At 35.2% G+C, this 143,640-nt stretch overlaps 13 protein-coding genes and 1 pseudogene across 29 annotated transcripts; 11 read left to right on the top strand and 3 right to left on the bottom strand.

Annotated features, from left to right (window-relative positions):
• Positions 1 to 12,878: 12,878 nt before the first annotated feature.
• LOC110782922 (potassium transporter 6) lies at positions 12,879 to 18,506 on the top strand. The gene is made up of 8 exons (XM_021987193.2): positions 12,879 to 13,319; positions 13,475 to 13,967; positions 14,091 to 14,144; positions 15,838 to 16,098; positions 16,195 to 16,247; positions 16,604 to 16,727; positions 16,821 to 17,075; positions 17,353 to 18,506. The coding sequence occupies exons 1-8, from the start codon at positions 13,278 to 13,280 to the stop codon at positions 18,408 to 18,410; spliced, it is 2,340 nt and encodes a 779-aa protein (XP_021842885.1). The 5' UTR covers positions 12,879 to 13,277; the 3' UTR covers positions 18,411 to 18,506.
• Positions 18,507 to 35,881: 17,375 nt separating this feature from the next.
• On the top strand, positions 35,882 to 42,179 carry LOC110782920 (probable alpha,alpha-trehalose-phosphate synthase [UDP-forming] 9). Of its 3 annotated transcripts, none has more exons than XM_021987191.2 (4): positions 35,882 to 36,041; positions 38,448 to 40,473; positions 40,874 to 41,141; positions 41,229 to 42,179. In XM_021987191.2, exons 2-4 carry the CDS (start codon positions 38,492 to 38,494, stop codon positions 41,550 to 41,552), a joined length of 2,574 nt encoding a protein of 857 aa, XP_021842883.2. In that variant the 5' UTR covers positions 35,882 to 36,041; positions 38,448 to 38,491; the 3' UTR covers positions 41,553 to 42,179. The 3 variants fall into 3 exon arrangements, with proteins under 3 accessions (XP_021842883.2, XP_021842884.2, XP_056682859.1); XM_021987192.2 differs by having other exon boundaries at positions 35,890 to 36,041; positions 38,477 to 40,473; XM_056826881.1 differs by lacking the exon at positions 35,882 to 36,041 and having other exon boundaries at positions 37,623 to 40,473.
• A 3,951-nt stretch (positions 42,180 to 46,130) lies between these two features.
• LOC110782919 (uncharacterized) lies at positions 46,131 to 49,339 on the top strand. 3 transcript variants are annotated; one of them, XM_021987190.2, is made up of 7 exons: positions 46,131 to 46,599; positions 46,699 to 46,779; positions 46,923 to 47,096; positions 47,406 to 47,576; positions 47,833 to 48,045; positions 48,126 to 48,211; positions 48,314 to 49,339. In XM_021987190.2, the coding sequence occupies exons 1-7, from the start codon at positions 46,512 to 46,514 to the stop codon at positions 49,106 to 49,108; spliced, it is 1,608 nt and encodes a 535-aa protein (XP_021842882.1). In that variant the 5' UTR covers positions 46,131 to 46,511; the 3' UTR covers positions 49,109 to 49,339. The 3 variants fall into 3 exon arrangements, with proteins under 3 accessions (XP_021842882.1, XP_021842880.1, XP_021842881.1); XM_021987188.2 differs by having other exon boundaries at positions 46,917 to 47,096; XM_021987189.2 differs by having other exon boundaries at positions 46,132 to 46,599; positions 46,920 to 47,096.
• Positions 49,340 to 53,687: 4,348 nt separating this feature from the next.
• LOC110782918 (bidirectional sugar transporter SWEET6b) lies at positions 53,688 to 57,583 on the top strand. Of its 10 annotated transcripts, none has more exons than XM_021987180.2 (9): positions 53,688 to 53,932; positions 54,124 to 54,172; positions 54,357 to 54,471; positions 55,359 to 55,401; positions 55,941 to 55,977; positions 56,338 to 56,554; positions 56,649 to 56,810; positions 57,168 to 57,287; positions 57,384 to 57,583. In XM_021987180.2, the coding sequence occupies exons 2-9, from the start codon at positions 54,144 to 54,146 to the stop codon at positions 57,495 to 57,497; spliced, it is 837 nt and encodes a 278-aa protein (XP_021842872.2). In that variant the 5' UTR covers positions 53,688 to 53,932; positions 54,124 to 54,143; the 3' UTR covers positions 57,498 to 57,583. The 10 variants fall into 10 exon arrangements, with proteins under 10 accessions (XP_021842872.2, XP_021842874.2, XP_056682845.1 ...); XM_021987182.2 differs by having other exon boundaries at positions 53,689 to 53,932; positions 54,402 to 54,471; XM_056826867.1 differs by having other exon boundaries at positions 53,689 to 53,932; positions 54,402 to 54,471; positions 55,340 to 55,401.
• A 3,503-nt stretch (positions 57,584 to 61,086) lies between these two features.
• Positions 61,087 to 64,830, bottom strand: LOC110782917 (uncharacterized). 2 transcript variants are annotated; one of them, XM_021987179.2, is made up of 6 exons: positions 64,611 to 64,830; positions 64,347 to 64,523; positions 63,750 to 63,914; positions 62,797 to 62,988; positions 61,800 to 61,900; positions 61,087 to 61,721 (listed from the first exon to the last, which is right to left on the bottom strand). In XM_021987179.2, exons 1-6 carry the CDS (start codon positions 64,669 to 64,671, stop codon positions 61,614 to 61,616), a joined length of 804 nt encoding a protein of 267 aa, XP_021842871.1. In that variant the 5' UTR covers positions 64,672 to 64,830; the 3' UTR covers positions 61,087 to 61,613. The 2 variants fall into 2 exon arrangements, with proteins under 2 accessions (XP_021842871.1, XP_021842870.1); XM_021987178.2 differs by having other exon boundaries at positions 61,087 to 61,717; positions 64,611 to 64,828.
• A 4,986-nt stretch (positions 64,831 to 69,816) lies between these two features.
• On the top strand, positions 69,817 to 91,592 carry LOC110782916 (AP-1 complex subunit gamma-2). Its single transcript, XM_021987177.2, has 18 exons — positions 69,817 to 70,243; positions 73,648 to 73,950; positions 74,084 to 74,225; positions 75,025 to 75,198; positions 75,691 to 75,870; positions 77,675 to 77,829; positions 78,501 to 78,591; positions 79,370 to 79,533; positions 82,950 to 83,004; positions 83,340 to 83,462; positions 83,561 to 83,656; positions 85,185 to 85,312; positions 86,181 to 86,285; positions 86,415 to 86,674; positions 87,120 to 87,359; positions 87,441 to 87,616; positions 87,910 to 88,014; positions 90,961 to 91,592. The coding sequence occupies exons 1-18, from the start codon at positions 70,212 to 70,214 to the stop codon at positions 91,054 to 91,056; spliced, it is 2,625 nt and encodes an 874-aa protein (XP_021842869.2). The 5' UTR covers positions 69,817 to 70,211; the 3' UTR covers positions 91,057 to 91,592.
• A 583-nt stretch (positions 91,593 to 92,175) lies between these two features.
• On the top strand, positions 92,176 to 93,621 carry LOC110782814 (aspartic proteinase CDR1). Its single transcript, XM_021987061.2, has one exon. The coding sequence runs from the start codon at positions 92,193 to 92,195 to the stop codon at positions 93,486 to 93,488; it is 1,296 nt and encodes a 431-aa protein (XP_021842753.1). The 5' UTR covers positions 92,176 to 92,192; the 3' UTR covers positions 93,489 to 93,621.
• A 2,582-nt stretch (positions 93,622 to 96,203) lies between these two features.
• LOC110782854 (aspartic proteinase CDR1-like) lies at positions 96,204 to 97,776 on the top strand. Its single transcript, XM_021987101.2, has one exon. It carries the CDS (start codon positions 96,391 to 96,393, stop codon positions 97,684 to 97,686), a length of 1,296 nt encoding a protein of 431 aa, XP_021842793.2. The 5' UTR covers positions 96,204 to 96,390; the 3' UTR covers positions 97,687 to 97,776.
• Positions 97,777 to 99,308: 1,532 nt separating this feature from the next.
• Positions 99,309 to 100,433, bottom strand: LOC110782813 (metalloendoproteinase 5-MMP). Its single transcript, XM_056834899.1, has 2 exons — positions 100,022 to 100,433; positions 99,309 to 99,631 (listed from the first exon to the last, which is right to left on the bottom strand). The coding sequence occupies exons 1-2, from the start codon at positions 100,384 to 100,386 to the stop codon at positions 99,556 to 99,558; spliced, it is 441 nt and encodes a 146-aa protein (XP_056690877.1). The 5' UTR covers positions 100,387 to 100,433; the 3' UTR covers positions 99,309 to 99,555.
• An 8,469-nt stretch (positions 100,434 to 108,902) lies between these two features.
• Positions 108,903 to 131,979, bottom strand: LOC110782915 (RING-H2 finger protein ATL46). Of its 3 annotated transcripts, none has more exons than XR_008918857.1 (3): positions 130,312 to 131,979; positions 129,891 to 129,960; positions 108,903 to 108,919 (listed from the first exon to the last, which is right to left on the bottom strand). XR_008918857.1 is itself a non-coding variant. In XM_021987176.2 (2 exons), exon 1 carries the CDS (start codon positions 131,415 to 131,417, stop codon positions 130,317 to 130,319), a length of 1,101 nt encoding a protein of 366 aa, XP_021842868.1. In that variant the 5' UTR covers positions 131,418 to 131,979; the 3' UTR covers positions 122,673 to 124,189; positions 130,312 to 130,316. The 3 variants fall into 3 exon arrangements, 1 of the variants encoding a protein (XP_021842868.1); XR_002531992.2 differs by lacking the exon at positions 108,903 to 108,919 and adding an exon at positions 122,673 to 124,189; XM_021987176.2 differs by lacking the exons at positions 108,903 to 108,919; positions 129,891 to 129,960 and adding an exon at positions 122,673 to 124,189.
• Positions 117,736 to 119,487, top strand: LOC110782812 (aspartic proteinase CDR1-like; annotated as a pseudogene).
• LOC110782913 (aspartic proteinase CDR1) lies at positions 120,979 to 122,624 on the top strand. The gene has a single exon (XM_021987174.2). It carries the CDS (start codon positions 121,016 to 121,018, stop codon positions 122,447 to 122,449), a length of 1,434 nt encoding a protein of 477 aa, XP_021842866.2. The 5' UTR covers positions 120,979 to 121,015; the 3' UTR covers positions 122,450 to 122,624.
• LOC110782914 (probable aspartic protease At2g35615) lies at positions 122,661 to 124,238 on the top strand. Its single transcript, XM_021987175.2, has one exon. The coding sequence runs from the start codon at positions 122,777 to 122,779 to the stop codon at positions 124,088 to 124,090; it is 1,314 nt and encodes a 437-aa protein (XP_021842867.2). The 5' UTR covers positions 122,661 to 122,776; the 3' UTR covers positions 124,091 to 124,238.
• Positions 125,756 to 127,165, top strand: LOC110782853 (aspartic proteinase CDR1-like). Its single transcript, XM_021987100.2, has one exon. It carries the CDS (start codon positions 125,798 to 125,800, stop codon positions 127,067 to 127,069), a length of 1,272 nt encoding a protein of 423 aa, XP_021842792.2. The 5' UTR covers positions 125,756 to 125,797; the 3' UTR covers positions 127,070 to 127,165.
• Positions 131,980 to 143,640: the final 11,661 nt, after the last annotated feature.

Below are 143,640 nucleotides of genomic sequence, written 5' to 3'. Positions count from 1 at the left end.
GACCCCACTGAGGGCACCGTGGCTCCGCCACTGTATGTCTACCTCTACTCTCTAGGAGAGGCGAGTATGTTCGCTCACGGCGTGGAGGGATCCTTCCTATTCTTGAGGGTGAGTGATGCCTTGGGCGATGAGAAGATGAATGAGCCCCTAGCTGTTGATCGAGGGGTGAAACCCTTGTCCTGGGGGAACGGCCTCTAGCCCGGCTAGAGGGTGAGTGACATCTCCTTATAGGAGAAGGTGAGTGCCTCCTGAGAGATGTCCTTCGAGAGATGACCTCGATCGGTCTGACTTGTCTTGAAGGAGTGGGGTGGTCTCGTGCGAAGGCCGTAGTCTTAGCACTAGAGGGGGATAGACCTCGGGTGATCCTATCATTCCTGATGGCTTCTCTGGCTTGTTCGAGGCGCCTTCTGTGCAAGAGGTCTCGAGCATCAAGGTCTCATCTGTGCAATTGTCGATCTTCAATTACCCGGCGTGCATCTTGGCTGGCCCTTGATTGGCGAGGGCGAGGCTGTGCCCCACCCCTGTCACCTAGCCTGTCCTTCACACTTCGGGGCTGTGCCCAGTGGATGGTATGAGATGTTGTGCTCACCTTTGAGCTGGTAAGGTGGTTTGGATGTTTCCTTGAAGGTCCTTCTCCCATTCCTTGGAGGTTGTGGATAGCCTCATTGACTTGAGCAGCCAAATACTCTAGATCCTTTCGGGTGACCAAGTTCTCAGGGTGACCCTCAACATGGGGATGTTGATTCTCATGGTCCTGATCACCATCGTGATCATCTCCGTTCCTCGAAGTAGGCATCAACACGTAATTGGGATGGGACTCTGATCGATGAGAGGAGGAGTGTTGCCTGGTTCGTCGAGTGTTAACCATGGCTTGTAGTTGACTTCCCAACAGACGGCGCCAACTGTTTCTGCGAAGAAAATGCTAAGTGTGAAAATAGGGGAAGCCTCTTCAACCAGGCTGTCGTTTTCCTCCAATCGGTTGTGGTTTGTCCTACAAAAACGGCAAACGTAAACTGGCTCGGGGGGGTTCCCGTGAAAACCCCCTCCGACGCTCAAGTCAGTTCTTGTAGAGAGAGAAAGTAGTGAGAGAGTCAGTGTGGGAATAATTGCATACCTGAGTAATGATTAGGTGAAGCATATTTATAGTAATGCAAGATGGCATTATTAGTAAATATAGGCAAGTGTAGGGGTATGGAATCTTGGGCCTGTAGGGGGCTGTGATATGGGCCCCTAACTTCTGGTCTGAGCCCATCAAGAGGTTTGTGTTTGAGGGTATTTTCAGTAATTTCCCCTGAAAGGATATCTTGGTAATTTGTGTAGAAAGTGGGTCCCACACGGGGGGCCCGAACACTACTCAACCTGTTATCCAAAGATTACTGGACGACTAATCCGATCCTCTTATTCTCTTAATATAGATTAATGGCTTTTAAAATTGTAGAACACGAAAGAGAAGAAGTTGAAGACTTTGAGAGGAGGGGAATTATAGATGGGATGTAGATAGATATCGATAAAAGTAGGGAGGACTGAGGAGGAAGCTAAGCAAGAGAAAAAATCGAACTTGTTTAGGTATCAACATACGTACGTAGTAGACAGTAGTGTGATAAATACTACATCCGTTTCAAAATGATCTACATAATAGCGTTTCAAAATGATCTACATAATAGCCTAATTAATACGGAGTATTACTTACTCTCGCAATATCTACACTTGACAGTAGCCTGATAAGTAGTAGAGGATAACGAATTGGGTTTTAGGGAACTATATAGAGTTGTTAAAAAAAAAGAAATTGAGGGAAGAGTGCGACAATGTTTTCTTTTATGAGGATTAATTAAATTCTTAAATTCTACTTCCCCTCACAAAAAAAATGCACTTTGTAATAATAATTAGTAGAGGATCGAGTTTCTTTAATTTTTTTTGTTTTTGGTGAAAACGAGTTTTTAAATATTTGACACGGCGTTACAATCACTTACCAGTTACCAAAAACGATCACCAAAATTCTTCATATTTTTTTTATAAAGACATTCGCTATCACGCTTCTTACAACTTATAAGAGTAAAACTCTTGAAATTCGTTCCACGATGATGTTTTAATTCAGGTTTTCTATGCTATTCACTCTTGAAACTCTTTATTTATTTTTATTAGATTCAACTCTCATTCCTTAATAAGTGTGTTGGTCAACATGTGATTCATAATAAAATATGAAGTGAATACGTACTAACTACTTGACCTAGCTAGACCAAAAATCCAACAAAAATGATGTTATGGATTCCTCCAGTTTTTTCAATGTATCACTTTGGCTTTGACACTATTTATATACTAAGTTTGAATTAAACTTTTATCAAATATAAAAATCAAATGTTATTATGTAAGTTATAGTTGGATTAGTCATGACACATACTTTTATAATATCAACTTTTATGATTCTAACAAATAGGAGTAAAAAATTAGAGATATTTAATGGTAAAATAATGCATTGACAAATGTACCGATTTAAGTGATGCATTAAAAAGAATAGATCGAGATAGTATAATATTTGAAATTTAATATGGAGTACTCAACTCCATGAGGAAGTAAATTCCAATACTCCGTATCAGAGATGCATTACAAAATACTCCCTCCGTCCCAGAATAGTTGTTACACTTACCTTTGCACAAAGTTTTAGGTGATAAGTGGTTGTTTGGTTATCAATTGTTATTTTATTGAAAAAGTAGATGTGATAGGAGTTAGTGGGGTATTTTTTTAATTCAATGAGAGAGGGTGTGAGGACAAAAAAGAATTTAGTGGGAAGAGAGAGACAATATAATAATTGTAGGGTCATTCCTAATTTAGAAGTGTAACAACTAATTTGGGACGGCCGAAAAAGGAAAGTGTAACAACTAATTTGGGACAGAGGGAATATATATCAACGGACAAAACGACAAAATAGGGAAAAGACAAACACTAAATGACAAAGCACTAAAGGATAAAACACATCATTCAAATTGTGCTTTTATGTGAAAAATGGTGTTTGCTTTTTGAAAAATGGCTTTTGCCTTTGTAGAATGACGTTTCCATTTCTATTATATGTTTTTTGCTCGCACATCTCTGATATTGGCCTCGTCGTTCTCCAGCTCCATTACTGATCTAGCTTGTTTTTGTCATGCATGTAGGGATGGCAATGGATCGGATTCGGGTCGGATGAAGTAAACTCCAAATCCAATCCATTTAAAATTCGGAATCTAAAATTGCATCTCTATCCATATCCTTTTAAAATTCAGACTCCAAAATTGCATCCATATCCATATCCAAATCCAAATCCATTTAAAATTCGGACTCCAAAATTGCATCCATATAATATCCAATTTCGAATCCATATCCATATCCATATCCAAATCCAAATCATGCGTTAACTTTACTTACACAGAACTTGTATTTCTTAATTTCAAAATAAATTAGAAATCATATTTCTCATTTACCAAAATCTAATGAGTTTCTAATAAATTAATAAATTACAAATGTATGGGCTTTAATTAAATATATTAGATTAAATTGGGAACTTCCTTTTTAAAAAAAGGTACGAAAAATAATACACTTTGAAATAATTTCGAGTCGGATTTGGACTCAGGTGGAAGAATATAATAAAGTATAGATAAAGTATAATAGATGGGTAAAATGTGGGTGGGTGCAAGAAAAAGGTAGTGGAAAGTTGTCAATGTTATGGGGTAAGAAAGGTAAGATAGTAAATTTTTAAGTACAAAATAGAATAAAGAAAAGTATAAAGAAGATTATGAAACATATTAAAGCGAAAAGTGTAAAGATAATTTTGAAAGCCAACTCTTAAAAAGGTTGGATCAACGTATACCATTGCTAATATGTTTGGTATATATTTGTTCCGAATAACATATCTTATTGAAAATAACAAGTACAATCCATCGTAGTTTGTATTATGTCCTGATCACATCATAGTTATAATAATAATCTTTCGAGTTTTTTTGGTAGGGAGGTGTTTTTGAACCGTACCATACTATATGTCAATATGTCATATTCCATCGAATTTTCTCCATCAGAATAATGAGACAATCGATCATAACCTAACTTCTCTAATAATTGTATATTTATATTAGAACTAATATTTTTTAATGCATGGCAAGATTTTGTTTAAAATTATAAACTGAAAATAAAAGATATCACAATTTTCAAACGGCTAGCAAGCTAGTCTTCTATCAAACTGTCTTATATAATGCGATGCCATTTACGGAGTACTTGATTGTCATCCCATGCTTAATACTCCTATAGTACATATGCCAGAATCGTATGAAATTATCGGTGACATGTCATGTCATGTGATCTAACCATTACCAACTGTCACACGATCATTCACAAGAATTTATAATTAATCTTCAAATATCGCACGTATTCTTGAATTTTCAAAGATATGATTTTTCTAATTAATTATTGTAGAATAATATATACTCTAAAAATTAGATAAACAATCCTTCATCCATACCAAATTCTACCAAATACATATGAAAATTATTAAAGCAAATTAAATAATAAAAACCATTGGTTGTCAATTGTCATGCATGCAACAAACTATGTATTGATGTTAATGTTGCTTTGAATAATATGTCATGACGTATAACTAAATGCTACTCCGTATAATATAATAATGTATTTAATTTATTTTTTCCCGCAATATTTTAGTAATTTCATGCATGGCAAGCCAAACGTGTGTCCCATATATAAGGTGGTGAAGTTCGTTGAACAAAGTCGCCATTAGTTCGTCAATAATCAAAGATACTTCAAATTGAATTGGGTCATTTACTTTGAAAAGGAGATTAGTCTCTAGTTGATTAGTATTAGATAGCTCCGTAATCATTTTCAACATTTAAAACAAACAAGCAAAAGGAAACAGAGGCATCCACCGTTCACTCAGTGACTTATCCAGATATTGTAATAAGCAGGATTACTTTTAAAAAAATTAACTAATCTAAGTAAAATATGCAATATTTTTTCGCCAAGTGGGGTCAAGTGATCACATCGACTTCATTCATTCTTATCATAGCTGCAAGAATAAAAAATCTATCTTGTTTTCGAGTAGTACACCTAGAATATACTATTCGGTATACTTATCAATGACATTTCTTTGTTAGTGTTAACTTATCCAAATGAGCTTGACTAGAGCATTAAAAACCACAAATGAGTATACCTAACTTAAGATGTATCCGGGAAGCTAGAGATTATGGGGAGGCCGAACAATGATTAATAAAAACGAGGGAGAAATTATGAAGAGAGCACAACGGAAAAGTAGGGTAATTAAAAGGGGTAAAACATGTAAATAGTCGTTATAGTCCCCTACAGTAAGCTACGAAATCTTAAGTCACAAAAAACATATGTAATTTAAATTGAATGAATGAATTGAATTGAATTAATGTTGGTGAGTTTGATGTGACCAGGTAAAAAATGAGAACCACTTTTTGTCCACAAAATATAAATAAACGTCACAATTAGAGAATTAGAGGGTCCATTAAATTAGCAAGTAGGTAGTAAAAGATGAGCAATAAAGCAAGCAATTATCTTCACACAAAAATATCTAATTTTCCACAAAACCCAAAATGAACTACAATTCAACATATCATTACAATTTGGCAAGTGTCCTTATATAACCATCACAAGTGACAAACCTACCTTTTTCTCTTGTCTCTAAAGGTTAATTTGATGGTCAACCAATCAAGAGACGGACAATGATAGAGTAACCATAAGGGTTGATAACCCTTTCAATATTGAATTTTGATTGATTACAAATGCATTGAAATTTTACATACAACACTTTCTCTCTCCAATTAATTATGCTTATATTTTATATTATTTTATATTATATGTATCTTAGGGGTTGCCAACCCTTAGGGTCAACCAAACATTTTCCTTAAGAGACCAACTATTTATTACTCCCTCCGTCCCGAAATACTTGAAACCGTTTGACCGGCATGGAGTTTAATTCATTATAATTGACTTCTTATTTAATTGAAAGGTAGTTAGTAGTGGGGTAATTTTTTAATATAGACAGTGGGATGTGTGGGGGTCATGAATTTTTTAATGTTTATTTGGGGTAGTAGGGTTGTTGGTGGACCCTTAGGTAAGGTGAGAAAATAATAAAATATTATGTAAAGTTTCCATTTTTAGAAGCGTTTTAAGTAATCCGGGACGGCCCGATAAAGAAAGCGTTTCAAGTATTCCGGGACGGAGGGAGTAATAGTAGACTAGTAGTACTACGTGAATACGTGATGAAATATCCAACCACATTCTCAATTCAAGGCCAATTCTCCCAATGTATCCGTTTTCCAACAGTGCGGGCGTGCGTATAACTTGACCCGTAGATTCGTTTAATTGTAACTAATCTTATATGCACACGATGTGTGTACGGGATATTTTGGTCACAGAAAATATATATATACAACTTTTGGTCTCCGTTTAGGAGTATTGGTATTTTACATGTCAAATAAAATATATTTATGTGAGATCTTGTTAGATTCGTCTCAATGTGTAATCTCAAAATATCAATTTTTTATAATTTTTGCTTGAAGAAAATTTAAGATATTTATGATCAAAATTGCGCATTGGCATACGTAAAAGTGACTGACGTTGCGAGTATTTCCAAACGGAGGAATTGAAGTGTATATTTTATTATTACAACTCATCACCACATATAAATATAATAAGTAAGAAAAACTATCCACAAAGTTCATCTATAGAAAAATTAGACATCACTGACTCATCATGAACCAAACATCTAAACAGTGAAACAATGTAACGTAATATATACTCAAGCCCTTACATGACGAAAAATCTAAATTGTACTCCCTCCGTCCCAAAATGTTCTTTACGTATTCTATTTCGGGTGTCCGAAAATGTTCTTTACATTTCCTTTTTTAATATCACATAAGTGTTTTAATATTCTATCAAAATTTGTGTGAAGGATTATTTTAACCAATTAAATTCATATGGGGTATTTAATCTCTCACACTTTTTCATTTTTTCAATGTCAAATTCTTGATAAAGTGTAAACATTATAAATAAATGTAATTTTCCTTGTTTAAATAAAAAAATAAAGTAATCTCAATGTACAAGCGCGTCAAAATACCAAACCTAAAGAACATTGTGAGATGGAGGGAGTAGTAGTGTAGTACCATTGTAAAATATTGTGTTCCACTTTTTTTTTTTTTTTTTTCTCACAATATATTGCCTAGCCACATGCATTGATTCGCCCAATCGATTTGCAACAAACTAACAATATAGAATCTTAATGTTCTAAATTAAATATTCATCAATTGGTGTCGGTACATAGCACCCACGAAAAAGCTTTGGTACCGAAGGTTGATCGAGTTGATTACGTCTATTTGGTTGATATATAAAATAAACAATTTTCCTTATAATTTTAAATTCAGTATGAGCTAATTAAAAACATATTTAGTAATAGTAGGTTAAAAGCTACTGGAATACGGATTTTATTTCATAAGCAACCTAACACGTGTTGTGCAAGGTCGAAACAATAACCAGTAAAACCAAATCAGATATTGTGTTTTCCCTTAAAAAAAATGATATTAATTAGTTTTGACCTTTAATCTTGCGTATCGTTTTTGTCTAATTATAAAACTCTATAACTACACATATTATTTTATCTACATCATTAATCATTTTAACCTTATTACTAAAAAAATTGTTGGTCCTACTGTCCTACAACTTTAGTGTGCAGTTATATGGAGCATGATTTACTACTTTTTAATACTTTGTATTGAACGTTAATCTTCTACCGATTAAAGCGTTTTTTCTTCTACGTATAATTAATATTTATATTGTTTGCTACTAAACTTTAAAAGTAAATACTATTCTTAATATCTAATTTGATGCATTTTAGTACTTTGTATTTACTCATAATTGTGAAAAGTGAATCCTACATGTATTATTTGCATCTTTTACTGAATAGTTGTTATCACTAAATAATCTTGTTTTGACCTTTTTCCAATCAGATTGCTTTCCTTACAAAATAGTATATGTTGAAAATTTACATTAAACTTTTCCTGAATCTTGGCATTAATTATATATTGAATATTATTTTATTATTTCTAATTGTGAGTGATGGAAATATAGACTATTCCATAAGGGGACTCCAAAAGGTCATTTACTACAATGACCTCAAAAATCCCCTCTTATATTTTGGGTGAGAGGTCGCAAGTTTGGATTCTATCGGAATATTATGCTACCTCCATTTCAAAATGGATATTTCGTTTCATAATGTTCTTTACATTGTTTTTCTATATATTTTTTTACATTAAACTTACTATCTTACCTTCTTACTCCATAACATTTACCGTCCACTTTTCACTCAATTTCTCTTACTTCATTCATTTTTTTTTCTTGTACTCACTCATCTTTTACACATTTCTCTTACTTTATCCATATAATAACAAGTCCATTAAAGACATGCTACTAATTATATTGACGGGCTCAAATCTCGTGCAAATAGAGTATATACGACGGGTCACAACGGGGCCAGTCAATTATGACGACCCCTTTCACTACGGGCTTCTGAAGATTAATCCTGTCATAATTGATCTTTCACGATGGAAAATCCCGTCGTTAGTAACATTTTATCTTATGATGATTATTATTAAAAAAAAAATCATTCCCCATTTCTCTATTTTATTGTTTTAGGCTCTGTTATATTTGACTTATTTCAAACAAAATAAGTTCAAATAAGTTCAATTAAAGTTCAGATAATATAAGTTCAGCAAAAATAAGTTTTTTTCCAGACATTTTAACACACAAATAAGTTTATTTCAGACAAAATAAGTTTTTTCAAAAATAAGTTCATATAAGTTCAGATAAATTCAGATAATTTAAATTCAGTCAAAATAAATCGAATGGAATGGAGCCTTAGTCGCAAAAGGTTAGTGTATAGGTTTTACATTTTTACCTCTAGCTCTTTGGTAACTAACTAAGCAAGATGACATCCAACAACAGAAATGCGATAACATTAACGTTGAAATGGACCATGAAATTCCTAAAAATTTGGAGAGGGATCCTGAACTAATCACGGTATTTTGTGTGTGTGCGCGCTTAATTTGCATAAATAAAGAAAGTGTACAAATTTCAACTTATAACGACTAAAAAACCCTACACTACTAGGGTCATTATAACCCCTAACATAGATTACACACCGAATTACCGACAAAATATTAAAAATTGAAGGGGATAAAAGATCTTCATATGTCGACCCTTGATTGTTGTCATGACTCTATTACCACGCCTTATATAGGTCACCGAGTCAGAGCCATTTGTAATATCAATGCTATTGAAGATTGAATTGCAGCGAGATTGGTAAACATTGAGAGAATCCTGTGAAAATTTATAGAATTTGAAAATTTTTAAAAAAGCAAAAAATAAATAATACCACAATAGCACCTTGTTAAATAAAGTTAATGTTAACAAGGTGCTATAGTAGATGTTGTATGACTTTTTATTAATGAACTAATTTTACTTTCCAAAAAAAAAAAGTCACTGTTAAAAGTTTAAAACTATTTTTTTTTACGCATAGTACACCCAGTTCACCCGGAGCTCAGCTCCGACTACATCCGGATCCGACCTGGGTCGCACACCTTGCTTATGGTGGGAGACTGTATGGTGGGTGAGTCTCCCAATAAGAATTTCTGCATATGGCGAGGCTCGAACCCGAAACCTCTCTTAAGCTGTCTCCGTAGCAAAGGAAAATATGGTGACAAATTTCACTAATTGTTTTCTTGATTAATTGGATACTTTATGTGTTTGGAAAAGGGTCCTACAAATTAATACAAGAAAACAAAAGATCGAGCTAACCCCCCTCATATCTTATTACATCACTTATCAAACAAATACCTTTACTTCCAGACATTTCTTCCATTAATCAATTATTGAAAGTGATGTTTTATTAAACAATAATAATATGATAATAATCACTTTTCTCAAATTTTTTTGTAATTTTATTTTACTCTTAATTATTGTTATCTTATGTGCCATTTTGATATTTTCTCAATTACGACTATTGGGAATTATGAGCAGCTAACTACTCAAGCACCTAATTAAAATCCATTTTGATTCTTGTCTAATTAAATTGGTGAAACGTTAAGTTCGTGACGAAATGGGAATCAGAATGAAGGTCGAAATACTATAGTAATCATAAATTAATTTCTACTTACATTGTATTATTTGTAATTGGCATTTTAAATCCACTTTCAAACATGTGGTTTCGAAATGGATAAGTTTACATAAGTTCTAAATACTAGTATATGAAATTGAACCAGTGGAGATCGATGCATTTTGTAGTCCCGCTAAGTTTAAATACATATTACAATCGAATAGTACCCGTCTTTAATAATTAGTCACTGTTAGTTAAAAACTCAAAATTGACAACAAATATCTATTTTCACTATTAATTTAATATTCATTTAGCCTTAATTTTCCATCTAAATATATAATTAATAACATACTTTAAGTTACAAAATATCCTTAAATGTCCATTTAAATGGATATATACTTAAGAGCTTTAAGGGAATAATAACATTTAATATTTTCCCCAAATTCTAACAAGAAAATTGTCAAATAATAACTATCCTACCAAATTTGGCTACACTAATTAGACCTAATTCACTACTCTTCCTTAATAACCATGGGAGCATTAAAAACAATTCCACCTGCTACAATTACAAAGTCAAACGAATTCCATTAGAAGCCTCATTTTCTTCCTTGCCAATAAGTTTTTTTTGTTTTTTTTTTGTTTTTGTGTGTGTTTTTTGTGTGTTACCACCCGGTTCACCCTTAAGCTCAATCCAGATTTCGGGCGAGTTTTGGGTAGATAGGTTCCAGTTACCCCCAATTATTATTACGGGAAATCGAACACGAGACCCCCCTACCAAGTTCAGCCCCAATCACCACTGAACCAACAGACAATTATAAGTAAGTATACACAAAAGAGCGGATTTACATTCCACGTCATTATGTTATGAGTACCACCCGCAACACTGTATCACGCAATTTAGAAGGTGGACCATGGTGCACAATGAACATGGTGCACCTTAAGAACACTAGTATATAATTAAAAGAACATTTGGTTACGTAAAAAAAACATGAATACATTTTTTATTTATATTTTCAATAAATAGTGAAATAATATATTATTTTTATAATAAAAAAGTGAAATATTATATCGCATGTTCTTTTGTCGTAATGTCATGTTCTTTTATTTATGCACATATGTTCTTTTGGTACACCATGATCCATATTTTTCGGATTGCACTGTATCATCATCTGATTCAGCAACCTGCAAACGATTATGTGAACTTGTATTAATTCGTAAGTCCGGAATCAAATCTGTTCAATGTTGTACTACTAACATAAGGCGTGAGAAATTGAGAATCACATACTAATCGTACTAGAGCCATAAAAAAGTCGACAAGAAGAAAGAGATCTCAACATCACGATATTGTTCCGTTTGAACTTTGAAGGGTGAAATGAATAAATAGAGATAGATAGATCCATCATGCTATTCCTCCGCATCCGCTGATTGCACACCTCCTCTCACTTCTGCCACTTCATTATCTCTTTAATCCAGCCACCCAGGTGCTACAATTTCCTCTTTTCTCATCTTCGTTCTATTCGACTTATTTTGGTCTGCAGTTAGTTTTCTGATTTTGTTTTATTTTTACAATACAATTAATCTCTTATTAATTCGCCAGAACACTCACTTAATTGTTAGCGAAAATGATAAAGGTCGCAACATGCGACCATTAAGCCGTGTCACAAGTATGACCTGACATGCTTATATGTCATGATTTAAATTGGAAACTAAAGTATTTAACTTATATAATTTATTATACATGTTTCAAAAAAGGTAGGAAAATCTTAATATTCTAATTTGTTTCATTCTTTATATCGACTACCTTATTTACATATTTTCATAGTAAAAATATTAAATTGATAGTAAAAATATTCTGACGACGCATAGCCTACGTGGCGCCTATATGTACCAATTAAACTGCGACACGTAAGATTGTGACAACTAAATATTGTCGCAACTTGCGACCTTTATCATCACCCGTTAAACCATGTTCATTGGTATATCAACTGAATAAATGCATGGTGTATGACATGACATGTGGTTTGATAGTTAACGATATGTTACCCAAATTTGTATGAGAAAAATTTCCAACCATGCTCAATAATCTGTTTTTATACAACTTAAACAACTTGTATCCGACCATGCTCAATAATCTGTCAGTTATACAAGAGAGCCGAAAAATGTAAAATCTACTACTCCCTCCGTTTCTTTTTGTTTGTTACGTTTGGACTTTTGCACGTTGAATAACGTATAATAAAGATTCTTTTTCTTTTTTATTAAAAAAATAAACCCAAGTAAAACCTCAATCCACTAATCATTTCAACAACCAATAAGATTGTTTTATTTATCAAAATAAACCAATAATGGAAAAACACAAAGATTGCTAACTTAATATATTTGGGAAATTGTAAAGAAATTTAATGAGTTGAAAAAATTGGACCAATTAAAATTAAAAGTTGGCATAAAAAATGATAGTATAATAAGTTTATAAAAGGAAAGATTCTCCTACGTAACAAACATTGTGAAACACCCTACAAGCAATACGTAACAAACAAAAAGAAACGGAAGGAGTATAGAGAGGAGTACTATATCATTGTTAGACGATCTTTATAATAAAAGATATGCGTATGAAATAAGTCAAAATAAGTTAAACAAAACACGATACTAATTTTCCGAGAAACGGGGTTTCATTCAATAATCGCCACCTCTTAATAAATAAGGGGTCACCAAATCATGGATATAAATAAATTAAAAAGAAAACGCATTTCATTCTCATTAATTAATTTCCTTGTCTCTGTCTTTCTCACTCCTCACGCAAAATATTCCTAAAATCTGCCTCCCCCCATTTTTATATACTCTCTGATTCCAAGTTCTTCTCTACTTTCTCTCTCATAATCAACCACTCTTTCTCTCTCTTCTCTTCAAACTGTGTTTAAAGTTCCTGTCTTTTTTTGTTCAACTGCTTTAGACATACCCACAAGAAAACTTACAGTCTTACACACCCCATTCCCATCAAAAACATAAAAAAGTTGCTCTGTTTTTTTTCAATTTTTGAATTTGATTGGAAACTGTTCTTGCAAACGTTTTGATTAAATCCCTTGAATTAGCGAGGAATAATGACATTGTGGTCTTTTTGAAGGAGTTTGTGATGGATCCAGAAAGTGGGCTTTCACAAAACCAACAAGTAAAGGTGAGTGCTTTTTAAAATGATTATTATCCATCCCGAGAGCGTACTAGACTCCGACTAAACCCGACTCGAGCCCGTGATCTTTTCGTGGGCTCGACTCGGGTTGATTGAATCTGTAATAATAATGTTAATGACGTTTAGAAATTTCAATGATGCAGAAGAAGGAATCATGGAGGCAAGTTCTGATCTTGGCTTATCAAAGTTTAGGAGTAGTGTACGGAGATTTAAGCACATCCCCACTTTATGTTTACAAGAGTGCATTTGCGGAAGATATTCAGCATTCTGAATCAAATGAAGAGATTTTTGGGGTCTTGAGTTTTGTGTTCTGGACACTAACTATTGTCCCTTTACTTAAATATGTGTTCATAGTACTTAGAGCCGATGATAATGGTGAAGGAGGGACATTTGCTTTGTATTCCTTACTGTGTCGACACGCCCGAGTCAACTCGCTCCCCAATTGCCAATTAGCAGATGAGGATTTGTCTGAGTACAAGAAAGATGGGGTTGTTGTTCCTGCTCAAACAAGTTTTGGGTCAAGGCTTAAATCCATTTTGGAAAAGCATAGAGTTTTGCAGAAGTTGTTGCTTATCCTAGCTTTGATTGGAGCTTGTATGGTGATTGGAGATGGTGTCCTTACCCCGGCACTATCTGGTAATTCTTTTTGGATTTAATTAACAAGACTTTACCAATCGGGGGTGGGAACTGTTGGATTAATTGTCAATTAGGTTGTTGATAGAATGATTTTTTTTTTTTTTTTGTGATTGAAATTTGCAGTTTTTTCTGCGGTATCTGGTTTGGAGCTCTCAATGTCACATGAGCATCACAAATGTAAGTATCCTTGGTTTTTATCTTATCTTTTACGGGGCATTTGGTATGTGGGAATGGGAGTTTGTGGATGAGAGGGTGGCCAGGTTAGGGAATGTTTAGAATGAATGAATCAAGATTTTGGAACTATTTGGTAATATCATAATTAGGTAGAGATTAGGACTTAACCGTGTTGATTATGACCCATGAGGCCATGATTATGATTATGATTATGATTAAGTATAAGATTTAGATTTGAATGTTAGTTGCCTTCAAATCGTATTGAACTGTCAAATCATTGCTAGACATGCAGTTTCAAATCATTGCTAGATGCCTATGAAGTTTGATTCTTGGCTTTGTTCTTCTTCTAGTATAGTCTAATTTTGAAACTATGACATCTTTTCTAAACATGACCGAATTTTTGTAAGTTGATTATTTTTAAATGTTAAGCTTAGTGGATTAGGTTCCTATTATTCTAATCTGAGTGTAATTTCGCATCAATTTGTCTATAATTTTATCGGTAAGGGGGGTGGTACCGAAAAATACTATTAAAATTCACTAGAATGTCTGGATTTCAATTGGAAGTATCAACTTTCACTCGCATATGGAGTATTATATAATCAAGTGTGCGTTAGACGGGAATATTTGTAAGAAAACAAACCATGTCATTATTCATTGTAGCTAGGAGCCTTTTTGTTCCTTATACTTCGTATTTGGTAGCACCTCGAACTGTAATTTTTTTTATTTGAGACTCCGGAAATTTTACTTTTTGATGCTGAGTTGATCGATGCATTACATTCATTATGAAACACTCAATTGATTAAACCTTAGGAGCTATTTAAATTAGGACTATTGGGTTGTTAAAGAACCTTTGACCACTTACGCCGTACAAAACAGCAGCCCTTTTGTACAAGTGTGAAGGGAGAATGTTTCCTGGATGGTGCTAGGATTTTTTTTAATCAAATTGGATGTTCCGGCCTCGTTTTTTAATCATAATAGCGACTTAGCGAGAGAGTTGAAAAAGAAAAAAAAATGCATCTTTTATGAATCAGCTAATCTTTGACTTATGTTTACTAAAGTAACTTTAGGAAGTAGGTAATGCTTGTATCTTTCTACCAAATCTTTAAGCACACAGTTTCTCAAGATGACCTTATATTTTAACAATGATGCCTTTCAATAGTATATATGGGTTTCTGATGATGTTCCATAATGTAATCAAGGCTTGTACTTTAGCATCCTGCCTGTAGTCGAATTTCATAATCAACTTTTGAAGTGCTATGATAATTAAGCAACACTTAGTAAAATGCAGACAACTAGACACAGTTCAAACTTTCATAAACCTGCAGTTTAATCATAGTTCTTTACTTAAATTTATCTATAATGATTTGATATGCAATAATATATTCAGTCCGAAAATTCATCTCAATCTCAATACACTGTATGCTGAATTTCATGCTATAAAAAATCCGTTTCCTTCCAGAAAACATTAGGAGACGAGTTTCATGCGTGTTTTTCTACTTTTAAGGGAAAGCATAATAATGGTGCCCATCATTTTGAGGCAACAAAAGTCGATGTTGAATTCCATTTCAGTGTTTTAGATTTTACCTCATAGGGATCTTTGAGGACTGATATGTTTAGATTTTACTTCTCTGTTACACTTGTTTTCTGCTTTTATTAGATCTTTGACCCTAAAAGCTATACTCCCTTTGCAAGGCAGATGTAGAACTACCGGTTACATGCGTTATACTTATTGGCTTGTTCGCACTCCAGCATTATGGGACACATCGAGTGGGATTCTTGTTTGCGCCAATAGTTGTGACCTGGCTTTTCTGCATCAGTACCATCGGTTTATATAACATTATACACTGGAACCCACATGTTTATAAAGCACTCTCCCCGGTTTACATGTACAAATTTCTGAAGAAAACACAAACCGGTGGTTGGATGTCTTTGGGTGGAATTTTGTTGTGTATAACAGGTAACAAATTTCTTTGAGTTTCATTATAGACATCTGTCATAGCCCTTTATGTCTTTCACTGTGTTGAGTTCACATTGTCATAATTTACAAATACAGGTTCAGAGGCGATGTTTGCTGATCTTGGCCACTTCTCACAATCATCAATCAAGGTTTTCATCTTACTATTACATGTTAATACTATTTTACCCTTTTCAGCCTAGTGGTAACTTCGATTTTCATCTTACTTTCTTACATTTTGACTTCGAATGAAGATTCTAAGCTTACTTTTATGTAAGGACAAACTCTTGATACTCCAACAATATTTGTGATTCGATGTTGTAGCGTGGTTTAGAAATCATAAAACCACGGTTATCAGTGCAAGAACGCTGTATTACAATTTGTATAGACACTTTCTCTACTGCTTTTTAAAGCCTAATCGAACGCATTCTCCATTTCACTGTTTGTATGCGTAATACGAAGTATGAGAAATTACACATTGGTTTAAAAATGATTACTTCTGGTCCAGATTGCCTTTAGTTTCGTGGTGTATCCATCGTTGATTCTCGCTTACATGGGACAAGCTGCCTATCTTTCGAGACACCATGTGATTACAACTACTTATCAAATCGGATTCTACGTTTCTGTGCCAGGTAGCCATGTTTTCCTGATTTATTAGAGTTTTTTCCTTAAAGAGTTGTTCTGTTCATACGGTTAAAATCTGACATTTAAATTATATCTGGCAGAAAAATTAAGATGGCCTGTACTTGGAATAGCTATTCTAGCTGCTGTAGTGGGAAGCCAAGCAATAATAACTGGCACCTTCTCCATTATTAAGCAATGCCAGGCCCTGGGATGCTTCCCGCGAGTAAAAATTGTGCACACATCTTCCAAGATTCATGGGCAAATATACATCCCAGAGATTAACTGGATACTGATGATATTATGCTTGGCTGTCACTATTGGTTTTAGAGACACAAAGCGTATGGGCAATGCCTCAGGTATGTTTTTAAGGTTTTCACAAAATCTCGAATTGGACAAATGTTTTTTTTCCTGCCCTTGTGCTGTTATATTGGAGGGGCTTAGGGGTGCGTTATATTCATCTGATTTTCACTTATTTTTCTTGAACTTATTAGTACTTATCAAAACTTACTTTAGTTATAAAATGTACTTAGTCAACCCTTATTTGAACTTAACTGGACTTATTTTTCCTCAAATAAGTGGAAATAAGGTGAACAAAACAGAGCCTAATGTGAGATTTTGTTTATGGTTAAACAGGTTTGGCTGTCATAACAGTAATGCTTGTGACAACATGCCTAATGTCACTCGTTATTGTTATTTGTTGGCGCAAAAGTGTTTTTGTAGCACTTGCTTTTGTACTTTTCTTTGGCGCCTTTGAAGCATTATACTTCTCCGCGTCCCTTATCAAGTTTCTTGAAGGAGCCTGGGTTCCAATTGCCCTTTCATTATTCTTCATGCTTATAATGTATGTTTGGCACTACGGCACCCTGAAGAAGTACGAGTTTGATGTCCAAAACAAGGTCTCCATCAATTGGCTTCTTAGCTTAGGGCCGAGCTTGGGTATAGTACGGGTCCGTGGTTTGGGTTTGATCCACACTGAGCTTGTATCCGGGATCCCAGCAATCTTCTCTCACTTTGTCACCAATCTTCCTGCTTTTCACCAAGTCCTGGTTTTCCTGTGTGTTAAATCGGTGCCTGTTCCACATGTAAGGCCAGAAGAGAGATTTCTCGTGGGTCACATCGGGCCAAAAGAATACCGGCTTTATAGATGTATTGTGAGATATGGGTACCGTGATTTTCACAAGGATGACTTTGAGTTCGAGAATGATCTAGTGTGTAGCATAGCGGAGTTCATAAGAGGCGAAAGTAATAAGATGAACGGGTTGAAGGATGAGTCAGACAAAGATACCGATGAAAAGATGACCGTAGTTGGAAGTCCCTCTACGCATGTGGATGGAATTAGGATGCATGAAGACGTGGAAGTGGAAGACATACCGGAAACTTCAGAGATGAAAGAGATACGATCTCCATTAACCACTCCAAAGAAAAGGGTACGGTTTTTGTTGCCAGAAACACCAAAGATGGAAGATAAAACAATGGAAGAACTACAAGATCTAATGGAAGCAAGAGAAGCAGGAATAGCATACATATTGGGGCATTCGCATGTAAGAGCAAAGCAAGGGTCGGGTTGGATTAAGAAGCTTGCAATAAATATAGGTTACGATTTCTTGAGAAGAAACTGCAGAGCGCCTTCTTATCCGCTTAGCGTTCCTCATGCATCGACTTTAGAGGTAGGAATGATCTGCCATATGTAGTTATAAGTTTATTGCATGCGACATGATTTTGCATATACTTTGTAAATGATGTAATTTTTGCTTTGTATATGGAGTGGTCACCTTGTTTTTGCACAATTTAAAGGGGACAACAACTATAGGAAAAAACTGTCCAGGGAAAATTTTCCAGATCTGCACAAGGCACATGTTTTTTTTTTTTTGAAGCAATGTGCAAGAATCACATGACATAAACTTGGGTCTTTTTTTTTGTTTTGTTTTTTGTTTTTTGTTTTATCATTACAGCGGAAAAGAAAGAAAAATAAGACGATTAAAGAGTAAGCTCTCGGCTTTTCTTTTTCGCCTCCCTTAAACGCGCCTGAAAATGCTGCAAAATATTCGAAGTTCCCTTGAGAGGACAAAAAAATCAACTCAGTTGACTCCCTTGATCTATTATTGATTGTTCCACTTCCGACTGGGAAAAAAATGGATGTTGAGTCCATGGGCCTGAACGGGCCTTGGTCCCGTCTGTAACAGGCCGGTGCGGGCTGATAGTTTCAAGGATATGTCATAAACTCGTGTGCTCTTACGCTGGGCTGATTTGAACCTAATTTTACTCAATTTAACGTGTTTTTTTCTAAAAAGTACAGCTCAAATCCAGCCCATGACTTCGTGCTTCTGACGGGTCGTGTATTTTTGTGTCGTCTTTAAGGTATACTACAATGTCTAGGACTAGCCAATCATTTTAACAAATATCCAAGTCCCTCGGTAGCCATATTTGTGGCAGGGGAGCAGTAGGTTGATATGATACATCTGCTTCTGCTAGCATGGAATGTATCATATCATGAATGGAGGGAACACTGTGGGTCATACAAATACGATGACCCATAGTGTTTCCTAAGGCTTAAATAGAGCTTGGTTGACATATCAATCATTCAATTATGCTTCAAAAAAGCGACTCACAATCACTTCATTGGTACTTGGGTAGGATGAAGTTTCCGAATTTGAAGCATGTGTTTCGTCACATGAACTTCCTTCCCTCTTAACTAGAGCTGTCAAAACAGGTCATCGGGTCGGGTTCGGGTCGATCATCTCGGGTTTCGGATCATGATCAGGTCGGGTCGTGTCGGGTCAATATTGATATCCAAGTCCCTCGGTAGCCATATTTGTGGCAGGGGAGCAGTAGGTTGATATGATACATCTGCTTCTGCTAGCATGGAATGTATCATATCATGAATGGAGGGAACACTGTGGGTCATACAAATACGATGACCCATAGTGTTTCCTAAGGCTTAAATAGAGCTTGGTTGACATATCAATCATTCAATTATGCTTCAAAAAAGCGACTCACTATCACTTCATTGGTACTTGGGTAGGATGAAGTTTCCGAATTTGAAGCATGTGTTTCGTCACATGAACTTCCTTCCCTCTTAACTAGAGCTGTCAAAACAGGTCATCGGGTCGGGTTCGGGTCGATCATCTCGGGTTTCGGGTCATGATCAGGTCGGGTCGTGTCGGGTCAATATTTCATTCGGGTTGAATTCGGGTTCGGTCGGGTCGATTTCAGGTCGGGTCATATCGGGTTTTTTCCTATCCCGGGTTCAGGTCGGGTTCGAGTCGGGTCACATTTCGGTCAGGTTTGATTTCGGGTTCGGGTCTTATCGGGTCGGGTTTAAGTCGGTTTGTAGCAGATAATTTTGGGTTCGGGTCTTATAGAGTCGGGTTTAAGTCGGTTTGCAACAAAGTTATTTTCGGGTTCGGGTCTTAGTTTGGATCGGATAATAATCAGATCAAATAGAATTCATATCGGGTCACTCTCAGGGACGGGTCAAACTCGGGTCTGATAATTAACCTATACATTTTAAGGATTTTATGTTCTAAAAAATTTTGTTTAACTTATTTTAGAGTTAAATTTTTCAATATTTAGCAATAAATAATTAAAATAGATATATCAATGAAGTTAATATTTGGTCGTGTCATTGATAACTCGGGTAAATCGAGTAGCGGGTTCTCACAGGTCGGGTCAATATCAGGTTTCATCGAGTTACAATCGGTTTCGGGTTGACATCGGGTCGGGTATCAAATCGGGTTCGGGTCATTGTTCGGTCGGGTCAGTTCGATTATCGGTCATTTTCGGGTCGGGTGTCGGGTTCGGGTGTTACAACATCGGGTTAAAATCGGTTATCGATTTTTTCGGGTCGGGTACAGGTCGGATTTCGGGTTACCTGTTTTACCGTAATTTCGGGTCATGGTCGGTTACGGATTCGATCGGTTCAGGTCGGATTTTCGGATCGGGTCAGTTTTTGACAGCTCTACTCTTAACGTGAACGACTAAATGTCGACCTGGAGTTACTTGGTGTCGTCCTAGTTATATTAAACGCTGTATTTCTTTAATCTTCCAAAAACATACACTTTCTCTCCTCTATTGACCTTCACCGTCTTTCTTCCATGGATTCGGTGAGCCAACTCCCCTTTCCCTTTGCCATCATTGTCGCCAACAAGGTTTTCGGGTTAAATTGAAATTTAGAGATAAACTAGCAATATACGATCGATGGGTATTTTGATTTGGAATCCAAATTTCAGATTAGTCCTTAAGAGATGTGTTACGAGGTAACTTAAATTTGGGTATCAAGAGACTTTTATCATAATCACAATTGTATTATTTTGTTCTGTACTTCAATTGTGGTTTATAGATGAAAAACAAATGAATCATTATTAAATGACCAACTCAACCAAAAGTTTAAACTAATAATTGAAGCCTCAAGATTAGTTAAATATTCTATCACGCACGCTCCCTTATATGAAAACCCCTTTTAAACTTGAATATTGGTTGCAACATGGGCCTCCCTCCATTCTCAGCGCTTAATATTCCACTTTGAAAGGAATGGTAAATGACATTTGAACCCGTGATCTTTGTGTCATGTTGGCTCCGATACCACGTCAAAGGACTAACTCTACTAGAAGATTAAGTTGATGGTTGAAATCCAAGATTAGTTTTATACTCTATCAACTATAGCATATATATTTGATTTGACGTACTATGTAATCGATCATGTTCATTTTTTAAATAAGTTTGCTCCTCCGTTCTTAAATATTAGTCATATTTTGACCACCCGTTTCAACTCAATATTTAAACGTAATTATCTTCAAATATGCATGTCATAAATTATAAATTTTGATATTGTGAAACTACACATTGAGACGAGTAAAACAAGATCTCACATAAAAAGAAATTAAAAGATTTTCTTCAATTATAAATAGTGTGACTAATATTTGAGAACTGAGGGGTATTCATTATGCAAATGAGTGTATTCAATGTTAATTTAGAATGTCATACGCATGATACTTCCGGATATATAACACTTCGTAAGTAATATTTTGTTGGGCAAGGAATATGAAGGTTGGGGCTGTGATGGGTTTAAAACTTTTAGTGAAGAACGAGTAGATCCGGTCCTAAAATAGGCCCAATGAAAACCAACCTCCACGACCTTTCTCCACCATTGAGTACCTAATCATCAATCTGTCACATAGAGCTAGAGATTTCTAGGAATTTAAACAATAAGCAACTAGGACTTTTCTTTATGAACCTTGGGGATTGATTTGCTCCATACTAGTACGGGCAGTGGCGGTGTCAGGATTTTCTCCTTAAGGGTTCGGAATCCTCGGACGCATATAATAAAATCATAATCCAAAATCCAACATCTTGTATTAGAGGTTCACTTTGAGGAGTGGGAGGTTCATTTTGAGGTGGTTCAAGTGGCCTTGAACTTTGGGATGAACAAGTGGATGATTTTTGTGACTTTGAAATACGGTTTTTTCAAAAAATGTTCTATAACCTTCATCACATATCAACGAAATCAACCTACTGAAAATCATATATTCCAATTTAGCCATTACAACAAAATATTTAAATTTCAAACCCTAACTTCCTCAATTGTAAAGCAACAAATAAATTATACCCTAAACTAAATATAAGTTATCTAAGAGAGTAACATTGAAGTTGAACATTCTATTCACGAATTCATCTTGCTCAAACAGTTTTATTTCAATATTTCAATTAAATAAATTTGCAAAAACAAGGAAATTGTTGGGTAGAGTTTACACCTTTGAGAGAACCAAAAAGAAGAGGAGAAGCCGAAAAAAGGGGAGATAGAGAATCGATCTGCTGACCTTTGGTTTGTTAAGCAAAGCAAAAACCACCCTAGCGTCCTTTTGTTTGTGTCATATTGCGTGTTTATTATTACTTGACCTGTTTGTGTTTTATTTGAGTCTACCAGATTTTATTTTTAGGCTTTTAGCTAGTAAGGGTTCAGTTGAACCCACTGAACCCTTACTAGCACCGCCACTGAGTACGGGTATGGATAAAATAAAATAAAATAGGAAGTAATTGAACTATACATTTCTTACATTTTCCGTAGTAATTCTACCATCTTTTTGTCCTTGAAATATGGTCTAAATTTATCTTCGTATTTGGTTATTATGACTCTGTTTGGTAAGCACTTTCAGTCACCTTAAATGATTAGGTGCTAATATTATAAGTCACCTTAAATGATTAGAAGTGTTTGGTAAGTAGCTGAAATAAAATATAAGGTAGCAAAATCGACTTATTTTGAAACGTGAACCAGACTAACGTCTGGATTTCAGCGACTGAAATAATGTTTACGAATGAAATATTGTAGCAACAACTAATCATTTGATTGGAGCTAATTTGCATGTTTATCCTTCCACATGTCCCTATTTTTATCCAATAATGTAACACGTATTCACCATACTCCCTCACATATAACTCAGCTCCTTCATTTTATTCTCTTTCATATTGTAGATCGTATGTATTGGGTAACAAAAAAAAAGTTACAGAGAATAAAAGTTACTACTAGTTAGCATATATATTCATCTTATTAGAATTATTGTTCATAATAATATATAGCTGACATTTTTAAAATCATAATCTGTATATAATCATAATAATATATAGATGACATTTTTAAAATCATAATTTGTATATAAACTGATTAAATTAGTTTGTTGATAAACAAGGCAAATAATAAAAGAATATTTTCTTAACAAGCGTCAGGGGACTCTTGTTAGCAATTGAATTATTCTTATAAAGGAAATAGTTATAAATGTTAAAACATACACTTTGCATATAGAATGCTAATTAAACTAGTAAAAATTTCAGGTACTTAAGAAACTAGTTCTACCAAACATGTAACACAAACAGATACCTTATCAGTTTCAGTTCCTTATCAGTTTCAGGTGCTAACTTATCGGTTTCAGCTACCTTATCAATTTCAGCTCAACTTCAGCTAGTGTTGCCAAACATACCCTTATATCTCTCATCTCGCATGTAAAAATATTTCTTCATTTATAAATAGTCACATCATTTCCATATAGGTTTGCCAACACACAACTCAAAATGCTTCAAATATTTTTAAATAGAGGCTACTCACTTAATACGTAGTACACTCGAAGAAAACAAAACAATAGACAATAATAGTGAAACAATGAACAACTATGTTTTGTCAAATAAAAACGACATACCATAACTATATACTGATTTTCTATTGTTAGATAATGCCTTGAATCGGTCAAGCCCCTTACTGCAACGCCCCAACACGGGGATCTCTCTGTTATTCTGGACTAGGATTATCTGTTTTGAGCCTATTTTCTGGGGCTTTCTGCATCTGTCGAGAGAGTACTATATAAACTCTTTAGGTCATAACCTAGTTGTATTCTGTATTCAGTAATCCTCAAGATCAATAAAACTTTCTTCTCCCTCTGCCTGTGGACGTAGCTAACACATTGTTAGTGAACCACGTTAAATTCTCTGCGTTCTTTATTACGTTATTCATTCTTTCTTTGCATCCGTTATAACATCTATAATTAATTTCGAAATCATTAAAAAAATTGAGTTAACCACATTTACTATAATACGGAGTAGTACTAAATGCTCTAGAAACATAGAGGTTTGAGTCCAGTTGCGGATGTTGAATAGTTTTACGAACAGAGCCAGTAAAATAATTAAGCAACACAGTATGTAATGTACACAATTAATATTAAAATTTTAAGGGGTAGTACTAAAAATATATTACAGAAATTTCTCCCGGGGACCCTACCCATCAAAAAGATCCGTCATTTTATTCTTGACCTAGTGGTTAAAGTAGATGATCTATGCACGATAGTTTTCAAGTTCAAACCACCTACCCTGTTTATAAATTTATTTATTGAACTGTAACTCATTCGCTTAAAAAAAAAAAAAAACATTGTTTGACAAAACCATTTTTATCATACTCGATACTCCGTATTAGTATTGCGAAAGTTAAGAAATGGAGAGGGGAGGAAAAAAATATCTGGGCGTGGAAGGCACGTCTAGAACATTCTACATAGAAGTAGGACCTAATCACTTTGGAAGTGGATAACGATGAGCACACTATTTTCCACAAACGGAGTATTTGTTTGAGGCACAAAAATATTACTCGTAAGTCGTACTCCGTAACTCTGATAAAAGATTTTTATTTAAAGAAAAAGGAAATAAAAGTAGGAGTAAAAAAGAACGCATGCCTTATCCACATGGCATGGCAGCCTGATAAAGACCCCACCTGGATATGACCCTCCGTTAAATACGGCGAATGGATAAGCTTGTGTCCAACCTCCTCGTGTGACGTTTCCTAATTATATTTTGGGTTGCTTCAGAGGAATATTAACGGGACTTATCTTAAGACTTTTTAAATGTGATGTCAATATTTTATTAATATTTAATAATTACTTCGTATATTGTGTTAACATTCTTTAAGATATCAAATTTCAAATTTATTTAAAAAAATAAAAACAATTAAATCTTTAAATAAGAATTAAAACAAAAAAAATAAAATAATCGAAAAAATAATTTTTTTTGTACTTCATAATTTTTTTAATAACATTATGACATCATATTCCGGTGATTTTTGCCGGAAAATGATTCCGGGTGGTAATTTGAAATAGATGTACAAGTTTAAGTTGTAATTGGCAAAATTATAAATTTGAGGTTGTAATTGGCAAATAGAGAACTTTATTATGTTGTACTCCCTCCGTTTCTTTTTGATCTTCCTGTTTGGAGTTTTGGGTGGAAATTAAGAAACTGAAATCTTTTAATGATTGGGTGTAAGAGTAATGATTGGGTGTAAGAGAAAATAATAAACAAATGAAGAAAGTAATAAAGAAATGAAGGAGAGAGAAGATATTTTTATGAAAGTAATAAAAAATCATAAAAGTGGGGTTGGGTGGGTGAATAGGGATATGTGAATGAATTAAATAAGCGATGGTGGAAAAATTTATGGTAAAAAGTCATGTCCCAAAATAGAAACAGGAAGATCAAATAGGAACGACATTTATAGAAACAGGAAGATCAAAAAGAAATGGAGGGAGTATTTGGTAAATTTTCTAAAGATTAATAAATATTTAGTCAAATGTACTGAATCCTTTCCATCAAAATTATTAAAATAAATAAATGAATAATAAAAAAATAAAAAAAAAAATGATGGGAAATTTTTTCTAACAAAAAGTAACATGTGGTATTCGTACCACATCTTTTTAAGAATGTCACGGAATACAGGGCGTATATCTGAACTCCTAAAACCACTGTGAATACAAACATTTTGTCATGGATTTTTTTTTTATTGATTGGTCTAAAACATACTACTCCATCCTTCCCTTTTTATTTATTTTATTTTTGGTGTCCCTTTTTAATATGTACTTTAGAATATTTTCTTTATATTGTGATATAAATGTCTTTAATACTATGTCAAAATTACATCAAGTGCTCTCTTTAATCAATTAAATTTACAAGGATGCTAAAATCTCTTATATTTTTTCAATGGGGGATTGAGGCCCCGTTATGTACCTATTTTGACTTATTTCAAACAAAATAAGTTCAGATATGTTCAATTATGTTCAGATAAGTTTATATAAGTTCATATAATATAAGTTCATATAATATAAGTTCAGTAAAATTAAGTTTTTTATATACATTTTCAGACAAAATAAGTTTATTTCAGATAGAATATTTTTTTTTATAGATAAAATAAGTTCAGATAAGTCCAGTTAAATTCGGATAATATAAATTCAATCAAAATAAGTCCAATAGAACGAAGTTTTACTTTCCTAATATCATATTTAGATAAAAATAAAAACATTATTAATGTAATGTAATTTGCATTGTTTGAGTAGAAACTAAATCTTTGTTCAAATCAATTACTCCGTATTTGTTATGTATAATATCAAATAAAAAGAATAAAAAAGGAACGGGAGGAATTCTATTTTATGGACGAAAAAAATAGCTGCCGACTTGCAAGTTGCAACCTTAAAACAATTAATAACAAGAAATAGTGTTATGAAAGGTTGATTTGGGATAAGGGGGCCAAGATAATTAGGACGAAGAAAAAAAAGGTTATCCAATTAATGAACAGATAATCGGCCTTTGGCTAAAAGGAGAGTCGTATACCCCATTACACCACGTGGTTTTACACGTGTCAAAACGTGGATCACCAGGCGCCAGTTGGAGAATCCTTAATGGGTCCGATTTGGTGTTGCGGGGCTTTGACAACTAATGGTTCGGACCCACACTTAATAAGCCTTTTGTTAATGTGTTGCTTAGTTGGCATGTTTTCATTGGTTTTGAGGAGGGTGGCTTGAGTAGGAAAGCTATTTGTGGTTTTGAGGAGAGAGAGTGGGGAAAATGGTGTTGGCTTCTTTTTTTTTCTTTTGTTTTTGTTGGTTTTTTTTTTTTTTTTTTTTTTGTGGTGGCACTTTCAAGTTGGTACTGTGGTTTGGTGTCAATGACCAATTTTTTTTCCGTATTTGTACGGGCCTGCCATCTCCATGGACTGTCTTACTCCAGAAAAGAGAGACACACGAATATCATCTTCTCCAAAAAAAAAAAAAAATCAAAAACTCACCATTATTTTCAGTAGCAGATCCAAAAATTATAGTAGATAGTTAGGTTAATATTTAAAAAAAGATAAAATTTTAACTAAAATTAAGTTTTTTTACAAAAATTAATGAAAATTTAACTAAAAGTAACTTCTTTTGTCCAAGTGGGGTCAAGGACCCCTCTCCTTCTACCATTACTCCGCTACTGATTACTTTGGACATTGCTTAAGAGGTTCTCAATCTAATTATTCGTTGTACACATGGAGTCGTGTATCTCTGTAGGTCGGTGTTATGAGTCCGCGTGTACTTAATTGAGAAAAAGTTTAATTTTAGGCCAGTGATTCTTGTCTTATAAAATCGTTTTAATTCCTATTGTTATTAGTCATATTTCCTACACTAGTGAAGTGACTTATCATACATCGATCATTATTTTTAATCGCGAGGTTAGGACTTCATTTATTGGTACATCACTACATTGTCTCATAGTAGTATTTACTCCAATTATTTTTAGCACATCATTGTGTGTCTTATTCTATTTTTACACCCTTTTTTTTTCTAAAGAAAAATAAAACTATTTGTGGTGATTATTATAAAAAATACCGAGTAGTTATTACGTGGGATCTTATTAGAATCATTTTGATCTATGTTTCAAAATGCCACATTTCTTTTTAATTTCTTATTCGTAGATCGGTCTCAAACAATTTGTTTTTAATTTTTTATTTAGGGATGAATACGATTATAGCCTAGTAGGCACCGTTGAAATGTTCAAGTGGATCCGCTCCCTAATCCTAATATATGGGAGGTTAATTGTGATGTAGTTATAGTAATACGGAATATATACTATTCCAATTGATTTGTTACGTCTCCCTCCGTCCCGGAATACTCGCAACGGTTTGATTTTTTGCACTATTCACATAATTCACTTTGACCCTATTTTATTTATAGTATATGAAAACAAGTGTTAGCATATAATACATTGTTGGCTTCATCTTGATATATATTTTTAAAATATTAATATTTTATAAGTTTTCATAATATATAATTAAATATGTTAATAGTCAAAGTTGTGCATTGACAAACGTGTCCAGTCAAAACATTGCGAATATTCCGGGACAGATGGAGTATTCTACATAATGTCGACATTTATGTTGTATTATATATACACATATTAATTTATAAGTACTTTGTATTACTTCGTTTCGAAATAATACGGACACTTAACTACGTTACTACGCATATTACTTAACTACGCATATTAATTAGCATTTTTCAGCAATGAGAATGCATGATAAGAGATCTTCACACCCAATAACCCAAGCATGAGTAGATGAAAGTCACAACTCACAAGGCAAATTTCTCAGAAAAGGCTATATGTATACTTAGTGTATAAGATTCTATTGTACAACACCATTAATTTGTTGACGTATCATTCAACCCACTAAAAAATGAGAATGAAAGACAAAAAATATTTCATTTCAACCAATAGAAAAACATGGTGTACAAGATCCCTTATACACTATGTGTACATGTAGTAGGATCAGAATTTCTCCGTCTCCGACAAGCAAGCTTGTTGTGATCTTGTGGCTCAAAATTAAATCTACAACTGTAATATAATTTAATTCAGTCATTAACATTGTTGTACTATAAACTAGTTTGCAACTTGGTTGGTTAGTCGTTGGCAGCAATCACCAATCTATCCCACTCAATACTAAATACAATTATGACAACTACACTATAGTACCTTCATAAAATAAAATAAAATTAGTAGTCCGTAGTACTTAAGAATTTAATTAAGATAAACCTTTATTTTTAAGTAATCGTCCTACTATATAAGCGGTCCTTCCTTAATTTAAGTAACAATATTATAGTTGATGTTATTTTTGCGCCATATATACAAATAAATAAATTATAAACACGATGGGGGATATGATCTTGTGACATATTGTCCATCGATGTTTTTGCTATATTACTCCGGATTACAACTGAGCTATCCATCACTCTCTTTAATTATTGTTAAGGCCAAATATTTGAAACATCACATGTTAAGATCTAATCCATAAAAATCACGTGTGAGAGTCCCACATTGATCAAAGATGAGAGAGTTTAATCACTTAATTAATAAAGCAAGGGGCTACTCCCCATATATATAGCCATATGATTTTAAGATAGATCTTCCTTTAATCTTATAAAGTGGACGCTTTCTTAACGACGGGTCACGGGTGCGGCCCAAACCCTTAGGGCTCGTTCGGTATCATTGTGGATTTTCAGTTTTTTGTTTTTAGAAAACTCAAAACTGATTTCCGTTTCATTATTATGTGTTTTCAAAACCAAAATAAAACTACATTGAAATATGAGTACAATATACAATTTTAAAAAAAAAAACTTTGTAAAATTAATAGTACTATGTACAAGTGTACAACACTTTGGATTTCAAGTGGGGTATTATCAAATTTCAAAAACAAAAATAAATTTTGGATCAGTATTACTTCTCTCCTCTCAACTCAGTGCCCGTCTTCCAACTCCCTCCACAAATCTACCTCCATAACTCCATTGCTTATTGTTATACCTTCGAGCATACAAAACAGGCAAATTATTTCCGAACTTTCAAACTCTATATTAGTCCATATATTACCAAATTCAAAAAGAAGAGCAGATAAATACTTCCAGTGAGTTTGTGACTGTGCTTTAATTTTCTTCTTCTTCTTTTAGACATTTTCCCTCTGCAAATCAGGCTAAAGGCCACAAACCAAAATATAAATGGGTATGAAAATTCGTCTTCAGTAATTCAAAGAGTTGGGCAAATTTAATTTTTGGATAGAATGAAATTAGAGGATTCAAAAGAAGCAGCAAAGTAGTCAAAAGACATGAGTTGCTGCAGCGAAAGTGTTGGTCGGTGGTGGCGAACGACGGAGATACCAGAGGTATCCGATTAAACGGAAAGTGTTGAGGCGGTGACATGGGCAGATTTCTGGTTCCAGTTGAGGCGGTGCAGTGACAGGGGCAGTCAGTTTATTAAATCGAAAAATCCGAAACCACTTTTTATGGTTCCAAGTTTTCCGCTGCGGTTTTAATAAATTACACCGGATTTGTTTTTTTCAACGCTTTTAACGAACAGGTTTGGTTTTGTATTTCTAAAAAACGCAACGGAAAACAGGAAACAAAATCATTGCCGAACGGGACGTTAGTTAACAATTATCCCTTTAACGGTAGATAAGAGACAATAACAAAATACAACTCGATCCCTAAAAATCTATAAATCTATAATCCCCATTCATCTAAATAAACATTAACAATATCACAAATTCTTATTTATAATAGGTGTACAATAAATATTGTACACCGAAGTAAAAGTTGACTCAAAATGCTTAAAAGTTACATTAATATATGTAAAAGTTATCTATTTTTTAATAATAAATTTTTTTATTTGAATAAAAATTATTTCTTCAAAATCACTAATAATGTATAAATTAATCATTTAACCCTTTAAAATGTTTATCTATCAACTTTTTAATTTTATAATATAAAAGTTACAGAAAAATAGGTTAAAGTTACAAAAAACTGCATAAAAGTTATCTTGGTGTACAATAAATTTATTGTACACCTTGTGCGCACAAGACCTTTTGTAACAATATTATCTAAAATTTATACTGTACGTACTCTCGAATAAACACATATTGTTGTAACTAATATTCAAAAAGTAATAGTGTAATACTTTAGGGTTCTAATGTGTTTAACTTATTTTAGACAAAATAAGTTCAGTTATGTTCAGAAAAAAATAAGTTTTTATTTTAGATGTTTTTAAACACAAATAAGTCTATTTTAGACAAAATAAAAATGATTCAGATAAAATAAGTTCAGTTGAGTTAAACTCAAATAAGTTAAGACAAGTTCACATAATATAATGTACGATAAGCCTTATGTTCGAATCTCACGCTCCCATTTTATAATTTATATTGCCCTCCCAATACCCATTAGAATTTTTATTATCTTCTATTTTTTTTTTTTTTACATGAGAGTATTATATTTTGATTTTACGGAATATAATGCTAAAAATAAGTACGTTACCGTATATGGAGTAATCATGTAATAATTGTAATAATGGAAGCATGTCCGGATAAGATACGAGCTTGATTTGTTCATCCAAATATTCAATAATTTGAACCGGTTGCAATAATTTATTTTGACAAATTATTGTCAAATATATTTTGAATTTTTAGGGGTTGTATTCATGAAACTATGAAAGTATTCATGAAACTCATTTATTTAGTTCCTTGATAAACCCTATATCCAATGTATGAGAAAGGTGAAAGTCAAAGTGAAGGTTACAATGATGGATCTGAACAATGTCCATAGTGGCAGATCAAGAATTTTCCCGTGCCTACAATATTTGTATGGAGAGATACATCCAAGAGAGCGTGCCCTTGTTCGGGTAGAGTTGCTCCTAGGAGAGCCATTTCAAGAACCCCGGTTATATATACCCCGCACAGGTCAACATGTCCGGGTTAGCAGGAAAGACACTTTGAAAATGAAGGGAAGGGTAAGGGGAACTTTCTCTCAAAGTACCCCTAGTGGTTATTGAATCCCAACCTTTTTTTTATCGTAAATTGAATTTTTTTCATTAGGTCAAGACATTGCTTGATACGTAGTAGCAGATGTTAGTGGATTGCATTCATGTGGACCCAACTCCACCTTTTTATCCCTTTGTCATTTGACTGGATGGTTTAATTTATTGGATAGTTTAATTTATTGATTAAATAATTAAGAAGCTAGTTAGGCGCAAATGACAATAGATAACATACTAACATGTAGGAGTATTGAATAAGATAAGATTCTTAATTGTTACACTACTACTTAATTAATTAATTACTGTCACTATCTTAGAACCAAGCCAAGCAAGCTAGCTAGCTAGAATCAATTAGTATTATACAATTTGAAGTGTGATTATTTAATTTATAGTATTAGGGGTTGAATTTAATTTTAAATTTCTTTGTCAATCAAGTTCTACGGCCACAAATCACAATATATAATCAAGTTTGTGTAAATGTCGATCCAAGTCAAGCAATTATATTCTTTTTTATAAAACCTTGAACATTACTACGCACATTACATGATTAATTTTTAATCTTTCATTGCTACTACGTATGTAAATATCAATTAATATTTTGTTTTAGACAATAGACATGGTCACATTGTTAACAATGAAAGAACCACGCTTCATTTTTACTATACACAAATTCTTATTTACAATGGTTGTACAATAATTATTGTATAACGGAGTAAAAGTTAACTCAAAATGGTTAAAAGTTATGCTTATATATGTAAAAGTTATCTAATTTTTAGTGATAAATTTTTTCATTTTAATAAAACTTATTTCTTCAAAATCTCTAATAATGTATAAAATTAATCATTTAATCATTTAAAATATTTATCTATCAACTTTTTTTTACTAATATAAAAGTTAATCAAAACTAGGTTAAACTTACAAAAAAATGGGTTAAAGTTAATTTGGTGTACAATAAATTTATTGTACACCTTGTGCGCGCAAGACTTTTTGTTTACTATATACTCCGTAGTACCATAAAAAATCATACTAGTTACAAAAAAATAAATTCGTAAAAGATAGGTCATTAATGACGACTCCTTTTATTACAGGCTTGACATGGATGGATAATCCCATTGTAATTGACTCATTCAGGATAGTTATATAATGCAATATTTTAGTTCAGATTGATAATAATAATTTAGAGTACTGTCTTCTAAAAGTCTTGTCAAGTAGATCAACTAAAATAATATGCTCTAATGATCGGTAAATTAGATAATTGGAAAAGTTTTTGCTTTGCAAAAATATCATAATAAAATGTCAACTATAAGCCCTACTCTTACCTAAGATAAAAACATGATCAGTAACTGAGAAGATGTATAGTTATTGGATCATTTAATTGTTAGCTTTTCAACCAAACTGCTCTTGGTATAGTTGTTTGACTGATTGCTCACTGATTGGCTGGAGGTTATAATCTCAACTTTTTAAGATGGACAAAAAATACCATGCTCATTGCTCAACTCTTTAACATCGGTAGTGAGATTGCTCAACTCTTTGGCTATTGTTTAAAGAGAGGCATGGCATGTATGCGTGCAACTTGTGCATAAATGATAGGAGCAACTAGCAATGAAGGTCAATGATGCAAATGGTCTAATTGTTAAGAGTCTATTATTTTTATTTTTTTACAAATAGTCTTGAAATAACCTTTAAGGACTCCAACACAATTTAAAATTAATCAATCACCTACAAATAGTCGAATACTGCAAAAATAGAGTCATATTCATACTAATTCTAGTCTACCATTTCGATAACTCATAAACAATTTGAACCACCCAAAAAAAAATCTAGGGTGTTTGGTTATGAGAGGTTTGAGGGAAAAATAGATTTTTGAGGTGAATTCGAGGTTTGACTTTTTCAAAAAGCTAATTGGGAGTGTTTGGTTAGGAGAAGTTTGAAAGAGAGTTTTGGGGTGAAAAAGATAATTCACAAAAAGCTCAATATAGGAGCCTTTTGCAATTACAGATTCGAGAAAGTGAATGTGAATTTACTATTTTGTCCTAATATTGCCTAAAATTGCAACACTTAGGCTTTATTCTGTTCGACTTATTTTGACTTATTTCATACTTCCTCCGTCTTTTAATACTCGCAACGTTTGGACTTTTGCCACTATTCATATAATTCACTTTGACTATTCGTAGTGTTTTTTATATAAGATAAAACATAGTCATGTGGGATCTTGTTAGATTCGTCTCAATGTGTATTTTCAAAATATCAACTTTTTATAATTTTTGCATAAAGAGAATTTAAGATATAAATGATCAAAGTTGTGCATCGGCATGCGTGAAACTAACAAACGTTGCGAGTATTAAAAGACGGAGGAAGTATAAAATAAATTCAGATATTTTCAGTTAAGTTCAGATAATATAAGTTCAGCAAAAATAAGTTTTTTTCATACGTTTTCACACACAAATAAGTTTATTTCAGACAAAATAAGTTTTTTTTCCAGATAAAATAAGTTCAGATAAGTTCAGTTAAGTTTAGATAATATAAGCTAGTTCAGTCAAAATAAGTCCTATAGAACGGAGCGTTAACAACCTTAACATTATACATTATCTCCTTTACCCCATTTACTACTTGTTACTTGTAATAAAATTTATATTAGTACGTTGAAGTATTCAAGTAAAACAATTCCAATCATGTTTTTAATATCATTACTAACATTTCTCTATTTTCATATCAATCATTTATGTATTTAAAATATTTAATTAAGAATAATTTTTTTAAAAGGGAAAATAAATTTATTTTTATTTATTTTAGGCTTATTTAAAAAATAAAGAGAAGATAATTAACATAATAAACTATTTTCTAATACTAATAAGAAACAAAGTATCCAACAACACAATATCCCTAATGGTTCATTTCACATATTATCACCTGGAAAGCACAGACTCACCTGGAAAGCACGGACTCACCATTGGGGTGTTGTGTCCCGTGTCCGACATGTATTGGACAAGGACAAGCCCTGGCCACGCGAAAATATGTGTCCGACACGCGAAATCACGTGTCTATTTTTTTTTAAAAAAACTAGGACACGAGACACACGATTGACACGTCTTAAACACATATTTCAATATTAATTAATATTTCAAATGACTATATCTTTTTCACAATTCCTTCCAAGGTCTCCTGAGCAATCAACAACTTTCATAAACATAGACCAGATTCACAAGCCACCATGACATTAAATAAGGTCTCCTTTGTGGGGATTGGTTACCCCATCCATCATCTGAATCTGATCTTATGTTTATGAAGGCTTGATGCTCATTCACAACAAACTCCCGTCTACTTTCTAGGAGGAGTGAAAGTTATTAAAAGAGAAGAATAAAAATGAGGGATGTAAGAGGAGATGACTATCGTGTCATTGTCGTGTCATTTTGTGTAGAATAGTTCTATTTTCTCATTTGAATGTTGTTAATAAATTTAATTACTTTTTGCATATTATTTTATTAATGATTTTAATATTGTTTTTTGATATATTATATTATTTTAATATTAATATTTCCGTGTCCCAGTGTCCATCATTTTTAAGATGGTGTATCCCCGTACCCGTATTGTGTCCGTATCCGTTTTGGTGCAACCTAGATTAACACAACTAACAACTAAGTTACCAAACACTTTTACACAAACAACTATACAAACAGCTAACTCCTAACCAAACAAGGCCTTTACTAATACCCATACACCTTAATTTCAATTATACACCCTAATTTGAAATTAAAAATAAAACAAAAAATGGAATTTGTTTTAATTTTCGATTTTAAAAGGTAAAAGAATTATGTTGGCCAAAAAAAAAATGGAATTTGTTTTAATTTTCGATTTTAAAAGGTAAAAGAATTATGTTACCCCAAAAAGTTAGGCCACGAGGCCACGATGAATAGGTAGGTAAAGGTAAGGGTAGGTATTGCAATAAAAGTAAAAAACAGGGTCAAACATAAATAAAATAAACTAAATATACAAAAATAAAAAAACCTTATCCAAAACCAAGGTTTAAATCTAACTATGGTAAACGTAAACCCAAACTACCTTCCAATCTCTCTCCTCTTTTCTCCTTCTCCTTCTTCTTCTTCATCAATTTTCTCAATACTTTCTATCTCTAACATCTTCTCTCTAACTTGAACAGTGTGCGTTCACATTTCTCAACTTCCAGATATTTCTCCTGCCATTTTCTGGTGAGTCAACTCGTTTTCGTTTCTCCCCTTCTCACCTTTTTGAACCTCTTTGTTTTCGCTGATCTTAAAATTTGCATCTTTTTTTCATTTTCTCTCTCTCCTTTTTTTGTTAATCTATGTTTAGTGATTTTTATTTTCGGTTGTGGAGTAAATTAAGAAAAATTAGGGAAAAACTTGATTACCCAGATCATTTTTCTTATTTGGGTCTTTGTTTGATTTGGTTCTGGGGTAGAGATGGGAAATGCTAAATTTCTTTTTAAAATTTTAGAAGGTTTTGTTTTCTGGGTGTATAGCCGCAAAGGTAGTGATGTAGACGGGATTCGATCCGAGGTTTTGGGGTAAACACCTGACACTTAACAAGCTAGTTGACTTCGGATTTTGTTTTAGAAAGTGGTTAGTGTGTTTCTAATTTGTGTTCTAGTATGAGACTAGATTTATAATAACTTGGTTTGTAAAATGGCAATTCCTGTGTATTTGAGCATTTAGTGGAGAGAAATGTCATATTTGTAGCTTTTGTTGAGGGTTTGGTTTGTTCATTAATTAAAAGGGAGTATGAATTTTTTATGCTGTATCTGTTTGAGTATTAATAATAATCTCTTCATACGTGTTTGGAAATTTTGACGATATTTTTTTTTGAATATTTGATGATGGATTAAGAGCTGTTGGAGTAAAGATTGATGATATGGGTCACTGTCAACATGAAAAATGCCCATTGACCATAAAAAGGGACAAAAAGAAAAAGAGGAGAATTTTAGGATTTTTCTGCTATAATTAATGGTAAAGGAGTGTTCTAGAACACTGGGGTATGAAAGGGTTCGAGCTAATTAGTCTAATTAATCGGGTTAATTTGTTTCCCCTTTATGAAAATGTCTTGTGGTAGTTGTTGTTTTGTTGGGATTGGGGGAAGGAGTTGTTTGGTCCGTTTGGAGATTACTCTGTAGACTGAAGTCTTGTTTATCAATGTGTTTGATTTCTCATCCTAGGAGTAGGCATTCGGATGTATTACAGACACCCGGAAACTAAAAATCTGACCAAAGAAACAAAAAGATTACAAGGAAACTGATCCTCAAAATTGCTAAACCTAATCTTTTGGATTTTGAAAGGAAACTATGATGGTTGAATGTATGGTAGGTCAAGGTGTGTCGGGTTTATTGTTTTTACAGATTTGGAGCGTAAACAATGTCATATGCTGACCCTTTTATGAACTTATAATTGTGCCCTGTATTCGCTATGAGTCCTATAGATAAAGTAGCTTTTTATTGGCTTGATGAATGTTTCGTCTAAGTCTTTAAGCTCGTTATTCATGGAGTCGTTTTGTTTAATTTTGTGTGATTCTGGCACTATGTTGTCTTACTATTTAGTTTTTTTTTCTTGTATCCAAGATGCAGCTATTGTTGTGTGGGTCGCATAGTTTGACATATTGCGCTACAAAATATATGTGAAACTTGTGGCTGTAGCACAAACTAGAAATGCCCAAATCTGTGAAAACAGAAAATTTCTAGTTGGAATAGCTATGATGTGTACTTTAGGTTTTCTTATACTAAGCTTTTTCTGCCTGAGTCTTTAGAACCTCGTATGTAGGTGTTGGAAATCGTCTAAGCCAAGCTTATTGGTTCCTGCTTCTGAAAACCTGCATAACTTTGGCTGTCAAGGTTTGAAAAATATTTTGCATGTAAAATGTTCAAAAAGTGTAGCTTCAGCCTCATGAGTGGGAATTGGTAAGGAAGCTTGGTTTTCCCTTCGGCATCCAGCTTCTCATTGGTTATCAATCTTATGGCCAATATAATTTGTGAAGACAGATCTTTGCAAAGTAGACGATGTACAAGTTGCAGTTACTTATATCAGCGGTCTGAAAATGTGTCAGTTTTGTTGTATCGATTTTCGTTTGGTTGATTTTTGTGGATCACTGTAGCATCCACTGCCAGCATATTCAGTGACAGAACAAATTTGTTAAGGGCTAGGGTTTAATTAATCCCGTCACTTATATAGTTATATCCTAGAGTAGATATCCCTTTATACTATATGTGCTTATTTGCTTCAGAGTTGCCTCTTCATAGTTCATACGGAGTTGACCCTTGACAGGTTGGGGTCATTGGCTTCTTCACAGTTCAGGTTTATAAGGTGGAAAATGGGGTTAACTAAATCAGTATCTTAGTTTTAGGATTGCAGATAATATTAGTATTACGGAGTAGTAATCAGTTATCAAATTTGTTTTTGGTTGTGTGATTGACTGCTATAAGTAATTTTCCAATGTTGTGTTTTCCAAAGAAGATGCAGACGGGGAGGGGTGCTTGACTGCTTCTCATTTCCATATATTTTTTGTAGTATAAAAGTTTACCCATGATTGTCTGTTAAGCGTAAACACTTCATGTAATCCTCCATTAACTTATTTTTGACAATCATCAGATCACCTGTATGATTGAACTTTCTTATAGGAGATACTATCATCCATGGGATCAAAATCATATGGAAACTTGCTGGGCCTAGTCTCTGGTGATCTACTGGATATCCCTTGTACTCCTAGAACTCTTCCACGGGTAATGACTGTTCCTGGGATTATCTCTGACTTGGATGGTCGTGAGAGTAGTGATGAAGATGTGGATGCCTCAATTGTTCGTGAGAGAACGATTGTTGTTGCTAATATGCTGCCTCTTCATGCATCTAGGGATACAGAAACTGGAAAGTGGCGTTTCACTGTTGATGAGGATTCAATTCTTCTACAGTTGAAAAATGGATTGACACCCAATACCGAGGTTATCTATATCGGTTCTCTGAAGGCTGATATTGATATTAATGAGCAGGATGAGGTTTCACAGAAGCTTCTCAGGGAATTTAAATGTGTTCCTACGTTTCTTCCCCAAGATCTCCAGAAGAAGTTTTATCATGGGTATTGTAAGCAGTATTTGTGGCCGCTTTTTCATTACATGCTACCCATGTGCCCAGACCATGGTGATCGTTTTGATCGTGCACTCTGGCAGGCATATGTTTGTGCTAATAAAATATTTGCTGATAAAGTAATGGAAGTCATAAACCCTGAGGATGATTATGTATGGGTACATGATTATCACCTCATGGTCCTGCCTACATTTTTAAGGAAACGATTCTTTCGAGTTAAGCTGGGATTTTTCTTGCATAGTCCATTCCCTTCATCAGAAATCTACCGAACATTGCCTGTAAGGGATGAAATCTTGAGAGGGCTGCTGAATTGTGATTTAGTTGGTTTTCATACCTTTGATTATGCCAGGCATTTCCTGTCGTGCTGCAGTAGGATGCTCGGATTGGACTACGCATCAAAGAGAGGGCATATTGGATTGGATTATTTTGGTCGCACTGTTTTTATTAAAATTTTGCCTGTCGGTATTCATGTTGGTCGAATAGAATCTGCTTTGAATCTTCCTTGCACATCAGTCAGAGTTAAAGAAATCCAAGAACAGTTCAAAGGGAAAAAAGTGATAGTAGGGATTGATGATATGGATATATTTAAAGGTATCAGTCTGAAATTATTGGCCATAGAGCAACTTCTTCTTCAGAATCCAGAGTTCCAGGGCACGTTGGTCCTGATTCAAATCATTAATCCTGCTCGAAGTTCAGGCAAGGATGTACAGGAAGCAAAGAGGGAGACATATCTGATTGCAAGAAGGATTAATGAGATGTATGGTTCTCCAGATTATGAACCTGTGGTTATTATCGATCGCCCTGTTCCTCGATTTGAGAAGTCAGCATATTATGCTGTAGCCGAATGCTGCCTAGTTAATGCTGTTAGGGACGGTATGAATCTGGTTCCATACAAGTACATTGTCTGCAGGCAGGGAACACCCACTTTAGATGAAGCTTTGGGTGTAAAATCAGACACTCCTCAAACAAGTATGCTTGTAGTTTCGGAATTTGTAGGATGCTCTCCTTCTCTCAGTGGTGCCATCAGAGTGAACCCATGGGATATTGATGCTGTGGCCGAAGCCTTGAATTTGGCTCTTACGATGCCAGATGCTGAGAAACATTTACGGCATGAGAAACATTATCGATATGTTAGTTCTCATGACGTGGCTTATTGGGCACGCAGTTTTGTGCAGGATTTGGAGAGAGCATGCCAAAACCATTATAATAAACGGTGTTGGGGATTTGGTTTAGGGCTAAGTTTCAGAGTCGTCTCTCTTTCTCCAAGTTTCAGGAAGCTGAATGTTGACTATATTGCCTCAGCGTATAGGAGGACCAGTAAAAGAGTGATATTCCTGGATTATGATGGTACTATTGTACCACAAACAAGTATGAACAAATGTCCAAGTCCTGAAGTCTTCTCTGTTCTGAATGCTCTTTGCAATGATCCCAAAAACACAGTGTTTGTCGTCAGCGGCAGAGGAAAAACTCAACTAGATGAATGGCTCAGTCCATGCCAGTTACTGGGAATAGCTGCTGAGCATGGGTACTTCTTACGGTAAGTTGATTATGTTTGCATTTTCATATTTGGTAATACTTTGAGACATTTATCAAAAATATCATAATAATTGACGATGGGGGCGGGTGAACTTGGGCTTCAGTTCTGATCTGGTAACTAATGTAAGGGATAAAGGACGAATTTAAGGAATTGAGGATAAATAGAGTATAGAAGAGATTAAGGCAAAGTAGGTGATTAGATGGAAGAGAAAGATATTGTTTTACACAGGATAGGAGTAAGAAGTTCACTGAAGAAAAAATTCATCATATCTCACTCATCAATGCTTTGTATGGTTTTCTTTAGAACGGTAATGGCAGATTTATATCCGTAAAATATTAAAATGAGTATTTTAGTCAAGAAGCTTCTCTGTTTTTAGCTGACTTTTTTCTTCTTCTTGCAGACCGAATAAAGCTACTGAATGGGAATCTAATACTGCAGAGCTTGACTGGAAAGAGATTGTTGAACCTATCATGAGATCGTATACTGAAGCAACAGATGGCTCTAACATAGAGACCAAAGAAAGTGCCTTGGTGTGGCATCACCAAGATGCGGACCCTGACTTTGGATCCTGGCAAGCGATGGAGTTAATGGATCATCTCGAAAACGTTCTTGCCAATGAACCAACTGTTGTTGCCAGGGGTCACAACATTGTTGAAGTTAAGCCACAGGTATTGTATTAGTTTACTCTCCATTCCTTTTTACCCCCCCTTTTTGCCACTCCATATCTTAATTCATCTCTTTTCTGCTGTAACCAGGGTGTTAGCAAGGGGCTTGTTGTTGAGAAAGTTATTACAACGTTAATCAATGGTGGAAAACGACCAGACTTTCTGGTGTGCATTGGGGATGACAGATCTGATGAAGACATGTTTGAAAGCTTGTTGAAGTTCTCAAGTCCAACTTCATCTGGGCTTCCTGAAGTCTTCTGCTGCACTGTTGGACAAAAGCCTAGCAAAGCAAAGTACTATCTTGATGATACATCTGACGTCTTACGGCTTCTGGCTGGGCTAGCTGCTGCTGCCTCAACTCAAAAACCTCGGTATAATCCTCATGCTCAAGTCTCGTTTGAAAGTACTTTCTAGCACGCCAGTCTGTTCTTGTAGTTATAGATCCACCCAGTGTGTCTACGCCAGAAAAAAGATTACTGTCACATGATTCTCTTCTACTAGGTGAAACTGGTATTCTACTCCTGTGATCTTAAAGTCTTTTTAACACGTTAAAACATTGGGTAATTGTACATGGTGAAAGTAGTGTAGTTCTCCGACAAGAAGGGACCTTTTGATGCAGATCGTGGTTGCTTTAAGCTCGCCATCAATGTGTACAGGATTCTGTTTGATGCCAAAGTTCCCCCCTATTGTCTCTAACAAAATGATTTGGATGATCATGAACAAAAAACAACATAGGAATATCCCGGCTTGATCTTTCACAAAGGTCAGCAGGATGCTCGTTGCTAACAAAAAAAAGCTTTTGCGGATATAAGCGGTTTCTTCTACTTCCCGTTGAATCATAAACTCGGAAAAAAGAGTGAGTTTCTGCGTCTTATTATTTACTACATACTCTAACTGTTGTTGGAATTCGCTTGTATGTTTTGCCTTTGTAAATTTCTTTTACGGAGTAGTAAAAAAAAAGGGCGATTGTTGTTCTTTTTACATGATACTACTGTTGTTTCTTTTTTTGGGTGATAATTTGCTTGAATTTATATTTTGCAACATGGTTGAGCAAGTTGTGCTGTGAGCTGTGATAACATTTGCTTATCTGAGTGCATGATAGATGTAAGGCTAAGTCTATGCAGGTCCACATGAAAAAAATACATCATGCCTGAGTTGTAGGCTGCACATGGCTGTGTGCATAAATGTGATTGAGATAGCAATTCTTTTGTCTGTATAAGATTCTTAATTTCTTATGCTTGAACGAATGGTCTATATGAAATGACCTTTTTAGCCCTTGTAATAGTAGGGCTACGTCCGGCTTGAACGAAATTTCATTGCTTTCCGTTTTCTCGTGTTGGTTGTACAGGGGTGAAAATAGTTGTCCCGTGGGCGGGGAAGAGTTTAGCTATTTAATGAAGGGGATATGATGTTTTTCTCACCATTTCATACCGTCCTGTAGGTAACCCTTGTTTTTTCCAAACTTCGTTAAATTTACTTGAAGTTGGTGAAAAATAAGGTGAATAGAATAGGGCATAAGAACGTCCGAGTTTGTAGTATGGTTGGTTTGAATGGGGATAAACCGGTAAAGGGGGAAATTGATGGTGAAGTGTGTGGTGTTTGCTTCAGTTGGTTGTTATGCAAAATCCTAACAGGGTCACAGTCACAGTTTGTGGATCTTGCTAGGGTACAGTAACTTACCTGTTAGAGTCTTAGAGAAGGTCCAAGGTCCTTTCTTTTTTAGTACCACTTTGTCCTTTTTACTTTATTTTTTGGGATGGGAGGAATATTAGCTCAAATTTGATTATAGAAAAAAGGTTTTATCTTGAAATGAATTTTTTTTTTGAAATTCCCCTTAACAAAAGTAATTTATTTCTGAAATATTCATGTGAAATTAGATGGTTAAAAAGACAAGAACATTGATAAAACGTTTCAAAGAAATGGAAATGATATACTCGTACTTCAGTTAAATTTGTGCATTAACAAGTGCGTCAGTTAGAATGATGTATTTGTTTAGGATGGAGTAGAGAATCATGGAAAAGAAAAGCTCAATTGGTATCATAACAGACCGTCTGATAATTATTTAACCGCCAGACTTCACATTTAGGAAGAGTTTTACAAGAAATGGTAAAAACAAAAAGGACTAAATCACTATATGTCTTCCTTTGAGTACCTTCCTAGTTTCAAACAAAAAAATGACACTTTGTAGACAACAATAGGTATTTTGCTGATAGAGCGAAACATTATGATGTAACATGTTGAGTTGTTTGGTAGTTGCTACAACTAGTACAAATTTAGGATATGGAAAGGATTAAAGTTAATTTATCATCAACTTTGCTCTTTCATAATTGATCTTGGAAATTGAATATGACACATGAACGAATTGGACCCTACTCTTATTTACCATGCCAAACAGTGAGTTAGTTCATGGGTTAAGGGTCGAATCTTATCGATTGAGAGGATTTGGGGATAGAGATTATCGTATTACCGATTCGCCATATGTTTGTCTAAATGAGTTATCACTAAATGACTTATCTCTTAACTCATCAATAAGATTTGGGTCGAATCTTAACTCATCACTAAATGAGTTATCTCTTATCAATGAATTATGAGGTGAATGCTAAACTAAAAAACTCAATTAGAATTAAGAATGCATTTCTTCATTTGAATTTCACTTAATAGTCATTAAAGTTGCTTACATTAACGAACTTAAATTTTATTGGGAGTTTTAGGACAATCTTTATCGACATGATCATAGGTTCAGAAAAACTATGATCATATAAAGATTGTCCTATTCAAAATCCCAATAAAGTTTAAGTTCGAATTTGCAAAGATCAAAGTGTGTAATTCTCCCAACAAATATAGAAGTCTAATTAAAACTTTTGAAACTTTGGCTTCCACTTGAAAAACTTTTGAAACTTTGGCTTCCACTTGAAAAACTGTGGTCTGTTCATTTCCTACATTATTTTAATAATTTTTGGGTGAATATATGGCTTTGTAATTTTTTTTTATTTTGCGATTGAGTTACAAGGTTAAACTAAATTAATAATCGGGGAATGTAAAAATAGAATCATAACCTATCGTGCCCAGATTAAGACATTATTGGTAAATCGGTAAATTAGCTTTATTGTTAGGAATCTCGATTGTTGGTAAATATTTATTGAAATATCCAAGCTGATACTCCGTACTAAATGCGCATGCAGCCTCAACAATTTGGACCATTTTTATTTTTCCTTTTTCTCATAATTTTTTTCTTTTCCTTTTTTGTTTCACTGATAAAAAAAAATCATGAAAAGATGTTAACAAATTTTACTCCGTATTAAAAGGATTTTGGATTTTGCATGAAAAAAGGTTCTATTCCCTTAAAAAAATTCAAATAAAATAAAAATAACGAGTACATCGATATTCTCATTTTCATTTTGAAGCTCACATCATTTGTAGCTGCAAATTATAAAATCTAAGTTCCTAACAACAAGACTAATTTATTTAGAAAAGAAAAATAAAATGTACAAAGTATGTGAATAATAATAAAAAAAATGTTATCCATTAAGCAAGCGTTTTTGTGTTTTATTAAACCCATCCCAATAGGGTTTGTTTTTATAAAGTTTTGTAAAAAAGGAAATCACTTAATCTATTAGGAGTTTAAATCTTGAGGAACATGGCCAATATTGGTTGCTTAAAGATATGATTGCGTAGTACTAATAAAGTACCAATGAGATTTTGACCTATTGGTTAAGACTGAAGATCCATATATGATATGTTTCATGATCGAATCTTCTCAGCTCAAGAATAACGTGACAAGTGATTGTTTTGTTGAACAAAAACACGACCCTCGCCCGACACGCGCGTGTGTGTTGTGACCACCCATGCCACTCACATGCTTCCTTAAACAAATGTTTTCATCAAACCCCCAAATATAAACATTGAATATGGTTTGTGTTTTTCCCATGTGGGACTTTTCATATTCCCACATTTTCCCACTCATTTTCTTTTGTATTCTCACTAGGATTTCCAACAAATACGTACATAAATCATGAAGCCAATACGGAGTACATATATATATATACATATACACAAGATAGAGTGGTGTTAGGTTCATCATTCACGACAATAATGACGCTCCTATCAGTATTCATGCATACAATATAGGCATAACACAAGCTTTCATGGCAGAAGCTTTTGCTCTTCACAAAGGAATTCAAGAAGCAAAAAAACTTAACATCAAGCATCTAAGCATTGAAGGAGACAACTTGATGGTCATCAACGCAGTAAAAGGAATTTGAAAAATCTAGTGGAAACTCTACTTCGTCATTCAAGATATACAAGATATTCTCATTTCTTCGACAATTGGGATATTAAGCACGTCTACCGAGAAGCTAATCAAGCAACATATTGAATAGCAAAGGTTGGTCATCTAATTAGCAACACGATGTGTATTGAATCTTGTAATAGTCTCTGGTTACTTTCCATTTTAGACAGTGATTACTTAGGAGTATCCCTATCCCTCGTGCGAAGGGGTTTCTAATGTACTATTCTTCTTACCTTAAAAAAAAAAGGAGTACATATATCAACACATAATTGGTGGGTGCATCACACTAGTTGACACATGAGCTTATCGTTGTATCATGTCCATAATCAAATAATAGTACGCGCATGCGAGGAACTATATTTCAATCTTAGATATATTTTGACAAAAACATGTCATACCAAAATTGATACTCATACATTAAAATATGGTACTCATAAGTTTAAATATGATATTCAGAAGTTCAAAAATGGTACTTAGAAACTCAAAAATGGTGTTCATTACTCAAGTATGGTATTCAAAAGTTTTCAAAATAATGGTGCAATTACCATCGTGCTTCCAGATATGTATTTGATGGCACATATATAGACCTATCCGCCCTCACGCGCATGCACCTCATACGTCGATGCAAGCAAAATCTTAAGTACACCTATCATGATGACGCCATTAATATATAAGGCGGTGGCTTAGCACTCTCTTTGTCTATCTCTCTCTTCCCTGATTTGCTGTTGAAAACATCCCCTTCACTTTTTCTCACAGTTGTACTAAATTCATTCATTAATTAACACAGATTCTCCATTAACACTGTTTTTACACACACACTCTCCCCCCACTCACACTACCCTTTTTCCTCAATCCTTTTCCCCCATTTGTTGTCTCTTTCATCTTCTTCACCCCTCTCAAAAAGCAAATCAAAAAGTTGCAAAAACTTAAAACTAAAAATCCCACTTTTTTTTTATTCTCAATTTTTTATTGGGTTCAAAAATCAACTTCACTTTCTCTTTCTAGGGTTTTTACTGATAATGCAAACCTCTTGAAGATCAGCTGTTTAATTTTTCTGGGGTTTTTCCACCCTATTTTCAACAAAAATGGGAAGAAGTTTGTTGGTGCTATTTATCTCATTTTTGGTTCTATTTTCTGGGTTTTCTTCAGTTTCTGCTTCAACCCCACCTGCAAGTAAGTAATTATACCTCAAAAATCACTTTAAATTCGCCCCATTGTGATATTTTCTGCACATTTTGACTGTATTTTGTTGATTTTTTTTTTTTTTTGCAGAAATTGTAAGTGGGTTTATTTCAAGTTCAATAGCTAAGCTGATTCAATGGGTGTGGTCACTCAAAGCAACTACTAAAACAGGTATTTTATTGTTTGGAGATCTTAAATTTTTTTTAACTTTTTGTTTGTTTGTTGATTTCCCCCTTTTTTGTTGTTGGTGATTTTGAGGGAAAAATGTGGGTTGAATGTGTATTGATTGAGTAATGTGATGATGTTAGCAGCAGTTTCTGGGCGGTCAATGATGAAATTTGAAAGTGGGTATGATGTTGAGACTGTGTTTGATGGAAGTAAGCTTGGGATTGAGCCTTATTCTGTTGAAGTTTTGCCTAGTGGAGAGCTTCTGATTGTGGATTCTGCTAACAGCAATCTTTACAGGATCTCTTCTGCACTCTCTCTCTGTAAGTGTTTTTTACCATTCCATTTCATGGTATTAGAATACGGAGTAGTATACAATAATCGAGGGCTTGTTCGGTATCATTGCTAGTTTTCGGGTTTGTTGTCAATTTTATTCTATTTTATTTTACTTTATTGCAATTGTGTTATTGGGTTATTGATTTTCTTTGGATTCCAATTTTGATTCTTATGTGAGGGTTACTTTCTTATATCCTCATGTAGTATGTTTGTATTTGTTGTGTGCACATGTGCATGTGCATTGTTTATTTGGATGGATCCTGAGTGTGGTTTATGGTGATAATGCACTAATGCAGACAGTAGACCTAAGCTGGTTGCTGGATCACCTGAAGGATACTCTGGACATGTTGATGGGAAATACAGGGAAGCCAAGATGAACCATCCGAAAGGCGTTGCTGTAGATGACAGGGGAAACATTTATGTCGCGGATACTATGAATATGGCTATCAGGAAGATCAGTGAATCAGGTATTTCTTATCGGACACTTGAGAGTTGAGGTTGCTACGATAATTGTCAAATTGTTGATACAGGACACAGAGGACTCTTAGGAATTAGGATGAAATGATAATACTTGTGATTGAACTTGTTTCCTTTCCGCTAATAGTCTTGTATGAAGTTCATAATATGAATAGATGTTCATAACAAATGAAATTTTTAGCCTTGAGCTTGAAGCTGATTCAGTTAAGATCAGAACATGTAGACTAATTGAGATTCTAATTCCAGGAGTCACAACAATTGCTGGTGGAAAATGGAACAATAAAGGTGGTCATGTAGATGGACCGAGTGATGAAGCAAAGTTCTCAAATGACTTTGATGTTGTCTATGTTGGAAGCAGTTGTTCCTTGCTGGTAATTGATAGGGGGAATCGGGCAATCAGGGAAATTCATCTCCATTTTGACGACTGTGCTTATCAATATGAAAGCAGCTTCCCTCTTGGTAAGCTAAAGCAATCTTATGCTCTATGTAACCTGACTGGTGACATTTCTTTGCCTCACTCATTCCTATCATAATAACAGGAATTGCTGTGCTTCTTGCTGCTGGGTTTTTCGGCTACATGCTTGCCCTATTGCAGCGGCGAGTTGGTTCAATTGTGTCTCAGAATGTAAGAACCCCTCTCTATGCCAATTTTGAGTGTAAACATTGCTCTATGCATAAGCTTTCTGTACTAATTACTACTTTATTTGACTTGTTAATTTTATCACAGGATGTGAAAATAGTAGAAAACGCTCCATCCAGTCCATACCAGAAGCCTCCTAAATCAGTGAGGCCCCCGTTAATCCCTAATGAATATGATACGGAGAAGCAAGAAGAAAGTTTTTTCGGATCTCTAGGAAAGTTGCTTGCCAATGCTGGCACATCAGCCATGGAAATAGTTGGTGGTATAATTCCAGGACTTAAAAGCAAGCCAGTGGCGTACCAATACAGGAATCAAGGACAGTATCAGCAAACCCACACTTGGCAGTCACCAGAGAGTTATCATATACCCAAAGAAGAGGAGCCTCCGTCAATTGAAACTAGGACGCCTACCCCAAAGAAAACATATGCCTTCATGTCTAAAGACGCAGAAAAAATGCAACAACAGCTGAGACAAAGCCGAGCTTTCTACAGTGGTTGGGACACAGAGTTCCAGCAGCTGCCTCAGCAACAGTTACAGCAGCAGCAACAGCCACAGCCACAGCAACAGCAGCAGCCACAACCACAGCAACAGCAGCAGCAACAGCCACAGCAACAGCAGCAGCAACATCCACAGTCACAGCAACAGCCACAGCAGAAGCAGAAACGTGAGAAACATCAGTACCGTCATCAGCATCACTCATCCATCCCTCAGACTTACTATGAGCAAAGCTGTGAGAAAACCAATGAGATTGTGTTTGGGGCAGTCCAGGAGGAGGGAAGACGTCAATCAGTCATCATGCCTACTGATTATGCGATGGATGCATTCAATCAGCAAAATATCCGGTTCAGAGCAGGCTACAACCGCAGCTACTCATATACATAAACTAAATCTTTGATTTGTTGGCACATATTATATCGTATCTATGATCAATTCCTTCAAAAAACATAGAGATCGGTATGGTGATCCCTTTTTGAAGTAGGAGTCTTGGGGTAGTATCACTCAGTTGGTGGTTGTTACACTGTTAACCCATCAAAGCCTTTTGTTGAGGTATGACATCCCCTATGAATATTGGTGGTATATTGAAGTTAGTAATATATTTTTCATTTTCTAAAAGTGATGTTAAATCCCTTTCTCTGCCACAATTTCCAAAGGTGAATCAATTTTTTTTTTGACCTGTGATCCCAAGTATGTGGAAAGTCTAAAATCTCATGAATGTGAGGGAAGACCACCACCACCACCCCAAATCCCAAGTACTCATTTTGTCATCCTTTGAAACTACTCATCAAGTACAAACCCTACACACAATTGCTGCACTTATTGGTTGTATTTTATTCATGGACGACGCTACTAAGGCTCATTGTCTTGTACTCCACCTTTCTTTTCAAAGTCTGAAATCAGTGTTTCAAACGAGTTTTCGATCACGGTACTCGATGAGATTGATTAATCATTGTCTTTTTTAACCTTTCTTCAAATCGATCCAAGAACGCACACACAAAGTCACAAACACACATTCTTTTACTTGACTAGAAGCCAAATGTTTTGCCAAGTTGATAGAAAAAGATTGGACTATATATATTAATCACAATGGCATGCTTCTTGTTTGTTTGGTGCGTTTTAAATTCCAGATTCCCGGAGAAGAGCATACTAGCAGCCAAGCATAGTTAGGGTTTGTTTATGAAGAAAGTGTCAGATTTGAGCGCATTCTTGTCGCAAGAATATGTGCTGATTAATTTCACCAGTTTCTCACTGTCAGTCTGTCAGATGCTGCAGTCAGATGAAAAACATACATACTCAGTCTACTACCTCGCCACCCACAAAAGGGGGCCGAATGCATGTGTTTTCAAGTTTTTTTTTTTTTTTTTTTCTCTTCATGCAAATGGATTTCCATTTGGCCATATGGGTTGTTCAAATTATTTACTCTAGTTTTTGAAAGTGATAACTACGGACGTACAACATGTTGGGTTTCGTGGGTCCTATGTTACTTGGACTCATGTACGCTACAAGTGCATGACCCAATCTGACACGATGTTGCGAAAAAATTTCATGAGTTTGGCCCAAAATCAGGTTTTCTAGTGGATTACACTGATCGGAATGTTCAAGATCCGACACAAGTTCTTGAAATAAAATGAAGAGTGAAAATAAGATAGTATATAGTCCAAATCACAGTAACATTAGGAGGACAGGATGCCAGCTAACCAACTCTTACTCTCACATCTTTTTTTTTAATACGAGCAATGATTGTGGTATTATTTTATTCCACTCCGTGATTATGGTCTCACAAATTTGTCACCCTTCAAACCCTCTTGGATCTCTAAAAAATGTCATCAATTGATTAAAAACTTCGTTTAGGAAATTTACAACTAATAACACCATTGATATGGAGCCTAATTCGTTTGCGTTTTTTGATAATTTTTTCAGACGGTGATTCACCTTATGAGATGTGATAGCCAGGGAGAAACACATCCCATTATCACATATCAAGCCACCACCAATGAAGTCTTGACTTTAGTAGTTAAGACTGAGGGCGTGTGTATTTCCCTCACCCCCAATTTGTAACTTGTATTTTTCTTGTTTACATGACCCTCGGTACGTCCCACCCTTACGACCCTAATAGGGCACAGATTGGGATGATGTGTGGATCTAGCTTATGGGGTTCCACTTGGAGTCTGGTTGTTTTAAAAATATACTTTGTACTCTGTGATTTAATACAAATATCAGATTGCGCTTAGGCTATGTTTGATAAGATTCACCTTATTTTGACTGAAATTAATTATTTGAACTTAGTTTTTTCGAGCTTATCTAGTCTAAACTTATTGTTGTTGAAATAAACTTGTTCCTTCTAAAAAAAACCTTTTGTTTGTTAATTGTCTGATATTTTTTGTGTGTGTTACATTGTCCGAAAATACTTTTTTTTCCTAAAAAGTAACTTATTTTGTATGAATTTATCTTGAAATAAGTTGAAGCAAACAACAGTTTAGATGTGTATTTCTAATGCCCGTATTGGCCAATGGCCATACAGGAACTAGTTATTCCTATTAGACGTATAATTAGGATAGTATGTGAAGTACTTCGTATTAACATGGATAATTAATAATTTGAATTAATATGTTTCCTATTGTAATTAGGAAAGTTTTTTAATTGCCATAAAAAAAAAATAGGAAAGTCTTTAATTCCCATAAAAAAAAAATAGGAAAGTTTTTGAATTAGTTCAGGAAACACTTGGCCGTGTGGTAACACTAAGGCATGTTAGCCGCCTTAGATTTCCTATCCTTGGTAGATTAAGGAAGTCGTAATATGCAAGCTACCTCTCCTATAAATATTGCCTCAATCATCAATCACAACTTCATAACCAAAATCTCCAACAAAACATACTCAGAACGTACTTTTACAACCAAAATTAAACCAGCGGCAATGTCAGGAGTAAACAGCGGAAACAGGCCTACTGATCAGCCATGTCTGATGTCCGAAAACTTCAGCGAGATATTTCAGAATCAGGTCATCTGGTTTGTTGATGACACAAACCACAAATCGTCGAAACCAATGATTAACAATGGTGCTGTTTTGGTGTTTAGTCTTCAAACTGGACAACTGTTTTTGAAGGTTATTGATACAGTAGGACAAAACTCACAGCAGAATGGTCTGAATCTGAGTCTGAATTTTCTGTCAGAGTGGAAAACAGGGGAAGAAGTTGCTGCCCTTGTTCGATCTTTACCTGTTGATGAACAACCGAAACAAATAATTGTGAATCGTAAAGGAGTATTGGGGTCTTTAGTAGTTCACTTGCGTGATGATTTCCCTAACATAATTATTAGAGAAAGTAAGTTGCAAGTTCCTTTCCACGCATCTCTGAATACTGCGAAACTTGGTGGTTTGGCTGATTACTTACACCTGCAGTCTTCTGCAATAGACAATAAGCCATTAATGGTTTCTGTTAATGTTTACGATGATTGGTTGTTGAAGGGTTTATCACCAAGTACTGCATTCTATCGACTCATGGTTATACTCAGTGCACTCGCTCTCAATACTGAAAAGGCGAAGATGTTGCTGAATAATTCGTCTGTTGTTACAGAGCCTTATCATATATGGCCTTCTTTTACCAGAGATCAATGGTTGAAGGTTGAAGTTGGTATGAAAGATATTATTGCTTCCGAATGTGCAAAGAAGAACCATGTTAATGTTAACAACACCTCTGTAGCCTCGAAGCAGTCTGGGATTCGTGATATCCCTCTCGGGGTAGCGCGCTGATAGATTAGCGTTTAATTATCTTTAAGTTGATTAGAGTTTTGTTAATTAAGTTTTTTTGTGCTCAAGTTTAGGCATGTATTAATACTTTTTCGTATGTTTAATGAGAATAACTTGATTTTCTCTGTAATTCTACAAGAAGTTACCTCTACTAATTAATAAGTCAGTTTTCTTGCCATCTTTGCCGAAGCTTTAGCCGGCTAGTTCATTGGTTTTTCCCATCTTCCGTGTAAGAGAAAGTCACATGAATAGAACGCATTATAAGAAAATTCCTCCAAAAAGAGTTTTATGGGAATTGTTTCTTGTTTGCTTGTATCAATTGCTTCTAAATTATTGGTAACAATTGTGTGACAAAAGAAAAGGTATATAGGGTGTAGTAGTTCACTTGGTTGAGGGCGCTTGAATTTGCTATTTTTTTCATTAATTTGACTGAATTCAATAAGCATATGTGTACTTGGATCAGACAAAAATATGTGTTGGTCAAGAAATATAGGAAATATTTGTATGTTTTTAAAGTTACGCGCACACCATTAATTTTACACGGAGCATCCACCTATAACTGTTTTGAGGTTAATATATTTGATATATGAATCAATTGATTGTAAAACAAGAGTTGCCATACCAACTATACTCACTAAGGCATAAAGAAGAAAACATTATAGAAAATAATGAAATATGGTTAGGGCTTTTCAGTTTCGAAGTTATCTTAGGTTGAAATATAGGCAAGTCGTTTCAAAATTTTGGTTCTATTTTTATTTTGTTAATTAAACATCAACCAATCTACCATTTATGAGGGTTATTAATTTATTTTTGTTATGATATTTTGCGTTCGACTTATTTTGAATTATTAAGTTCATACAAAATAAGTCGAACAAAGCGAAGACTGGTAGATAGAAGTTGAGAGTATATGCTTTTTCGGATTCTAGTGAAAATTCATGATGGGGATTTCATAACAATTGTTTGCTCTTTAGTCAGAAACACAACAATACACGATAATATGACCCAATGATACGAAAGAAAGCATTTCAAAGTGAGTGAGAATTTCCCTACATTTTAGCATCAATCAGTTATTGTTCGGATCAGTTGCATGACTTCTTATCATAAATTTTATAATATAATTTGAATTTTAAAAAAATAGAAAAACAAAAAAATCCTACTAATTAGAATTAGGCAAACTAGATGATCACGAGTTTAGAAATTAAGATTAGATTAAAGGCAAATCTTTGGAATAATTGATGATCGCACAATTCAACATAACCCTTCGTTTGTCTTCCTTCTTCGTCCACATCTCCGTCTTTCTCACACCTGACACACTCTCTCTCCCCATCTTGCTCCGCCATGGCTACAATAATTCAGCATTTTCCACATCATTCTTCCTTTTTTGCAGGGCTTTCTCAATTTTTGGGGAATTAAGCTGCTGATTTTGATCAAAATCTCATCTCAGTTCTTCTGTCAGAGTGTCAGGTATTCTCAATTTGCAGATTTAATTTCTCAGTTTTCAGATTTAATTTGGCAAAATTGGCTTGTGTTTATGCTTAATTTGAAATAGTATGTTGCGGAATTTCATATTGTTGCGCCGTAATTCTGGAAAGAATCAAAATCTTGAGGGATTCGAGGATGTGGCGATAAAAAAAATCATATTCCTTGTTTTGCAGATTAGAATGGAGGTTTTAGAATGGTTGTGACATCGGACACTCTAATTTGGTGAGTTTAAAGGCATAGTAGTTACTAGCCATGACTCCGATATGTGTATTGACAAGGGTATTAACCCTTAATACATTATTTGGACTGAAATTATGAAACTTTGATAAAATAAAATAGCAGAGGCTGACGCTAGGTCATGGGTACACGAATCCGAGTAATATAGGTCTTATGATTGTTCTTGTAGGCTTGGTCAAGTCAAGTGTAGTGGTAATTGTGGATATATTTCCAGGAAGATTCAAGTTGCTGATAAACAAGTGAATGATAGTGAACCAACAACACTTGCCATTGCATTTGACACAGTATGTATTCTTATCTTTCGTTTTTTGTGAATATATTACTTAAGCGGTCGTCTTCTAAGAACGTTTTTAACATTCAGTACAGAAATTCATTGAGTTTCCATAGCCTTCTTATTTGCGAATTGTGATTGTTCTTAGTCTTGACTCGGGACTTTAATTCGTTTGCATTGGTATTTGTTGGATGAATTTGGACATTGAACTTGGAAAAGATTTATATCTATTTGGTTATTAGTTAATTTTTCTTGTACTAGTGCTAGCTCAATGTTCCACCTTCATGTTGGTATCTTAGATTATCAAGTTTGGCTTTATCGCACATCCCACTGACTCAGCACACTAGCTCAAATGTTTATTGTTTGTAGGTTGTACATTACCTATGCCTATGCTGAGACCCTTAATGCTCACCACATCATTGGCTTAGTTGTATTTATCCATTTGTTTTGTCTGCAAATATTAAGACGGAAAATATCTCAGCCTAATTATTCTCCATCTATCCCTTGATTCAGTACCAGATATGATCACGATACCGTAGTTTTCATGGGATTGCAAATTTGCAATTGATCTTAAATGTTCTAAGTTCTAACCCACCCTCCCTTTTCCCTCAAACAATTAAAACAATGCAGAGTGTTAATAACTCAAATCTTTATCATAAATTATTATCAGATAATTCAATGTTAGTTCGTATCAAAATAAATTAAAGGGATTCCCATAAATTAGGCGTATTTTGGTGGGAATAGATCTTAAGCACTACATATGTTGTGCCATATCGCATACCGTGTTTCTTCATTAACTTTACTGTTGTTTTTCATTTTTGCTCTTCCTTTGTTTTTCATTTTTGCTCTTCTGATCAAGTTCATTCTCTCTGATCTTGCTGATTTTTGACACAAGCAAAGATGGTGAATTCAGAAAATATGCTGATTGTTCTTGGAGTTATTGGTATGATCTTCTTTCCACCTCTCTAAAGTTAAATTTCTTTTCATTTTTTTGAGACTGACTTTCCTTTGTACACTAATTTTATCTATATTCTTGATTCAGTTTGATGCTACAAGCAGTTTTGTTTTCTGGCATGAAATGTTTTGAAATAAATTCGTAATTCAATTTGGTTCAGCGTCTGTATTTATATGAAAAAGGTGGTAGAACATAGCCATAGGCGATATACTTGGTTCTTTTTAAGTACTCTGTAATTTTATTTATTTAATTGCTTGAACTCAGTGGCTTATTGCAAAACATGTAATTCACTTTTTAGGTTTTCTATTGTGGAGGGGGTTTCAAAAATGGAGGTTTCCGGTATTGTGGTCTGTATATAAAAAAAAGGTGGTAAAGCATAGTATAGGCCGTATATTTGGTTCCTTTTAAGTACTTTGTAATTTTATTATTGAATTGCTTGGACTTATTTAGTGGTTTATTGCAAAACATGTATTTTGATTAATACTTTTTGTACTAACTTAATTTATTTTGACTTGTTAATTTTGCAGGAAACGTCACCTCTTTCTTCGTATTCGCCTCACTACTGTACGTTTTTTGGTTTTTAATTGATGAACGAATTTATTGATTTGCTAGTTTAGATTATTTTCGATCTCTTTAGATTCTTATACAACTTCAAAACTTTTGCAAACTTAAGGCTCATGCTATGTTTGGTAACTTTAGAAAATGGTTATCCACATCCAGATTTACCTTATCGGGGGAAATTACTTGAATTTTGATAAAGTTAACGCTCATCTATCCATAGTTCCATACAGTCCAGAAATTGAATAAAACTGGCTTAAAATTTAAAAATTATGTTGAATAATATGGGGTATCTTTTGCTAGATTTATTGGCTTTGGATGTGACCATCAACTTTTTTGATTTATATTTTTTGAATTGTTTTTTAGGCCTACAATTTGGAGAATTTGGAAGAATAAATCAGTGGACGAATTCAAATATCATCCTCTTGCTGTTGGTATAATCCACAGTATCATGTGGGTGTTCTACTCGATGCCATTTGTGCACCCACACAGCATTCCTGTTACCACCGTCAATAGTGTTGGGTTGGTTATGTATATAATCTTCAACATTATATACTACGTAAACACTAACAAAACAACGAGGGTAAGAAGAAAACGACCCTCTAATTAATTAATTAATTTTAGTTAATGTAGTTGCATTGGTAGCTAGCTTTCTGATTCCTGGTTTTGCAATTCAGAGGTCAATGGTGCTGCATTATATTGCAGAGTTTGTGTTTCTGGCTGGCTTAGTGTGGAGCACACTTGTGACTTTCGACAGCCATGCTACGAGGTCTGGCTATGTTGGGTTCTTTTGTGTCTTCTTTGGGATCATACTCTATGGTTTAGATCTCGGCATTACGGTATAAATCTTACTTCTCAATGTTTTTATGAATATACTTCCTCCGTTCTTATTTACATTACACAATTTCCTTTTAGGAAATTCCTTTTTAGTTGACACAATTCTATTATGGGAAAGTTCTGTATGGTACATTGTCATATTTACCCTCACTTTTTTTTGGTGATTTGGTGGAAGTGATGGTTGGTTGGTTGTTGTTAAGGGGCACTTTTGTCCTTTTAACTTTCTCTTTTACCTCTTCTTAATACTTCGTATGTTTCGTGTAAATAAGAATGGAGGAAGTACGTAGACTCTGTCCTTCTAGAACAAGTAGTCATAATTTATGTATTTGAATCATTAAAATCCTTTGGACTCCCAACAGGTCAAGGCCATTAGAGCAAAGAATGTAAAATCAAGGCTACTACTTTACTCCCTGGTTTGTTTTCTCAATGGACTCGTATGGAGTGTATATGCCTTAGTCAAGTACGATCCTTACATTCTGGTAATTACTTAATTCTTAATGTTTCTAATTTGTTAATTATATTATGTGATTATACTCTAATCCGTTTTCTCCCTTTGTCATGTTCATGGTACGCAGATTGAGAATAGCTTGGGCGCACTAATTGGTTGTATCCAGTTTCTTTTGTACATTGGCTACTATTGTGTAGAAAGATTCAGAACCATTAAGCTTAGTCCAGTAGATGATTGTTAATTTGGTCTAAATATTGACCAAGAGTGAGTCCAATACTATTTCGTAAGTCGGAAATGTACATATAATTACAAACCAATTTTCGCTCTTCTCCTGGGTTTTTAATCGCCTTCTTCGTTGACCAATTATGGTTCAATTCATTCTGTACTTGAATTATCTTGGGAGAATTGTACGCTACTTAAATTACTACGCATTAGTAGTAGTAATCATTGATAAGATATGTAGTACTCTTTTCGTCCCGGAATATTTGCACCGTTTTTACTGGGCAAGCTTGCCATTATACAAAGTGAATTATGTGAATATTGCAAAAAGTCAAAACGGTGCGAGTATTCCGGGATGAAACCCGACTTCGTTGTTGTGCACTTGTAGGCAATACTCGGCAAACAAGTATCCGTATTCAAATAATTCCCTACATATCTACTTGTATTATTATACTCGTTCCGTTTCTTTTTGTTTTTTACGTTTGATCTTTTACATGTTTATTAACGACTAATTAATGTGCATTGAGATTCCTTCATTTTTTTTATTGTTTAAACAAGACAAAATACGTTAATTTATAATGTTTTCACTCTTGTCAAAATTAAAATGAGAAAAATTCAATATCCTGATAGAAAAGTGTGAGAGATCAAATGACCCAATGAATTTAATTGGTTAAAATAATCACTTGACACAAATTTTGATAGAATATTGAAACATTAATGTCCCAATAAAAAAATGTGAGAGATCAGATGATCCAATGAATTTAATTGGTTAAAATAATCACTTGACTTAAATTTTGATAGAAGATTGAAGCATTTATGTGATAATATAAAAGGAAATGTAAATAACTTTTGAAACACCCAAGAAAAAACGTAAAGAACAAAAATAAATGGAGGGAGTAGTATACTGGGAAGCACAGACACACCGTTGGGCTGCCGTGTCCCGTGTCCGACACGTATTGGACACCGACACGTCTTGGACACGCGAAAATATGTGTCCGACACGCGAAATCACGTATCCGGGTTTTTCAAAAAATTAGGACACGAGACACACGGCCGGATACACGATGGACACGTCTTGAACACATATTTCATTATTAATTAATATTTCAGATTACTATTAAGGCCTCATGAGCAATCAACAACCTTCATAAACATAGGACCAGATTCACAAGCCACCATGACATTAATTAAGGTCTCCTTTGTGGGTTTTTCCATCCATCATGTGAATCTGATCTTATGTTTATGAAGGCTTGGTGTTCATTCACAATAATCTCCGTCTACTTTCTAGGAGGAGTGTGGGATGTAGGAGGAGATGATTATTGTGTCATTATCGTATCATTTTGTGTAGAATAGTTCGATTTTCTTATTTGAATGTCGTTAATAAATTTAATTACTTTTTGCATATTATTTTATTAATGATTCTAATTTTATCTTTTTTTGATATATTATATTATTTTAATATTATTTTTTCCCGTGTCCCCGTGTCCGTCATTTTTAAGATGGCGTATCCCCGTACCTGTATTGTGTCCGTATCCGGTTTGGTGCAACCTAGGTAGTATATAGGAGAGATCATATGAAAGGTAAATATTTTCCAAGCTCGGCTGACTTTTGGATAAAACTTGAGTCAAATCTATCTATATCTATATAATATACTAAAAGAGAGGAAATCAATGTGATGATAAATGTCGTTCATTGATTGACCTTTCTTTTAATATTAATTCATTAATATATAATTTTTGTCATTATTTAACTTATTGTATTTTATGGTAGCAATAACTAACCTTAAAAATACATAAAGAATTAAAAGATTCATCAATACTTTTACTAGCAATATTTTTACCAACTTATCTAGAGCATTTCCTATATATGTATACATAATCAAATTCTACCCATAATCTAATTCAAACATACATCTCATATTTTAGATTAAGTATTTGAAATTTATACAGTTTCTAGCAGCCAATATATACCATAGAAATTAGTCACTTACAACAATAACTATCATATAATCTAGGACTTTTTTAAAAAAAAAGACCTTATATAAGGTTGTTTGTGTGATAAAGGACCTCATATAAAAAAAGTGACATTTTGGGACCTTAAACTTTGTTTTTTTGTTGACTAGGACCACCCACCGGATTATTGGAGTTGACCCATATTTCACCCCTTGACTTGCACACATGACAGCCGGAAATTGACACGTAGCCTTTAGTTGTTTTTTTTTAAAAAAAATCCCAAATTTCTTTTTTTTTTCATGAACCAAATTCTTCCGCATAACGTTCAATCCATCCAGCAATAACACCAACATCTTTCGTTGCTTGCCGCTGCCCGCTGGGCATCATTGAAGTAGGCAGGAACTGTAACAACTGCATCTTCACTTTTAAACCAAGATAGACTCTGGAGCAAATTGCTTCAGTTCACCCTTGTAAGTAACTTCAATCATAATCCTCTTGGAAATAATTTGCATCAGCAGTAGGAATCGAGGGGTGAAACGAGGGTCAACTCCTATAATCCGGCAAGTAGTCCTAGTCAACAAAAAAAACAAAGTTTAAGGTCCTAAAATGCCACTTTTCTTATATAAGGTCCTTTATCCCACAAACAATCTTATATAAGGTCCTTTATAACAAAAAATCCTATAATCTATTAGCTTATGAAGTAACCCGGAGTTTACCTATGTTTGGCCTAAACTGTTAACCGATATTTGATTGTAATTCTAGATTAATTAACATACATAGTATATAAAATAATTTGTTAGTTAACAAATATAACTGATTCATCACCAACTAAGAATAAGTTTGAGATATTTATACACATCATTTAATATTAATATATACTCCCTCCGTCTCGGAATACTCGACCCGGTTTGACCAGCACAGAGTTTAAGGGACTTGAATTGAATTATTTAATTTAATAGGTAGTAGTTGATAGTGGGTATTATTTTAATGTAGTTAGTGGGAGGTGTGTTAAGAGGTGGGGTTGGGGGAGAGTAGGGGTTGAATTTTTAATTATTTTTTTGTAGGTGGTGGGTGGGTTAATAGGGGTGGAGTGAGAAATAATATAATATTGTTAGAATATTTCCATTTTTAGAAACATGTCAAGTATTAAGGGACGGCCCGATAAGGAAAACAGGTCAAGTATTCCGGGACGGAGGGAGTATATTGTTCAAAACATTATATTTGACACACGTCTCGGAGATATTAAGTTTTAACAGGTGTAATATATATGAAATCTTAGTGCATACGCAGTGTAATTTAAACATCGTACTATAATAATTAAGTTTTTTTAAGTGGTAAACATTAAAAATAACATTTTGAACGCTCAATATATTATACATTTGTCAAGACACTAGCTGCAAATGTGACAAACATCCTATAATAAAATAATTAACATATTTCATAAAAATCATGTAAAACCTTCTAATTACACATGGTAATAATTGATTATAAATTTATAATATGATACTAGTTTATATCTCGTACACGCACATATATTCTAAAATTATTATTTGACATGCCATATTATTTACTCCATATAAAATATTTCTCCCCCTAATGCTAATGTACAATTAATAAATCCTGAACATACATACTCATTATATCATCTAATACTCAGTATGAAATTGGAAAATGTGATTAAATCATCTAATATGAAATTGGAGAGTGTGATACAAAGAGAATGTCATTTAAGAAAGCGACAGAAAAGTAGACATTCATTTACAACAGCCAATTAAAAAAAAATAGTTCATCTCCTCTTGACTACGGTAGAGACCCCAAGGAAGGCTTCCTGAAATACAGCCGGTGCATCCACATTGAAGTTTTCCATATTAGCTTTGATCAGAGTTTCAATCTTTCCATGATGGTGTTCATCTCTCTCCGTCACATCTTCGTGCTTATTACTCATGTTCAATGACCCTAAATCTCCATTAAAAACGATCAAATCCTTCAACTGGTCAGCATATTTTCGAGACAAAACACACTCAGAACTACTACTCGAGTTGTCAGAATCTAACAGAGAAACATACTCCTTACATACAACACTAGAAGTAGAACTAGGATAAAAGCTCTTCATCATAAAGCTAAACATAAGGGATAGAAGAGTAAAAAAGGGCATAATAAGTTGCCTCAAAAATCTGACTGCTGAACTAACAAGTGCGCTTCTGCTGCCGAAGAAGTGCATCAGTGTTCTCCCCAGATTCATTCGGTAAGATGTCCATGACTTGCTGTTGTTGAGGAGTTTGTATACTTCCTGTCTACAGATATTTTCTTAATAAAGGTTTGTGAAGTCCGAGCATACAATTGAAAAACAAATAAATAGAAGCGGCACTTACAGTCCGAATTATGTAAGGACGGACTGCAAATCCAACTAGCAACCCAACCAAGCATGAAATTGCAATTGCTGCTACCCATACTGTAGTGGACCTCAAAGTACCTAAATAAATATGGACATTATTCAGGGGAAAAAGGAATTTGTCAATTTAGACGGGTTGAAGCAAGGATTTGGCAGTATCACTTCACATGCCCATTATTCAGGGGAAAAAGGAATTTGTCAGTATCAGTTTGGTCATTAATAATAACTCATGAAGTTCTTCCTGCTGACAATTTACCAAGAGGCACGATAACACAATAGGCAAAAATAATTTGAGCATTTTTTCTTAAACTCTTCAGTTCTCTATGGAACCAAAAAGTCCTCATCACTATAATGAAAAAATAAGCATAGAAATATTGAAATAAAATTTGGTTCCTTTTCTGTTCAAAAGAATGTGATGGGAGGATAACAAAGCGGAGAGAGGCAGGGATCGCTTGATTCACCCTTCACCCGAATGTATGAAATCTTACACAATTTGACAGCACTAGCAGTCTCGCACAAGATATACGGAACTACCAAGTTGACAACAGTTAACCATAAGTCAGGATATATGGAACTGCCAATCTTACACAATGCTTCCTTATTTCTCTTTGAGGAGTGGGGGTGTGTGGAGAGGGGGGTTGCATTGTGAGTTGGTGGAAGAGGACTGCGACTCTGTTCTGTTCGACTTATTTTGACTTATTTCAGATAAAATAAGTTCAGTTAAGTTCAGATAAGTTGAGATAACATAAGTTCAGCAAAAATAAGTTTTTTTTTCCAGACAGTTCCACACACACATAAGTTTATTTCAACAAAAAGAAAGTGTTTTCAGATAAAATAAGTTCAGTTAAGTTAAGTTCAGTCAAAATAAGTCTAACAGAACGCAACCTTAGTTTGATATTCGAGGAATATAACTTTCATATAACAAGTTAACAACTTCACTACTTGACTCTCAAATCAACACAGGAGATTAGGGATACCAGATCGAGAGTAAACACAATCCTTCTGCTTCAGATCAATCTGGCGGATTAATTTATTCCCGTGGTCCAAAATCAGCAGGGCGCACATCTCAGGAACAAAGCTTAGCTCAAAATCTGGAGAAAAAGTTGCATTTTTTCCAGGGCCATCAGCACGACCAGGCTTTGGGTAACCTCCCGCAATAGTAGTGACACCTTTAGAGAAGTCAACACAGTTATATCACCTTTTAGAGCCTCAACAGAAAATTCAAAGGTCAGTCAATGAAAACATAATTGCATAAGAAAACATGTCCAGCGGAGCAGTGTGATAAGTTCCTCATACAACCATCAGCTTTTTATTTACTAGAAATGTTAGCTTCTACTGGATAAAAGGATCATATGAAAGTTCCCTTCTCTGACAAAAATCATCTCAAGTGTACTGGATATTGCGAAATGATGTTAACCTAATTCACACTGTCTAAGCAAATAATTATGAGCAAGCATGATATATTGATAGATTCATTTCATGCTGTCAGCATTGCACCATTTTAAGTCCCTAAAACTCTCACACAATGATCCAACTGAATGAAGTCAGAAATGTTTGGTCTCCCTTCTTAATCCACACGCATCAAAATTTTCGCATTTTTTATCTAAATTCAAAATTGCAGAGTTTTCCAATTACACAAATTAAACCCTTAAGATTAAGGAATCGATTCTACAATACTTTTTCTATATGACATACATATTGATATTGACAAAATCATCTTTACCTTCTTTCCATCAATGTGAACTTACCTCATACTACAATTTCCCGGATTTATAATTAATACCACTTTCCATCAAACTAAACTTTCTGTCATGCTACTTTCATCTTTTTCATGAGTGATCTACTAAAGCAAACAAGTTCTCATGTTGGTGCATAAAAGTACTGTGAACATTGGTGATCAAAACACAAAAGAAGGTCAAGTAAAATGAACCTGAAGGACTAATCTTTCGAACAGCATAATTGCTCCTATCGGCAACATATACATTCCCCTTGAAATCCATAGTAAAGCTTCTGGGTTTGTTAAAAGTAGCTGAACTTGCATCACCATCAGAGTACTTGGACACCCCATTTCCAGAAAACTTCTTCACCAAACTCTCTGAAGACGAGGGAAAAAAAAACACCAGATATTTAAAATACTTTGTAAAAGAGAACATTACCAACAGGAACCTCACAGATCATAACTTATGTTACTTCAACTCGAATACAAGTACCAAACATAGAAAAATTTCAAGGTATTGAACTTTGGAATTTCTTGTAAAACAAGCATTTTTTCTAAGCTTGAACTGAAATAATCAATTAATTCCTCCGTTCCAAAGAGAACTACTCGTACTCATTTCCAGTTTACAGGGTCTCTAATGCACAATTTTGAACGCTAATATCTTTCTAATCGACAAATAAGATAAACAATTCCTCTCAATACACAGTTCAAAATAATTAACAATATCCAGTATTCATAGAAATTAAAAAAAAAAAAAAAAAAACCCACCAAATTAGAAATAAAGTAACAAAAATGCATCAAAACAGTCACCTTGGGAAAGTGGAAGAGAAACAGTGTAGAAAACACTGTTGGATGAATCAAGGAGAAGGAGATCATTGAATCCTGGGCGTGGTGCCACTGAGTGAGGATTAATATTGAGTTTGTTTTTGTTGCCATCAAAAACTGTTGTCACTGTGTACCCGTCTTCATGAATCACCTCTGAAAACCCTGAAAAAATAAAATAAATAAATTAATACAGTGTAACAGGAGCGATAATAGAGTAAAAAAGGGAAGATGAGTGTTTTTTTACACTACCATGGAAGATGAGTAGGTTGATTAGGGTAAAGAAGGTGGCAAGATGAGGAAGATAACCCATGTCAATTTCACGGCCAAAGAAGAGGAATGAAATTTGGGTTTGTAAAATAATTGAATTCCCAAGAACAACTTTTACTTTTTTTCATTTTTTGAGGGAAGAACTACTTTTTTGTCCTTTTTTTTTCCTTTTTTTTTGCAGCTCAAAACAAGAGAAAACATTAAGGCCTTTTTCCTTGCATAAGACTTTTTTTCTCTCTTGATTCCAATTTTAAACGTACTCCATGGTCTCCTATACTTTGATTGACCCTTTAAAAGACCAAAAGTGGTTTCAAAATTTGTCATTTTTTATTAACTTTTAACATGGTTTGTTTAACGTTTTATATGATGAAATGATTTTTGATAGATAGTTTTTTTAGAATATTACATGGCTACCTTTCTACGTTGTTAGTGATTTTGAAGCGATTTAGACTTCCGTTAAAGAAAAGTATTTGGTGAATTTCTGGAAAAGTATGTGTAGTTTGAAAAGTTAGGGGATATTTGATGCATTTCGCTAAACCTCGAGGGTATTTTATGAAAAAAACGTAAATTTTATTAAAGAATTGTTTTTATCACTAATGCGATATACTCGTATGTAATATATAACTTTTACATTATGTTGGAGCAACTTTTAAGCATTTTAAGTTAAATTTACATACATGTTACCATATTTATTCTACACAAACATTAAATAAGAGTTTGTGGGGGGAAACTATTATTAGTGAAAATGAATGTGGGTCTCTAAGACAGTAACAAGTCCAAATATATTAGTCATGGATAAAACCGACCTAATAGCTATATGTAGGGGTGTCAATTCGGACAAATGAATCGGGTTTGGGTCGGGTTCATCGCTTCGGGTTGAAACGGGTTTTTCATTTGGCTATCGAGTCGGGTTGAAAATTAATGGAACGGTTCGGGTTCGGTTGGTTGGCACGGGTTCATATCGGGTCGGGTTCATGTTGGTTCGTGTTAATATCGGTTCGGGTCATATTGGGCCGGTTTGTAAACGGGTTTAGTTGGTCGGATTCATATCGGGTCGGATTATAGTCGGTTCGGGTTGGAACACGCTAGGTTGTAAACGGGTTTAGCCTGGTTGTAGCAGGTTAATATCATATCAGGTTGGGTTCATGTCTGGTAATGTCAATTCAGATACAAATTGTAAACAATATTGGGTTATTACTAAAATCACAATTTTCAATACATTTATTGTATATTATACTACCTCCGTTTAAAAGTTTTTTATAGTTACTATTTGCACGGACTCCGATGCAATATTAACTACTAATATATCAAATTTCGTATGTGAAAAAATTATAAAAAAGTTGATATTATGAATATACCGAGACCAATCTAAGAATATCTTACACGTAACGTTTTGATGTACTCCCTCCGTTTCTTTTTGTTGTATCCGTTTCCATTTTAAGCATTTCATATTGTTGTATCCATTTAGAATCTATTCTATTTTTGGACATACATTTTATCCTAAAATACTCTTACATTTCTATCTAATTACCAAAATACCTAAAGATTCTACCCATATTCCCACCTAATTTTCCCCACCCATAATATTTAATTCTTTTCCCTTCCCCATATACCCACTCTCTCACCTCCTTTATCACCCATCATTATCACTCATCTCTCTTACCTTATTTCTTTATTATTTTCTCACTCCTTTATTTATTATAATCTCTTACACCCAATCATTTATCTTACACCCAATCATTACACGTATACCCATACAAACCAATATTCCAAATTTCTTAAAAACCACACCAGATTCCAAATGGATACATCAAAAAGAAATGGAGGGAGTATATAATTGTGAGAATTTATTCATACATTGGACACATATTCCAAAGCATAAAGAACTTTCAGAAACGGATATAGTAATATGGATGTCTTAATTAAGAGACAAAGGCGGTAACTAAATCTTAAAAGTGTTATTAAAATTTTAAGACCAGTAGACTTAGTGTGTACTCTGTATATAGCATATGACTTAGTTTTATTATATATAACGATAAACTAATGACTAATACGTAGTAGAATTTATCACTTCGTATTCATGAAACATGCATTTATTGTGAATTAATAACTAATAAATGAGTAATTAATAATCGATAATGATGAACTAATATGTAACGAATTTGTAAAGTTTTACATGTAAATACAAGTTTAACTTATATTCATAATGGTTTAAACAGCAACGAGACTAACATGTTCAACAAAGAAACAAGACAAACAAGTTCAATTCTTAATGAATTAAGTCGATTAAAACAACATAGTTTTTCAATTAGTTCTTTGGTTATAACTTATAATTAGAATTAGATCAATTTAGTTCAGTAATCGATTAGTCATTTGAATATGAGTCAATAAAAGAGCGTAATACTAATAAAATAATACAAATTCATAAGTTTTATAACATATAACATTCTACATTTGATTACTCTAAATAAGCTAATAATTGACAAATTAAACGTGTTGTAAACTGTCTGAGTTGAAACAGTTCGGGTTGTAAACGGTTCGGGTTGAAACAATTCGGGTTGTAAACGGTCCAAGTTGAAACAGTTCGAGTTGTGAACGGGTTTTTCCCGGGTTGAAACGGTTCGGATAGAAAGGGTCATTAACGGTTTTCGGATCCATTCAGATCGGGTATAAACGGTTTGGGTTGTCGAATGGCGGTTTGTTATCGGGTATCGGATCATAATCGGGTTAATATTTTCGAGACGGTTCGGGTTGAACATTATCGGATCGGATCGGGTTTCGGGTTCCAGCTCACGGATTATTATTGTTTCGGGTTCTTAATGATGGGATTAACCCAGCGGGTTCAACATTTCGGATTGAGAATTGATAGCTCTAGCTATATGTCTTGTTGAAAACTTGAAAAGGCGACTCCGACAAGGATAGAGATCACGTGACATGTGTGTCGTGCTTATAAATCTAAGCCTATTTTCAATCAATTTAATATAGTTTGTCGTGTCGTTTTCTATTGTGTTTTTTCTATAACAAATGTGTCTTAAGCACATCTTACAACTTTTTATGTCGTGTTGTGCTTATAAAAAATCTTAGGTGCACCTACGGGTATTTTTTAGAGCCTTGAAGATTGCACCTTCTCTTGGGGGAGTGGGTGCAAGGCAGGCGATTTCAAAGCGAAACGAAAACCTAAAGATTCCCCCCCCCCCCCCCCCCCGAAAGTTGGGCATTGGAAGAATCAACTCCATATATAAAAGCCGGATGAGCAGAGCCTTCTTCTAGGATTGTTGTCACATTTTCTTTTCATATGATATGTAGTTATGCACATGTAAGGGGAAAATATGAGATGCATATTGGTGCACTTGGGTACGCCTTAAACGTGTTGTTATTTGTGTGTGTGTGTGTGTGTGAGAGAGAGAGAGAGTAATTGGAACTTATAGCATGACCAATTGACCAGGTTACAAAATTTAGACAATTTAAATCTTACTTTATATATTATAATTCAACTTTTAAAACACAACTCAAGTTTTTAAAATGTCTGCACTTATATACCCACAATAAAGTTAAAAGTAGAGGGGTGAAGTAAGGAGTAAGAATCTAATCAACAATTCAACTTTCATTGACTCAAGATGCGATTCAATGGGCTAATCTATACTAATCTATACTAAAAGGCGTTGAGAAAAATGTCTATGTGGCACGTAGTACTCTTCCCTTTGCGCCACATCATCCACTCACCAAATGATATGTTATATCATGGACAACCAAAAATCAATACATACAATGAGGTTCAAACTCTAGACCTCAAGTGTGGATGATAACTCTCATTACCATCTTAACCAACAACCATTTGTGGTTAATCTTTTCACATTAATTTATAAATGAATGTTAACATGAAGTTTACAACAACTAAATATTTACGTGACTTTTTATTTTCTATTGACTATTTTGGGAAAAAATAATAATTAAATAATTAGGACAATTATGAATAAACATGATGTCATAAGTCTCATAAGTATCAACTATTGCATGGCTGCATATATCTAATTTCGTGTTTGTTAATTTTGAATCACTTATTTCCACTAGAAAATAAATTATACAAATTGTAAGATGATACAATTGAAAAATTATTTCTCATGATAAATGACTTAGTGTACGTGTTTGTGTAGTTGACGAACTTGATGAATGCTTTCACTTAATGGTATACATGTATCTTATCAAATACTTTGCTCAACAAAAATCTAAAATTTTAACTATTCAATGTAGCAATCGGGGTATCGCCCAAGCCACACACTAGTTGCATTGGAAAATTTGAGGAAATCCTAATTTTCTACAACATTAAACTTTCGACTCACTAACCATTTTCAAACATCCAGAAAAACTTTGGTGCCATAGTTAAATCCAAATTTGACGTAATTTGATGGGAGATCCATGGCTTTGGACCCATTCCTAAGACTCGACTAAATTCATTTCACAATTGCTCAATAATTTCCCAAAACCACTAATCACTTGACCTAAATTAAATTAGATATGACCCCACATATTTATACAAAATAGTGTTTTGAGTTATACCCTAATCAAGTTTTGCGTAATATAACCTTAAAATCTTAATCTACAACTACTTTACCCGGGATAATTGGTAGATAATTCTTTGGATTTGCTTTAGTGACTAACGCGAAAATGTTTTCGCTTTGCCCTTGCTTGTTGAATCATAACAAAGAGACAAACCAACCTACAATGCGTATCAAATGGATCAGATTCTCCATTTCTTTTGGAAGTTGACTCGCTAAAGCGAAGTTTTTGGTTGTCAGATTATCGACACCAGTTTGATCTAAGTTGGTTCAAATTCAAAAAGTGAGCGTTTCGGGGATTTTGAAGATTGAAATTCAAGGGTAATGGTGTATGCTCCATAGATGCAACTGATGCTGCTTCTAACATACTTTAGAAAAAGTCATAGCAATTGGGAGAGGCTTACTCGTATGTACGATTTGGAGGGAGATCTTTCGTAGCTTTCACCTAATACCTATCTATGAGTTTCAACTGAGCGGCTTAATTTTTTTGTTTCTTCGAGTTGGATCAGTTTTTAGTTTTTACATCTCTTCTCAAGAATGGTATATAGTAATATATATTTTTTAAAAAGAAAATAATAATGGTAATACAGTATGACGCTATTTTGCTTGAATAAAACATAAAATTTTAATAACCCTCGTGTTCTTGAGACACACACATTTTCGTGCTCTTCTTCTTTCTTGCATTTTGTGAATTCTTTTGCCTTCGCCAATTTACACAGAGAGAGCTTCAAACTCTTCTTCACAAATTCTTGTATACATCAAAATGACATTCAAACCCAACTAAAATTAATCACTGCATCTGCACAAGCAGCACAACCCCATCAGAAATTCATCCCCTAAATTGTTACTTTTTTCTCTCTCCTCATCCTTAGATCTCACTGATTTCTCTCTGATCTCTCAAAATTCAACTCTGATCGCTGGTTTTCTGCTCACCAGATTCGATTAAGCTCTTTGAAATTTGTTGGGTTTGTGTTTTTTCAGCAATCAAATCGAGGGTTCTTGGAGTTTTTCAACACTGGACCCAATCATGAATCCCTTTTCATCAGGAACCCGTTTGAGGTGAGTAATCAAATACCCTTGTTTCAATTTTTAGCGTAGATCAAGTTTGTAGACCGTTTTATTTCATGGATTGTTATGTTTTTTTTATTTTTGCAACATTATTGGTTGTGGTTTGTATGATTTCATGGGTTTGTGGAATTCATAATTTGAGGCTTATTAGTTGAATGTGTAATTTGAGGAACGAAATGTGATTTTGATGGTTCAATGCAGTTGAATTTGCAACTTTTTTTTTGGAGTTTTTTAACTCTATATTTTATACTCCATATGACGAGTTGATGGTTTTGGAGTTGATTGGATTTAGAGGGATATATAGTGTCATGTCATGTGAAAGATGTGGTCAATCTTGGAGGACTGAAGGGTTTTTGATATTGGCTAACTTAGGGGGAGCAATATCTGACAAATTGACTTCCATGAATGTGATAAAATCATGTAATAATGTCCATGAGGGGATGATGTTTTGCTGTTGGATGGAGAAAACAAAAAAAATGTGGTCTTAACTTTTGCTTCCGTTCGCTCAGCTGCTCCTGTGTCATGCAATATTTTAATAGTGGACATGGAGATATCAGATATGAGTATGATCCTTCTGCTTTTATGGGAATTCTTGAAATATTGATCTCGAGTACATGCTGGTCGGATTTTCCCAATAAGTCTGACACTAGAGTGATGTAATTGCAAACTGCTAGGCACTCGACCAATGCGAAAAGGGCAACCCATTTTAGGATGATTCTGTTATAGTGGGGACCGGAGTTACAGTGAGTTTATCGATTTTATGCTGCCTTATTACAGTTTATGTGATTATTTTGTAACTTAAGCTGATAAAATTGGGTAACAAGGGTCAGATCAACTTTTTTCAGCTTCACAGTTGTGGACAATGTAGCTGCTACAAAGTTAGGACAGGTGGTCTAGAGGATGAACTTATTATTAGCAGATTATGCATTTTTGTACTAGTAACTACTCTCTGAAATCATTTGTAAGTTTGGATCTGCGGTGTTCACGGGGCTATGATAAAAATTTGGAGATAACCCGTAGAGTTCACGTTTGCAGAGTATTAGAATTTAGATTGAATAGGACTTTAGCAAAGTAAAGTGAGTGTTTCATGTGTCTAGATGAAACAGGGCTGTAGCAAACAAAGTGAGTTTTTCCATCACTCCTTCGGAAATAAGACGATGAGAACTAACATATTGGCTTGATTCATAAGGTCAAATTTTAAGCATACATGAAGGCCTACGACATTCTTTAACCTAAAGGCTGCAAATTTGGTGATATGGCTATCCTATAGTGATGATAAGTGTTCAACCACAAGGCATTTTTTGAGGCGTGGTATGTGGTGATATTGAAAAACGTAAAATATCATAAATACTTCTCAATCTAGTTTGGTAAATTTTCAACGAAAGAAGTCTAACAATATTCAGCCAACAATGTTTAAAGCTTGGAGTGAAAATTCCTCGTCTTTGTTGGGCCTTTCCCCCTTGCAATTCTCTCCAAAGTCCTAGATAGATTGAAATCCAAGCCCAACCCTTCTCCTTGTGTTTTTTTTCTTTTCTAAAATGACTTCGTGGTCTTGAAATGAAAGATAGAATTAAACAAGTTGATTGTGGCTTTTAATTCTTGTTCGAGGAATGTATCTAGTGACTAAACGGGTAGCAATTCAGGTTGAAAGGATGTCATAGCAAACCTTCTTAATTTATGCCAGTCTTAAGTTTTCATTACCCTTGATCACAAGATTAGGATTGTTCACGACTTGTAGTGAATTGCAGTATCCTCTTTATTTAGGTTCTGTTAGATTATTGTGGCCTCAATTACTCATGTTCCAATTTCTGTATTTTTTTTTAAATGAATATTCTGTGTACAAAGCTTGGATTGTTCAAAGTTATGATAAGGAGTACTTTTAATACCCTCTCCCCCATTGGTGGGTCGGTGTGAGGGGGGCGGTCATGAAATGTTATGGGGGTAGGGCCCGTAGGAGACTTTTTCAGGACACAAATTTTCTGAAGTTACGTTGTTCCTTTTTACGGAGGGGCTGGCTGACTGTTGAAATGCTGCCATTGCCACCCAGTTCTGGCACATAAGGCATATGTTAACCTTAAGTGGTTGTGAGAGAAAGGGCGGCTATTGTGGCAGAAGGGACATAAACGGGGATGGGGAGGCCTGGAATGAGCAGCCAGTCTTGTGTTTGCAGTGGCTGTGATGCCAGTGGTTTAAGCCTTTGAGAATCTTATACCTTAGGGTTTGAAGGGTGCCCCCTCCATCTGGCTTATATAAACAATTTGAACCAAGTATCAAGTGTGGATTTGTTTGATCCAATGACTCCAAAGTTGTGTAACCAAACACCCCCGATATTTGGCTTGTTGGTTGTAATATATTAAAAAGCGTTCCTGAACAAGTCTACCTGCCACATGGAACCCCATCATGCACTAGAAATTTGCCACGTCACCCATTAAGCCTTCTATAAGTACTGCATAGTGTAGTATAAAAAATGCTCATAAAGTCATAATAAACTTCAAACTACGGACCAATCAGATAATAGTTAGAGCCTTTAGAGGTCTTCCCAACTAAGACATCTGTTACTTTCTCCACATAAACATAAACATATACATTAATGTTATGATAAAAGGAGAAAAAGGGATAAAAAAGGTTTTCACAATTATTTTGTAAAGAACAAAATAAAAAGTGATGAACCCGTCTATCACGTGTAAACATTACAATATGGTCTTAGAAATAATTATAGGGGCATCGCCCTAGGCAAACACTAGCATTGTATCATTGTGTGCCAGTATCACCTTTTATTGTGTTTGATGAGTTAGCTTAGGGGTGAGCCTTGAGGAAATTATGTCTTTCTTTATATGCTGTCGGGAATCTAATTTTGACCACACAGATATAATTTTAGACTGAAAGAAGTTGTTTCTGTTGCAAAAGTATGCTACATGGCTCTCTTCATCTCTTGTAAGTAGTTGGAATTTGAAATTTCCGTTAATGAAATGTTCAGCGCCTTTCATCTTTATGTTTATCCACTTAAATAGCAGGAGTTTTCCAGAGGCTTCTCTATACCAGCAGGTTGATGTAATTCGAGTTATACCCACACATGTCTTGTTGTTTAAGGAGCAGCCTGTAATTTAGTCAGGAAAAGTACTTATGAGAAAGCAGTTGAAGGTACATTCAGATGCATTGTGAAAAAATAAAATAAAATAAAATAATGAGGAGACTCTTCTAACGGGTAATGAATTATGAATGATTACATGCATTGTCTCTCGCTCCCTCTCCTTTATTAATTGATGACCATGTTGGTTGTGCAATAATTCTTCATGCCTAGTAGGTTATTGTCAGTTCACTGTTATCTTGACTCTTGGGTGTTTTGGGAGTTTTCTTGATTGTATTTTATCTTTAAACACGCTATCTTAATGCAGGGACATGATTCGTGCTATACGTGCTTGTAAAACGGCAGCAGAAGAACGTGGAGTTGTTAGAAAAGAATGTGCAGCTATCCGCTCTGCCATTAGCGAAAACGATGCGGACTATCGTCATCGGAACATGGCCAAGCTCATGTTTATTCACATGCTCGGTTACCCTACACATTTCGGGCAAATGGAATGCCTGAAGTTAATTGCCTCTCCCGGATTTCCAGAGAAAAGAATAGGCTACCTGGGACTTATGTTACTTCTTGATGAAAGACAAGAAGTACTTATGCTGGTCACAAATTCCTTAAAACAGTATCCTTATACCATGATGGTTTCATTTGGCTTTGGTTCTTGAATTAATAGACTATAATAAGATGTGTGCCTATAATTATCATTATATCTGTAACTAGTTGCTTCCATGTGCACCATCCTTAACATTTTATAGAGATCTGAACCACACAAACCAGTACATTGTGGGACTTGCTCTTTGTGCTCTTGGGAACATATGTTCTGCTGAAATGGCGCGTGACCTTGCACCAGAAGTAGAGAGATTGCTTCAATTTCGGGATCCAAATGTTCGCAAGAAAGTAAGATCTTGGTCATCTGAAAACAGATACATGTCTATATTTAGCTGTCTATATGGTGGCCAACTTATTTGCATGTCATTGCATGTAGATATTTATCAATCTGAACTCGTGCCTTCAGTTCCCAAGAAGAATATCCTCAGGGTAATTATTAATAGTGGATATAGACCAACGTAATGTTGTCCTTATTATTCTATTATGGGAAGCGTAGAAAGGAGTAAATGAGGCTTCTACTCAGCCAGTAATGCTTCAGTTTATGTTTAGGTTATTGTTGCTTAGGATTAATATCAACAATTTTTTTCATGGTCTAGTCACCGACAACTTCATGTTGTAGACCCTTTTGGGTACAACATCGGAAAATTACCATCTGTCTTCTGTACTTTAGTTTTAGCTTTGACAGAAGTTCATGTGGCAGCATCTGTTGGTGTGGCTTGAATGGGTGCTAACGGTACACTCAACTCCATTGAGACATAAAGTTTGAAGTTATATTCATGAGCTACATATCTATTATATTAGCCAACTCTTGAGGAGTTCGGTGTCCACCTAAAATATCTAGACGCCTTTACTTTTTTGTGTACTCTTTTAAAATTTGATATTTTCAATGCTTATATACCGTTGTCGTACATGTTTTTTGATATATGAAGCTCGCATCTTGTGCGTTTAGATCTAGTGATTAAAGATGAGGTCGTGGTGTTTGCTGCTGCAATATCTCTCCCTTTAAGTTGCTTTGAATGATTTTTCCGAAATTTGCAATTGAATTTTATACCATTACGAGCTGAATACCAACTTTAATGTGAAATAGGCAGCACTCTGTTCAATCCGGATTATAAAGAAAGTCCCTGACCTGGCGGAGAATTTCATAAATCCTGCTGCTTCTTTGCTGAAAGAAAAGCATCATGGAGTCCTGATAACCGGAGTGCAACTTTGTACGGATTTATGTAGAATCAGCGAAGATGCACTCGAGTACTTCAGAAAGGTATTATTTTGGTCTTCATTCTGTCCTCCTTGGGATTCATGGGGTATTTGTTTTATTTATGAAAAATCAGAAAAGATGCACTTGAATACCGAATGCTAGACAAATGTGTCTTTGTAACTGTTAGTTTTGCCTGACTAAAGTGCGCTTCCTGTTCTGTTCTGATTGAAAATAACATCATTACGAGCTTTTTACTATTCTGAATTTGATAGGATAGTAACTCTTTGTAATCCAATTGCTGTTTAATACAACATATTTCTTCTGCTTGTATCATTTTATCCTACAATAAGCATTTGGATAAGTTATGAACATTGGTATGACCAACTTATTGAAACTTCTCAACAAAGGTGGTTTTTGTGTTTTGTGATTTTGTCTCTTTGTGCAACATTCACTAGTCTGCAACTGAGTCAAAATAGTCCAAATTGTTGTTTCACATGCTGAGAAATTCATTTGTTTATTGTACTCTTAATCAATTTGGTTTTCCTCACCTTCTAGAAATGTACTGATGCTGTGGTGAAAGTTCTAAAAGATCTCGTGAACAGTCCATATGCTCCAGAATATGATGTTGCTGGAATTACAGATCCTTTCCTCCATATCAGATTACTGAGATTTTTGCGTGTTTTGGGACATGGTGATGCTGATGCCAGTGACAGCATGAATGACTTGCTTGCACAGGTTGGTTTATTACCTCTCTTTCTTTGTTTTTGCAAATAATTGTGTTGTTTTGGATATTGGTTAAAGTATGTCTGACAAAGCTTTTATCTAAGGGTGGTCACCTTTATTTTATGGAATATGAGCAGAGCTTTCCTGATTCTCATGATAGCAGAATTTTGTGTCAACTTCTTTTTGCCTTTTCCCTGTTTTGTCCGCTTCTGCTCCAACTCCACATTCGGTGCTACTTTAGTACCATACTACAATGCTGTATTTTTTTTTTGCTCTTATTGAAGAAAATTTGTCACCCAAGGAAGAAGTCCTATTCTTCAACGTCATCATCTTCATGTCTTCTTGGTTATTATGAATTTCCCTCATCCTTCTCATAAAAAGGGAATTACTGCAGCTCTCTCTATTTGTCCTACCTTAAGCAATCATTTTGGCGTGGGTCGTTTTCCATTTTTAATTTTTTTTGGACTAAAAAGAATCGTATTAAACATTAGAAGAGACTGTACTGTTAAGAAGAAAGTGGAAAGCTTAAAATCAGACCAAGAACAACAGCTCTGTGTGGATCTTTCTGGACCTAGCTGTCCGAGGAAGTCGTATTCTGATGTATGCAGTGCTACTTCTTAAATGCTCTGAATTTGCAATGAGTATTTTCTGGATTACATGCAGTGTAACTTCTGTCTAAAGAGGCAGAGAAAGGAAAACAGGAAATTGAAAAATAATCCAGAAGTGCTCTCATGAGTCATGTCAAATTATCCCCGGAAATGCTGCACAAGAACAAGTTGGACGAAGTTAGGGAATCATTTTACTCACAAGCTGATTCAAAGAGCTCTATGGCTATATTTTCTCTTTCCATTCCAGCCATATACTTTCATATGAAGACTTTTCACAATTGCACAAGTTTCGCACCTGTAGTTTGGTATTTTATTTTGTCAAGTACCTGAAGTTTCAAACTAATGGTTAAATACCTAGTATTTCTCTTAATCAACTTAAAGAAAAAGGACACCTAGTAAATATACAAGGTACTCAAAGTTTGTATTTCACCCAAAAAAGTGACGGAGACAGCCCAAAACAGGCAAATTATGATAATGGTTTGGGACTTGGTTGAACCTTTATATTCTTTCTATCCTCTGATTTTTCTTATTCTTCCTTGTATCCTCTCTAGTTCACTTAGTTGAATCCTCCGTGGCAGGGTCGAAAAAATATATAATGTTCACCTCAGTAAGCTAATTATAAATGAGTTAAAGGCAGAGAACTATAATTCATTGTCCCAGACCATTATCCCAAACAAATGGTGTATGTGTATAATTGAGAAAATTTACAGTAAACTTGTTTGGGATAGTGGTTTTGGACCATGTCGTATTTTCTCATTGGAAGGGGTATAAAGAATATACTCCGTAAATAACAAAGCCAGGGATTGCACTATTAAGAAATAACAATGGGTTGAACAGGAAATAAAAACAGAATTCAAAAGGAAAATAATTTGAGAAGTTGGATGTGTGCTTTTAGTTGACATTTGGCAAGGACCTATTGACAAACTTAACAGGGCTTCCCTGGATTCTCTTGGTGGTGAAATATTTGTGAATATGATCCCATATGTTATTATTAGACATAGTTTATTTTTGGTTTTGATCACATGATTGAATTCTGGTCCACATAAAGGTGGATTGAATTGTTATTTTTTCTTCGTTTAGCTATATACTCTCTGTTTATCCTCATTTATTTTGGCTTAAGCTTGTCAATATGCTGCTGTGTGCTTTATCAAACTGTATGCAGTATGTTGTTAAACTCCTTTCTCATTTACGTACATCATTTTTTTTAGGTGGCAACAAAAACCGAGTCCAACAAGAATGCGGGGAATGCTATTCTTTATGAGTGTGTTGAAACTATCATGAACATTGAAGATAACAGTGGTTTGCGTGTATTAGCCATTAACATTCTTGGAAGATTTTTATCTAACAGGGACAATAATATTAGGTATTTATCTTTTAATTTTCTTTCTTTGTTCTGTTCTGCTCACTCTTTCTCTACCTGAATGTCTAGTCAGTTCTTGATTGTGTAATAAGCTTTACTTGTTTTTTTATATGGTCAATTTCTACTTTGTTTGTTCCAAAAGCTTGTTCTAGCTAGCTTTTGCTGTCTGTAAGAAATATCAATGAGTTGAAGAGTTAATTTCTTCTTAGTTTGTTCCGAAGATATTGCCTTCTATATTGTTGGGATTTCTTCCTGTCACTTTAGCAACATGCATAGTAATTACTATAGTGGTTTATGGATCATACAGAGGCTCTCTATTCTAAGTTCTAATGCAAGGCTGTATTCATCTTAGGAACATTGTCTGGAAAATCCTAGCAGAAGAGAAAACACATTTGAAAATCTTTATTTGATCTATCGAGCTTGTGCTATTGACCTTTTTTTCCTTTTAAATTTTCTTTTTTATTCCGTTGCGTAAGTTGTGCAATTATGCAGTTCTCCCCTCTGTATGTCGTTCATTGGTCCATTATGCTTTCACTATGGCGTTTTTTTTACTTTCCAAGGGGATGAAAATGATTTGAGTCAAAAATGAAAAAAAGAATTATGCTCTTTTACTTGTTTGGTTTGTCTTGCTGGTTGTAAGGCCGTCTAAGAGGTTGGTTTTTATTTCTCACCAGATATGTTGCCTTAAATATGTTGACGAGGGCGATAAATTTTGATGCTCAAGCAGTACAGAGGCATCGAGCGACGATCTTGGAGTGTGTGAAGGTACTTTGTAATGTTCTGCAACTTGTTTTTCTTGAGTTGGTGAGGTTTATCGTGTTTACCGTGCTGAACGAATCCGGACTTCTCAATTTTTTCAAAATCAGTCGGTCTGGAACAACTATTTGGTTATATTGATACTCCTTCTAACCTCTGTTATTTTTCATGCGAAAGAGAGAATTGAGAAATATCTTTTATCAACTAAATTTATACTTCTTTCCCGTTCACCATTTAAAAGATTTTGAGGCATTTTAAGTGCTCTTTAACTATAAGTAGATACTCAACAAGTTATTTAAGACATCTAGAGAAGGAAAAATTGAGAACTAATAGAGCACTGGTGAAAGTTTGACTGATTAGTAGCGGTCTAGAGGACAGAAATTTTTAACAGATACTAAAAGAGTAAAAGACATAAGGAAAGTGGGAAAAGTTAAAGCAACGATTGTGAATCTATCTACAATTCTTTTGCTACTAACGTAATAAATGGGCATATTTCCTAGTGGCCAGCCAAATGTTTGGCGGATGTCTAAGAGTTATGATCCTAATCTCAGAGTCCGTATGTCATTTATTAGTTTTTATACGGAGGGATGTTATATTGTGGATGCATCACAATTGTTCTATGTTGTCGGATAAGTGCACAGAGGAGATTCTGCTATTTCCTGGATTTCTAATTTCTAATTAAGTTGCTAACTGCCATATATTTTTGCAATTAGATTATGGCGTGAAATATATACAGTTTTCTTTTTTAAAATTTGAATACTGAGTTCTAACCACCATTCCTTTCCAGGATTCAGATGCTTCAATCAGGAAAAGGGCTCTTGAACTTGTGTATCTTCTAGTGAATGAGAGTAATGTAAAGCCTTTGACAAAAGAGTTAATTGATTATTTGGAAATTAGTGACCTTGACTTTAAGGAGGATCTTACAGCCAAAATTTGCTCCATTGTTGACAAGTAAGTATACTAATTTGGACTGTAGTTTGGGCGCTTGTGCCTCCATAATGAGTAATGAAGTTAAATTTGTTGTACAATTCCCAAAACTGTTGTCATTCCTGCATAATTTTATTTACTTTTTGTAATATACGTGTCCTTGTTTGTGTCTTTCTAAAAGATTAAAGTGCTGAGTCTGCTGACAAGGTATATATAACTATATATCGTCTAAAGGCTCTTAGTTTAATAAAACAGATATAATGATCCAAAGGGGGACAAAAGCCAAAGACAATATTTGACATCTTAGCACTCTCAAGATTATGATTTTAAAATACTTGTCCTGGGGTGATTCAGGGAACCCTGCTTTCTGGTTAATTATTTAAACCTCCAAATGCTCTGGAACCTCCATTTATTCTTACAGATTAACCCTTCCCTACCTTTTTTCCGCGAAGGAAAGCCCTTACCGTGATTCTTGGTTTTGCATTATAGTTTATTTAGTTGTTAAAACCAGCAAAATAGAAATGAGCATAAATTCTCTTTGAGGTTGGTTGGACAGTGTGCTGGTGGCTGGAGGTAGCGAAGAGGGTTGAACTGTTGTAAGATAGACTTTCAGAGGCAGTGGCAGCAAAGAAATCTATTATTGGCAGAAAATAGAGAATGACAGAGATCAAGAGGGTGTTACTTACTTAGGGCACCTAGCATTAATATGTTTCTTTTAATTTAAGTCCCCAAAGACCTTAATTGAGTTTTTGACTTATGGACTTTCTTTTATTTCAAAGCCCATGTTGATAACGTTATTGGTATTTGCAAGGGAGTAAAAGGAAAGACACCCCTGAAACCTAGGGGTGTTCATGGGTGGTTAAACATCCCGAAACTTGATTCGGTTCGGTAACCGAAAATTCCGGTTCGGCATTTTCATGAACCGTAACCGTACCTTAAACCGGTTACCGTTTAAACGGTTAACCGCGGTTTCGGTACGTTTACCCGGTTAACCATAAACCGCTATTAAATTATTTATTTTTATTTTGGATCGCATTTATCGGATTATTTTTTTACAAAGCAATTTGAAATAGAAGATCAAGTCAAACAAAAATAAGTCTAAACAACATCTTAAATTACACAAGTTCATCAACTTCAAACAAAATTACAAAGTAACGTACTTGTTGTTTCAAGAAAGGACTAATGGGCTAAGAGCCTAAGAAGTAAGTACACTAATTGGGCTAGTTGTGCACAAACAAACATTTTTTACTTAAATACTTTACCTATAATTTTGTGATTTTGTCACCTCCAACTAAATTAAATTGAATAATTTTTTTGAAAAAATGAATTTCGGTTTATTCGGTTAAATTGTCAAAAATTGTAACCGTAACCGACCCGTTTAACCGTTAGTTTTGCCGGTTCGGTTATCATAACCGTTTATATTATTTTTCGGTTCGGTTTACCGCCCATATAGGTCGGTTTTTTCGGTTTTCGGTACCGTACACGGTTACGGTTTTTTATGAACACCCCTACTGAAACCCCCCTTGCAAAATTCCTCTACTAGTAGGACCTGGGGATAACAAGATGCACGTAGCCTTAACCGTTACTAGTTACTTATTATAGATAAATTAGTTGAAGTTTTTGGTCCCTGTTTCTGTGGATTTCAGGTTGAAGTGAACTTAATCAGCTTAGCTATCCTGGTTTATACTTTAGGCTCCGTTTTATTCGTCTTATTTTGTGAAAAACTTATATTATCTGAAATTAACATAACTTATCTTAACTTAACATAACTTATCTTAACTTATCTGAACTTAACAACTTAGCTTGTCCGAAAAAACTTATTTGCGTGTGAAAATGTCTGAAAAAAAAAACTTATTTTTTCTGAATTTATATTATCTGAACTTATTTGTCTTAAATAAGTCAAAATAAGTTTAACAAAGAGCATTATAGCTTTGCCTGCTAGTTGAAGTTGAATATTGTATGACCTAGAAAGGCTAGGGTCTACTGTTCACCTTGCCAGACTGAATTTATCAAAAGTTTAGGTTGAATGTTGCCAGACCTTGAAAGGCTAGGGTCTACTGTTTCACCTTGCCAGGCTAGAATGTCTTCAGCTGGGATTTTTCAAAAGTTGAATTCAACGTATCAAAAGAGAAATAGGATTGAATTTGTTTTTATGTTACGAAGTATTTGTTTTATACAACTTCCATGTTTCTGTTTCTTTCTATTTTTTTTTTATTTTTTTATTTTTATTTAAAATTCTTTTAAATATTTTTTAATTTTACATGCTATTTTGAAATGTACTTATTTTACTTATTCATTTATTTTAAACTTTACTTATTTTTTATTATCTCTTACAATATTTCTTCTATAATATATTATATACATTTTTCTCTTATCTTACTTTCATTAATTCCACTTTCTCTTCCTTGTTTTTTCTTTTTTACTTCCTGCTCCTTTCTGGTTTGATTGGTGACAATGACGAGCTCCTACGACGATTCATGTTAGCCGACCCCAAATCATTTTGGGACTAAGGCTTTGTTGTTGTTGTTGTTGTTGTTGTTGTTGTTGTTGTTGTTGTTTGTTACGAAGTATTTGAAATATCGTTCGTAGTCTTCTTTTGCTTATCATATTGTCAAATGTTAAAGTTGACAAACTTCTCTTACCCTACTACGAAATATGTAGTAGAGGTTTATCTAAATCAGAATTTATATTTCTTGAATATTATTCCCTCCGTTCCGGAATACTTGCACCGCTTTCCTTATAAAGCCGTCCCGGATTACTTGCACCGTTTCTATAAATGGCAAACTTTAGTTGATATTATACTTACCCATGGACCCACCTATATCCCTACTCCCTAAAAAAAACATTAAAAAGTGAGTCATTTTCCACTAACCCTTTTAAAAATTTGACACATTTCCCACTATCTATATTAAAAAAATACCCCACTATCAACTACCATGTAATTAAATAATAAGTCAATTGCATTAAACTATGTGCCGGTCAAACCGGTTCGAGTATTCCGGGCCGCAGGGAGTAGTTTTAAACTTTGTTCCGCTCCCCCCCCCCCCCCCCCCCCCCCTCTCCCCCTTCCTTTTGTTAATTGATTAATATTTATGGAATATGAAATAAATGTGAAATTATTTTAAGAATCTTGTACTGTAAGAATCTCTTGTTATAGTCTTTGACTACGATAAAGTGGTCAAATGTCGTCTGTTATATTGGATTTGGGAAGGACCAGTTCAGTAATTTATTGGTAACCGTGAAATGGAAAATAAAAAATAAGGAAAAAAGTAAATATAGCAGGATGATTCGCTATGCTCATTTATGCAGTGTTATGATGGAAAAGTAAATTTAGTACAATGCATGTATCTTGACTCTCTTGTTTATTTGCTGTCTCTTGGTTGAATGTTATGGAATTTGGATGATGTTATTTTATTTGGTTAATGATCTTGCTGTTTTAGGTTTTCACCAGAGAAGATTTGGTACATTGATCAAATGCTGAAGGTTCTTTGTGAGGTATGCACTTGCTTGGTTACAGTAATGGGGTTTCAGCAAGGCTGGAAATCCTTTTCTTCATGTCTTTGATCTTGTTGATGATGGGTTTTTCACTCTCTTTTGTGAATGAGACCCCTTCAAAAGTTTACTAGCCCAACTCTCAAATAGAGTGGTACTGTACGGAAAAGCTAAAAAATACAAACATTTTAAAGGAAGCCAGTTTCTTTTCCTTTATACTAACCTTCTTCTTTTTCTTCTTTTCGTTATTTGTTTTGTGGGGGTGCGTTGGAGTTGGATTATGAATTCCTGTATTCTTCCTTTTTCCAAAGTACTGATCGTTGTGGTTTGCTTAGTAGGCTGGCAATTATGTGAAGGATGAAGTATGGCATGCCCTTATTGTTGTCATAAGTAATGCTCCCAATCTCCATGGGTACACAGTCAGGTTCCTGTACAGAGCTCTTCAAGCATCAACTGAACAGGTATTATCTTTGTTTTAAAATAATTGTAATATTGTCATCCTGTTTTCTGTTACAAGTCCTAACATTCAAATATTGCTTGTTATGGATTTATTTGTCAGGAAACACTTGTCAAAGTGGCAGTTTGGTGCATTGGAGAATATGGTGATATGTTGGTCAACAATGTTGGGATGCTAGACATAGAAGACCCTATAACAGTGAGTTCATTCTCTTGTAAAGTCTCTTTGCTTTCTTAGTTTGAAATATGGCCCACTTTTGTTTGTTTTCTAGGTATATTTCTTTTTTCGTATTGCAGTTGCAGGAATGATTTTCCTGCACAGGGATCACATTGCAACTCTTTTAGGTGGTTTTGTGTTCTAATATTATGTTTGAACCCAGTTGTAGCCGTTTCTTATGACGTCTAGATAGTTGCATTAAGTTTCAGCATGTCCAATTGGTTGAAACTCAACGGCATCCTTGATAATATACTAATTTCTTTTATTTATTTGGGGTCGAGGCCTATGTTTGGTCATCAAATGTAGCCTCATGTTCAATCTGATAATTTGATTTGAATGAAAGAATAGGCACGGGAAAAAAAGTTCCACCTACAGACAAATTAGGTAATTATAAGATGGAAATATATTGATTAATAAGGGTGATCAAACACAGTATTACATGCTACCCAATCTTATGCAAATCCATCAGACAAAGTCTCCATTGCTTAAAAGCTTCTGGTTGATTTTATTTTTCCTGAAGTTGCAAGTGAATAATATAGTTGATCGCATTGCACTTGTCACCATGAATGAGGATAGAGACCAGAAGACTTAATCATCTTCATTCATTATTTGTATCCCAAAGTCCAAATCTGTAATCCTGGTTATGCCCCCCCGTAACCACTGAACTGACCTTAGCTCAACGAACTTCTGGGCACTCAACGAACTTCTGGGCACTATAAGTTTTAATGAAATGTTCATTGTTGCTGATTGTTTCTTGCCCAGCAGCTTCTTAAATGATTTCAGAATTCACTATTTCACATGTATTTGCTCATTAACATGTTTTTTTTCTCTAATAGGAGTTAAAGGTATATACTTGCTAGTCTCTAATCTGGCCTCTTAGTTTTTCAAATGAAAGCATAATTGTTTTTCTCCATTGTCAGGTTCCTCTTTATTCTCTCTCTTTACTTTTTGGGATGGGGATTGAGCTATCTACTTTTGTTACCTTCAATTGATCCCACATAGCAGCGAAACCTAGGATTCTCTGCTTGCATTTTAAAGCTGTACATAATTTAACCTGCTGAAAATAATCATTTTATCCAATACAGCAGCGGCCTTAATTTCCTTTGCCTATTTTGCGCGTGTATGTCAGTCATTTACCTTAGATGAGTTGTCCAGCCTACCGACAATCCTAGGGGTACAGTACTCTTTATCTTATATCTTACTAACCTGCCTGTGTTAGAAGCCTTACTAATGAGTAATGACAGCTGGTTTAATGGTATAGTACGAACTAGCATGATCAGGCTAAAGTGGTGGTCAATTTACAGTTTTACTGCCTAAAATGGTAGAACTTCAGACATTCTGCTCGCTGTGATATGCTATGGTTGCACAAGTTTACCCGGGTGTATTTACTTTCTATTTAGATAGCCATCACTTATACTTAATTACTTATCCTTGTAGTATCTACTATGTGTTTGTGAGAATGTGATTGTGTATTCAAAGCAGGTTTAATATATTGAGGTTTTCTTGACAGGTAACAGAATCTGATGCGGCAGATGTAATTGAGATTGCTATCAAAAGTCACAACTCGGATGTTACCACTCGTGCTATGTCTTTGGCTGCTCTATTGAAGCTTTCCTCTCGATTTCCTGGTTGTTCTCAGTAAGTGGATTCTGTTTGCAATTGGCCTAGTGCTATCTAAGTGAATTCTTCCCATTAGTGCCAATAGCTTCTCCCTCATCACCCATATTATCTCAATTATATGGGTGATGAGGGAGAAGCATGACCACTGAGGTGTAGCTTGCATGGCATGTTATATGTGCTTTCTGCAGAGGAGTCATAAGTTGAATCTGTAGTCCTCCATCATGTGGGCAGAGGTGGGCAGGTGGCAGTAATGGTTGTGGGGTTGGGATTTGGGAATGAGGGTGGTTTTTGTTCTTGGTCTGGGGTGACCTTTTCATTACTAGATTTTGAAAAAGAACAACTGATTGAGACTTATGTGAATCATATGACACTTTTTTCCTTGATCATTTAGGAGTTATGCAGAAGCATCTGTTGCTTCAAAAAGATATCAGAATATTAAATTTCAGATGCCTGAGAAAGAATGTTGGTTTCTGAAATCATCCACACTATCTTTATTCAACACTTCAACCTTTTTCCCATACACAACTGTTTCTAGTTCTCTACTCATGTTTAAGTTATAAAGAGATAAAGGGTGTATTGAGAAGTTAACAATTTCCTGTAATTCATTCGATAGAAATGGATTAGCATTCTTTATGGTACTTACAGAGCATGGTTTTGTTGCAATGTGCTGCTTTCTTTTGGGTTTTTTCATGGGCAAGCTCACTAATGAAAAGATCTTGTGTTGCATACACAGTTTCTACTTTCTGAAAATGTTGTGACAATTTATAGGCGACATAAATAATTTTTTCAATACTCTTATCAGTATCTGAGGATTTTTGTAACATCTTTAAGGTTGGTAGCCTGGTAGTAATATGAACAAGTCATATTTTCTTAATGTCATATGCAGGAGGGTTAAGGATATACTTGTGCAATACAAAGGAAGCCTACTCCTTGAATTGCAGCAGAGAGCTCTTGAATTTAATTCAATTATTGAAAAGCATCAAAACATCAGGTATCTCTTGGTTTTGCTTTCATTTTCCAAAAGATCTTCTTCCTCTATTTGACGTGCTTTCTTTTGGGACTATAGTTTAAATAAATCGAAAAATGTTATTCTCATAGAGCTGCTAAAATGAATATGCAGGTCTGCATTGGTGGAAAGGATGCCTGTTTTGGATGAGGCAACATACAGCGGGAGGAGGGCTGGCTCTTTGCCAGCAGCAGTTTCAAGTTCCAATGTGACTTCTGTTAATCTTCCAAACGGAGTTTCAAAACCTGCTGCCCCCCTTGTTGATTTACTTGATCTAAGCTCGGATGATGTTCCTGCACCTAGCTCTTCCGGCGGTGGTGATTTTCTACATGACCTCCTTGGTGTTGATCTGGCACCATCACCATCACAGTCAGGTAAGTTTTCAGTTGAAGAGTCGAGTAACTGTAATATGAATATTTTGGTCTGCAAAGTGCAAGCTCTTAGTATTCTGGTGGACTCTTATGCCTCTTTAGATATTTTTGGTTGGTAATATGTGATAGTCAGTATTGTTTGTTTTCCCAAAACATTACTTTTCTGAGTTTTCTCTTTACAATGAAGAAATAGTAGATGCTTAAATAGTTTTACCAACTCTGTTAAGAACTTGATTTTCCAATAGGCTGACATTTGACTTGGAAAGATGATATGCCTTTATAACTGAAAAATGTGATTGAGGTAGTCTTCCATGATTACATTCAGTACTTATCCGACAGTGAATTTCCTGTTGAAATTTTAAGAATGCACCAACTCCTTCGCATGTTGTTGATGGAGGATCATGATTTCCACATGCATGTTTAATTATAGCCTGTTCTTCATTTAAAGGTACTCAAAAGTCAGGAACAGATGCCCTGTTGGATCTTTTATCAATTGGGAGTCCCACTGCTATGAATAATTCATCAACTCCAGACATTTTGTCCTTAAACCTAGAAAGCAAAAGTTCTGGAGGATCGCTGGATAGACTGTCATCGATTTCATCCATTCCTGCGCAAGTGTCTTCTCCCAGTGTAACTTCTCCTATTGTGGATTTATTGGATGGCTTGTCTGCCAGTCAGCCGACAATAGGTATGTTATTCTCTACGTTAAATGTGTTTTCAACCATCACTCACCTCTTTGCATTATGCTGATTGTTCTTTCCAATCTCAGAGGCCAATGGTCAGCAATTCCCTTCCATGGTTGCATTTGAGAGCAGCTCCCTAAAAATGACGTTTGACTTTTCAAAATCTGCTGGGAGCCCACAAGTGACAACAGTCACGGCTACTTTTGCTAATTTGTCAGCCAATAGTTATACTGATTTCTTATTCCAGGCTGCAGTTCCCAAGGTAACAGATGAAATGGACAGTGAACTCTAGTTTTGCTTATACATACGATCAGGCTTGCAATTCTACATAATTTCTAGTGTGCTTTATTGTCCTTGTTGGATTTGAAGATCGTTTTGCTACTTTGTCATTTTACTTCTGTTTAATGCTTTTTGACTCCGTGAATTAGGATAGATGGTGAAATTTTGTTTTTGCCTGTCCATGTAATTTGTCCAATTTAGGCCTCATGCCTGAAAACACCATCAAGGGCTTTCTGGGTACAGTCTTCTGATCCACAATGATGTTTTTGTTCTCAGTTTCTTCAACTGCACCTTGATCCAGCTAGCAGTACTACCCTTCCTGCCAGTGGTAATGGCTCCATCATTCAGACAATGCGAATTACAAACAGCCAGCATGGGAAGGTATTGTTTTATCCCTATTTATTGTGCTGTTTCTGTTGAATGCATATTTGTTATTCGGATGGAACACTACAAGAGGGGGGGTGAATTGTAGTATGGAACTTTCTAGCCAATTTTGCGGAATTATAAAGAAACTTTAAGCAAGTAGAGAAACAATGCAAGAGAGATTTTACGAGGAAACTTTCTAGGCCCAACTAGAAAGAAAACCTCGACCCACTAGGGATTTCAACTTAAACTCTTTTCACTATAGGGCAACAACTCAGTTACAAACCTATAAGGAACTCGGGCATTACTTGAGTTCCTCTACGAACTCAAGTTCCCAATAGTTGTTCCTCAAACAACTACGCTCTCACTGACTTCCCTAGAAGTCTCTCTTGACTCTTTTGCTTCACTCAAAGCCTCTCTGCTTCTTTCTCATAGACTTCACTCAAAGCCTACCCAAATACAACCGGAACTCACTCAAGTTCCTACCCCATACACATCAGGAACTCACTCAAGTTCCTGCCTAAAACTTATACAAGAATTCACTCAAACCCTTGACAAATTACCCATTACAAGAGCTAGCTCACTCAACCCTTGAACAACTCTTAAAATATAGACATTTGATAATTGATTAAACTCTAATATGTAGAGAGTGAATAACTGTAAAGGAACTCGGAACTGTCAGGAACTGTAGGAACTGACTCTAAAAACGTGGAAAACAAAATATAATTTCTGTAAAATTATTCCACATAAACCAGACCCTTTTTGGAATGACAACGCAAGTCAGACACACTTGAATGAATGAGAAAGCTCTCCTTTTTATAGAGGAAGAAACCTCAACCACTTTCTCCATAATCTTCTCCACTAACAACTACTAAGCCCTTCAATTTAGGCATGATCCCATGACTTTAGTCAGTAGAGAAAATCATGGAGTTAGGGCCAAGCATAATCAGGTTTTCCATGATCTCCTATTATTTCTCCACTTATGTAGTTTTTCCAAAACAACGTAAAACAATGATTTTAATTTTCTAAAACAAAACCTTTTATATCTGATTTTAATAAAATAGAAAAATAAATTTTATTAAAATAAAATAAATAACAATCAGATTTTATTTTACAAAAAGATTAATTCTTTTTTTATTTATTAAAAATAAAATTTTAAACACATAAAAACGCAAAAGATATTCAAAACAAATCCTAGATTAAATAGGACTTTAGTAAAAACGAAATTTAAATAATAAATAAATAAATATATGATATTAAAATCAGAATCCTAACCTAGATAAGATTTTACAAAAATTATCTTTTATTTTAAAAACATAAATAAATAGAGTTTTACTAGGAGATAAATACTCAAAGTCAAAGGTAAATCCCTAACAACTAGGAGTTTTAAAAGCCACGTTATTGACACTTAAAATTACCTTAAGACTAGGAATATTATAGGAAAATAAACTGACGTTATTTCTCATAAGTTCCGACAAGTTCCTTTTGGCACCGTGTTCCTTAATTATTCAAGTTTCTACATACTTACATGAATCCTAGAAAATAAACTCTTATTTTCTTCTTCATGCTTCATGATGCTCCAACTCAAGAGCCTCATGTTGATAGTTCCGCCTCTGGAACTTCTCCATGCTTGTTCCTACTCAGGAACTTTATACTCGTTGTTCCTCTTAGGTTCTGCTGAGGAACTGATCTGTTTGTGTTCCTTTGAAGAACTCTGTTGCTGCTTGGATACTTGATTTATTGACTTAAACTTTTCATGTTTGTTTCTTCATCAAACCTATATTTGTTTAGCATACATATTGGAACTCAAACATAGGTTAGTCGTTTGCTAGTTATCATCAAAACCATAAAGTCGGTGATGACAACCAATACAAGCAAGATGAAAAAAACTAAACTAATAAACAAGTATGCAGTAGTTAAGGAAACAAACTCTAAGTCTAATGGCACACTTATATAATTAGACTTCTCTTCTGAAGTTCCTTTCACTTCTAGAGTTCCTTTCAGGAACTTCACTTCTTCTTGTATATATCTTCAGAATCTTCCAATTAAATGATCTGTATTAACCGTCATTACTTGTTCATGCACATCTAAACAATACACACATTAGTTAGATAATCATCATTTGTTCATAATCATCAAAACACTATATTACTCAACAATATTCCTTAAACTTTTCTATCCCCCCCCCCCCCCCCCTCCAACACACACACACAAATGATTATACACGGAAACGTATAAGGTGAACGGACTCAAATGTTTCGATGAAAATTTTGGCGAGGCATTTCATGGACTCACAGTACAGGACTATTGCATATATCATCGAGCTCAAAGCTAGGTTTAATTGCTTATGTAAATTGTACATAGTACATAATTAGTTAGAACTGTTTATTTATCTTAAAGAAACACCCAGTGGAAACTAATGAAGCTTATTTTCAAAATGAGCTTCACAGAAAGAGTTTACGATGTTAATTTTACCGTAGTTTTTACATGCTAGGACTTGGTATTATTCTGCTCGCTTTTGCAAATTGGGAGTCAGTTCTAAGTTCTAAAATTGAATTAAGTGAGCATCTTTCCCAAATGATGATGAAAATGGAATTTCTAAATCCCATTTATCGTTCATTATGTTGACAACTTGACGTTTGGATGTTGGGCTGTTGGCTAGTACCTTTAACTATTTTCTCCACAAACATGTTGTGGTCAAGGTGAAACTTTTGCCTAATATCATATGACCTATCAACATAATAATGTGCAGCTAACAAACAATATGGGCACTTGATTTATAAAGGTTGATCACTCTAGTTGCTAGTCTGCTTCAGACTGTGCTGGCAATTTTGAAGCTCTAGAAATGTTGATGCCTTCATTAGTTTATTTCTTAAAATATGATGTGCTCGGTAGAATTTTTGAGTTCTTTATCTGAATCTGAAGTTGTTTCTGGGGGGAATGTGACACATTTGTTTTCATCAGAAACCCCTGGCAATGCGCATAAGAATAGGATACAAGGCAAATGGGAAAGATGTTTTGGAGGAAGGGCAAATCAGTAACTTCCCACGTAATTTGTGAGTTTCAATGTTCATCTGAGATCTTCTAGTGAGGTGCAAAGGCTCAAAAGTTACTGATTTAAGCAGATTGACTCCTCAAGTCCTTAGTCTCTGCCTGTTAGGGCAATCTTTTCTTCAAATTCTTCTAGTGAAGACGTATGTGGCTCGTAGCAATTGGAATTCGCTGGACATGTTAGGTTCTCCAAGTGTTATCAGTTTCGGGTTTGTTAATTCCTCTTTTCTTTTCCTTTTCTTTTCTCCATTTTACCTCTGGGTCCATGTACATTTACGGAGTATATTTTGGTTCATATATGTATCAAGAATGTCGAAAAATGAATTTTGGGAAGTTGTCAAGGTGATGATGAGATATCTCTATGTTGTGTTGAGGAACTGGGAGTTATTCCAGCTGTTTTTGTCGAGTCTTGTGAACCTCAGAGCTCAGGGAATAGTTGAGTTGAGTACGGGGCAGAGATTTGCCATACACAATACTACTTGCATAGCTTATGCGATTCTTTGATTTGTAATATTATTTTGTAGTATTATTATTATTATTTTCTCCATGACTTTTTAATTATTCAGGTCTGCTGTATGAAGTCTTTGAACATTCTACTTCCATGATTTTAGAGTTTTTGCCATTTTGTGCGCGATTGCGTACTTGAGAACTTTTCTGCTGAGGTTTCCCATCAACAAGTAGTGTATAGAAAATAGTCCGAAGCTTGTTCAACGGGTGTATGTATTAAGCACGATGTTAATATCTTCATAGGGACGTAATTAACGGAAGAGATTAGAGAAGACAAACGATCAAATTGATCTAAATAATTTTCTTATAGGCTTAGCTGGGATTGGAACGTGCATATTTTGGAGTTTAGTATATATGTTTTTGGCTAGAAGTGGGTCTACAAGAGAAGTTCCATAATTTCTCTCTAATTGATTTGTATTACAAAACGCCAATTTCGCGACGAATGTTCCGGTAGATCCGTGTGGTAGACTGCTTCAACTCTAGATAACTTTGAATTGTAGGTCACTCTTGCAAAATGTTCCAAGTGATTGAAGTGAACAAAGACAAAGACCTAAGACTTTAGGAGTCAACTTTTGTCACACATACTTGCTTCACTTTGTTATAAAAGATTAAACCATTTACCATCCTCACTAACCAACATGCATGCTTGGGCGAATTTTCTGATACTTTTGCTAGTATCATCGCCGTTTTTCTTACAACTATTGAATCCAACCCAAACCGAAGCTAGAAATTTAGTTTCCCATGTGTCGTTTGAGGCTGATCTCATTCGTCGTAGTTCACCACTCTCTACCGATTACGACTCTTCAATGACACTACAACAACGCCAATTGAGAGCAGCCCTTGGCTCAGTCTCTCTCGGCCATAACATCCGACTGTCTTCTTCATACTTCGATGAAAAAGATGTTCAAACAGATGTAACCCCAAACGGAGGGGATTATCTCATGAAGATCGCGGTTGGCACTCCACCGGTGGAATTCACAGCTGTTATCGACACTGGTAGTGACCTCATTTGGCTCCAGTGCTCACCTTGCCAGCGTTGTATCGAACACGACTCTCCATTATTCAACCCAACCAATTCGTCCACCTATCGTACCATCCCTTGCAACTCCCAATCTTGCACCTATCCAGATTTTGACAGTGGTTGTATTCCAAATAGTATGGGTAGTAATAATGAGTCCTGTGTTTATACATCCATTTATGCAGATGGAACAATAAGTACTGGAATCCTAAGTACAGACACCATTAGTTTCCCTTCAGCGACATTTCCATCCTCAATAATCGGGTGTGGGTATGATCAACAAGGTAATCTGGGTATCCATGGGGATGGTATCGTTGGTCTCGGGCTTGGGGAATTGTCACTAGCCTCACAGTTAGGCCCAAATATCAACTATAAATTCTCCCACTGCTTGAATCCCCTGACTTCAAGTGTAGCCGGTAAGCTCAAGTTCGGGGCTGATGTAAACCCCGGCGCAGTTTCAACTCCTTTTACAACCCAAGACCCTCCTACATTCTACTCCCTCACTCTCGATGGTATTACCGTTGGAAATAGTTCCGTACCCGTAGGCCGGGATATAATCATAGACTCTGGTACCACACTGACTTTCTTACCAACTAGTATCTATGACAGCGTTAAGACCGCGGTGAAAGATGCTATCGTGGATACACCCGTGCCAGACCCGAATAAAGCTTTCGAGCCTTGCTACGAGACGCTTCCCTCGGGTGTCCCTGATGTGGTGTTTAATTTCAAAGGGGCTGATGTTGTGTTAAAGGATGTCAATACTTTCAAGACAATTGGGAACCTGAGTTGTCTAGCAATTGTACCTTCAGATGATTCTTTCACGTTTGGGAATATTGCGCAAGTCAATTTTGAGGTTGGCTATGATTTGAAGGCTAAGCAAATATCTTTTGCTCCAACAGACTGCACCAAATATTAGTAGTCTAATTGTATTTTATAAATTATAATGCATGTATGCTTTCCTTAATTTTGTTAATTTACTTATGATATGATAGTCCATTGTGTTTTGTTCCACAAATTAAAACATAATTTAATATACAAGTTTTTTGCTACATTTGTTTAAGCATTGGGGTCGAAAAATATGCTATCTTGTCATTGAAATCAAGTGAGTTACTCGAGTATTTTACAAAAAACTATTGTAATCAAAATCGTATTTAAGGATGAAATATTTCACATCGTCTTGTATAAACCTAAAACCTCCAATTATTTCTTTTTTTTCTTATTAGGAAAAGAATTGGATAGTGTTGTAGGGTGTTACTAAACACCGCCCTATGGGTTTGGCTGGTCGTTGATCGAGGATAATTGACACATGATCCGCCTCAAATAAACTTATGGTCGGTCAAGTCGTGGGTTGTGTCGAAAAAATGGACACAATACATGATGGGTCGTGAGTCGTGTTGGGTTGTGCGGGTCGAGTAGGTTATGACAGGTTTTGGGGTCTAGTGTGACTCCTATAGGTTAGGTGGGTTACATGGGTTTAGATGAGTTTTGGGAGCTGATGTGGGTCAGGTGGGTTTTGACGATTACTTAAACTTTAAAAACTTACAAATTTTATATGAAACATAAATTAATTAATTAACTTTTATATTTAAACAATAAAATTAGAATATCTAGCATTTTAAAATTACAACTAGTTTAAATTAGGATGGAGAGGGTCAGGTGGGTCACAGGGTTAGATCCGTGTGTTGGGTGGATGGGTTCGTGTGTTGGGTTGGTCTGGTGTGCCATGGTGAGTTGTGTCGGGTCCGATAGGGTGGGTTGAAAGGTTGTGTTGAAAAAGCTCGACCCACGACACATCCCAAAAAATAATCGGATTGGGTGAGTAGTATCATGGATCATAAATGGGCCCGACCCATTATGAATTGTGTCAGGCTGGGTTGGGTTAGACCCGACATATCCGTCCCACTGTCCACTTGCCATCTATACATGTAGTAAATATTACTCACTATCGCCCATGAAAAGGACAAAATTGCCCTTCTTTAATTACGTTTTCTTTTACTTCCTTACTCTCTCAACGTCCTTCACCACCACCAAATCACCAATTGACAACCTAGGTTGCACCAAAATGGATACGAATATAAGATACGAGTACGAGAAAACGCCATTTTAAAATGACGGACACGTGGACATGCACGAAAATAATAATAAAATAATATAAATATTAAAAAAAATCACAATCATTCATCAAAACAAAAAAATAATTATATTACCCTCATATAAATTATTTTATCTTACTTCCCAATTACAATCACCAAATATAAAGTATCACAATTGATTAATTAGACATACGAATCTGCATATATCATAAATCGACCTTTTATATTTAAAATATAAATATGTGCTTACCAATTAAGACAACAGAAGCAACAAGAAGATAGGTTATAGATGTGAAGAGGAAGTATTGACAGAAGCAGCACAACAACAAAGAGTGTGAGGGTTTGAGTCTTTGAGTCTTTGAGAATGAGTTTTGTGGGCTTACAATTGGACCTTTGAAAGAATTGAGAAAAGAAAGTAAAAACTTAAAAATTTGACTAATATTGAAATATGTGTCCAACAAGTGCGTCCTGTCGTATCTGATCGATCCATGTCCCCGTGTCTAAATATTTCAAAGAAATTCGGACACTTGATTTCGCGTGTAGGACACATATTTTAGCGTATCCACGGAGTATCCTTGTCCAATACGTGTCCGACACGAGACACACGGGTCAGACGATATATCCGTGCTTCCTAGTTGACAATCACTGCCACCACCAACATCCTCCACCAGACACCACCAACAGTCAACTACCAGCACCCAACGATCTATCTCACACACACACACACACACACATATATGCACCGATTAGCAGGAAGTGGACCGAGGCTGATAGGTACGTCTTGGTTTGATCAACTGATGTTTGTGATGCAGAGAAAATAAAGGCATAAGTAGCGAATCTGAGTCATTGCGTCCTCTATGAACTGAATGTAGCGACTTTGTCTTCAAACTCTTTAATGCCTATAAAAAAGTCACCCACCTTCGCACACTTAGTTATCCTACCCTATAACTTTCGGTTACAAAACATGTATTGATTTTGAGTAGTATAGATTACATAATACAACTAGGTGTCTAGGTTATGAGTTAGAGAGTTTATATAGTAGTACACTCTGGACATTTGCAGAAAAACCCAGAATATAGATCCAAAACAAATAACCCTGGTATAGACTAAAAAATACCGTGTTGGACCGTTGCAGATTTACATTAAGGGGCTTGGCCAATGTTACTATTCATGGGGGCTAACTGAAAGAAGAGATTAGAAAAGATAAACAGAAGATATTAGAGAAGACAAACGAGCAAATTAGGCTTATTAGCTGGGAAACGTGCATATTTTGGAGTTGAGTACATGTTTTTGTCCTCCTTTTATCATGTTTTTGGCTAGAAGTGGGTCTATAAGATCGAGAACCTTCATAGTTTCATTGTAATTGATTTGTACGTAGTATTGCAAAATGCCAATTTCATGACGAATTTTTCGGTCTACCATGTGGTAGTAGACTGCTTCAGCTCAAGATAAGTTTCAATTGTAAGCCTTTCTGTTTTTGGCGAGAATGCATGAGCCAAAAAGGCAATATAAATTACAAATACATAATGAAAATTCGAACCTGAGACATATCATATACGTGCCCTCAATCTTAACCACCACCTTTACATAGTGTTCCAAGTGATTGATCTAAGACTGTATGAGTCAAATTGTTTACTTGCTTGGCTTTGTTATAAAGCTTTAAACCATCACTTGTTAGCCATTCACGCATTTGCTTACTCAAAATCATAATCCTCAATAATCAACATGCATGCTTTGGCGAACATTCTGATACTTATGATGCTAGTATCATCTTCTTTCTTACAACTATTGAATCCAACACAAACCCAAGCTAGGAACTTAGTTTCCCATGTGTCATTCGAAGCTGATCTCATTCGTCGCGGTTCACCACTCTCTACTGATAATAACTCTAAAATGACGCTACAACAACGCCAACTAAGAGCAACCCTAGGCTCAGTCTCACTTGGCCATAACATTCGACTGTCTTCTTCATACTTCAACGAAAAACATGTTCAAACAGATTTAATCCCCAATGGAGGTGAATATCTCATGAAGATCGCCATTGGAACTCCACCTGTGGAATTCACACCTGTTGTTGACACTGGGAGTGACCTCATTTGGCTCCAATGCTCACCTTGTCAGCGTTGTATACATCAAGAGTCTCCATTCTTCGACCCCGAAATTTCTTCGACGTATCGTACCATCCCTTGCAACTCGCAATCTTGCACTTATCCAGATTTAGATAGTGGTTGTATTCCAAATAGTATCACTAATAATGAGTCATGTGTTTATATATCTATTTACGGAGATGGAACGAAAAGTACTGGTATCCTAAGCACAGACACCATTAGCTTCCCTTCAGCAACTTTTCCATCCTTGATTATCGGGTGTGGGTATGATCAACAAGGTCATCTCGGTATCCATGGGGATGGTATCGTTGGGCTTGGGCTTGGGCCATTATCACTAGCCTCACAATTAGGCCCAAATACTAACCATAAGTTCTCCTATTGTTTGACACCTCGGACTTCTAGTGTTGCTGGGAAGCTTAAGTTCGGGGCTGATGTAACAGCCTCTGGAGTAGTATCAACTCCCTTTACAACTCAAGACCCTCCCACATTCTATTTCCTCACTCTCGATGGTATTACCGTTGGAAATAGTTCTGTACGGGTAGGCCGGGATATGATCATCGATTCTGGTACCACACTGACTTTCCTACCAACTAGTATCTATGACAGCATTAAGACTGCTGTAAAGGATGCTATTGCGGTTACAGCAGTGCCAGACCCGAACAAAGCTTTCGAGCCTTGCTACGAGACGCTTCCCTCCGGTGTCCCTGATATGGTGTTTAATTTCAAAGGGGCTGATGTTGTGTTAAAGAATGTCAACACTTTCATAACAGTTGGGAGCCTGAGTTGTTTAGCAATTGTACCTTCAGATGATTCTTTCATGTTTGGGAATATTGCGCAAGTTAATTTTGAGGTTGCCTATGACTTCAAAGCAAAGCAAATATCTTTTGCTCCAACAGACTGTACCAAATATTAGTAGCTTAACTACTACTATTAATTGTATTCAAATTGATATATGATTTCCTTAATTTTGATTACTTATGATAATCCATTATGTTTTGTTTCATCAGTTAAACCAATGTTTTAAGAAACAAGCTTTTTTTTGATACATTTGTTCAACCAGAGTGGTCGATAAATGAAAAGTGATTTTAGCACGCTAAAAAGTAATTCTTGCATACTCACTATAAGAGCATAATTTCTTATACTCTACTCACATCTTGGTATGCCAAAAAAAAGGGTGAGTAAAAATCAGATTTCGCCATACATATTATATTTTGTGTTAGAAATTAATTGAGTTACTCAGATTATCAATCCATGGACTATGGACTGTGGTGCACATAGAGCATGGTGCACCAAAAGAACATATGTGCATAAGCAAAAGAACATGATTCTACGGCAAAAGAACATGTGATATAATATTTTACTTTTTTGTTATAAAAATAATATATTATTTTACTATTTATCGAAAACCTAAATTAAAAAAATACTCATGTTCTTTTCTCGTAACCGGATGTTCTTTCAATTATATACTAGTGTTCTTAAGGTGCACCATGCTCTATGTGCATCATGGTCCATCTTCTAAATTGCGAATCTTCGTTCCCAATTATCTTTTTTGTTATGGGAAAAGGAATTGGAGGTACTCGAGAGGACTAGGGTCTCCTAACGTTTTTTTTTTTTTTACAAATTTTTAAGAAAGACCGCCTAACGGTTAGACCATTTTATTGTCACCTAATAAAACTAATTAGTTAAGCAATAAACCAATTAGTTAAATAATGAAATTGATTAATTAAGCAATGAGATCAATTAGTTAAGGTTTTATGAATTTTAGTTAATAATAAATCTGTTCAAAAATAATAACTATTCGACTCATAAATTTAACTATTTGTCTTTATACCTTAACTATTTTGTAATTCAATTAGTTATGATTTTATTACTTTTAGTTATGTTTTACACTAGTTTAGTTAGTACCAAAAAAGATGTCTAACCGTTAGACGATCTTACACAAAAACTTTTGATTTCTTTTACCTTTTAGAAAACCGAAACACAGAATTCTAACAAATAACTACTGTTCACAACATCAGTTACAAATAGGACAGTAGAGAAAATCAGCTGATATGAGTAGCAGCATAAGGGGTCATTTTTTCGCATATCAGATATGCGTGGCAACACACATATCAGCTAAAAGACAAAAAAGAAAGTACCATTTATGTTAAAATAGTACCATTATGTAAAAAAAGTATCATTTTTGTTTAAAAAAGTACCATTCAATTTCTTTTTTTTCCTATTTTGTCTTTTGATATGATTACTTATAACACAAAGTTTCACCATTGATTCAATAACTAAACTGCATAAGTCCACTTAACAAGTCCAAAAGAGGTTCCGCCTTAAAACCATATATGACAATAAGGGGAGTAGCCCCTTAGTGTTATTAAGTGATTAACTCTCTTCTATTTTGTCAATGTGGGACTTTCACATGTGATGTTTCATGGGTCAGATCTTAACAGACAAACACTACTAGTTGGTTCTATGCAGTACAATGATTATAGCTTAAATTTGTTGAAAGGATCATTCGATCCAATTGTTATGTACGCATTATGATTGATACGGAGTATGACTTTTTTCATTAATTTTGTTATATAAAAAAGGGGTAAAATACCATTTCTTTCAAAGGGCAAGCCGTTTACTAAAACAGAAAATGAGCATACATTTCACATATTGTAAGTTTAACATATATCGTAAGCAATAACGGGCGGGTTTTAGTTAGAGCCGTATAAGGCTTGAATGCCTTGAACGTCGTCCACTACGAGCTCTCTCTTCATCTCGCCTGGAGCAATATACGGATACATCACAGCACTCTTATCTCCACTATGGTCGAGGCCGAGGAGGTATTTCTACCATTCATAATGTCCGCACACCCACATCTACACAAACGAGACAACACTATATATCATTTCATTACACTTATACGTCCAATTTTATGAGCAACTGCCTTTTAAGTTTCAACTTCTACGAAACACTACCATTTCACACAAAATGTTAACTTTTATCATTACACTCCGTCCTATTGGACTTATTTTGACTCATTTTATATTATCTGAATGTAACTGAACTTATCTGAACTTATTTTATCCGAAAAAATTTATTTTGTCTGAAATAAAATTATTTGTTTATTAATGTTAATTTCTTGTGAAACGATAGTGGTTCACGACACAAATGAAATAAAAAAAATTCTTATTTACATAAGGTAGTTATTCACAAAAGTTAAAACTCAGAGGAATAGTTGTTCAACAATAGAAAATCGATTTCCTTACCGAGGTTTCATCATTTGTTTCATCGTAGCAGCATCCAAATACCCCGTAACATTTAACCTATAATTCTGCTGGTAGGTTATAATCGCCTTTTCGAGGTGCTCGTCAAATAATTCATCATCTTCTTTGATAGACTTGGTAGTAGTTACCTCATTTTTGGACACTTGGTGATTTTGGAGATACCCAAACTTTGTAAGGTAACTTTTGAGCTTGTGAAGGCCATCTACATTTTGGCCCTTCTTGCATCCTTCTAAACTCTCTAGGAAGCTAAAGGGGCTAGCATTTGGTTTTGACTGGGTTGTGTGTGGAACCAAAGTAAGGAGCACTAGTAAAATTGCACAAAAAATGTACGTTGTAGTAATTGCCATATCTAAATTTTGGTTTGTTTAATGTGTTTGTGGGTGATTAGCAGATTATGGTACGGCTTACTTATAGGTGTGCAAAGCTTGACTCACTATTAACAAGTCGTTGCAATTTGCACAATGGCTTGTGTGACGAACTTTCATTTTTGTCTAAGCTATTTTGTGCGGAGATTGGAGTCCCTATCGATAGTACAAGTTGCTGCAATTTGCTGGTAATGACTTTTCTTAAAAGGTTACGTACCGTCTCCGCTGTTGAGAGTTCCTCTGATTTTCTTGGGGTACACATGTCAATGCACATTTTGTATACTACGTAGCTAACATCTCTAATTACATGTTAGTAAAAATTACGTCCCTTGCTATCTCAAAGAGCGCTTCTTATCATAAAATTAATATCGGGAGTTCATCAATTCGTATCCATATTGACATATGATCAAAACTATTTATTGATAGTTTTAAATTAGGTTTCCATGTCGAAATCATCAAGTAGAATAAACCATGGTCCTCCAAATAAGGCTCATTATAATCACAAGATTGCGTAAATTTACATAAGAAAACCTTCTTACCTAGATCAATCACTTCCAACGATCCTTTGATATGATCCTCCACATCGCACGCACTCTTGATTCTATAATTTGGCTTGATGTTAGACTCCAAGGCATTTACCCGTTAGGGTTAGTTTCCATGGTGATCTCAATCTTTCCGACGTGACCTTATTGAATTAAATCTCCCTCAGGTGCAATGATCTTCCTTGATTCAGTAAATCATTGAGAAGATGTTGCTACTGCCTCTCTAAAAGATTGTTTGGACTTGATCATAGCTCCTTGTGTTACATCTCCCTTATTCTTATCATTATTTTTCACTAGATCCAACGTAGAGACATCATTCGGAGGATCAGTTGGAGATCTGATCTCCACCTCCATGCTATAGAAGTTGTCAAAGTGAAATTGTTTTTTTAGGGTTTCTCTCACTATGTTTTCTTGATTACTCGGTGTCCTTTAACTCAGTACATGACTTAGTGCATCAAGTTACAACTTTCTACTCATTTCGGTTGAATGTAGTACTTTTTAATTAATGGTACGTGGACAACGTAGTACAAGACTCGAAGTATGGCTTTTTATTTTCCTTTTAGAGTGTATGAAATTTTTGGTTGAACGTAGTATATACGTTTGTTAGATAATGCCTTGAATCGGTCAAGTCCCTTACTGCAACGTCCCACATCTGTCTAGAGAGTACTATATAAACTCTCTAGGTCATAAACTAGTTGTATTATGTAATCTGTACTCCTCAAGATCAATAAAACTTTTCTCCCCTCTGCCTGTGGACGTAGCTAACACATTGTTATTGAACCACGTTAAATTCTCTGCGTTCTTTATTACGTTATTTATTCTTTCTTTTGCATCCGTTATAACATCATTTATTTGCGTCTTTATAACGCACTTCTGGAGGTTAATGTAGATGCAATTATGTTTGGTGAGCGCGCTGAATTTGATCAATACCATGTTAAATACTTTGTAACACCCCGACAATTCCCTCTTTTCTAAAATAACCTTTTTATATAAAACGTAGAGAATTATCAAGGCATTATCGCCCGTGTGAAAACGTATCGGCTTATTCAGAATTTTGCAGCGGAAAACATAATAACTAACTTTAATAATTTAAATAAGTCAACTACGGAATAAAATCTAAAACCAACCGACAAAACAAAGTCAACGTAATTAATTAAAACAAAGTTCGAGTCTCTTTAAAACAGGCCAAACAAATTCAACATCAAACTTAAAACAAAACAATTTAATAACTACACAGCTCTTCAATCCCGAACCCCATGATGCATCACCTTCAAACCTGTAATGGACGATGCTTATTGATCCCTAGAGACTGCTCACCAAGATTGGGTCATCACAGGATCAATAAGGCATAGCCATGATCAACATGCACAAACAAAGCACGTAATCAGCAAAGCTGAGTACTACATACTAAAACAATAATAATCCTAACATGATACTATTAACGAACAACCCTAACATGATACTAATGAACATAAACAAGGGCAGACAAAACATGATAATTTGACGACCATACTTAACTAGACTAGGCTAGACTGGACTTTAATAACAATAATATTATTTTAGTTGAAATAGACAATGGGCCGAGTTTTCTAGCTAGAGGCTTCACTAAGGAAGACGAGGTACGGGCGCGACTCCGTAACCTCAGTGACCTGCGATATCGAGGAACGTTTGAATAAAAATAGGACACGGTGATCAATCCGGTCCGAATTAAAGGCCATGGGCTACCACCATGAACCCCAACTCCTGTTTGTCCGTCACTTTAGACGTGCACAGTCTAAAGCTATTGCTACTCAGTTTCACTTTACATGATTTACAAATTGACACCCTGTTATGACTCAACAATCACATAAGGCATACAATCCACATTTATTTACAACTGTTTTTATCTTGGAATTAAGTAAGTGATCACAAAGGCATCAAACAAGACTCATTCCAATTAACTCCAATCCTTCCTTTAATACTGATCAACCCTGTATATGGGTATAAGGTTTCAACTTACTAAATGAGGTCCTCGGCCCTCATAAAGTAGTGAAAAGCTAAAAGGGAACAACAATCAACTGATCTGAATTATATACTAAGTAATCTAGTGTTCCCAATCAAACATGTTTGCATCAATCATCCATACTAACATGTTATAATCCTCAAAATGCAATATAAGTTCAATATGTTCATCCAACAGTATTAAACATGCAATTTCAACCTGACTAAGTTCATCAACAACATCAACATAACCAAGTTTATCAACAATTCAACATGGTTTCCACAATTAACACACATTCCAAGCACACAGGTATGTACGTACCTTGTGTAAACAAACTAATGGGCCACTTTAACACTTTCAAAAGTCGCTTAGAGAGAATTCTCCGCCAAGAATTAAGGAGGAGAGAGGGAGGCTGCCGGCGGACGAGGGCACGACTGGAGGCGTGGCTGGGCGGCAGGGTTGCACACGGAGGTGCGCTGGTGGTAGCGTGGTGGTGCGGCGCAGCAAGCATGGCGGCGTCTCAGCGGCGCGGAAAGGGGGGTGGCGCAACCGCGGTGACCAGGTGGTGGTGGTTGTTGTCTCATCAAACAGAATGACGAGTGAGGAGGGATAAAACTAAAAAGAGAATGAAAGAACAAGCGAAGGAGAATGAGAAATACCGACCGTCGGATCGAGGAGGAACAACACTGTGGTTGACGGCGGCGGTGGCTGGTGCGGCGGTGCAATGAGAGTCCACGTGAAATTGAAGAGCAGGGTTTGGAACCCTTTTTTTTTTCTGGTTCACGTGAAGTGAAAAGGGTAAGAGTTTTGGGTAATTTTCTTTGGGCTTTTTCCATGTGGGCTAGGATTAGGATTTGGGTTTTAGTATTTGAATTCAACACCGCTTATGATTGTTTTCTAAATTCAACCGTGTTTTCGTAATTCAAAAAAAAACTTTTCAACATCGAATTCTTAAATTATTTTAATTTCATAAATCGTTGAAAATATTAAAATGTAATAAATAAATATACGTAAATTATATATTTATTTTCAAAATTCATAAATTCTTATTTAAATATAAATAATATACGTTAAAATATATTAATAAAATTTATTAATTTACGGGGGATTACAATCTACCCCTCTTAAAAGAAGTTTCGTCCCGAAACTTGACACGAAATTCCCCACATTTTCCCCAAAAGCTTTTAACTTATTCTTACTAGAGAAGTACTTGTGCCACCTATGTGCACTCTTTTGCCAACTCAAAGTTGTTTGTGTTACGCATGAACACCTTTTCTTATGCGGAGAGTCTATTTGCTTTGCCTAAACTTGTAAAATTTGCTAAAATAAGCATAAAATGCATAAAAATACCATAAAAATAGGTAAAAAGCGCGAATTTCTATCGCATTCTACCCCTCTTAAAGAAAACGAGTTACGCCCTCGTAACTCATCCCAGGGAATGACTTTGGATATTTATACTTCAACGAATCATGCCCCCAAAGCTATATTTTCACTAAAATCGTAGCAAGTGGGATTTCTACACTTCTTTCCACACAATGCCTCAACAGTTTCCATCTTAAAGCTCGCATAGTAACTATTGTTGCAAGAAATTCAATCGACTCTAGGTGGTTTTCCCAATTACCCTTAAAGTCAATAACACAGGTTTTCAACATATATTTCGTTAGTAATCTCAATCTGTCTATCGGTTGCAGGGTGGAAAGCAATACTCATTTTCAATGTCGTCCCCAAGATTCACTGTACCTTTTTGCCAAGATTTCAGACTTTTATGGTCGGTAAAGATCTTAGTTTCATAAGGTTTCAATTGACGCGACAACAGCTGCGGAGGTCAAATGGTCTTTTAAAATCTAGAAGCTTCCTCACTTTTCTCACTTCACTCGAATTTCGATTCCTTTTTCAACAAGTTTGTCATTGATTTTGCTTCCTTCCAAAAGTCTTTCACAAACCTCCTATAATAGTCAGCTAAGCCTAGGAAACTTCAGATATCAGACACGTTCTTTGGAGTAGGTCACTCACTCACAGCTCTAATCTTAGCAGGATCTACAGAGACTCCTTCTGGTCAACCTTTTTTTTTTTTTTTTTACCAAACCTCATTATGCCTTTCATGGATGTATAACTCTTGGGCTTAACTCTTAGCACTTTCACCAATTCATACATTCCCATCTTTTCAAGACAACAAATGATTTCAAACGATCCTAGACCACTCAAATCTTCTCTTAAATTTATTCCCTTACGTAACGTAGTTTTCAATCAATTTAGTCCTTCACTTTTCCGTCGGTGTCACTTATACACATATGACTTCAAGATTTGTATACTTCATCTAATAAAACTAGATTCTTCCTAAGCGTCTCCAATTAATCCTCAAGTGTTTGTCATGCTCTTTCTCATTCCTTGCATAAATAGGGATATCATCAATAACATCATAACGAACTTAATTCGGAATTCGTAGAAAATCTCATTCATCAAATCCATACTTATGGCAGGTGCATTGGTTAACCCAAACGACATTACTCTAAACCCATAATGACAATAACGAATCCTAATGAGGTCTTAGGCCTTTATCAGCTACTCTCAATTGGTGATACTTCGAACACAAATCAATCTTCGAGAACACATTCTCGCCATTCAACTGGTCAAATATGTCATTTATCCTAGGCAAAGGATACTTGTTCTTGATGGTGTTTAGCTCCCTAAAATCGATGCATAATTCCATACTCTTATCTTTCTCCTTAACAAACAACACAGGATCTCCCCACGGTGATGCACTAGGCCTAATATACCCCTTAACGAAACAACTCTTGCAATTGTGTCTTAATTTGCTCATTTCGAGAGGTGTCATTCTATATGGTGCCTTAGTTATAGGTGTCGTTCCAGGAACTAAGTTTATAGTGAACTCAAAGGCTCCAACAGGTAACATACTTGCAATTTCACTCGGAAACACGTCAATGAATCCACTCACAATGGCAACACCTTCGATTTTGACTCCAAGTTCTTTATTCACCTTTAACACACTACAGAAAAATAGTTCACGCTCCCTATTCATCAATTTCCTCACTCGCATTACAGAAATAGCCAAAGGTTCTTGGACTTCCCAAAACATCTATACGAGGTCAATCTTCCAATATGGTTCCTTACATTTACTTTCTGAATTTCACAGTATGTCTATCTTAGCCTTGTACAAACTTAGTCCATTCCATCCTAAGGTTTATGAATTCTTGTGCCTTTTGCTTTCTCATAAAAGGAGTTTCCTTAAGGCAGTAACAAACGAATCCCAATTGAATCTCTCAACAGCGCTAAGTCTAACCCCATTTTCTCTCCACCATAAATCAGCTTCATCTTCCAAGTAAAGGGCAGCTTGACTTACTCTCATACTCTCAGGGCAACTCACAGCCTCAAATAGTTTCTCAAACTCCCTAATCCAGTTTTCCAGGAAGGTTGGGTCGGCTTGCCCCTTGAAGTACGGTGGCTTAACCTTAGAAAGTCTTTCAAACATTTCCCCTGCAGAGTCGGGGCGCTCAGTTCTCTCTTGGGTTAGCTTTTCCGCCAAGAGGCGAATCGCAGCAGCTAGATCATTGTTGTTGGCCATTCTAGAACGCGACCTGCAATTAGTATGTTCTACTTCAGGTTTGAAACATCACTTACGTTATCCCATACAATTTAATACTTGAATTGACCATAAAGATCGCCTCAACCAACAATGTTCACATTAATACACATCATTTACGAATGCACGACAATCGTTTACGAAGGTGCAACGATCGTCTATAAGATGCAATAATCATTGAAAAATAATCATCCTTAATAATTCACGAAAGACATTCTCACACTGCACCTAAGGCATAACATTTTGAATCATATTGATCATGAGGGTCTAGATTGGCCCTCACTTCCTTTATGTACTCAAATTATTTAATATTATTGTGGCAATTAAATTGATCCACAATTCACATTGAGTATGCAAACAATTAATCCACGACGTACTACCTAGAGGTTGGAGTATTATGGAATCCTCAAAATAAAATAAAGAATAATTCCTTGAAAATTTTAACTTTTATTGCTAACTCCATAAAGGTTTATTACATCCTTGAAAATAATAAAGAACATTTCAAACTTCAATAAACTTTAACTTTAAACTATTGTAGCTTCGCTACTTATTCTCTAAAACATAAAAGAGTTAAATTAACTATTTATGACTTCAAAATATTTGTGGCCTCTTGCCTATCCATTGCTCCTGAAACTTGCGCAGTGAAATTTAGATCTCAAAATCATCAAACTCTTCCTCAGGGTCTTCATCTTCTTCCATATCTTCATCTTGATTAGGCTCATTTGCCACCTCCTGCTTACTTTCGAGATCTGCATCTGAATCACTAGAAATTTCAATGGTTGGCTCATGGGCCACTAGGTTAGGATTCTCTGCCTCAACACCTACATTCTCATTCTCCACAGCTACATCATTTTCCTCTAGGTCATTATTTACACTTATTCCCATAGGTTCTTCTGTAACTGAATCCCCAACATGACTCCCTACGATTTTACCGTCTCTAAACCCACTTTCTGCCGCTTCAATAATGGTGGTCAGAATTTCTGAATCATATTTCCATCTACCATCCCAAGTTCCATATTTAGCCAGGTTTGGAGTTCCATTATCAGAATGCATGTCTTTAAAATTTTCCTTGAGTTCTAAGTATGGAAATTTGTTAGGTAAGCAATTCATGATAGTGGCTGCTATGGTATCCTTTCTCATTAAGATAGGTTGCCCTTGAACTTTAGCATGATATTCACATCCAAACACAATTTTCTTCACGTAAATGTCAGGGGTCTCTATATCAAGTTTCTCGAAGGATCCTATGTTGGTGTACTTGGAAAGAAACATTTTATTCCTGAAATAAACAATTCCATGTCTCACTAACGATTTTCCAACCAAATTATAAACAAAGTTCAATAATGCAATAAGTTTGGTGGAAGCAAACAATTCTTTATGCACATTTAAATGTAACACTTAAACAATTAGTACACGAACGTTCATAACAATCAACTTCTTATCATTGACTAGCTACTAATGCACATATAATTCTATCTTATATGCCCTTCTTATACTACCCATCTCTCATAAACTAAAGCATTGAAATAATTTAAATAACAAAGTAAAAGGACGATAATATAAGAAAATTATAACATAGAATAATAACATAAATAAAAATATAAAATAAATAAAGTAAAATAAATTAAGGAAATGCGTAGCGAATAAATTCGAAAATAAAGTTATTAATTCGAAAAAAAATTATATTTCCTAAACAACGAATTCTAACTCTTGAAACAACTTAAAAAAAATTGAACTCCTTTAAAAAGTGTACTCATTATTTTTTTTTTTGAATAATAAATAATAAGAAAAATAAAAATGTCGAAAGTATCACTTTAACTTGAATAATAATTTGATTTCGAACTTAAATAAGAAATATCATATACTTTCAAACAAGATAAAAGGAAATCGGCCCCCCAAATAAAAGTACCAATTTTTTTGAACATTATAATACGTAGAAACTCGATGTTTAAGAAATTTATTTTAAATAACTAGATAGTTAGGCGCCTAAAATTTTATTAAAGTAAAACCTTAGCTTCTAGATACCACTTTGTAACACCCCGACAATTCCCTCTTTTCTAAAATAACCTTTTTATATAAAACGTAGAGAATTATCAAGGCATTATCGCCCGTGTGAAAACGTATCGGCTTATTCAGAATTTTGCAGCGGAAAACATAATAACTAACTTTAATAATTTAAATAAGTCAACTACGGAATAAAATCTAAAACCAACCGACAAAACAAAGTCAACGTAATTAATTAAAACAAAGTTCGAGTCTCTTTAAAACAGGCCAAACAAATTCAACATCAAACTTAAAACAAAACAATTTAATAACTACACAGCCTTCAATCCCGAACCCCGTGATGCATCACCTTCACACCTGTAATGGACGATGCTTATTGATCCCTAGAGACTGCTCACCAAGATTGGGTCATCACAGGATCAATAAGGCATAGCCATGATCAACATGCACAAACAAAGCACGTAATCAACAAAGCTGAGTACTACATACTAAAAAAATAATAATCCTAACATGATACTATTAACGAACAACCCTAACATGATACTAATGAACATAAACAAGGGCAGACAAAACATGATAATTTGACGACCATACTTAACTAGACTAGGCTAGACTGGACTTTAATAACAATAATATTATTTTAGTTGAAATAGACAATGGACCGAGTTTTCTAGCTAGAGGCTTCACTAAGGAAGACGAGGTACGGGCGCGACTCCGTAACCTCAGTGACCTGCGATATCGAGGAACGTTTGAATAAAAATAGGACACGGTGATCAATCCGGTCCGAATTAAAGGCCATGGGCTACCACCATGAACCTCAACTCCTGTTTGTCCGTCACTTTAGACGTGCACAGTCTAAAGCTATTGCTACTCAGTTTCACTTTACATGATTTACAAATTGACACCCTGTTATGACTCAACAATCACATAAGGCATACAATCCACATTTATTTACAACTGTTTTTATCTTGGAATTAAGTAAGTGATCACAAAGGCATCAAACAAGACTCATTCCAATTAACTCCAATCCTTCCTTTAATACTGATCAACCCTGTATATGGGTATAAGGTTTCAACTTACTAAATGAGGTCCTCGGCCCTCATAAAGTAGTGAAAAGCTAAAAGGGAACAACAATCAACTGATCTGAATTATATACTAAGTAATCTAGTGTTCCCAATCAAACATGTTTGCATCAATCATCCATACTAACATGTTATAATCCTCAAAATGCAATATAAGTTCAATATGTTCATCCAACAGTATTAAACATGCAATTTCAACCTGACTAAGTTCATCAACAACATCAACATAACCAAGTTTATCAACAATTCAACATGGTTTCCACAATTAACACACATTCCAAGCACACAGGTATGTACGTACCTTGTGTAAACAAACTAATAGGCCACTTTAACACTTTCAAAAGTCGCCTAGAGAGAATTCTTCGCCAAGAATTAAGGAGGGGAGAGGGAGGCTTCCGGCGGACGAGGGCACGACTGGAGGCGTGGCTGGGCGGCAGGGTTGCACACGGAGGTGCGCTGGTGGCAGCGTGGTGGTGCGGCGCAGCAAGCATGGCGGCGTCTCAGCGGCGCGGAAAGGGGGGTGGCGCAACCGCGGTGACCAGGTGGTGGTGGTTGTTGTCTCATCAAACAGAATGACGAGTGAGGAGGGATAAAACTAAAAAGAGAATGAAAGAACAAGCGAAGGAGAATGAGAAATACCGACCGTCGGATCGAGGAGGAACAACACTGTGGTTGACGGCGGCGGTGGCTGGTGCGGCGGTGCAATGAGAGTCCACGTGAAGTTGAAGAGCAGGGTTTGGAACCCTTTTTTTTTTTTTTTCTGGTTCACGTGAAGTGAAAAGGGTAAGAGTTTTGGGTAATTTTCTTTGGGCTTTTTCCATGTGGGCTAGGATTAGGATTTGGGTTTTAGTATTTGAATTCAACACCGCTTATGATTGTTTTCTAAATTCAACCGTGTTTTCGTAATTCAAAAAAAAAACTTTTCAACATCGAATTCTTAAATTATTTTAATTTCATAAATCGTTGAAAATATTAAAATGTAATAAATAAATATACGTTAATTATATATTTATTTTCAAAATTCATAAATTCTTATTTAAATATAAATAATATACGTTAAAATATATTAATAAAATTTATAAATTTACGGGGGATTACATACTTTGTATAAGCCTAGGTCAGGATGAAGGATAATCTCTTTCACAAGATCAAAGAGGGTTCACCTTAAAATCATACTACGTATGTACTACGTAATATATAAGAGGAGTAACAACATCTAGGTTAAAGGTTTGAATCCCCTTGTTGTCCTGTGACTCATTCTCGGCTGCTGGGCCAAGGATTTTTTGGGTGTATTATTGTATGGCTATAAATGAAGAGCGTAAAGATACCAAGAGATGTGAAATACAAAGAAAAGAAGCCTAGATCTTGATAGGGAAATGCACAGAAACTTGGTATACGATAAACATTGTGTAGAAAAGCAAAGACTCTGGTTTTAGTTTTCTTGGTTCAATTAGAATCAGTTTCCTTTCTTTCTGTTATTCTGTGTATTGTGTGTTACAAAGCTGCGCCCCTTCTCCTCTTTCCCTTATATACATGAGCTCACTATTCTAACATAGGAATAGCTGTACAAATCAACAAAATAACGGCTAGGATATCTTCCTAGGATCAATACAAAATCAGAAAAAGACAAAGCTAATAAAAGCTATACTACAATGCACAAAAATGCATGTGACTGCTGCTGATGTGGATGATACTCACATGATATTCTCAATACCCCTCCCTCAAGTTGGAGCTGAGGAGACAATGCCCAACTTGAAAGATAGATGATTGTACTGAGAGACTTGGTCATCAAGTCTGCAAGTTGTAAGAAGGATTTGACATGAAGAACATTAAGAGTTCCATCCTGTAAATGGTCTCTCACATAATGACAGTCCACATTCAAGTGTTTGGTTCTCTCATGGAAAACTGGATTATGAGCCAAGTGAATGGCTGACTTGTTATCACAGAAAAGATCAATGGGTTTAGGAACATTGAACCCAAGATCCTCCAACACTCCACTTAACCAGACAATTTCACTGGTGGTATGATACATACACCTATACTCTGCTTCTGTAGAGGATTTTGAATAGTTTTTTGCTTCTTTGTTTTCCAAGACACCAAGGAGTCTCCCAAGAATACACAATATCCAGTTAGTGACTTGGCACTAAATGCACAACTCCCCCAGTCTGAATCACAGTAATCTGTTAGTTTGATCTCAGAGTTTGCAGGATAATATAATCCCCAATCCATGGTACCTGCCAAGTACTTGATCACATGAATTGCAGCTTGTAAATGTGGTTTTCTTGGCTCATGCATGAACTGACAAAGCTGTTGGACACTATAAGAGATGTCTGGCCTAGTCAAGTTCAGATATAACAATTTCCAATTATCCTTCTATATACTTCAGCATCCTCCAGTAACTCACCATGTTCAGTGGACAATTTGATTCCTTTAGGGAATGGAAACTTTGTGGGCTTACAATCTTCTGTCCCGGTTGATCTCAGAATATCAAGGATGAACTTTCTTTGATTCAGCATTGTACCCTTGGAGTTTCTTGCAACTTCAATTCCAAGAAAGTATCTTATTTCTCCAAGATCTTTCACAGTGAAAGCTTTGTCCAACCATTCTTTCAAACTTCTAACTTCAACCACGCCATTTCCAGTGATCAAACGATCATCTACATATATAAGAACAATAGTTTCTTTATCATTCACAACCTTAGAAAATATGGAATAATCTCTTTTGGACTGTGTGTACCCATGTTCAAGAAAGAACTTAGTCAGCTCTAAGTTCCATTGTCTTGAGGCTTGTTTTAAACCATATAGACTCCTTTTCAGTCTACACACTTGTCCCTCCTTTCCTCCTTTGTATCCCTTGGGTGGCTTCATATAAACTTCTTCATCCAGGTAACCATGCAGAAAAGCATTGTTGATATACAGTTGGTGAATCTTCCAGTTGAGAGCAGTGGCAAGAGCAATCAAAGTTCTTACAGTGGTGAACTTTGCCACTGGTGAAAAAGTGTTTTTGTAATCCTTCCCTTCAATCTGTTTGTCTCCTCTTGCTACTAATCTGGCCTTCAGTCTATCAATGTCTCCTTCTTGAAGAAATTTGATCTTGTACACACATTTTGAATCAATGGCCTTCTTTCCCTCTGGTAAGTCAGTCATCTCCCATGTGTCATTCTCCTCAAGTGCTTTCAATTCCTCTTGCATTGCATCAACCCATCCTTCATCTTTACAGGCTTCTCCATAGTGAGCTGCCTCTTTTATGCTCAATACATTGTTCAAAGAAGCCAAGTACTCTTCAGAATAGTATTCTGAATCCACCAGTCTTGCAACAATCATGTTGGTTGAATGTAACTCCCTTCTCCTACCAGGTAAGTCAAGTATGAAGTCCTTGAACTTACCTGGTAATGTTCCTTCTCTTGAGGATTTTCTCAAGTTTCCCTCTGTGTTTTGCTCATTGTTTATCAGAATAGGCTGACCATTTTCTTCTTCATTTGTCTCTGCATCTGTATCTCTATTTTCTTCTTCTTGAGTGTGGATCTGGTCTGTTTCTTGCTCAATCACTTCTAATAACACATCAGCAAACTCATCATTCTCATTTCCAGTTTCTGCAATATTCTCCCTAAGAGAAGTTATGAAATTGTGCTCCCCCTTCTTTAAAAGAAAGGGAAATATGTTTTCTTTAAAAACAGCATCTCTGCTGACAAATATTTTCCTATTCTCCAGGTCCAACACTTTATATCCCTTTTGACAATATGGATATCCAATCATCACACACCTTATCCCTCTTGCAGCAAACTTGTCTCCTGGTTTCTTGTGTGGGCTTGCATAACACAGACTTTCTATCACCCTCAAATGATCATAGCTGGCCTCCTTCTTCATCATTCTCTTATATGGAGTATCCCAGTTAATCACTGCACTAGGTAGTAGGTTTATCAAGTGTGTAGCAGCAAGAATACATTCTCCCCACAAGTAGCTTGGGAGACCTGCATGTAATTTCAAAGCCCTTGCTGTTTCAAGCAAGAACCTGTGCTTCCTTTCCACTCTAGCATTCTGTTGAGGAACACCTTGCACACTCCTCTGGTGTATGATGCCTCTATCTGCAAGAATCTTTCCACATTCATTTTGAAAGATTTCAGTTCCATTATCACTCCTCAACATTTTAACTTTAGTGCTAAACTGATTTTCCACATGAGCTAGAAAATTGCTCAGAATTCCCTTCACTTGTTCTTTATTAGACAACAGATGAGTCCAAGTAACTCTACTATAGTCATCTACTTTAGTTAGAAAATAAGTTGCCCCTGTAATATTCTTTGCCCTGTATGGACCCCAAAGATCAACATGAATCAGATCAAAAATATCATTAGCAATAGATTTACTTGGCACAAAAGGTAGCCTGTGGTGTTTAGCAAGAGAACAGGTGTCACAGAAATAACTCTTAAGTTCATCACATTTGCAAAAAGATAAGTGTTTCATCTTGGAAATGGATACATGACCAAGTCTAGCATGAATTAAGTCAAGATTTTCTACTTTATTACAACTTCTTGTGTCTCTATGTTTCCTTTCTTCTGCTGTCATGCATCCCTTTTGCTTCCCAATTTCTTCTCCTTTAGACTTCCTCTCTTCTAGGATGAGCTTGTACAAGTCATGCTCATTCCTCCCAAGTATCATCCTCTCATTAGTGGAAAGGCCCTGAAGAGAGCATCCATATTTATCAAACAACAGAGATAAGTTACTTTTCTTTAGAAGCTTGCTGACAGAAAGCAAGTTGTGTTTGAAATCATTCACATACAGAACATCATCAAGTGTCACCTTCTCATTCAGCACCACACTACCCATTTCTTTCACAGTTTTTACACTCCCATCAGGTAACCCCACTCTTATATGTTTATCTAAACTCTTTAAATTTTTCAAAATCTTTAGATTTCCAGTCATGTGGTCACTAGCACCAGAATCTATGAGCCATGTATTTGAGCAATAATTGTTATGAGCACTTGCATCACTGGACAAAACCAAAACTTCTTTACCTGCAAAGTTGCTCTGGCTGGTACTTCCTGTGTTATGTTTCTCCCCCAGAGCTCTCATAACTTCCTGTACAACAGAAGAAATGAAATTGTTATCATGCTTGGTACCAGTACCTTCTGCTTGGTGAAATAGCACATCCAAGAGATTGTCTCCAGTCAGCATTTCTTCTTCCCTTGAAACATTTGCAACTTGTCTCCCAGTTCCTTTTCCCTTAGGGTTGTTCTTGAACCAGTCTGGATATCCCACCAACTTGAAACATTCTTCCTTCAAGTGGCCCTTCATCCCACAATGGTCACATGTCTTTGTTTCCTTCTCCCATTTCTCCCTCTGCTTCCTCTTGTATTCCCTTTTGTCAAAACTCAGCAATGGTCCTAAGCTTTGGCCCTGTCTGTTCACAGCCAATGCACTTGTCTCAGGGCCAAGACTAAGCTCACCAGAGATTTACTTCTGTTTTTCAACCTGCATCACCAAGTTGTAAACCTTGTTCACAGGTAGGAGAGGATCCATACCCATAAAATTGGTTTTCATTTGGTCATAACCAGGGTTTAGTCCCATGAGAAATTTCATCAACTTGTTTGTGGATTCCATTTCCAGTAGTTTCTTCACAATGCTGCAACTGCATCCAGCTAATGCTCCACATGAACATTCAGGTATGTCCTCAAGTTCTGCAATTTGATCCCACAGATCTTTCAGCTTGCAGTAATACTCACTTACACTCAGATTGTTCTGCTCTAGGAACCACAAATCCTTCTTCAGCTCATACAGTTGAGGGGCATTTGTCTGTCCATATCTCTCAACTATTTCCTCCCATAGCCTTTTGGTTGATGGCATACCCACCAAGCTCCCTGCAATTAATATCAGGTTTCATGGTAGCCAACAGCCATGACCTCACCATATAGTCACACCTAGTCCACTTCTGCACTTCATCTGGTCCTTCAGAAGGCTTAGGATGCTTTCCTTCCAGAAAGGCAAGCTTGTTCTTTGCACCAAGAGCAATCTTAATGCTCCTGTTCCAGTTAACAAAATTGTTTCCATCAAGAAGAATGCTTCCCAGAGGTGTTGCTGCACTTTCATTTACAGCAATAAAAAGAGGATCTTTGTAAGGGTTAAGGTTTGTGTTTGTGTTTGAGTTTGTTTCAGACATGTTTTCAGTTTTGAATTCGAAAAAGCTTGAAGCTTTGCTAGGTTTTTGGTTGTGTGAGCCTTTGTATTTCTTCCTTTACGCAAGATCTTTCAACCTTGCTCTGATACCATGTAGAAAAACAAAGACTCTGGTTTTGGTTTTCTTGGTTCAATTAGAACCAGTTTCCTTTCTTTCTGTTATTCTGTGTATTTTGTGTTACAAAGCTGCGCCCCTTCTCCTCTTTCCCTTATATACATGAGCTCACTATTCTAACCTAGGAATAGATGTACAAATCAACAAAATAACGGCTAGGATATCTTCCTAGGATCAATACAAAATCAGAAAAAGACAAAGCTAATAAAAGCTATACTACAATGCACAAAAATGCATGTGACTGCTGCTGATGTGGATGATACTCACATGATATTCTCAGTACATTGTAAGCGGAGACCTAAATATTACAGGCTAATGAGAAAGGATTCAAGCGAAAATGGTAAATTTACATCCTCGGATCGAGGCAATGTACGTATTTCCCGGATTTCGTTATTCTTCTTAATTATTTGTATGTTTCTTTTTCCACATTCTCCAATTCAACTTATTAATCATTGATATCTTTAATTATCAATTGTATACGAGTGGTAATAACTTTGTTGTTTGGATCAAATCATTACCAAACTAATGTTTGAATCCTAAATAAAACTACACAAATTGCATGCATACTATGCGATTGACTTGTCTTTCGATCGATGACCGTAACAGTGGTCGGAATTACCACGAAGTTGCTTAACTCAACAATTTCCATATCAATTGCAAGAAAACAAAGACTTTGACTAGGCGTAGTCAACTAGTCAACTTTTGTAACTTAATACATCCGTTTTAAAATAATCTTTACACTTTCCGTTTTATTTCATTTTATAATGTTATTTGCACTTTGTTTTATTCTATTATTAGACATGAAAATTTACTACCTTACCCTTTTTACCCCACAATATTTACAATTTTCTACTCACTTTCTCTTACTTTACTCATATTTATCTTACACCCACCCACATTTTTACACACATTTCTCTTATTTTATCCATATTTTATTATATTCAACCAATTTATCTACTTTTATTTTAATATTTGTGCAATCAGTAACCGTAAAGATTTTTATAAAACAGAGGTAATATATAGTACGTTGTATACTTGTGTTTTCCTTAAAAAAGATCGTTAGATCGATATGGATAGTATTTAAACCCCGCCGTTAAACGTTACTGGCCATCCACACTAGCTAGTGTCTAATTAATTACCGCGTTTTCTTGATGGATCGAACCATCGCAATTCTCCAGACTTACCCTAACACGAGTCTTCTATGACTAAGAGCGCCTGATTGTAAGGATTAGAGACTCACAAATTGTGTAATCCACAATATAATTATAATGTGAAATAATAAAAGGAAATAACATAGAACAATCAAGAAAATACCAAGATTTAACGTGGAAAACCTCTTAGAGAGAAGTAAAAAACGTTTGCATAAAAAATAAATTAAAAAAAAAAAAATAGAAAACACCGATTTGCACGTAAGGACTTAAATCGATGTACTGTTTTGAATACAAAACACTCAAAGATCTGTCTAGCTATCATCTCATAATTTCGTTGTTTCGATCGATCACGCGCACATCGTTAATAATTACCATTTGAATCTACAATAAACTACACTGATTGTATGCATACTAGTACTATACTAGGCAACGGAATTGTCTTTAGACTAATCACCGTAATAATTCTGGATAAAGTCTTGGTCGTCTCAATTACAAACAAATTGCTTAACTCATCAAGAATTTCTATGTGAATTGTAAGCCACTGTTTGCAAGAAGACAAAGACCTTGACTACGCATAGCGTTAACAAATCAACTTTTATTCGTTTAGTACGTTGTTCCATGTATATTCCTTAACAAGGATCATTAGACATATATGGATTATATATAAGCCCATAATATGCTACCCATGCAAATCACTCTTGTTAGCCATAAGCACAAACACGTACATTTTCATGGCAATAAACAACATGGATGTTTATACTTTGCCTAATTATATCCTCCTAATTATACTTATGCTAGCATCCTCCTCATTCTTAGAACTCCCTAATTCGATCTCAGTTGAGGCTCGAAAGTTACCTAATAGTTCAAATAAAGTGTTCAAGGTGAATCTAATCCATCGTGATTCACCACTTTCTCCTTACTACAACTCATCCATGACACCAAAAGAGCGGCTAATGAGAGCGCCCTTAGGCTCAATCTCTCATGGCCATAATATTGATGACTTGTCCACAAATGATGTTAAACTGTCTTCTTTATTAATCCCAAATGGTGGGGGATTACCTAGTACAAATATCCCTAGGCACCCCACCTGTGGAATTCATAGCTGTTGCTGACACAGGAAGTGACCTTATATGGGTCCAATGTTTACCCTGTACTAGCTGCATCCCACAACCATCTCCACCCTTCGACCCATCCAAGTCTTCCACCTTTCAGATAATCCCTTGCACTTCTCCATCTTGCAACTTAAGTGATCTTCAAAGTGGTTGTTCTTCCAGTAATAATGATAACAACAATAATGAGGAGTCGTTGTCGTCGTCGTCATCGCCGTGTATGTGTATTTATCAGAATGGCTATGGAGATGGAACACAAACTAATGGTATCCTAGCCACCGAAACCATTACCTTACTTTCTCCTAATCATGACGATGATAGTACCTCATCGATCAATTAGTCTTTCTTCCACGGTTTTCGGTTGTGGGGTAGACCAACAAGGCAGCCTTGGCAGACGAGGAGAAGGGATCGTTGGAATGGGTACAGGCCCAGCTTCCTTGATCTCGCAACTCGGTTCAAACATCAATTACAAGTTCTCCTATTGTTTGGCTCCCTTGTCTTCTGGGGTGGATAGCAAGTTAACCTTTGGAGCCGATGTAACAGGTTCTGGAATAGTGTCCACACCCTTTACCACTTCTGAATTATCTCCTACATTCTATACTCTAACTCTCGATGCCATTCGAGTTGAGGATACAAATAATCCGGTCCTAGTTCAGGTGGGTCTAGACGTCATAATTGACTCTGGTACAACTCTTACTTTTCTTCCAACTAGTGTTTATGACGATGTTAAGGCTTCTTTGGTGAGTGCTATCGGACTTAACCCGGTACCTAGCCCGAGTCAAGGTTACGACCTTTGTTACAGCACAAGTTCGTCGTCGTCGTTGTCGTCGTCGTTGTCGTCGGGTGGGGAGTTTAGCCCTCCAGATGTTGTGTTCCAGTTTGAAGGAGCTGATGTTGTGTTGAAAGCTATAAACACTTTTAGGCAAATTGAGGAAGACATTATCTGCTTGGCAATGTTGGCTACCAACAGTGGTCCTTATATATTTGGGAATATTGCTCAAGTTAACTTCCAAGTTGGCTATGATTTACAAGCTAACCAAGTTTCTTTTGCTCCAGCTGACTGCACCAACAACTAGCCAAACTTGGGAATATTATGGTTTGTAAACCGTGCATCGCACATTCACACAGACTACTATAATACTAATACCCATATTAAGCTTTCCTACTCCTATAGTCCTATATAAATGAATGATGTATGTTTATAGCTTGGTCGTATATATGTTCCATTTAAGATGGAATTCTCCTCGTGAGTCATGAGGAAGGGTTCCTAATATTTTTCTCCTTTTTACATACTTTGAAAAAATATTCTAAAAAAAATTGAACATTTCCCATTTTTTATTTGGTCCACAAAACATTTCATCATCCCCAAATTTGAGTGAGCAAGCATTTGATTGTACAAATTGTTATTGGGTTGTCCAGGGCTCCAGGCCCCTTTTTTTTGAATAAAAAGAACTTCAATTAATAATTGGGTTACAGCAACGAACCAGGCCCATTTTCTAGTCCATCAAATTAACACGCATGGTACACTCAAATGCATTTTGCTTGTACTTATTTCAGAATATACAAATGAATAAAAAAATTGTTCTTATATGTATTATTATTATTATTACCTCTATATATATATGTGCATCTAGATGCATGTAAGGATCTTCCGACTTTTGTCATATTATATACGGAGTACTTCACTATGGAGTACAATACATGCTCCGTAGTGTCGTACTAATGTAAGTGTTTTATTACAGAGAATGTACGTGGCAATATGAAAAAGAAATCTAATAGAACGGAGCCTATACAGAGAATCGGCTAGTGTTTTTTTTTGTTTTTGTTTGAGGGGATATATATGTCACTGTTGACACCTAAGAGTCAATAAACTATTGACAGATAATATATTTAAAATGAGTGAACCATAAAATAATATTAAATCCTTTCAAACAAATTCACGTTTGTTGATTTAATAGTTTTAGCCTTACTCTTACTTTTCAAAATAAATTTGTTAGCATTAGGCCATTAGCATTTAGCAGCCATGAATCATGATGCTGCGGTTTTCTTGTTGAACCTATTATTGTGCGTGATAATTAAGGTGAAGTGGTTTTGTGCGGCTTATCCGTGATAACATCTGATATATTGGACCCGGTGGTGGGCTAGAGCGGTGCGGAGTTATGTTCGTAGAGAGGGTAATAGAGTTGTTCACTATGTGTTTCTTTATCAATCTCCTTGTCATCCTAGTACTGGGCCGGATTCTGATATGCATAAGTCCGGAGGAAGTAATAACTTAACCTCTTCCCGACTTATTAGAGCAAGATAAGCGCTAGTATAAGCTAAGACTTCCACATCATCTTTTTATTAATTTTTATTTATTTTCAATTTCTCAGATTCTTGTTGAGACTTTCAGACTTACTTAATTTTTCCACTTCACCCCTCGTACTCATTCAAGACTACTCAAACTTAAGAAAATAATAAAATAAAAAAGAAAAAATAATAATAATTAAGATTGAATTTACTGTTTAAACGTCTTAAGTAGAGTCTTGAAATTCCAAGACTCGTGCTCAGACTTTTGTCATACTCTTCCACTTAAATGGGAGGTCTTAGGTTAATACTCAAAAAGATTATTGCTCAAACTATTGCTCAGACTAGCGCTAATCTTACTCTTATGCCAAAAAAAAAAAAATGTTTGCCTTATTCTATCCTATAACGTGGGTTGGTGGTTAGCCAATGCATAAATCCATTATGCTTGGTTGCACGATGCACAGGTCACAACTCACTAACCTTTGCTTAAACATTCACGGATGCACCACTATTACACTAGTATTAGTATTGTTGTTGTCCACTCAAACAATATTTTGACAATAACCAACATGCATGATGAGTTTGGTCACTGTCCTCATACTCTTGTTAGTATCATCTTCATCCTTAGAACTAACTAATTCACTCTCGGTTAAATCCATACATGATCACCTAATATCTTCTAATGGCCGCGTCTTCACGGTTCATCTCATCCACCGCGACTCACCACTCTCTCCCTACTACAATCCCACCATAACACCACAAGAGCACCCAAGGAGAGCACCCTTACGCTCAACCTCACGCGGCCACCACAATAACATTCACCCATCCTCCTCCTCCTCGTATTTAATCCCTAATGGTGGGGATTACCTCATAAAACTCGCCATTGGCACCCCAAAGGTTGAAATCATAGCCGTGGCAGATACTGGGAGCGACCTCATATGGGTACAATGTTCACCTTGTAACACTTGCATTCAAACAAAATCTCAACCCTTTATACCAAAGAAATCCTCCTCGTTTCATCCAATCCCTTGTACTTCTCCTTCTTGCAACTATCCACACATTATTCAAGGTTGCCTCCCTAATAACACCAACAAGAGCTCATCATCATCATCATCATCATCATCATCATCATCATCATCATCATCATCATCATCATCATCATCATGTTTCTATGAGGCTCTATATGGAGATGGAACACAAAGTGTCGGCGTCCTAGCCAAGGAAACCATTAGCTTACCTTCACCAAGTCAACCGTCCACCATTATTTTTGGGTGTGGGTTTTACCAGCGAGGCCAAGTTGGCATCCAAGGAGAAGGGGTCGTTGGACTAGGGGCGGGCTCATTGTCCCTAGTCTCGCAACTTGGTGCATACATTAACTACAAATTCTCCTACTGCTTGGCACCCCTAGCTTCCGGGGTCCCTAGCAAACTAACCTTTGGGGCTCATGTAACGAGCCCAAAAGTAGTATCAACGCCCTTAACAACAGGACATCATTCAACATTTTACTACCTTACACTCAATGGCATTAGCATAGGGGATAACAATTCCTCAGTCCCTGTAGGCCAAGACATAATCATCGACTCTGGTACCACCTTAACGTACCTACCACTTACCATCTATGAAGGCGTTAAGACTGCTTTGAGTACCGCGATTATGCTAACTCCGGTGCCTGATCCGTTGCAATTATACGACCTTTGCTATGAGACACAACCATCACAATCGACTGGCCGTAGCAGCCTTAATGCTCCTGATGTAGTGTTCCATTTCAAAGGGGCTGATATTGTGTTAAAGGAAATTAACACCTTCATGACACTTATAGGTCAAGGTTTAACATGTTTGGCAATGTCTTCTATAGAAGGTACCCCTGTCTTTGGAAATATTGCGCAAGTTAATTTTGAGGTTGGTTATGATTTACATTCAAAGAAGGTTTCCTTTGCTCCAGCAGATTGTACCAAGCACTGGATGTCTAGATCTCATGGGCTAGATTGGGCCAGAAGTGGCCCTTAAAAAAAATCAACATGGGCTTATGGCCCTACTTTAATTCCGCCTAAACTAGTGTAAGATTGTCTCATACTAGGCTAGAAGGAAGTAATATGAACCGCCACCAATAATCATGTCAAGTGCATGCATTACCCAAAGGCCATCTACAAGACAATGGAATTTGAGTTTTCCAAGTTTGTAGCTGAATTTATACTATCTGTTAATATAATAGATTAATATCAAGGAATAGTTTGACTAATGGGAGTATTAATTAGTATAAACTTCTATAAATAGATCCTAATTAAACATTTGTGTTGACTATCCTTACTATTCTTAGGAACTAATCTTGTCAACATGTCTATCCTTCTTCTTTACTTCCTTACAATACTCACATACGTATACTTACATCATCCATGGCTAATTGAAGCTAAAACTCATCCTAATGACGGCTTTTCCATCAACATATTCCACCGTTACTCTCCAAAATCTCCATTCTACAACTCCTCCATGTCTCCCAAAGAAGTCTACCACCGATTAGTCCTTTCCTCGGCTTCAAGGCATCGACAAATCAAATGGCAGCAAAGCAACATAGGAGTAGTTAATACTAATTTAATTCCTAACGACGGAGATTACCTCATGCAAATCTCTGTTGGTACTCCACCAGTGCAGCTGGTGGCAGCTGTAGTGACAGGAACTGACCTCACATGGTTTCAGTGCAGACGTTGTGCCCTTTGCTACCAGCAAAACACTACCAATTTCGACCCTGAATCTTCTAGAACCTACATGAACCTTCCTTGTGATACAGGACATTGCTCTAATCTTGATAAAACACACCTAAACTGTTACCAAAATGAGAATTTGTGTAGGTATTGGTATACTTATGGGAATGCAACAACTGTTACTGGAGGAGTCATGGGAACTGACACATTTTCCTTCACTTCAATGAACGGATATGATCAATGTGCTGCCTTCCCTTCCATTGCTTTCGGGTGTGGATATCAGCAAGCAGGGGTTTTCGATACTGACTCAGCCGGCGTTTTAGGACTAGGAAGTGGGCCCGTTTCGCTCGTCTCCCAACTAGGTCCCTCAATTTCTTACAAATTCTCCTACTGCTTAGCTTGTGCTGACTCACAAAGTGCAAGTAGGCTGAGATTTGGAGGAGTTTTTGAGGATGCATCAGGAAATGGATGTGTGACTACTGCTTTAGTTACCAGAGATTCTTCAACCTTATATAACCTCGAATTAATGGGAATTAGCATCGGGCAAATGAGCTTGAACATGGACAGGGAAATCATGATAGACACTGGTACAACACTTACTTACCTAGACCCGAGCATCTTCAATAACCTCGAAGTCATGGTGAACGGTGTCATAGGAGCAATGCCAGTTTCTGATAATCCTTTGGCAGAGCCTGTTTTGTGCTATGATACAAATACAGAGTTTTTAACTCCTCCTGACATAGTATTTCATCTTAACGGAGGTGACTTGGTACTGAAGGCGAACAATATCTTCTTTGTAGTCGACAATTACCTTTGCTTGGGAATTGTTAAGTCGCCTACAGATGGTGATCCTATGGTCCTTGGGAATATGGCTCAAGTCAACCTTGAGGTCGGGTTTGATCTTCTAAGCAAGACAGTCAGCTTTTCTCCTAGAGACTGTTCCCAGTAGAGTAGCTAGCACAGAATGACTCCCTTTCAAGATCGAGTTTCTGGTTTCTTTTTTAAATAATATGATGCTTAGCTGAAAGTCATCCATTGTAGTAATTTTCTGCATATAAACAGAGTTGTGATTAATAATCTATATTATATTACTACTATCAGTCATCTTAATCGCTTACTTCCGCACAATAATCAGGTGAAAGTTCTGCTGATTGATTCTTAGAAACTAAAACCCAAGGCAACATTAGTTCACTGTGAAACTAATCACCTGTGGGTTCATAGTGTAGGTTCAAATCTTCTTCTTGGTGAACCTTTCCTCCCCAACCAATTTTTTTCCGTGTTCAGCCTTCGATCAGTCGATATATTTTAAATATTGCCCTCTCTTTACAAACTCAGAACTTTTGCCTCTATTTTCTCAGGGGTACATCAAAATATAACTGTATAACAGCACCAGGTAGTTGATGTTACAGCAACAGACATATTTTTCGGAGTCTTTATTCCATTTTTGGTATGCAAGAGTGACTTAGAACTTCTTGTAATATCTAACTTGAGTTGTAAATTGTATAATGGAGTTTCGGAGGAAAAATATGTCCCCTTCATGTCATGTATGGCCCCACTGGCAAATGCAGAACTGGGGCAACCCTTGAAGTTGAAAGGAGAGTTCAGCAACAAAGTTATGTTAAAATTCTAAATGGAGTTTTCAACTGAACTGAAGTGATCACTGTATAAGCATGTTAAAGTTGCCTTAATTTCCATATAGACTTATATAGTATAAGAGACCGACCACACATAAACCAAAGGATCAATCCGAAACCAGCTAAACGCGAGTTCAGTAACCTACTATATTGGTATGGCAGTCATTTTAACTCTACTTCTCAGCAAATCCTTTGCTGCAGTTTCCTAAATTCCTAGTGCCACTTTGCTGCTTTTGAACAAGCATGCTCACTCAAGCATATCTTAACATCCTATTTGGCATCTATTACTACAACTAAATGTAAAATATGGATGAAAAAATGATACTCGGTAACAGTTACTGTGAATTCAGAGATTTTGAAACTTGTAGGTAATACTCCTACTGTAAGACAGGGAATGAAGTAAACAGTATCTCTATAATATATAAAAGCAGTGGAATTAGCTAGCGAGGGAATTCGAAAAATCTGTCCAACCAAGAAAGGCGGTGCTATGTTATCATAGTTTTATTGTAAAAAATAATATTGATTAAAAACTTAATTTCATAATCAACATTGTAACAAACTTAAGCCTAAACATGAATGTAGCTTAGCATACAGTATCAGTTAAGATTAACTGGTTAAAATCTACTGTGTGAAGTTCGAACGCCCAGTAGGTTCGTTTTCCTAGCATCAAAAGCATTGCAGAAGTAATATTGAGCAGAAAAAGAGCCAAAATAACAGGCACAAGCATGATCACCAAAACAAACTTGACCAAATTAAGCTTGTTTTAGTTTCCACAAGAAGATTGTGTGCATTGGAAGAGCAGCTTTTAGGGAATGTCAACAGTATTTCCAAGTTGCTGGCTAAATTTATGCTATATTGAACTTCATGATTATTGAATGTACCAGCCTAGGCAACCTTTAACAAACTTCAAGCAGAATTATTATTTTTATTAAATAAGAAAAATCGGTTTATTTAGGTTCTATAAAATGCAGCTAAAATGCCGGGTTAAATAATACTAATCCTACCTTTTACCACTGCTCAACATGCATATTATACTAATCTACTTCCTCTTAACATTATCCTTCCATCACCTACAAGGTGAAACCCAAAATGACGGCTACACTATTAATCTTATACACCGGTACTCTCCCATGTCTCCGCTATACAACTCTGCCATGACACTTGAAGAACGCTTCCAAAGGTTAGCACATCACTCTGCTACAAGGCACATCCGCCACATTAACAACCTTAAAAGTAACTACTTTGATACAGATATAATCCCAAGTGACGGGGATTACCTCGTTAAAATGGTGATAGGCAACCCACCTGTGGATCTCTATGCAATTGCAGACACTGGTAGTGATCTCATATGGGTTCAATGCAAGGCTTGTGATGTTTGCTACTCTCAAACCACAGAAATGTTTGACCCTAAAAAATCTAGCTCATTTAAAACACTCCCTTGTAACTCGACATTTTGTTCAAATGATCCCAACATGCAGTGTGATGATGATACAGGAACTGACTGTGAATATTTCTATGCATATGGGAATGGATCAACTATGAGTGCAGGGATTATGGGGACAGACTTGCTAACCCTTGATTCAACCAACACCAACACCTCTTGTGTGTTCGGGTGTGGGTTAGTGCAAGACGGAGGTTTCGACAACAACGCCGGAGGATTAGTGGGCCTTGGCGGTGGGCCTTTGTCGTTGGTTTCTCAGCTAGGCCCAACAATCTCAAACAAATTCTCATACTGCTTAACACCTACCACCTCAAACTACACAAGTAGACTAACACTAGGAAACAGCCCTTCTACAACTGTGTCAAAACCAGCTGTTGTAACCCCTTTAGTAAACCAAGATAACCCTACTTACTACTCAGTAAACTTAAAGGCCATAAGTATAGGACACCAGGAAGTGGAGGTGAATAAAGATCTTGTCATTGACAGTGGCTCAACACTAACATACTTAGACCCGGATACTTACTCGCGTCTTGAGTCAATAGTGAAAGCGCTCATACCAGAAGAACCCATGGAGAATCCATTACCAGGGTTTAAGCTTTGCTTTGATAAGAAGACGGGGCTTAAAATTGCGTTTCATATTAATTTTAAGCTTAATGGGGGTGATGTTTTGTTAGTTGACTCTAACTTTTTCATAGAGTTTAGTAAATCTGTTTGCTTTTCAATTGTGCCTTCAGAAGGAGATGATGACCCTATGATTTTAGGGAATATTGCTCAGGTTAACTTTGAGGTGGAGTTTGATCTTAAAAGAAAGACTGTATCTTTTACTCCAAGAAATTGCACCCAAAACCCCTAATTCACTTCACTCAGCTTCTTACATGAATGTACAATTTGAAAGACAATAATGTGGTCTTCATTACAATTTGAAAATAAAACAGACTGCTCAAGCTCATATACTTGTGTTCTTGTCTTTGTGAATACATAAGTTAAATGTAGCATGTTTTTTAGTCTTACAAAAGATAAGGGTTTGTTTGTTTTTATTAACTAACTTAAATTTCAAACAAATTATTTGGGAAGCAACAAATACAAGAGGCCAAAATAGTTAAGAAGCAAGGCACAACCGTACAAGCAACAACTGACAAGTTTAGATATGTTATTATTATTTTGAGGAGAAACTTAGAGATAAACTGATTTCATATTCATATAAAAAAATAGAATATAGTATAATAATATAATAAGATTATCTTAGTGTTAAAAAAATATGTGATTAATGTGAATCTTTGTAAATATAGATACAGTCCAACCACTACAAGCTAATTCAAGTAAGATGCATGTTACCTATAACTTGATTATCACGGTTAATTAAGTAGCTGGTCTATGTATCTTGAAGAACACAGTTTGGTTAGAATTTAATTGTTCCGTGGACAAAAATGGTAATAAATTCTCAACTATCTTGAAAAATGTTGAAAATACTTTTATTATTTTAAATAACCAGAGACCTCGTTTTACTCCGTTGCCGTCTAACACGGTAAAAAGTTAAAGTTGAGGGTCAGACAGTCCGATAGAAAATAGTCAAAAGATGAACAAAGGTCGTGTCGGGCCATGTTTCGTGTCAAGGATGTCTTCCTTGGCTTGAATAGGCAACGCCCAAGCTAAACCCACATGTTTAGAAAATTCCAAATGGTGGTCAAGGCATGGCCAAAGCCCGTATGCCTTCGTGCCATGTCGTGCCGTGCTTAAATTTGAGTTCACTCCATTTACTCCCTTTGTCATGGGAGGTCATGTCGTGCCTTATCGTGCTTTTTTAAAATGTGCACACTTGTCATGGTAGTTAATTACCTTTGTCTCACCCTCACACCATTATGAAAAGGACCTACCGTGTTTCTATTGAGTTTTAAAAAAGCGGATTATTCATTATTTTTTGCTTTCCTTTTGTCCAAAAGAGTTAGCCTCAATTAATATGTTCATACTGATTATTGAAAGTTTGAAACTCACTGTAGGACCCGTTTATGGTTCCCACTTTGGTACTTCACATAGATCATACTTGTACACTGGTATGACTTGTATGATTGTATCTAGTATCCAGTTCAAATCATCCGACTTATACTTGAACTTTACCTAAAATTATATCAACTTCATTTTTGCCCTAACTAAACTAAACTCGATCAGAACCAAACATATACATAAAGGATAATATTACGTGATTAGTTAAATGAACATGAACATGAACATGAACATGAACATGAACATGAACATGAACATGAACATGAACATGAACCTGAACAAAATCAATGAGTATATATGTAACTCAACCGGCAGCTTGAATAACCGAAACGGAACCAGATTTGAATAATCCGTTTCATTGGAAATCACATGTCATATTGCAACAAAAATAATAGTCGTACACTCGTACTCATACTATTTACTCAAGAGTGTTGGGCCAATTGACAGGATATGTCTGAAAAATAGTGTGCAAGAGGATAAAAATAAAGTCACAGGTCAACTGAATCGAAGGGTGTTACATAACAACAAATTACTAGACCCCAATCTCAACAACCAGACTATACTCAGTCTATCAGTCAGTCAGTCTAACTTGAGCAGTAAGCTCATCTTTGTTTCATTCACCAAATTGACATACATTTACTTTTGGATCAGGAGAAGTGTTTCAGATTTCTGCTTGTAGGCCCTCTTCATCTGGATTTAGCAACTTTTGTAACTAGAAACTCGAATTAATCTACAAATATATCCTAGTCGATGGAGGAAGTTGATTACCTAAGGTCAAGTAAAACTTTTCGAAGGAGGTAAATTTCAAATTTGGCGAATCTCCATGGGAATGATACTTCCTAGTTCCTACGTCCTACCAAACGACAACTAGGACTTTGAGTGTAAGTTCTTCGTAAGGTTGGTTAATGGTTACCCATTTTCCTGCCTACAACTTCATAAGCAACTATTACGATTTCAGTGGTTCATAACCACCAACGTTAAAACACCAATCACCGCACTTGGGTACAACGTTATGGCTGTCCATGAATAATTATGACAACTCCTCACTCCATATAATCAAAGATCAAAAATCAAAAATATGACAATCTTACCAAAAAGATTATCATTTCCATGCAAAAACCATTCCTACACTCAACTCGATAGCTTGGGTCATAAAGGTAACTTATACGGACATCCAATCCTAATTTACATGACTATTATATCCGGACAGAGGTGTAAACGGCAAGGATCACAGATGACAAGAGACATGACCAACTTAAACTAAATAATCCACAATCTTACAATAACATATCGATAACCTAACATTCCTCTAATGACATTAAACATTGCATTAACACACCAAAGACAAAAAAAGTAGTTTAACATAACTTGTTTATACAAGGAATCTTAAGAACTTTGTACCTTCAACAGCTCAAAACAGAGTAATAAGGTTAAGTATAAGTATGCCAACTAATTGTGATCACATATATTTTAATTCTAATGACATATTGTATGAGGTGGGGTTTTAGCTTTTAGTGCTTAGTTGAATATCTAGTTCACGAGTGGTTGATGTATCTAAGATTTAGTCAAATTTTAATTAAAGTTCGAGCAAGACAAATCCAGAAAATACCAATTCAAATGACTTCATAGTTTGAACACTTCAAATTTCACCAAAAAGCCATAAAAGATCGTACCTAGTGCACAAGGCTTCCCGCCATTTAGCGCAGGGTCTAGGAAGTTCCAAACAGGGATCGAGTGTGTGACCTAGCGGATAGCAAGTAGACACTTCACCATCGCGCCAAAAAGACACAGACAAAGCAAAATAGAAGCATAATACTATCCCGAATTGACAGTCATACATAGAGTAAGATTTACTTTTATCATTCTGTTATGAGGAGTGACAACAATGCAACAATTAATTCTAATAATAGAGAATTAGAATATCATTCGATTATGAAGGGTTGTGACAATGAGACAACTTCCTCCCTCAAAAAAGCTTCATCAAAAGATAAAGTTACACTGCCATTAGCCTAATCTGGGACCTTTAGTATGTGGGTGGGTCAAAGGTAAAATGATAAAAGTTCAAAAAAAGAAGAAAAAAAAAGTAGGGAATACCTTCATCATGTAGCTTGACCTTTATGAGTCCAAGGCAAATTCATATCAACAGGAAAACCACTAAAATCTGTATTTGTGGAATTGGCAAATTTGCCCTTTTTAGACCATAACCAAATCTTTGAAACTGATAGACTCTCAGTTTTACTCCCAATATTAATCTTTCTAGCTTCAGCATCCCCAATATTATTACTATTAGCAACCCCAAAATTACCATTTTGACCACTTTTACCCTTGTTAGTCTTCAATTCATCACCATCATTTGAAGGTTTATTTGGACATAATGCAACTTGTAAAACTGAATCAGCAACCACATATTGGTATGAACCCATTGAGAAACACCTCCTTGCATCTAAATTGCTACTACTTGTTTCACCCACATCCATTTTTTCGAGTTCTTTGTGTTCTTGGACTGCGATTGCTACTTCATTATTGCTATGATTAGTACCACCACTTGTGCTTTTAAACTTGCCAAGTCTAACAGGAAACACCCTCCTCTTCTCACTCACAATCTCAACCTCGACCGCCTTCTCCTCATCCCTTGAATCATCAAAATCGAATACCGGGTTTTCGATGGCGAACCCGGGGGTGTAGAGAGCACCCCTACATAGTGGACAAGTTGAATTGGATAACAACCATGTGTCAATACAATCAATATGAAAGGCATGACTACACAATGGTAGTAATCTTAGTTTGTCCTGCTCAGAAAACTCACACAAACAAACTGCACAATCAAATGGCTCTTTTAACCCCACGATTTCTTTGTATTGGAACACAGGCAGTGCATCAATGAAAGCTTGGTCTAACCCTGAATCATGGAGTTGGAAAAGCTGCTGTAATTGCCTTTGAAATGCATCAGAACTTGACAGGTTTTCGGGGTATCTATTTGATTGGGAAAAGGTTGAGGAAGAAGATGAAGATCTTTGTCTTGCAAGAAATCTAACTAATAAATGAAGGATGCCAGATATGAAGAAAATTACTGCTAATATAATTATGATGAACAATATTAACGGGTTAATTTTACCACCACCACCAGAAGGAGTTGGTGGCGGCGGTGGTAGAAGCAGTGGTGGAGATTGCGGCGTTGTGTCAGTTGAAAAAGATGACATTTTGACAAATGGGGCATTACCCTAAACCATAATCATCCCCTTAATTACAGTGATTTCTCAAGTATCCATCTATAAATTCCTGATTTCTGACAATACCCAGATCATAATTTGTGCCAAATTTTCACCCTTTTGCGTCAAATTGGAATAAACTCAGATGAAATATGCTGCTAAATTGGGCAAAGATACAACCTTTGCTCCAAATGAGAGAAATTAAACAAAAATAAACACTAGCCAAGTGAAATTTTGAGGTAAATTTTCAGAAAAATGTAGCAGTAAAAGTGTAAAACCTACCTCAAACAAATTTTTGCAAGTGAAGTTGAGAAAAATCCTCTCTTTGTTGCTATTGATTTAGGCTTCAATTGAATTGGGGAAAAGAACCCTAGGAATTGTTAATGGGGATTTTTTACTTTTTTTCAATTTTTTGGGAGTTTTTTTTGGTTATTTTGGTGAAGAAGTGGGAAGGAAAAGTTGGGGGAAAATCAAAAGTTGAACTTACTCCGTACTTTTGTTGGGAGGGAGAGAGTGAGTGAGGGTCCTGACTCCTGAGGCCTGAGGGAGGTTCCAAAAAGGAAAGTTAATTGTGATAGCCAATGGGAAGAGAGTGAGGTGGGGCCACTTTTGTGCTTCATCGAATATAAAGGTTAGATTCGTAAATTTTCATGTGAGTGGTTCGTTTTTGTACAACGTACACTTGCTTGGATTCTCTCATCTCTTTACGAGTCCTTGTCGTAAACTCGCAACTCTTTGAGGTTGTGTTGTCAATCTGAGGGGCGTGAGGGCGGGTTGCTCAGCCGATAGTGGCTTAGTGGCTTACGTTTATTTATGATGCAATTTGTAATGGTACTAAACTATTAATCACTAATCAGTGCTTTATTAATACTCTATAGTATATTAACGGAGGACATGTTCTTTTGTACTTAATTGCTGTTTTATTCAGTTCAGTTCAGTTCAGCTTCATTCAGTTCAGCTTTATTCATTTCAATTCAATTCAGTTCAGTTCATCCAAATAAAATTCATAAAAATAGGGTCTAATAAATAACTCCATTGACATCAATAAGCACTAATTTTTATTGAGGCGACTGCAATATGTGTCGGTACTTATGACTTATCTAGTGAAAACTGAGAACCTTTACTAAGACTTTCAACAAAAGGGTCACACTGATCTACTTTAAACACGAGCTACTTCTTCCATTTGTTTTTACTTGCAACGTTAGTCACTTTCACGTATGTCAATGTACAACTTTCATCCGTTAATATATTTAATTTTCTTTAAGCCAAAATTATAAAAAGTTTATATTTTGAAAGTACATATTGATACGAGACCAATGCAACAAAATCTAACATGACTATATTTTATCTTACCTATAAATCACTAACTAAAATATGTGAATGTGTAAAAAGTCGAAACGTTGCGAGTTTTAAAAAATAAAGTTTTAAAAAATAAATGAAGTAAGTAGTAAGAGCTATGACTTTCTCGTGTTAGATCATCATAAACAAACACGAAGTACGGAGTATAAAATAACATGATTATTTCGTATTCTATTTGGTTCTGTTTGATCATGTGGTTAGAAATGACAATATTTATCAGTAGAGGATATAAAGGCCATTTGAGGTTGGAGTTTTCCTTTTGACATGACGTATACGGCACAACAAGGGAAGGAGAGAAGTCGAGGCATATGAATGGATGAGAACTCGTCAACAGTGTGCACTAATTAAGCATAATATATCTAAGAGGATCCATTGTCAATCCATTTGGAACTCACTCTAAATATTTAGCAAAATATCAACTATGGATGGCTTTTAATGCAGAGGAGCATCTACAAGACTACAACAACGGGTGAAATCGTGATGTAACGTGCTTCAAAAGTTCAAAGGCGGAGTTATAACATTGATGTTTTGTGACTTCTTTCTAACTTTGTCCCTGGATGACAAGATTAACTAGATTAGACACCGTGAACTTACGAATTTTCTATAATTTGTTATTTGACATTTAATTTATAAAATATTAACTGAAATATTTCCCCTCAAAAGATGATAAATATTATTTGTAATAATTATTCACACTCTGTATTATTTCGGTGAGAATGAGCCAGCATAATCAATAAATCTTGAACAAACTCGTTTGGGCTCTGTTTCGTTCGACTTATTTTGACTTATATCAGACAAAATAAGTTTAAGTTTATTTAAGTTCAGATAAGTTCAATTAAGTTCAGATAATATAAGTTCGGAAAAAAATAAGTTTTTTCCAAATATTTTAACACACAAATAAATTTATATCAGACAAAATAAGTTGTTTTTGGTAAATATTTGAAATTTATTAACCAAAGATTAATTAGCACCAAGCTAAACAGCCACAAAAACAAAGAGAGCTCAAAGGGATTACAAGCTAACACTAGCAGCACCCCTCTATGAGGGAACCTAGTGCAGCAACCCAATCAAGAAAGACAAGACTCCACACTCTGGAGTTTTTTACAGATAAAACATCGAACAAAGATCATATGTTGAATCTGTCTACAAATCCTATTAATGTCTATAGAACAATTTTGAAACCATCTCCTATATCTTTCACTCCACAATATGTAGACAGTAATCATCAACGCCATTCAAATAAAATTTTTTCATATAAGTACAGTTAAGTTCCGTTAAATTCAGATAAGTTAAATTAAGTTCAGATAAGTACAGTTAAGCTCATATAAGTTCAGACAAAATAAGTTCAATAGAAAGGAGCCTTAATCATCTTATATGAAATTTTCATCCTACTACATATCATATACAAAGTACGGAGTAGTTTATATACGCATCGAAAATGATAAAGGTCGCAACATGCGACCTTTAAGCCGTGTCACAATGATGACATGGCATGCTTATGTGTCATTATTTAAATTGGAAAATAAAATATTTAATTTATATATCCTACTTTAAATGTTTCAAAAAAAACTAGGAAAATCTTAATATTCTAATTTATTTCCTTATTTATATCGACTACCTTATTTACATATTTTCATAGTAAAAATATTGCATTGATAGTAAAAATATTATTATGACTCATAGCCTACGTGTCGCCTATATGTACCAATTAAACTGCGACACGTAAGATTGCGACAACTAAATGTTGTCGCAACTTGCGACCTTTATCATCACCCTATACGCATATACTTATTTGACCAAAATTTTCGTTATGCTTAATATCCTGATTTGGCCAAAATATTTATAAAACACATTTTTCATTATGGATAAATATTACCAAGATCTATTTTGACAAAACATTTTATATGATATTGTCATATTCTATCTTCCAATATGTTTTTCTCATACATAAACCGTCGATAAAAAAAGGATATGAATAAATAAATAAATAAATAAATAAATAAAATATATATATTTTTTAGGAAAATAATTTTTAACCCGGAAAAAAATATGTGTCATTTTAGTTGCTAGTATTTTAGTATAAACTAATAAAGTTGTAGAAAGGAGTTTACGGAGTACATGTTTTTCAAGAGTGGTCGTGTACGGAAGCTAATATGGCAAAGACGAATTAGTTTTTGTTGACCCCATCATGGTTGTTCTTGTGTCTTCTCAAATAAAATACGCCTTTCGTTTCTATGTTTGCCTCACTTTGATTAAAAAATTATTACAAAGAACCTATAAAATGGAGCAAGTCTTACCTATATAAAAAAGCCGACCAAGGCCATAAATTTTGTCGTAATTTTGCCTTCCAATTATACCCCTCCTCTTAACAATTTATTACATGTGTATATCATTACTTATATTAAAAGTTGAAAGAGTTACAACATTTTGTGTACTTTTTTAATACTTCGTCTCCCTCTGTATTTTTTAGGAGTTAAATGTTGATCGGCACAAGTATTAATGAATTATACTCCGTAGTTGAATGTGATATAAATATATAATGATGCAAGTGGAGTAGTTGACAATAAAGAAATATAAAAAAATAAGTAAGGTGTAAAAGTTAACAAAAATGAAATTATTTATGATTTAAGTGGGGTCATAGGAAAGTAAAAAATAATAAACAATTGGGGAGTGAGTGTAAAAGTTATCAAATATGGATTTGTGACTGCTAAAAAAGTATCGACCGGATATAGTAATTATGACTCCAAAAAAAATACGAAGGGGGAATGATAGATATGATTATGAGATATCGGCATAGTGTACTCTGTATTAGATAAGAGTTCATCCAAAAAAATTCATTACGTTGTAATTAATTAAGTATCAATATAATGTAGGGAGTTCTTAAGATAATTTTGAGGCAGGCATTATTTCAAACATGTTGCCTAATTAGAAAATTTAAATGAACTTGTAATCTTAATTATTTAGACATATGCTAATATGCATGCAGTGACAAATTTAGAAATTTCATACAAAGATGTTGCCAAATTGCATTATAACTGCAATGTTTTTTATGTTATAGAAAACAACTTAATAAATAGGAATGGTAACATTTATAAATGTACGCCAGTCTAACACGTGCATGGCACGTGCTTCTCACTAGTAATATAAAAAGAGACGGATTGAGTATAAGAGAGTGTTTTTATGTATAGGAATGGAAACGAAGAGGAAAACAATAAGGCAAAGAATTACGAGTTGGTTATTTGTGTACAACAGTCCACTAGAGTTCACCCGTGTTGCCAACACAGCCGCGCTGAGCAAACACCATAGGCCACGAGCCAAGAGCTAACTCCCTTATCCTATCGGATTATTCTTGTTTGGACTTGTGATAGAAATTTGAGGCGGCAACTTTTGTGTAAGACCGCCTTACTAGAAAGACCACTTTGATTATTTAACTAATTGGTTATATTGGTTAACTAATTAGTTCTAGTGCTTAACTAATTATTTTAATTGTTTAACTAATTGGTTTCAGTGCTTAACTAATTAGTTCAAGTGTTTAACTAAATGATTTCATTGCTTAACTTATATGACATCAATGTGGTCTTTTGTGTAAGACCGCCTTATATAAAAGTTTGTAAATTTGAGGACGCACGCGGAAGTTTTGATGGACCTCAATTATATAACAAAATTGTATTTTCATCATTGATTACATTAATAAGAATTGTACAACCATATTTGCGAGAGCCTATCTCCCTCACTTATATCTTTGGTAGAACTTTTATTTCTACCCCTCACGCATGTTTTTTGTGGGAGCTCTCTTGATTTGCTCATCCCTAAACTTATGCAAATACAACCTATTTATAGTTGTTGTATTATGGTTTCTAGATTCTTCTATTCCCCTCATCATCTAAATTTTCTTACTAATTTTTTTGGGATAATTCTAGAAATTTCTAAGATTATTCTAGATTATAATTTACAATCATATTATCTAGATTTTTCTAGATTAATATTTAACAACTTGGTCCATCATAATATTAGTGTGAACCAAATTCATTAATTTTCTCTAGCACCCTTTTTACGTACACATGAACCTTTATTGTTTGTATAATAACTATACATCAGATTTCTTAAATATAAAAATTTGATATTGTTAAACTACACATTAAGACAAACAAAATAAGATCTCATATGAATATGTTCTATTCTATTAGACTTATTTTGACTTATTTCACCCAAAATAAGTTCAGTGAAAATAAGTTCAGAAAAAATAAGTTCTTTTTCCATACGTTTTCACACAAAATAAGTTTATTTAAGACAATTTTTTCCTTAGTTTATAATGAATTTTATTTGGAAAACGTTTGCGACAATAAAAAAATTAAAAAGTATTGTCTTATTTATGCCAAGAATCTCTAATTTTTTTTGTTATAATTTACGACCATTTAGTATTTCGTTTATTCCAAATCTTGCCCCTCAAAGAAAACCAAGCATCTTGAAATAAAAAGCTCATTGGGCCGTAAAGAAGAAATACATGTGACTTCTTTTAAAAGGACAAAAGCTGTCTAAGTTAATCCGATCTGCTTTGGACTTCTCAAAAGTAGACGCCTTTCACCAAACCCAATAACCCATAAAAGGGACTGCATTGACACATTTCTGACCTCCCCATCTTCCCCGGATCCAATGTTATTCGGCCCATATTCTTTCTGTACATAATTAATGGAGGAAGTAAATATCACTGTCTGTTACTCATCTGTCCCAGAATACTCGCAACAGTTTACTTTTTTGCACTATTTACTTCCAGCTCTGGCGTTGGTAACCCATAAAGGGACTGCATTGACTATTAACATAATTTATTTTGACCCTATTTTATTTATAGTATATGAAAATAAGTGTTAGCATATAATATATTGTTGGCTTCATCTTAATATATATTTTCATTATATTAATACATGATAAGTTTTTATAATATATAATTGAAGATATTGATGGTCAAAGTTGTGTATTGGCAAGCGTGTTCAGTCAAACCGTTGCGAGTATTCCGGGACGAAAGGAGTATGTATTTGTGTTTTCACAAAAATATAACAGTAAAAAAATTCAATGAAATGCTATATGTTTTAATTGAAATGGTATATGTTTTAATTGAAATGGTACCATTTATGGTATATATTTTAATTGAAATGGTATTATATTTTAATGAAATGATACTCTTTTTAATGAAATGGTACATGGTTTTATCGACATGATACTCTGTTTAACGAAATGGTACTTGTCTTATGAAATGGTACTCTTTTTTAAAGATGGTACATATTTGACGTTGTGATGTGTGAGCAAGCACATCACAGCGCCAAACGTGTACCATTTATTTAAAAGAGAGTACCATTTCATTAAAAAATGTGTACAATTTCATTAAAAAAAAGAGTACTATTTCGTTAAATAGGGTGTCATTTTCGATAAAAATATGTACCATTTCGTTTAAAAGTATATCATTTTATAAAAAACAGAGTATCATTTCGATTAAAATATGTACCACATTTTTTTGTGGTTATGTTTTTATAACAGCCTTCTAATGACTGCGGGTCTTTTGATTTCTACCCAACGGCCAATGCTATAAGTCTATAACGGACCTTTGTTTATTCTTTATTTTTCTATGCGAAGTTCCAAATTTCGTTTCTTCACTCATGAAGTCTGAGGAAGTAAAAACCTCGGTCTATTATATTTTTGTAAAAACATAAGAGCAAAAAAATTCAATGAAATGGTACATGTTTTAATCGAAATGGTACTTTATTTTTAATGAAATAGTACTCTTTTTTAACGAAATGATACATGTTTTTATCGAAATGGTACTCCGTTTAACAAAATGGTACTCTTTTTTTAATCAATGGTACTTTTTTTTTAAAAGAAATGATGTATGTTTGGCGTTGTGATGTGTTTGCTCACACATCACAGCATGCCGCCTCTCCGCCCTACATGAAGTCATGCTGTCATGGAGTCATGGACTGAAACAACTGGAAAAAATTAAAAAGAAATTGAGAAAAAAAAAAAAAAATGATGTACCATATCAAAGGATGAAAAGACACACACTAAATGTCGAATAGGTGGAACTAACCTGAGTTGTTGCACACTGTGTATTGGCAATTTGGCATGTGAATTGGATCATGTACGTAATATATTTTGACAACCAAATCTAATGGAGTAATGGTCCATCCTTTGTGTATCATTTCATGGTCCTCGGGAAAGTGGAATTAGTCTTACATCCCAAATACGCCTATGAACTGTCCATGTACTCTAACATGTATATTTCCATGTGTCTCTAACATGGTTATGTTTACAAATTTTATTTTGTACTTCCTCCGTTTCAGAATAGATGCATCATTTTTCATTGCACGTATGCTAACGCGCTTATTTGAACAGTAATATCTCGAAGTAATAGATGTGGTAGAATTCACTAGCGTTTTCTCGATGCTTTTATGTTTTTCGTATAAGGTTATATACATTGTATTGATTGTACTTTATATGTCATGTTTGTTTGAGCTTCAAAATAAACAAATGGTCAAATTTGAGGATTTGGACAAATAAAAACCGTTTTGGTTGAACGTTATTTTACATGTGGCTCATTCCTAATATCTCATTTCCATGTGTCTCTAACATGCTCGTGTTAATACATTTTATTTCATTATACGGAGTAGATATATAGCAGAATCTACCGTGTCAAGCATTCTCTCCGTATTTTTATATTTTCCGGATAAAGTTTTACGAGCGCATTATAACTTCTAAGTCGTGTTGTTTAATTTGAGGAATATTAGCAAATGATCATGATCGAGCAAAATAGTTTTGTAAATCTAATTTCACGAGTAACAACTTACAAGTGTACAACCGATTGTACATACCAAATGTTGGTAGATCATGTTTTGATTTGATATCTTTAATTTCCAACATGTAACATGAGTTCATGACGCAAACATGAAAAGGCAAATGACTGAATGTCGCACAAAAAGAGTTGCCGTATAATGATATTATAATTGGGGCTTTATATGGAGGAACACACGTACTACAACTTCTTCTAACAACAACGATAAATAGCTGTGTGTGTCAGGGACGACCTTCGCATGTTCACTTCCCATTACAATGGCTAGCTACTTAAGGAAATGGTTAGCATCATACTAAGTGTAGTATTAACTAATCTTATAAGTCCAACAGAAGTCACACACTAAAATCTGACAATAATGATAGTAAGTTAATTAGTAACTCTTCAAGATTAGTTTCTCTTACTTTTTTGTCATTGTACGTGGAACTATGAGGGTAACATTAGATTTTAAATTCATCATCTTGATTTATTTCCAATTTTCGATATTTTTTTTCTTCTTTTTCTACTTAATCCGTTTGTAAAACTAAGAAAAACAGATGATGACACACGAGAAATGTATGAGTGTATGACTCAACCCACATCTAAGGATTATAGCCTTACAAAGTTACAAGTGTGTGTTAGTGTTGGGGATATTCTGTGTAGTTGGATTACAGATAATTATTTAACCCTCTTTTTTTTTTTTTTTTAAGGTTTACAAAAATTAGGATTTTAGGGCTGAAATAGCCAAATTTCTTCGGAAATTTGGTTATTTCCGCCCCTTTTCTTCAATTATGTGTTATTTTTTAATGTTAGATCTCAATAAAACTACATAATTTCAGTATAGTAAGTACTTTTGTGGTGGGTTTGATTCTAGTTAAGTTTTATGTGTTTAGTTTAGTTCAGGTTGTTTATTTGGTAAAGATTTGTGCGAGATCGAGAGGAGATCAATTTTTTGACTACAATCAAACTAATCAGACGGAAATCATATTTGTCACGGTTACAACAGATCTATAAACTCCCTCGTCGAAGAAGACTAATCACAGTGATATAAAAGAGGGTATACAGAATGTTTGATATACTACGATCGTAGTTATGGTTAAAAGACTTTTTATTTGATTCGGTTGTTATGTACTTGTAAGATTTAAATCTTTATGTACATGTCGTATGACTTTTTATCAATGAATTAGTTTGATTATAAAAAAAAAAAGTTACAAGTGTGTGTCATATAGTTTTACGTAGTATATGCCAAATTGAAGAGAATCGAGTTATATTTTTTTATATGCATACAATCAAAATAATTATGTATACGAAGCATATAGGACCACAATACGTCTTTTTCTACTAGCTTTATTTCTTCAAGAACAACAAATCGATCAATTAAGGGTGTAAGCCCACAATTGAAATTGAAATTAAGTGCAACCAATGAAGTTTTCGTCTAATAATTAAAAATGAGAGTATGTGTATAATAGGTTATAAGTTCAGTTCTCTATTTATGAATTACCTTTTATAACTCATTCGCACCCAAAAGAGTTACTCCGTAAAATTAGAAAAGGTTAAAACTAGTTTAACACGTGTTTGTGTACATCAGTATTCAGTACATGTAACATTGGAAATTACGTTAATAGTGCGCGCCCTTCTCTCTTCATGACAAATTAAGAAATGGAAGATTTGTAGGAAAACTAAATTAAACTCTCCCTATTTGTTGTAGAAATATGCCCATTTCTTTTCTTTTAATTTACTGCAACATTTATTTAACTCACATATGTAGCGTACGGAATTAGATGAAAATAATTGTCAATTTTCATTAGAAATTTCAAACATTCAAAACGAAACAAATAATAAAGAATAATAAAATTGCAACAGGCCAGGCCGGTGCGAATCGAACTTGATACTGAATTATTTAAACGTACATTTAGTTATTTGAATTCGTACGTCAAACCTAACGAAAATGTCTTATGTTTTAGTGTTTTTCATTATGAGAGTCATAGTATAGCTCAGTTGGTTATAGCTTCCATTCCGATTTCAGGTGATATTGGGATGGATTCTCATCCCGCCCTCGTGGTTCATTCGCACAAAAATAAATAAATTATTATGATGGTCATACATCGGAATTAATGTAAGCAATATCATAATGGACGCAACTATATAGCTACCATACGAGAAAGAGGCCAGGCTGGTCAGGAGCTCCTACATTGCAGCCAGTGATAAATTTTCAAATGATCGACTAAATTGCTTCAATACATACGGTTGGAAGCTCTAGTTGGGAAATACAAAAGAAAAGAATGTAAAATATGAATAGAGTTTTTGTCCCACAATGAAAAAAATTCTCCTTGCCTCTTTTTCATATATTGGGTTGTGGATATAACTCTTGTTTGAAAAAGAATAAAAGTGGTATGGGTGGACACATGTCACACATAGCACACCCCTATGGGAGTAGGGGTGGGTTTTGTGGGTCATGGGATGTACACGACGAATCAATTTGTTCATCAATCAGATAAATTTAATTTGTTCTAAGTTTGGTACTATTGCAACGCATACAAGATGAACTAATAACGACATTATATTTTATACTACCTCTGACCACTATATACATCAAAAAGTTACATGTAAGATCTTGTTAAATTGGTCTCGGAATGTATTTTCTGAATATCAAATTTTTATAATTTTTTCCCATACGAAATTGGATATTTTAGTAGTTAAATATTGCATTGGAGTCCGTGCAAATAGTAACTGTAAAGATCTTTTTGAAACGGAGGTAGTAATTAATATAATGTATTCATAGACGATAAACTATGATCGATGAGACGAATGACGATCACCCTAAAAGCTTGATCTATTCTATTTGATTTCCTCCCGCTTTTTTCCGGTGGAAACTCGAAATAAATAAAACTTATTGCTAATACTAGAATATATATAAATATATGATAATTAAATATTTGATAGTATATATGGTACAATAATAATAAATTCATAAATAATTAATTAAAGAGATTGGGTTACGTAGAATAGAGTTTAAAAAGAGCTTGTAGGAGATTAATTTGCAACCTTAAGTGGAGAATGTAGTCAGCTGTTTGAAGAAATAGGTGGTCTAGCTTTTGCATATTTTGGGCACCGGGTATAATCTTTTGCAACTTCCTCACCTTCCTAGATACGGCTTCTTGGGTTCGTCGTGACCGCCGCCTCTTCATAGCAACACGCGACATTGTAGGAGAACTAGACCCTCTTCTCATCAAACGCATCGTGGTTGTACGTTGTTGTTGTTGTTGTTGTTGTTGTTGTTGTTGTTGTTGTTGTTGTTGTTGTTGTTGTTGTATGGCTGGCTAATAGCTTGCAAAGTGAGGTTTTGAAGTTTGTTTTGGGGTAAAGAAAGGGAGGGGGGTAGTGAGGCTTATAAATGCCCGTAAAGTAGAGGGTAGTGTTGTGTATTGTCCCATGTGAGAACGTCCAAGTTGTGGTTATGGGCAGATGGGACTTCTTGCTTTTGGCTTAAATTAGCTATCTACAACTATCTTCCTTTTCACTCTTTTGCTCAACCTAATTACGTTTAATGGTTAAATTTATGAACCTATCTTTTTATTTTATTTTTTGGGTGAAAAGGAAATTAATAGATTTAGACATAAAGAGTTAATTATGGCATAAAGCCGATTATATATGAAATAAGTGTGTTCGAACAATAACACTCAAGGTTTGGAGAAACATCCTAGTTACATTCACAAACATGTTTGTAATCACCGATGATCGAAAAACGAGAACCGATCGAGTTCTCATCAAATGAGATTTTTTTTTGATGTACATATCACCGATATAACCCAATTAAGTTATTTCATTCCTTGTGCTGTTGTACGTGCTTAGGTCTTGTGAGCATATGTACATAATTAAAAGTAGTGGTGGTTCATTGGTTGTACCTTGTAAGTCTAATATACACAATTTATACGTACTTTGAAAGTAATTTTGTCAAATCTGTATTCATTGCATTAGTATTTTTTCATAGAAAATGATACTCCGTATATATTACTCCGAACGTACGTAGTATGTACC

This window comes from Spinacia oleracea, chromosome 1 (genome assembly GCF_020520425.1).
Source record: "Spinacia oleracea cultivar Varoflay chromosome 1, BTI_SOV_V1, whole genome shotgun sequence".
Classification (NCBI taxonomy): Eukaryota; Viridiplantae; Streptophyta; class Magnoliopsida; order Caryophyllales; family Amaranthaceae; genus Spinacia; species Spinacia oleracea.
This window is presented reverse-complemented; position numbering and strand designations above follow the sequence as displayed.

What these genes read in the sequence shown, in the direction of transcription:
- LOC110782922 (XM_021987193.2), top strand. Translation starts at nt 13,278, where the DNA reads ATGGATCCAGAAAGTGGGCTTTCACAAAACCAACAAGTAAAG. An exon ending in ATTCTACGTTTCTGTGCCAG is followed by an intron (nt 16,728 to 16,820) that starts GTAGCCATGTTT and finishes TATATCTGGCAG; the next exon opens with AAAAATTAAGATGGCCTGTA. An exon ending in GCGTATGGGCAATGCCTCAG is followed by an intron (nt 17,076 to 17,352) that starts GTATGTTTTTAA and finishes ATGGTTAAACAG; the next exon opens with GTTTGGCTGTCATAACAGTA.
- LOC110782920 (XM_021987191.2), top strand. Translation starts at nt 38,492, where the DNA reads ATGGGATCAAAATCATATGGAAACTTGCTGGGCCTAGTCTCTGGTGAT. An exon ending in GAGCATGGGTACTTCTTACG is followed by an intron (nt 40,474 to 40,873) that starts GTAAGTTGATTA and finishes TTCTTCTTGCAG; the next exon opens with ACCGAATAAAGCTACTGAAT. An exon ending in TTGTTGAAGTTAAGCCACAG is followed by an intron (nt 41,142 to 41,228) that starts GTATTGTATTAG and finishes TGCTGTAACCAG; the next exon opens with GGTGTTAGCAAGGGGCTTGT.
- LOC110782919 (XM_021987188.2), top strand. Translation starts at nt 46,512, where the DNA reads ATGGGAAGAAGTTTGTTGGTGCTATTTATCTCATTTTTGGTTCTATTT. An exon ending in CAAAGCAACTACTAAAACAG is followed by an intron (nt 46,780 to 46,916) that starts GTATTTTATTGT and finishes TGATGATGTTAG; the next exon opens with CAGCAGTTTCTGGGCGGTCA. An exon ending in GTTCAATTGTGTCTCAGAAT is followed by an intron (nt 48,212 to 48,313) that starts GTAAGAACCCCT and finishes ATTTTATCACAG; the next exon opens with GATGTGAAAATAGTAGAAAA.
- LOC110782918 (XM_021987180.2), top strand. Translation starts at nt 54,144, where the DNA reads ATGGTTGTGACATCGGACACTCTAATTTG. An exon ending in GTTTAGATCTCGGCATTACG is followed by an intron (nt 56,811 to 57,167) that starts GTATAAATCTTA and finishes GACTCCCAACAG; the next exon opens with GTCAAGGCCATTAGAGCAAA. An exon ending in AGTACGATCCTTACATTCTG is followed by an intron (nt 57,288 to 57,383) that starts GTAATTACTTAA and finishes CATGGTACGCAG; the next exon opens with ATTGAGAATAGCTTGGGCGC.
- LOC110782917 (XM_021987178.2), bottom strand. Translation starts at nt 64,671, where the DNA reads ATGGGTTATCTTCCTCATCTTGCCACCTTCTTTACCCTAATCAACCTA. An exon ending in CAACCTACTCATCTTCCATG is followed by an intron (nt 64,524 to 64,610) that starts GTAGTGTAAAAA and finishes TTATTTTTTCAG; the next exon opens with GGTTTTCAGAGGTGATTCAT. An exon ending in TTCTCTTCCACTTTCCCAAG is followed by an intron (nt 63,915 to 64,346) that starts GTGACTGTTTTG and finishes CCTCGTCTTCAG; the next exon opens with AGAGTTTGGTGAAGAAGTTT.
- LOC110782916 (XM_021987177.2), top strand. Translation starts at nt 70,212, where the DNA reads ATGAATCCCTTTTCATCAGGAACCCGTTTGAG. An exon ending in TCATCAGGAACCCGTTTGAG is followed by an intron (nt 70,244 to 73,647) that starts GTGAGTAATCAA and finishes ATCTTAATGCAG; the next exon opens with GGACATGATTCGTGCTATAC. An exon ending in CACTCGAGTACTTCAGAAAG is followed by an intron (nt 75,199 to 75,690) that starts GTATTATTTTGG and finishes CTCACCTTCTAG; the next exon opens with AAATGTACTGATGCTGTGGT.
- LOC110782814 (XM_021987061.2), top strand. Translation starts at nt 92,193, where the DNA reads ATGCATGCTTGGGCGAATTTTCTGATACTTTTGCTAGTATCATCGCCG.
- LOC110782854 (XM_021987101.2), top strand. Translation starts at nt 96,391, where the DNA reads ATGCATGCTTTGGCGAACATTCTGATACTTATGATGCTAGTATCATCT.
- LOC110782813 (XM_056834899.1), bottom strand. Translation starts at nt 100,386, where the DNA reads ATGGCAATTACTACAACGTACATTTTTTGTGCAATTTTACTAGTGCTC. An exon ending in AAACAAATGATGAAACCTCG is followed by an intron (nt 99,632 to 100,021) that starts GTAAGGAAATCG and finishes TCGTTTGTGTAG; the next exon opens with ATGTGGGTGTGCGGACATTA.
- LOC110782913 (XM_021987174.2), top strand. Translation starts at nt 121,016, where the DNA reads ATGATGAGTTTGGTCACTGTCCTCATACTCTTGTTAGTATCATCTTCA.
- LOC110782914 (XM_021987175.2), top strand. Translation starts at nt 122,777, where the DNA reads ATGTCTATCCTTCTTCTTTACTTCCTTACAATACTCACATACGTATAC.
- LOC110782853 (XM_021987100.2), top strand. Translation starts at nt 125,798, where the DNA reads ATGCATATTATACTAATCTACTTCCTCTTAACATTATCCTTCCATCAC.
- LOC110782915 (XM_021987176.2), bottom strand. Translation starts at nt 131,417, where the DNA reads ATGTCATCTTTTTCAACTGACACAACGCCGCAATCTCCACCACTGCTT.